This window comes from Furipterus horrens, unplaced genomic scaffold (genome assembly GCF_987537825.1).
Source record: "Furipterus horrens unplaced genomic scaffold, mFurHor1.1.pri manual_scaffold_10, whole genome shotgun sequence".
In the NCBI taxonomy this organism is placed as follows: Eukaryota; Metazoa; Chordata; class Mammalia; order Chiroptera; family Furipteridae; genus Furipterus; species Furipterus horrens.
In genome coordinates, this window is record NW_028327180.1 from 29,137,575 (window position 1) to 29,255,515 (window position 117,941).

Below are 117,941 nucleotides of genomic sequence, written 5' to 3' on the forward strand. Positions count from 1 at the left end.
TTAATTTTTATGTACTAATAAGGAATAATCATAAATAGAAAAATTTAACACACCATTTATAATAGCATCAAAAATTGTGAAATACTGAGGAATAAATTTGACAAAAATGTACAAGATTTGTGCACTGAAAATGATAAAACATTGCTGAGAGGAATTAAAGATGACCTAAGTGGGCATATATACCATGTTCATGGATCAAAAGGTACAATACTAGTAGAAGAAAAAACAAGAGAAATATTAGTTACTTTAGGTTTGGCAAAAGTTCCTTAAACGGACCTCAAAAAAATACAAATTCTAAAAGAAAAAATCTGACTTCATAGAATTTATAAACTTTTACTTTTATAATGACATTGTTCAAAAAAAAAAGTGTAACTAATAGTGCTGTGTAAGACCTAAAACTTGTCTGATGCTGGCCATTTACACAAGTGCCTTAATTTATGTTAAAACTCAATGTCCTTGCCTGTTAAGTGAAGATAATACTAAATTACCTTCATAGCCCATTTGAGCTCTAACATTCTATAAACCTATAAATGCTCCCACACTTCACCTCTGACGCTTACAACACAGCTTACTGACCAATATAGTGCTCTTCCCAACTGGCACAGACCTTTCCATGAGAACACTCCAGAGCCACTCATCACCAACTGACTAAAAATGACACAAACCCTATTTGTCATCCCTATTCTTGTATATATGACATCTTCTGAAATATGGCTAGACAACTTTTTCTACTGTTATACCTTTACTTGCTTTTCTAATGGTTGTAATAGGTTAAGACAAAAAACAAAAGAACAACAACACCACCAACAACAGAACTCTCTGCAAATCATTCTCATCTTTCAGGATTATAGAGAAGTACAGAGTTCAAATATTATACTAAAAAAAAAACAAGAAAAGAAAATCATCAGGTAAAAGAAATAAAAGCATTCTATTGAGAATAGTGCTAATAAATATATAACAACCAATAGTGTACTTCAGGTAGGTAGTAAAAAATTTAATAGTAATATTACAAAGTAAACATACAAAAATCAAGTATTTAGTTCTGGGTGTTAGAAATAATACACATAATACATTCAGCATAGTACTGATGGTGCTGCCAGATAAGATTTTATTATTCTAATTATAGATTATGCCAATCAGGCTGTTCTGTCAAGTTTCAGAAAAATCTGCTTTTATTACCAAAAGCATCTGGACTTTAGACATCACTAATGAAACTATGTAATGAAGCTGTGTGACTGTCATCTTAATGATCTTCTCATAATGGAAATAAAAGAGACAAACATTTCTCCCTTTTGGAATAACAGTTATCAAAACTGTCACAGTGTCAAAATAAAAATGATTCCTTTCTCCTTTCTAATCTCAAATAAGCACATGCATGAGAAAAAAAAACACAAAAAAAAACCCGGCAACTTTATGCTATATGTTAGGTCAATGTTAAAATTCACAGACTAATTTTTAGATATAATATTCCTGGTTCTGGTCATTAAAAAAGAAATAGAATTAACCACTATTTTTTTTAACATCAGGAACTATAATTTAGCTATTCTTTCATAATCAAATTTTCCAATGATATCTAAGACTGTGTCTATAGCCTGTTTTCACTGAGCTAGTTCAGGAGACACACTGGTTGAAAAAAAATTGAGAATATAAACTTTTAAGGCTAAAAATTCTGTCTTCAAAATGTAGAGATTTAAATAGAGCCCTTGACAAGGTTATCTGATACTTAATTGCTGGTCATGAAAACAAGGAAACAGAAAAAAAGGGTCATATTTAAATACTTAAATGAAAAGCCACAGGCACGTCTTTCACACCGTATATAATTCTTTCAACATACAGACATTTGCTGAAAGTAAAAGTTACCTTACTTCATGGTAAATCTTCAAAACCATTAAGTCCAATTCTGGATCAATGTCTCTTATGCTTTGGTTGGATGATTTAATAAAGTATTTATTCTGCAGGAGAGAACTATAGAACTCAACTGAATATTAATTGAAAAATGTCATGTTTGTCCATCTTTTTCATGCAATCGGCATGCCCATCTTAAATCTGATCTATCATTTATAAAAATTTGCTACATTCTCCACTGAAGCTGGTTATTCTGATGAGCCAAATTTAACTGCTTTCATACAGTTGAGGATTAAAGAATGTTCTGAGGATTATTCATCATTATCTGTAGAAAAAAGAAAAGAATTTAATTCATTTCACTGCAAATTAAACTGTATGTATCTGATTTTTAAAAAGTTTTCATTCTAAAGAAAAAGAGCTTTAATGTAGTTTTTATTATATCACATATTCAGTGTAAAATATACAGACAATACAAATATCTTTTAAAAAATTACAAGAAAATGCAGTTTTGAGATGTGAGTTTTTCCCCTTAAAACACATAATGGATGAAAAGATGGATAAATAAGTAATAAAGCAAGAAAATAAAATGTTAATGGTAGAATCTAGGTGGCGGGTATATGGGTAATAACTGGAAAGTTATTTCAGCACTTCCATATAATGACAATTTTACAGTAACATGTTGAAAAAGAATAAGTTATAGATATATTCCACGTCAATTCCAATGGCTGCATTGCATTTTATTTTATGGATATGACATAATTAAGCATTTCTATTTATAGACATTCTGGTTATTTCAAATTTTTCTTTATTCTAAAAACATTGTTCAATTAAACAGAGCACTTAATATAATCTTAGATAACAATCACTACCTTTCACACTCTAGCAAAGGTGATTGTTCATTAAAATCCAAGTGTCACCTCAAATCACCACACTGCTTAAAACCCTTCACTAGTGCCCCACTGCCTCAGGGTAGAACCTGTGCCCTCATAGGGACAGCAAAGCCCTTCATTACCTAGCCTTTTAAACATTTCTAGCCTTATTTACTTTCATTGCCCATTTTCCCTAAGCATCCCCACATATTATGCTTCAGTAACACTGAATTGCTTATAGTTCCCTTCATGCAACATTTTGCATCCCTCTGTGTGTAAGCAGACATACTGATCTGGGGGTAAATTCCTATTCTTGCAAAATCCAACTCTGATGTCCTCCCCCCTAGGAAGAATTACCCTGACACCCTTATTTCTTCCAACAGGGCTGGTTCATCACCTTATGCAACATGTATTTTATTCCCTTTAATGTTACAATTATCACTCTGTACTATAATTTAGTTATTTTTTATAATTACACAATGTTTTCAAATAGTCAGGAAAGTACAGAGAATAAAGTAATGAACACACATGTACCTAATACCTAGAATCAATAAAAGTTAACTTGTGGCCATATTGGTTTGGATTATTTGTTAAGGAAAAACAGATTACAGATAGAAACTACCCTTTTCCAATTTTATTGACCTCTCTTCTTCTCTAAGGACCATATCAGTATCCTGAATCTGATGTGTATCCTTCCCTCCCATGGTTTTTTTTTTTTTTTTTTCCCTTGAATCGTGATTTTTCTCAAGATTACCCTCCTTGTCATTAAAGGGACTGCATTAAGTCCAGTTTTAATTTATCCTGTACATTTGCATAAACACAACAAGAGCAGCAAATGATCACATACGATCTTTACATCTGCTTTGCTGGAACTTACACAAGGAACCTTTAGGGTGACTTTCAGTCTGCCCTTCAGGGCACAGGAGCTGAGCCACATACCTGCCATTCAGCCTTGCCTGTAAACACCTGTCTTTTCCAAGCCCTTCGGGTTTTCAATTGTGCTTTAAGGTCCCTTCTAGCCATCTTTCAGGAAAGCAACCTTCATTCCTTCCCTGGAAAGATTGTCATGGACCACACAACCAACCAAGGTAACAGGCCTTTTTTCTCGTGGACTTTTATTACCTTCGAAAGTCAATCCCAGTTCCTTAAGCTTTTTGCTAACAATCAGAGCCCAAGCACGTCTCCTTTAGGCATGACATTCCAGTCAAAGTCATGGTCAACAAAACCTCTATTAACAACTGGTCTTATTAGTATTATGCAAAGAACCTTATGTTATTGCTTACTTCTTCAGAACGTCAAATTCAGGAGGGATCAGGTAGGGAGAAAAATATACAATGTGAAGGAAAATCCTTGTCCTAATATTCACTAAAATTGCATTTCCATACTTTACATTTTCTTTGTTCACTGTCCTACACGTGAGGGTTTTTCTGGGGGGCGGGGGGGTTGGGGGTGCTGGATCATTTAATAATTTATTTTGCTTTTCTTTTTTTCCCCAATAAAAATTGTTGTTTTTTTATTACAGTTGTCCCACTTTTTTCCCTATTCCTTCCCTGCACACTGCCCATCCCTTCTCCCATAGTCAGTCCCCACCCAGTTGTCCATGTCCATGGGTCATTTATACATGTTCTTTGACTAGATCCTTCCCCTTCTTACCACTTCTCTCCCTGCTACCCCCCACCCCCTGTGTCACTGTTGGTCTACTCCTTGTTTACATACCTCTGGTTCAGTCTTGCTCGTTGGTTAGTGTTGTTCATTAGTTTCCTGTAATAGGTGACAGCATAAGGTATTTTTCTTTCATTGCCTGGCTTATTTCGCTAAGCATAATTTTCTCTCTTCCATCCATGTTGTTGCAAATGGTAGAAGTTCCTTCTTTCTTTCTGCTACATAGTTCTCCATTGTGTAAATGTACCACAGTTTTTTGATCCACTCATCTACGGATGGGCACTTAGGCAGTTTCCAGCACTTGGCTGTTATAAATAGTGCTGCTATGAACAAAGGGGTGCATAGGTTCTTTTAAATTAATGTTTCAGGATACTTCGGATATAATCCTAGCAATGGAATGGCTGGTTCAAAAGGCAGTTCCATTTTTTGTTTTTTGAGTAAATTCCATACTGTTTTTCATAGTGGCTGCATCAGTCTGCATTCCTACCAGCAATGCACCAGAGTTCCCTTTTCTCCATATCCTAGCCAGCACATGTTTGTTGATTTGTTGATTATGGCCATTCTGACTGGTGTGAGGTGGTATCTCATTGTGGTTTTTATTTGCATCTCTCTGATGGCTAGTGATGCTGAGCATTCTTTCATATGTCTATGGACCCTCTGTACGTCCTCTTTGGAGAAATGTTTGTTCAGGTCCTTTGCCCATTTTTTAATTGGGTTGTCTGTCTTCTTGGTGTTGAGTCATATAAGTTCTTTATATATTTTGGAGATCAATCCCTTGTCTGAGGTATCATTGGCAAATATATTTTCCCAAATGGTTGGTTCCCTTTTCATCTTGTTAATGTTTTCTTTTGCTGAGCAGAAACTCTGGTTTGATGTAGTCCTATTTGTTTATTCTTTCATTTATTTCCCTTGCCTTAGGAGATATATCAGTGAAAATATTGCTGCGCATGATATCTGAAATTTTCCTGCCTATGTTTTACTCTGGGACTTTTATGGTGCCACGGCTTACATTTAAGTCTCTGATCCATCTGGAGTTTATTCTGGTGTATGGTGTAAGTTGGTGGTCTAGTTTTATATTTTTGCATGTCCCTGTCCAGTTCTCCCAACACCATTTGTTGAAGAGGCTCTTTTCACTCCATTTGATGTTCCTTTCCCCTTTGTCAAATATTAGTTGACCATATAGACTTGTGTTTATTTCTGGGCTCTCTATTCTGTTCCATTGATCTATATGTCTGTTCTTATGCCAGTACCAGACTGTTTTGATTACTGTGGCCTTGTAGTATAGTCTGGTATCAGGTATTGTGATTCCTCCTACTGTGATCTTCCTCCTCAAGATTGCTGTGGCATTTTTGAAGTATTTATTCTAGGTCTGTGAAAAATGTCATTAGTATTTTAATAGGAATTGCACTGAATCTATAAATTGCTTTGGGTAGTATGGACATTTTAATGATGTTGTTTCTTCCCATCCATGAACATGGTATATGTTTCCAGTTATTTGTATCTTCCTTAATTTCTTTATTCAGTGTTATGTAGTTTTCTGAGTACAGGTCTTTTACATCCTTGTTAAGTTTATTTCTAGGTACTTTATTTTTCTTGTTGCTATCAGAAATGGGACTTTTTTTTCTAGTTTCTAACTCTGATATTTTATTGTTGGTGTACAGAAATGTCTTCGATTTCTGAACATTGACTTTGTACCCTGCTATTTCGCCAAATTCACTTACTAGGTCGAGTAGTTTTTTCGTGGAGTCTATAGGTTTTCTATGTACACTATAATGTCATCTGCAAATAATGAGTTTTACTTCCTCTTTTCCAATTTGGATGCCTTTATTTCTCTTTCTTGTCTGACAGCTGTGGCTAGAACTTCCAACACTATGTTTAATAGGAGTGGAGAGAGTGGATATCCTTGTCTTGTTCCTGACCTCAGGGGAAATGCTTTCAGTTTTTTCCCACTGAGTATGATGTTGGCTTCAGGTTTCTTGTATATGGCCTTTATTATGTTGAGGTATGCTCCCTCTATTCCCATTTTGCTGAGTTTTCATCATAAATGGGTGTTGTACTTTATCAAATCCTTCTTCTGCATCTATTGATATGATCAAGTGGTTTTTGTCTTTCATTTTGTTTATGTGGTGTATTATGTTTATTGATTTGTGAATATTAAACCATCTTTGCATCCCTGGGATGAATCCCACTTGATCGTGGTGTATGATCTTTCTAATGCGTTGTTGGATCTGGTTGGCAAACATTTTGTTGAGGATTAGCATCTATGTTCATCAACAATATTGGCCTGTAGTTTTCTTTCTTTGTTGTGTCTTGACCTGGTTTTGGAATTAGGGTAATACTGGTTTTATAGAACGAGTTTGGGAGTCTTTCCTCCTCTTGGATTTTTTTGGAATAGTCTGAGAAGGATAGGAGTTAGTTCTTTCCTAAATGTTTTGTAAAACTCACCTGTGAAGCCATCCGATCCAGGGCTTTTGTGTGCCAGGAGTTTTTTGATCACTGCTTCAATTTCACTAGTTGTCATTAGTCTGTTCAGGCTTTCTGCTTCTTCTTGATTCAGTTTTGGAAGATTATATGTTTCCAGAAATTTGTCCATTTCATCTAGGTTGTCAAATTTCTTGTGATACAGTTGTTCGTAATAATTTCTTACTATCCTATGTATTTCTGTGGCATCAGTTGTGATTTCTCCTCTTTCATTTCTGATTTTATGTATTTGGGTCCTCTCTCTTTTTTTCCTGATGAGCCTGGTTAAAGGCTTGTCAATTTTGTTTATCTTTTCAAAGAAGCAGCTCCTACTTTTGTTGATCTTTTGAATTGTTTGTTTAGTCTCAATGTCATTTAATTCTGCTCTGATCTTGATGATGTCCTTCCTCCTATTCACTCTGGGCTTTGTTTGTTGTTGGTCCTCTAGTTCTTGAAGGATTAGGTTTTTCATTAGAGATTATTCTATCCTTTTTAGGTAGGCCTGTATTGCTATGAACTTTCCTCTCAGAACTGCTTTCGCTGTATCACATAGGTTTTGGGTAGTTGTGTGTTCATTATCATTTGTTTCCAGAAACTTTTTGATTTCTTCCTTGATGTCATTGTTAACCCATTCATTATTTAATAGCATGTTATTCATTCTCCATGAGTTTGAATGTCTCTGAGTTTTTTCCTTGAGGTTGATTTCCAGTTTCAAGCAATTTTGATCTGAGAAGATGCTTGATATAATTTCAATTTTCTTGGATTTGTTGAGTCTTGTTTTGTGTCCTACCATGTGGTCTATCTTTGAAAATGTTCCATGTGCACTTGAAGAGAATGTATATTTTGCTTCTTTGGGGTGAAAAGTTCTATATATATCAAGTAAGTCCACTTGGTCTAGAGTGTTGTTCAATGCCTCAATATCCCTGGTGTCTCTTTGCTTTGAAGATCTGTCCATTGTTGACAATAGGGTGTTAAAGTCCCCTACTATGAGTGTGTTGCTGTCTATATCCTTCCTGAAGTCTTTCAAAAGTTTCCTTACATATTCGGGTGCTCCTATGTTGGGTGCATACATGTTTACAAGGGTTATATCTTCTTGATAGATTTTTCCCTTAAGTGTTATGAAATGTCCTTCTTTATCTTTTTTTATGGCCTTTGCTGTGAAATGTTTTGTCCGATATAAGTATTGCTACCCAGCTTTTTTTTCATGTCCATTTGCTTGAAATACTTTTTTCTATCCCTTCACTTTCAGTCTGTGTAGATCTTTTGTACTAAGGTGGGTCTCTTGTAGACAGCATATATGTGGGTCATTCTTTCTAATCCATTCAGCTACCCTATGTCTTTTGATTGGTGCATTTAATCCACTTACATTTAAGGTTATTATCGATAACCTTGTACTTGTGTTCCTCTCTGTCTCTCTCTGTTTCTTCATTTTCTTAAAGCAGACCCTTTAGCACCTCTTGCAATGCTAGTTTGGTGGAGATGTATTCTTTTAGTCTTCCTTTGTCTTGGAAACTCCTTATTTCACCTTCCATTTTGAATGAGAGCCTTTCTGGGTAGAGTATTCTTGGTTGTAGGCCTTTGTTTTTCATTGCTTGGAATATTTTTTGCCATTCCCTTCTGGTTTGTAGTGTCCCTGTTGAGAAACCTGATAACAGCCTTATTGGAGCTCTGTTGTATGTTACTAGCTGTTTCTCTCTTGCTGCTTTTAGGATTCTCTCTTTGTCTTTGAATGTTGTCATTTTAATTATGATGTGTCTTGAAGTGGGCCTGTTGGGATTTATCTTCATTGGGACCTTCTGTGCTTCCTGGATTTGCGTGACTCTTTCTTTCATCAAGTTAGGGAAATTTCCTGTCTTTATTTTTTCAAAGAGGTTTTCTATCCCTTGCTCCTCTTCTTCTCCTTCTGGTATTCCTCTGATACGAATATTATTATGTTTCATGTTGTCCTGAAGCTCTCTTAAAACCTCTTCATTCTTTTTTAGTCTTTTTTCATTTTGTTGCACTGTCTGGTAATTTTTTTCTATGTTGTCCTCCAGCTCGCTGATCCAATCTTCTGCTTCCTCTAGCCTGCTTCTAATTCCTTCTACTGTGTTCTTCAACTCAGAAATTGTATTTGTCATTTCCTCCTGGCTCTTACTGATAGCTTCTATGTCCTTTTTCATGCTGGTGTAATTCTCAGTAAGTTCCTTGTAGCTTCCCTGGAGTTCTTTGTAGTTTTCTTTGAGCTCACTGATCTCATTGAGCTTCCCTATAATCCATGTTTTGAATTCTGTATCTGATAGTTTGCTTCTCTTTATTTCATTTAGCACTCTTTCTGGGGATTCTACCTTTCCTTTCGATGGGGGGTTGTTTCTCTGTCTCCCCATTTTTGTGACTCTTCTTGTTTGTTGCTGACTCTTAGGTTAATCTGCACTTCCTGGATCTGCCCCAGATGGCATCAGATTGTGTACCAATCTGGGCCTAGGCAGCCTGTTGGAGACTACCAGAGATCTACTGCCTTTGTCTATCTCCTTTAGTTGTTAATCTATTCAAACTGTGAGGCTTAAGGACTGAGGGTGGGGCAGATTAACTCCTGTAGGTGGGGCCTTTGCTTCCCCTCGGGCTGAGGCCACTTGGAGGGGAATGGTCTGCCGCTTATCAAACCTAAATAAAATTGCTTTTAAACATTATATAAATGGTACTATGTACTTACTACTTATTCTACTAATCATATTTATGGGGCTTATCCATATTGATAGATGAAAACTTAGTTCATTTGTTTTAACTGCTACACAAAATTTCATTATATAAACATAGTACAATATCTAAAATAAATGTGGAAAAAATGTATGTATATCCTGCTTAAGAAACTACAAGTCTGTACTTATGCCAATAACTTACACCATGCTATATTATGAGAAAGAGCCCCATGAAATCCAAATACTGTAAAAATTACTGAGGATTATTTTTCAGTCCATTATAGTACTATTTTATAAAATGACGCTCAAGATCTCAATAAAATCAGGAATCCACAAGTTCCAGAAAATATTTTAATTTTATATTTTCAATTTGCTGATAATAAAAATAATCTTTCAATATTTGGGAAAAAATATCTGCTTTATACTTGTAAGTCATAACTAACAGACATTTTCAAGGACTAAGGATTTTTTTTCACTGATGTCTATGGACTTAGATTCTTGGAGACTAAAAAAAAATTTCCCCTTTAATGGAACTGACATGTTATTCAAGTTTTAGGAGCACTGTATCATAGTCCCTTCTTTGTAAGAACATGGGAAATATTTTCCTTTCTCTCAATACCAAAAATAGCTGTCCTCTGAGTAACCGACATGTTTTGTCTCTTGAACACTGTGACTCATGTGCTTAATTAGGTTTACTGCTTTGCTAGAAAAATCAGCCCCAAATTTTTGTTCTATTTTCACAAAATGTAGAGACCATTTGAATATAATTTTGTATTCTTACTTCAGGCTTGGCTTAATATTATATTGCTTGCACTCATTTGTCTGATCAGTTGACTTTCCCAAATGCTGGTTCTTAATTTATCTTGTACTATATATTTTTTAAATGTAAACTTTAATTATTTTTGTAACAAGATAAAATATAAATAAAATTCATTTTAAGTCCTCAACTATAGTCCACAAATCACACATTTAAATCAACAGAATACAGAATTTTTTGGCAAATATCCTAGAAATATATTCTTGTTCAAAATAATCAGAATCAGTTTATGCATTTGTTTACTCCTTAATTAATGGTAAAATACTTAAAACAAAAAGACCATATATTATTTACCCACTTCACTAAGCTTGATTTTTAGGAACTTTAAGCTTTTTCCAAAATTTAAATGATCCCAGAATAAAAACTTGTACTAAGATGTATCAAAAGAACCTGGTATATAAGCTGTCAGGGAAATTTCAGAGGAGAACTTTCAAGATATTTAGTGTACCGAAATATTTATCTCTACATTAAATTCTTACAATTTTCTTCCAAATGATGTTATTTTATAGTTCTTTAACATTTAAAAAAAGAAAAAAACATACTTCTTGGTATATTCAGACACTCTTAATCAGATCCTGATATTTTTCTTCCATTTTTTCCCCTAATGTTGTCAATTCTTTTTTTATTGTATTTTTTCCCATTACCATCTCCTCATACACCCTCCTCCTACAATCACCATACTGTTGTCCATGTCTATGAGTCTTTTTATCCTTTTGGCTCAATCTCTCCACCTCCTACCTTTCCCCCCACACCGTAGCTGTCATCCTGCTCTCTATCTATGAGTCAGTCTCTATTTTGTTCAGTTCAGTTTGTTCATTAGATTCCACATATGAGGAAAACTATATGGTATTTGTCTTTCTCTGCCTGGCTTATTTCACTTAGCATAATGCTCTCCATGTCCATCCATCCTGTTGCAAAAGGTATAATTTTCTTCTTTTTTATGGCTGAGTAGTATCCTATTGTATAAATGTCCCATAGATATAAAACATTATTTTATTTTTATTTGTTATCATCTTAACTACCAAGGGGGCTAAAGGAAACTATAATAAATAATAAATGCAGCACTAATTACTGGCATATGAAGAAAGACTGGTCTATATTCAATGCATTACTTGTTGCTAATGACCTAACTTTTTTTGAAAATTGTTCTGTTAAGAGTAATGAAAATACAGTGGTTTTTGAAGCTATAATAGTACTCACTGTACCTGAAGATTTTCTAGTTTTGATTTATCAGTAACTATTAGAATTTTTACAAGACTTCCACTAAAGCAATTCAAAGACACATTTTTTGCTGAGCTTTATAAAATACATATAAAACTTTAGAAAAAAACAGTCAACGTAAATAAGTCTACATAATTGTAAAGCTGCTCTCAAAATTTAAAAAAAATATTGAATTTCATTTTAACAATTTTTCATGAGTGAAAATATCAAATATTTTTATAAAAAGCCTTGCTCTGAAATCCTTGAGCTGAATATTAGCATCTCTATTCCTATGAACCCTAACTCCAGATATTCATCATCTCATGCCCAAATGCACTTAATAGTTTCAAAATAGATCTTATTCCAATCTTGGTACTCTTCAAACCACCAGAATACTGCTGCCAGACTGAACTTTATAAAATATCTCATTCATTATGTCAGTTCTTTCAGTTCAGTAACTTCACTGATTTCCTCTGTGTATTTTAAATACTTCAGAGTTTCAAATCACAAAGACTAATTCTCAATAAGAAGCTTCTAATATGGTCAATTTAATCTTAATACATATTAATTAATGGTTCATCCTGTTTTCCCCACAAGTAGTTCCCTCTACTTTTCTTTTCATTTTTGGCAGTCCAACCTCTTCTTCTCTAATTCCTACTGCACTAAAAAGTATTTAAAATGAGCATTTTTACATATAGTTTTAAACTTTTCTTCATATATCTATGTCTCATCTCCCTGGGAAACTGTAAACAACATGTAAGCAAAGATTATATCTTTTAATGTCCAGAGTAATGAAGTGCTATGCATATAAAAGCACACAATAAATACTTTGAAAACCAGTCACAGTATCTTAGATTGGAGATCATCTCTCTATTTTTACAGCAAAGGAAACTGAAACTTAAAATAAATCACTCAATGCCACATTATTAGTCCCCCGAAGCCAAAATTATAACATTGGTCTCTTGGTCCATTTTTAGTGCTCTTTACTAAATTTAAGGAGAAACCATTTTTAACTATAAGTTTTAATAAAGTCCTAATATATTTTGAGTGATACTATAGGTAAATATTTTCCAAATATAAAAATGGGCTGCATTCACATCACTGTAGATGAACTCTACTTACTCTGGAAGAGATTACATTTAGTATTTAGGAGAAATCTTAAATATTGCTGAAGCATCTGTGTCTAAAAGTTTAACACTATATCCTTGCTAAAATAGTATTCTAACCTCTAGAGCTGTCAAACAAGAAACTTTAAAAAATCTCATTCAAATATTACTTACAAATTAAATAAAAATATTGACTTAAAAGATGTAAACCAATAAAAGCATATGCCAGAACCAGTAAAAGTATATGACACAACTAATTTTATAATTGCTTAAAAGTATACTAGATATGATTCTAATATAGATTTCACTAAAATGCATGTGATATAAACAAATTAATTTACATCTGTCATTTTGTTTCTTTGCACATTTATTTAAAATATAAAGATGCGAGGAAATCTTACCTTCTTGATAGGCCCCATCTGCCATAACTAAATGAAGAATCTTGGCATAAAGATGCTGATGTTCATTTCCCAAAAGATTCTGAGCTATCGTTGAACAAATCTCAATATTTTCATCTTCATCTTCATGAACAGCCTATACCACATTTCCAAATATAAGGTAACATTTGAATATTCTCTTTCTCTGATGAAGACTTTGTCAATTATTTATAATAAGTCTACTTATAAATAAAAATCACTGACATTTCACTAGTAATTCAAACAGAGCATTATTTCAAAATTAACTCTGAATTGACATTACACTTACCTTTATTTTCTCATAAACTTCAAAGAACTTTTCAAAGCCTATTTCCTGCTCCAGGTGAAGTCTCAGCTCCTCTAGATGATTAAAGACACTGTCATATTCACACTCACTAGCTATCTCACCATCACTGTTATCTAAAAATCATTAGAAAATAAGATATTTTATGATTAAAAAGACTGAACAAAGTAATTATTAACCTAACAGACTAAAATTCTATAAGTGAATCATGTCATTGAAATAGACTACTTAGTACTTTAAATAAGTTTCTGTCATTATATTTGTCATTTCTACAGGTAATCAATGTATATATAAATGTCTTAATAAGAATGTTACTCTGAAAACTTTTTTTATACAGACATAAACAGTAAACCATGTTAGAATAAGAACTTTCTTGAGTTATCATCAAATTTAGTAAAAAAAAAATTTAAATCACATCTGTATGTTCTACATCAAGGCAATGAAACCTAACTACTATTTTTAAAAAGTAGGTATTAAACAGTAGGGGCGGGGTGAAAAACATTAAAAAAGCATGCAGAAGGCAGACAACCTAAGATTCACATCATAAAACTTTAGTAAAGCACCAAAAAAGTGTTATTAAACTTCTAGCCAAGATGGAGGCGTAGACAGACACGCTGAACCTCCCTCCACAACTAAGAAGAAATAAAACTACCTCAAAACTAGAAACAACTAGAAGTTCCAGAAAATCGAGCTCCATAGAAGTCCAAAAAACAAAAATATAAAGAAGAAATACTCATCCAGACAGGCAGGAGGGGTGGAGAGGACGCAGTGTGGTGGTGGCAGCAGCAGCAGCAGCAGCAGTGGCAGTGGCAGGCCAGTGGAAAGCGCAATCACATGTTTTAAAAAGTTGGGAGGGACACCTGGGGAGCACTCGCAGCACCAGACCAGACTGCGGAGCTTATAGTTCCAGCGCTGGGGAAAATAAAGCCTCATTGCTTCTGACTGTGCAAACCAGTGGGGGTTGGGGCGAAGGACTCTCGGTAGAGTCCACTTGTTTAGAGGGTCCCCACGGTCCTAGAACATCTGTAGACCCACCCAATCTTGGAACTAGAGCCAGGGCAATAGCAAGAGAGGCGCCAGTCTCATACGAAGCGGGAGAAGTGCCTGGAAAAGGGGTGAGTGCTGGGCTGGCGGCATTGTTCCCTCTCAGACCCCACCCCCACATACAGCACCACAAGGTGGTGAAACAGGTCGCTCTGTACTGACAAATACCTAAGGCTACGACCCTTACAACATAACAGGAGCGAGAGCTCTACCTAAGACACAGAGGCAAACAAACGCAGGCACCTGTCAAGATGAGGAGACAGAGAAGTAAGGCCCAAAAGGAGGAACAGATCAAGGTTCCAGTGGGAGAACTAAGCGATGAGGAGATAGCCAACCTAACAAACAAGGAGATAGTCAACCTAACATATGCAGAATTCAAAACACTGGTGGTAAAGATGCTCATAGGCTTCACATATGCTTAAGTATAGCAAACGCATAAAGGAAGAAGTGAAAGCTATGCTAAATGAAATGAAGGAAAATTCACACAAAACCAATGATGAAGGGAAGGAAACTGGGGTTCAAATCAATGACTTGGAACATAAGGAAGAAATAAACAGTCTACCAGTACAGAATGAGGAAACAAGAATTGAAAAAATAAGGAGAGGCTTAGGAACCTCCGGGAAAACTTTAAACGTGCCAACATCCGAACCACAGGGGTGCCAGAAAGAGAAGAGGAAGAGCAATAAATTGAAAACTTATGTGAGAAAATAATGATGGAAAACTCCCTGAATTTGAAGGAAATAGACGTACAAGTCCAGGAAGCACAGAGAATCCCAAACAAGCTAGACCCAAAGAGGACCACACCAAGACACATCATAATTAAAATGCCAAAGGTGAAAAATAAAGAGAGAATCTTAAATTTCAGCAAGAGAAAAAAAGAGAGTTACCTACAAAGGGGTGCCTATAAGAAAATCAGCTGATTTCTCAAAAGAAACTTTGCAGACAAGAAAGTATTCAAGGTGATGGAAAGCAAAGACTTACAACCAAGATTAATCTATCCAGTAAAGCTATCATTTAGAATGGAAGGGCAGATGAAGTGCTTCCCAGACAAGTAAAGCTAATGGAGCTCATCATCATCAAGCTATTATTATATGAAATGTCAAAGGGACTTACTTAAGAAAAAGATCATAATTATGAACATTAAAATTACAACAAACTCACAACTACCAACAACTGAACCTAAAAAATAAGAACAAAATCCAACTAAGCAAATCAGAATAGGAACAGAATCATACGTATGGGGATCATCTGGAGGGTTATTAGCTGGGAGGGGGGAGGGGGGAAAATGGGGAAATGGTGCAGGGATTAAGAAGCATAATTGGTTGGTACAAAATAGACAGGGGGAAGTTAAGAATAATATAGGAAAGGATGAAGCAGAAGAACTTACATGCACAATCCATGGACATGAACTTAGGGGTGTGGGATTGCTGGAGGGAAAGGGGCTACTGGGCAGAGGGGAGCAAAGGGGGAAAAAATTGCGACTACTGTAACAACATAATCAATAAAATATACTTAAAAAAACATGTTATTAAATGCTCTATGTTTTATTTCATGTACACACCAAAGATATTTTGAAAAATTCTGTAAGACATAATTGCTAAAGAATCATTCCTTTTCACATGAGTTCTTCTTTCCAAATAAATAGTTACTGAACTACACAAATTTTCTTTGCATTTTAAGTATAATACTATGAACAAAGGATAGTTTCTAAACCAAAGTTTTAAAAACTGCTTTTATTATGAACACACTCCTTGTTAACTAATGTATATAGATAGATGCTCTCTGCAAAACATAAAATGCTAAGAAAACTAAGTTATTATCTTTATTACTAAAAATAAAAAGAAATGAATATTATTATTCTGTCAAGAAACAATAAAAATGCTTCAAAAAGATTTTCATAATTTAATGGGGAAGAAATGGAATAACTGATATGAGCATTTGTGTGAAAAGGAAAAGAATGAATAAAAAGTCAAGACACAGAAGCCTGCTTCAGTTTTATTTAAAATTGGAAATCAGATCAGTTATCAGAAAAATAGACTCTCCTTGAAATATCTGTACACACTGAGAAAGGAAAAGGCCCACCACGACCATGACCACGCACCTGAGTGCCACTCTTCATTTAGAGCACTTGCGCTGCTGGGGTTGTCATCCTCATCTGCCAGACCTGTCCCATTTGCAGTCTGCTCTAAGTCACTGTTCTTTAAGACTGACTCTTCCTCCTCACTGTATTCTTCCCCAGGTTCTTCCCTCAGTAATTGCTCCATAGAGGCCTGAAGCTCTTGTAAATCTGTGTCAGTTTCTTCAAACACACTGAAATTCAAAAAGTTAAACTTTAAAAGTATTACTACTGGATAAAAAGAAATTTGAAAAGAAATCTACAGTTTTTTTAAGGATTTTATTTACTTATTTTCAGAGAGAAGGGAAGGGAGGAAGAGAGGGAGAGAAACATTGATGTTAAAGAAACAATGGTTGGTTGTCTCTTGCACGAGTCCTGTGAAGGGACTGAACCTGCAACCCAGATATGTGCCTTGAGCAGGAATCCAACTGGCAATGTTTCGCTTGCGGGATGACACCCAACCAACTGAGCTACACCAGTCATGGCAAAAAAATCTATAGTTTTTAACAAAAGAAATAAGAATACAACTGATAAAATACATGATACATGTGTTTATGGAATACATAATCCAGAAAATAACTTGTTTAAAATGATCATGAGGCCCTGACCAGGTAGCTCAGTTGGTTAGCGTGTCATCCTGATATGCCAAGGTTGCAGGTTTGATCCAAAGTCAGGGCACATACAAGAAAAAACCAATGAATGCACAAATAAGTGAGATAACAAATCCATGTTCCCCCATCCCCCACCTTCCTCTCTCTCCCTTGAAAATCAATAATAAAGTAAAATAAAATAAAATAAAATGGTCCTGATTTACCAAAGAGAATCATGTAATTATCAATACTATTTCACTGCTTAAATTTTGAAAGAAAATGTCAATATTTTAAGAGGACAGTATAAAGAGGTTTTTCACTTGCTTTCTAAAACAAATACTTAATATTCAAGTATTTTTCTTTTATGTAATTTTGAAAGTTTAGCAAAATCTTGGTGTATAGCACTCCAAACAAAAACCTTTCCCTATAAACTCTCACTGGGCATTTAACCTCTTAGAAATGGAAATACTTAGGGTAGGTTAATAGGATGATCTAGTGAATAAAATGGTCACTAGAAGTCTTATCTTTAGCTGCTTACTCTTGGAACTACTTCTAAAGTCCTCAGTGGTGTGGCTCAACTGGCTGGGTATTGTCCCGCAAAGTGAAACATTGGAAGTTCGACTCCTGGTCAGGGCACATGCCTGGGTTGTAGGTTCTATCCTTGTTAGGAGAGTATACGAGGGGCAACTGATCGATGTTTCTCTAGCACATCAATGTTTCTCTCCTTCTCTTTCTCCCTCCCTTCCCCACTCTCTAAAAATAAATAAAATCTTTAAAAAAAAAGAAAATATTTCTAAAGTACATAATAAGTCTACATTACTGTGCAATTATAATATATTAACCATAATAATCTTATCTGAGGAATCTTGTTTCCAAGAAATTGCTCAGGATATTAATTCTATTTCCATGGACTTAAAGATGCCAAAATAAACTAATTTATACAAATAATATTTTACATTTATATAGTATTTTCATTTAGTTTTATCCTGTTATTTAAATTTTACTCACACAAAACTCACTTGAGAGCCGTGGAACTGTAAATTAAAGTGTTTCAATGACTTACTCAAGGATACCCAGTCAATAAATAACAAATACAGGACTAAAATCTAGGTCTTCTGACCACTTCTACATTACCCCAAAATGCACTCACAATGTTATCTCTCTTATGATTTGCTTCTTTCTCCTAAAGTGGCATACAAATAGAAAAAATTGCTAAACCAAACATAAGGGCTGATAAAGGCCTTTCCTAAAGTTTATTCTCCAAACAAATAGAAAAATGTTTACTGAAGAACTAAAATATCAAGAATATTATGTGAGACAGTGAATAAAATTTCCATTAATGGAAAAATAATCTTTTAATGTAGAAATATCTTTATTTTGTTACTTATGTGTACAAACTCCTACACTTTGGCTTTGTAGAAACTATAGAAAAGCAAAGAATCTATGAGAAAGAGAATACCTAATGTTGTTGAATCATCCTACTAGTAGCATTTAACCTACTATTTAATTACAAAACTAACATACCATGTACATCTGCTATGTACAATTACGACAGTGACCGAACAGTGACCGAACATTAACCTGTTGATGAAATGTTTTAAGCAGGACTGCTAGGTCTCTCATTGTGAGGAAAATATGAGAAGATTAGATCTCTTATGAAATGAATATTCAAAAAGTTGTCTCAGGTACTTTAAAACCTGGTTCCAAGTTCACTTTTTAGTAGGCTTTCATATTATATTACCTTGAGTAAAATTTGGATTAAAAAAATTTTTTTTCCATTAAAGAAGATCAAGTGAAATTTTCCTCTATAGACATGAAATAAGTGTACTTTAAAAAATCATTTAGTTTTCAAATTTAAAAAATCATGTTAAAGTCTTCTAATTTAAATTTTAAAATAAAATTGTAATCAAACAGTAATTAAAAGGACACAAGCCACAGATGAGCTATAGTTGACTCAGATAAAAACTGATGACTTTATAAAAACTTTGAGGAAAAAATTATAACCTAGCACTGTCAGCCATAAAGGTGCTGAAATGTTCTGTTCTCCAATAGGCTTAATAAAAAGACAGTTAAAAATGCAAAAGACCACAGCTTGCTTGCAGAAGAAAATAAAAATAAAAAGGTGCCTTTTCCTCCAAATTTTGAAGGCACCAGCAAAATTCTACAGAACTCCACGAAAAATGAAAAAAAGGGGGGAGGCAACATTTAAAAGACAAGATTTGGTTAGAAATTTAAGAAGGAACAAGGCAAGGCTTAAGAAAAACAAAGATAGAAAATGAAATTAGCAGATGAAGTAGCTCTGGCTCAAGTATTACCGGGGGAAAAATCGTTAGAACAATATGCTTTTAGGCCGAAACACAAGTTCTTTCTGTTGAATTGCAGAGGTGAAATGGAGAAAGTTAAAAAATCAGAAAACAAATCATATAAATTCTAATATTTTGTAATGCATTTTCTGGTGACTTAAATACATTGCACCTTCTCAAACCCTTTATTCCAGGGTACTATCGTTTTATTTCCCCCAAAGTCTGTAACATCTGTCTGAAGGGCCGACAAGGCTGACATCAAAGAGTGTGGAGCAGGATTACTGTCAAAAGGGCCATCTCTTCCAACCCTCTCAGAAGTGTTGCTTAAATCACCCTCCTAAATTAGATCTCTCATGAATCATGGAAAAAAGCATTTTGTGAAAGCTATTAAGTTACATGCAGAAAACACATGGAAGCACATGCAGTCACACACAAACCAAACAATTATTCCACCTGCTAAATCTCCTCTGACATGGTTTTGAAATCATTCACATCAGGAGAGAGATGTGGTGGGGCTTTTTCATCTCTTCCAGGGGAATTGTAGTGCACTTAGCCCTACAGAAATTCCAATTGCAACCCCTATATCATGTGGTGTTCTACTATTAGTCATTGCCCTGCTAACATTCATTCACTTAATATTTATTAATCATCAACCAGGTGCAAGTCATTGTGCTGGATGCTAAGTGGTGAATAAGACAGAGACCACCAATGGAAACTATTATGTTTTTCCTTCAAGTGAGACTAAGTTACATTATTCAAAGGCAAAAATACATACCAGAATTTGCATGACTGCACTTTAAATATGTTGTAAAAAGTTAAAGGAGTAGTGAAAAGTTATCATCTCTAGAACATATATAAATTTGGAAATTCTGGTACTGTTACTATCTCTTAATAATACCATACTCACATGTCTTCAGAGTCAGAAGGTCCTTCTTTAATGTGCTCATCTTCAATTTCATCTATTTCGAGATTGTCTTGACGTACATCTCCTACAGTGGGAACGTCCATCAGTGTTCTGAACAGCTTTGAGAGATCTGGAAGTGAACATGTCCTCAACATCTAAAAAAAGTCAACAGATTTCTTGTTACAAGTAAGATAATTAGAAAACAAAAACAAAAAAATTAGAAAATTAGATCTAATAATAATTATATATGATATATAGGTGATTATTTATTTATTTATATTAATGGCTGACTTGTCCAAGATGAGAACTAATGCTCTTGAATTTCAGTGAGGAAACTAATCCTGCAAGTTATGCTTGGGTTTCAACATAAAGTTAGCTTTGAAAGGTAGGGAGAGTTGTTTACTTGGGATGTGCACATGGCATGGAACTGGAAATTTGTCAGGAATCAAGCAGTGCTAGAAACTGCCAGTTTCCTCCTCACTCACCGTCTCTCATTTCACTTTCCTAATTTCTCTGCTAAGTCATCCTTTACTTTCCTATGGCCAACCCTCTGTATATATTTTTGCCCAGATCTTGGAGTGAGTTCGTCTGAAGCTCGGCTAAGCACCATTACATGTAATTGGTGGCTCTGTATCACTTTATCTCTAGGAGTTGCTGGCTAGCTGACACTGGTTAAGTCAGGGGCCTCAACTTAGTGCAAAAATAAATAAATAAATAGAGCTCTAACATTGCTTTCCTGAGCAATGGACTGTGAGTGGAGCCTCTCCCACCATGGAAGGCTAAAAATACAAGCACTTTGATGTGCATGGTGAGAAGGAACTCAGCAAACTGAGCTGAGAAAAGACAATGTATACAGTTGAAGTGTTTAGAATATGAATATGTGTCGGATAAGACCAGGGATATTAGGAATAGCTTTTGTCCACCAACAATAAGAATGTTGATGGATAGACAGGGCTACGAAACAAATACCTATTATATAAGTCTCAGGGTTGGGTGAACACCAAAGGAATCTTGAGATCTGAAACATGACTCCCAAAGCCCTGATAAGAACCCTACACCAGATGGGAGACTGTGAAAACACAATGTTTAGCATGTTAATGAAAATTTATATACTTGGCCAATTTTATTGGTACAATCTGTTTTTGAGAATAAAAAAGGATAAATTTCCATTATTTGAACATAATTTACATATTATAGCACTCAGGAGGAAAAATGGTTATAAACTACAAGATGGTGAAGATACACTGTGTGTTAAAGCACTTAATAATAGTACTGAAAGTATTTCTTTTGCTGAAATCTCCTAGTGTGAGCAGAATTTATGCTTGACTTGTTTATTATTTTAATGGTTTGAACTATGTATATAGTAAACCAGCAGTATGAAAAATATACACGCAGCAACAGTTTCTTCATATACATGCTATTCAAAAAAATTACATACCTAAATACAAAGCAACTACACAAAAGGATGCAATATCTTAGGCTGACATAAATTTTAATTCTGGAAAATCATCTCAACTCTAATTTATTCCTTTCATTAATTAAAATAACTTTCACAACATAACAAAAAATAATACAGGAAGACATTTCAAGTGGTGTTTAATCTGACAACTTCCCTCTCAGAATGGGTTCACACACCTGCCAACCCAACAGCTATCTGTCCTGTTAAAAATAATTAATGTTTGTAGTCTTCTTTGATAAACTGTTAAAGTTTTAAATAGGATATTCATCTCAGTCAGAAAATTTTATATAAGAAAACTTTCAGTTTTATAATTCTGATGCTACTAATTTTTTTCATGTTGTTAAAAGAATATTCTATAGTTTTAACATTCATAGAAAGAGATCTTCCTGAAAATATCAATCTATACATGTTGCCTGAGATCTTCTTTTATAGCCAGGCTAATTTTTTTTCTACATTCTTCATAGCATGACTTTTACACAGCTAGCATTTGGTGCCATTTTAAATCAAACAGGAGAGCAATGTTTTAGAAAACTTTAAAACATTAAAAAATATATGCTTCCTTTAGATATTTTTAATCATTGGATTAGTTCTATTTTTTTTTCTCAAAAATGCAGACAGCCACATAAGACAGTAAATGAATTAATACTAGTTGCACTAACAGAACTTCACATGAAATTCTACTTGAAAAAAACTTCCAACTCATTTTTTTATCTGTAGTATTTTTATAGTAATACTGATTTTACTATGAAGTGATTTATAATGAGCATATTGTTTAGCCTTTTCTTACTTCAATTAAACTATAACATTGTGACCTCAAAATAGCTTCTACAAATATTTGCTCACTCCAACCCATAAACAAGATTAAAAATGAATTTAAAACACTAATTTAAAAATTATGAGTATTTACCAAAGGCAAAATTATGAACATTATCTAAGACTTGATATTTTAGGAAATCAAAAGAAGACATTTAAGGTACATGCGCTAATTGTGAATTGAAAGAAAAGAAATTCTCAAGTATTCACAGACCAGATTTGTACTCGACTCCCCAGATGAGAAAAGTGTCAGTGGAACACATCTGGTCTCTCTCCACCCATTATTCACTATCCCCTAAAGTGAGGAAGGACTAAAGGGAAGGTCAAGTAGCTTTTTCATTTGGCAACCTGCATTCTGTTCTTACACAAATCAGATCATGAGAAGATCACATCTTTAGACTATTTTATTTTGACTTCTTACAAATTTATCTTCAGTGACATTCTTTTAAGAGTTATACTCTCAATTTTATCAAGTCATTCTATTACAAATACCCTGTGAAAGCTGCTTCTGCACTTACAGTGTTTCTTGTCAGAGACAATGCAACCCAGAAGACAATATAAGTCTAGATCTAATTAAATATCCCTTCAAAATGAAAGTGAAATAAAGATATATTTAAATAAACAAAAGCTGAAAAACATTATTACCAACAGGGCTACACAAGAAATGATAAAGGAAGTTTTTGAAGTCAAAGAAAATAATACCAGATAAAAACCTTAATTTTACACAAAGGAATGAAGAAAGTCAGGAATGGTAAATATGTAAATATAAAAGACTTTCTCAATTTTTAATTTCTGGAAAAGATAATTGAATGTTTAAAGCATAAATAATAAAAAATGTTTTGTGGTGTCTTTAACATATAACAAAGTAATAACAACATCACTAATGATAAACAAGAGAGTGGAAATCAAAGTATATATACTGTTTTAAGGGAATTGGTATAATACTATTTGAAGAAAAACTATGATAAGCTAAAGATGTTTCTTGAAAACTAAGAGATTGCTAAATATTTTTTAACATCTACCTTGTAAGCAAGTAGTAGAGATAAAAGACTAAAAATATCCTACCAAAAGGAGAGAATAAAAGTAAAAAAAAGAAAAAGTAATGAGACAAATAAAAAACAAATAGCAACAGAAGTTTAAACTTAACATAATGATAATATAGCAAAAATGTCATTAACTCTAAATGGCCCAATGACTTTAATTAAAAGATTGTTAGAGAGCTAAAAATCAAAACTTGACTATATGATAATTATAAGAAATTTATTTTAAATATAAAACGTCTTATTGAAAGTAAAGAATGTAAAAAATATAGATCATGTAAACATTAAGCAGAAGAAAGCTGGAATAGCTATATTCAAACCAAAGTAGATTTCAGAACAAGGTGATATGACCAGGAAAACAACTGTGTCATTTCATAATGATAAAGGGGTCAATTCATCAAAAATAATAAAGATCAATAATTTACAGTCAACTGACTGAAAATTTCAACACTCCTTTCTCAGGAATTGATAAGTAGAAAGAAAATCAGAAGGCTATAGAAGACTTGAATCAAAAAGGAATACTTCCTAATAATAAACATATCAATTTATCTAGAAGGCATAACAATACTAAATTTTATTCACACAATATCAGAACTTCAAAATACATGGAACGAAAATTGACACAATTGAAAGTAAAAATAATTATACAAGTATAGTTAAAATTTACAACCGTTTTTTCTCAGCAACTGATAGTTAAAGTAGACAAAAAAATCATTAAAGGTAAAGACTTGAACAACACTATCACCCAATTTGACTTAGTTCTTGACATTTACAGAACACTTCACCCAATGAGAGAAGAGTACACATTCTTTTAAGAAGTTATGTTAATAGTAGTAGCTGCCTGCTAGCAAAGGAAACTGAAGAATAACTAATGAGCACAGGAGAAAACTAGGAAATTATGATATAAAGAAAGCCAACAGATAAAACAATGTAAAAAGGAAAGTATATGTCAAGTCTGTTGAAGGAAGAAAAATCAAGAAAGGTGTGGTAACACCCTAGTAATTGGTGATTTGGCAAGAGCAATCATAGTAAAGTAGTGGGCTCAAACCCATATTGGAATGTCTAGGGAAGTAAATGGAAGTGGAGACTGCAAAGATGCAACATATTCAAGATGTTTGATTGTAAAAGGGATCAGAGAAATGGGGCAGCAGCTAGAGAAGGACATGTGCTCCAAGAAAGTTTGCTATTTATGATGGGGCTTACGAGAGCATGTATGTTCGGGAAATCCACTATCGTGGAAGAAGTTGACAAGAAAGGTTAAAATGACAAAAGAGAAGGTGAGAGAGGTTAGGATCCAAGCATAAGATGGATTTCCTTTAATAGAAAAAATAACACAAGTAGTATACTTAACATTTTTTAAGAACTTTTAACAAAAATCTTTATGAGGTTAAACTATCCCATTTTAGTAAACAGATTATATAAATGCCTATGAATAATTTTTACCTTTTCTTTATGATTCAAGGCCACCATTCCCTGATTAGTTACTATTTTGGTCCAGTGATGAACTCTTACATTTCAGAGATTTATGGGATAGGCAGGTATGGTTTTCTGTCCTTGCCTGAAATGGCTGCATATTGCTTTGATTTTGTAGTGTTTTTCTTGCTCTTACTTCAAACATGAAATCTGCTTTGCTGTGTTTACTGCCAGAGTAAGTATTTTTATAGAACTAGTGAGGCTAAAACTAAGGTCATGAAAGAAAATCAAATAATCAAATGTATCATGTGAGGAGTAGTGACTTTAAAGACAGCCATAAGTTTTTTTAAAGCTTTGGGCTAAAGATGGCTATCCAACTTTACCACAAAAAGAAGTACATTAATTATATGATAATCCTTATCTGCCCTACCAAGAATACACTGTTTTTATATCTAAAAGTCTAACTACTATTATTAGCAATCTCTATATTTAAAATAAGCATAAGAAAATACTCCAAAGCCCTGGCCTGGAGTGGGTCAGTGGGTTGGAGTGTTGTCCCGTAACCAAAAGGTTATAGGTCTGATCCCTGGTCTGGGTGCTACAATCTCTGTATTGGCGCATGCAGAAGGCAACCAATCGATGTTTCTCTATCTCCCTTCATATCTACTTTTTTCTCTCTCAGAAAGCAATAAAAAAATGTCCTCAGTTAAGGAAAAAAAAAAAAAGAAAGAAAGAAAATACTCCACCAAATAAAAACTTATCTAATTGGAAAATTAAATTGAAAATCAAGAGGATATATTCAAAAACCAATAAACGACAAAAAATTCAGGCAATTCATTTATATATAAATATATTAAAATGTCAAACTTACTGGTAAATACAAAAATACAAATTTTTTAAAATTAACACCATTACTCATTCACTAAATACACAATTTTTAAGTAAATGATAATAGTTGGTGCTGTTTAGGGGACAGACTCACACACACTATTGACAGCACTATAAACTGTTTCTTGGTGGGGAAATTAGGCAATATTAATATAACTTTTTAAGTTTCACTTACAGAAATTTATTTTATGGGAATAATTGTAGATATGCACAAAGATGCAGATGTAGAGGGTGGTAAGCACAAAAATTTAAATGTAAAGGCCTAACCTAAAGAAATACATTTTAAAATTATGATACAGCACAACAAATTAAATTTGTGGCCATTAAAGATGATATGAGAGACAATTTGACAGTATGACAAAGTGCTATTTTTGCAGTAGTATTTGTAATAATTTTACAACATATGTTACATAGAAAATCACATAAAAAAAGTATGTATATATTCTATTTTGGTAAAAAGATACACATATAAATTATATGTATGAAAAATAACATAGCAAAATAAGTGATTTCTTGATTTGTATTTTTAAATTCTCTATAATTTCTTACCAAGAAATAAATTAGTTACATATTTAGCAAATAAGAGAAGCAGTTTGAAAAAACTTTTATCAGAAAGCATATATGAACATCCATTAATCTTTCTTTGTACAACTTAGGCAATATGGCACTTCTATCCATTTAAGACACATTGCTTAAGCTTAGTCTCATACTAAAATTGAAGGTTGGGTTGGGTAGTGGGGAAGATAGTGTAAAAGGGTGTAAGAGGGATCGTTTCCTAATTAAAAGAAGACCCTATAGAAAGAATCTTGAACAGAAAGCCAATGAAACAGTCTTTGTCCTGATTGTTTTCGGTAACTCAGAAGATAAAATGGAGGGTTTTTTTGTTATTTCTGTAAATTGTTCTGATGTGTGTCTAAGTATATGTGTTTGTGGTTTTAAGAGATTAAAACACATTATGGTTTATCAAAAAAAATCCATAAAAATGTTATCAAATGAAAAACATTTTCTATGTGAATGAAAAGCATACTTGCCTTTGGGTTGTTCGCATCAAATAAACCAGTTGAAAGTCCAATCAGCAAGGAATTCTTGGTTTTATCTTTTGGTGGTGAATCAGAGCGAGATCGAAGTGGAAAGGATTCTTCTGGTGAACACAGAATTGACTGAATTTGAGACACTACATTCAAGTGTTCGGAATGAACCACTTTATGGAAAAATGGTTCTGGTTGTGTAGATTTATCTATGTCACATTTGGAGTGCTGAGAATCATCTATTCTCGGGTCTGTGGTATAAAGCAAAAGATGATGTGATAAGTCTATACAGTACTTAAATAAGTTCTAAGTTATATTGATAAAATACGGTATTTAACACAAATTCTAGCAAAAAAGTTCAGGTCTATCAGAAAAACAAAATCAAATATATACAGTAGTCCTCACTTAATGTTGCCAATAGGTTCTGCAGTTTTAACCGAAATAACATATAGCAAAACCAATTTTATGATAGGCTATTTCATATAAACAAGAGTAAAATTCCTACTGCATCTCATCAATGTTATAATGAAATGACGTTATTAGAGGACCTGCTGCATATAATTATACTACCTTGTAAATAAGGTAGTATTAAATATTTCATAATCAGAAAGCAGGTTAAATGTTATATACTGTACTTCTATCACATTGTAAGTTCTAAAATGTACACAGTAATACAAGAAAATATGAAGAAAAACTGTTTAGACACTCATCTTTAGTTTCAGTTTATCTTTGTTCCTATATTTTAAATAATACTACTGAAAACAAGTGGACCACTTATAGAATGTCCTTGGTATATTGGGTTAATTTGGGGTAGCAATTCTTTTCAGTTTGAACATTCCATAAAATAACTGACTTAAAAGTTTTATTGCTCACACTGTCAAAAAATCCAGGTTTATAAATGCAAATTCCAGTGCTCTGTGCCTATGACATTTTTAAATGATTGAGGTGGCTAATATGGAATGCTCCCTATTAATATATTGTCCAAATAAAGCAGGTTAGTGCTAACAACCTTCCAGAAAGTAATTAGACCAATACAATGATGCTTACCTATACGAACTTCACTAAGTTCATCCACATTCCTTGAGGTTCCATCTTCAGAAACTTCATTTTGCTGAATGGTGATGCTATCTTCAAATCTGCCACACACAGATAAAACAGTTAAAAAAAAAAAAAAGGCCCACGATTTACTAGTAATAGCACACTGAAATACAAAAAAAAAAAAAAAAAAAAAAAAACCTCAAGTTCACTAGCATGCTGTGATCCCTCTTCCAAATATTTTTCTCAGTTATATATACATGTATACTTTCTCTCATAAGCATAATGTATCTTTTACCCTGTTTAAACTTTCAAAAATCATAATCATTCACAACAACCAGCCTCACCATTTCGTATAACAGTGATTCCCAAAGTGTGGTCCAAAGAATTCAGCAACATACACAGAAACTTGTTAGAAATGTAAATTCGCAGTTCCCACAATAAACTTATTAATCCGAAACTTTAGGGGGGGATAAGGTCAAGCAATTTGTTTTACTAAAACCCAAAACAATTAGACTGCCTGCTAATGTTTGAGAATCACTACTTCAAGCAATCAAAATGCCCCTTAATAGCAGAGAATATAAAGCAATTATAATATAGTAATACTATGAAATATTATCAAGTTGTTAAAAAATGAAGCAGAAATCTATATAAACTGATATGGAGTGAGAGCTAAGATATATTATTAAAGTAAGCAAAGTAATTTGCAGAACAATCTGCATTAAATGATACTAGGTTATATGTTGAAAAAAACAGTGTGTAGCAAAGTAAAAGGAATAGAATGATACGCACAAAAATGTTTTAACCCTCAAAACGAGTGAATTAACTGAGGACAAAAGTTAAAGAAAAACTCAATTTTTATTTCAATATAGCTGGGAATTAAATTCGTGTATTATATTTTTAATAAAAAATTAGTGACGCTACCAGAGGCAGATCCAGGAAGTGCAGATCATTCTAAGAAGCACCAACAAACAGTAGGAGTCACAAAAATGGGGAGACAGAGAAACAACCCCCCATTGAAAGGAAAGGTAGAATCCCTAGAAAGAATGCTAAATGAAATAGAGGGGAGCAAACTATCAGATATGGAATTCAAAACATGGATTATGGAGAAGCTCAATGAGCTCAGCGAAAACTACAAAGAACTCCAGAAAAACTACAGGGAACTCCAGAAAAACTACAAGGAACTTACAGAGAATTACACCAGCATGAAAAAGGACATAGAAGCTACCAATAAGAGCCAGGAGGAAATGAAGAATACGATCTCTGAATTGAAGAACACAGTAGAAGGAATTAAAAACAGGCTAGAGGAAGCAGAAGATCGGATCAGCGAGCTGGAGGACAATGTAGACAAAAACTCACAGACAGTGCAACAAAATGAAAAAAGACTGAACAAGACTGAAGAGGCTCTAAGACAGCTGCAGGACAACGTGAAACGTAATAATATCCGTATCATAGGAATTCCAGAAGGAGAAGAAGAAGAGCAAGGGATAGAAAACCTCTTTGAAAAACTAATGACAGAAAACTTCCCTAACATGAGGAGAGAAAGAGTCATGCAAGTCCAGGAAGCACAGAGGGTCCCAATGAAGATGAACCCCAACAGGCCCACCTCAAGACACATCATAATTAAAACGGCAACATTCAAAGACAAAGAGAGAATCCTAAAAGCAGCAAGAGAGAAACAACTAATAACATACAAGGGAGCTCCAATAAGGCAATCATCAGATTTCTCAGCAGAAACACTACAAGCCAGAAGGGAATGGCAAAAAATATTCCAAGCAATGAAAAACAAAGGCCTACAACCAAGAATACTCTATCCAGCAAAGCTCTCATTCAAAATGGAGAGTGAAATAAGGAACTTCCAAGACAAAAGAAGGCTAAAAGAATACATCTCCACCAAACCAGCAATGCAAGAGATGCTAAAGGGTCTGCTTTAAGAAGATAAAGAAACAGAGAGAGACAGAGAAGAACATGAGTACAAAGGGGAAAAATGACAATGAATAAGTACTTATCGGTAATAACCTTAAATGTAAATGGATTAAACGCTCCAATTAAAAGATATAGGGTAGCTGAATGGATTAGAAAGAATGACCCACATATATGCTGTCTACAAGAGACCCACCTTAGAACAAAAGATCTACACAGACTGAAAGTAAAGGGATGGAAAAAAGTATTTCAAGCAAATGGACATGAAAAAAAAGCTAAGTAGCAATACTTATATCGGACAAAACATTTCACAGCAAAGGCCATAAAAAAAATAAAGAAGGACATTTCATAACACTTAAGGGAAAAATCTATCAAGAAGATATAACCCTTATAAATATATATGCACCCAACTTAGGAGCACCCAAATATATAAGGAAACTTTTGAAAGACTCCAAGAAAGATATAGACAGCAACACACTCATAGTAGGGGACTTTAACACCCCACTGTCAACAATGGACAGATCTTCGAAGCAAAGAAACACCAAAGATATTGAGGCACTGAACAACACTCTAGATCAAATGGACTTAGTTGATATATATAGAAGTTTTCACCTCAAAGAAGCAAAATATACATTCTTCTCAAGTGCACATGGGACATTTTCAAAGATAGACCACATGGTAGGACACAAAACAAGCCTTAACAAATTCAAGAAAATTGAAATTATATCAAGCATCTTCTCAGATTACAATGGCTTAAAATTGGAAATGAACCTCAAGGAAAAAATTCAAAAACATTCAAACTCATGGAGAATGAATAACATGCTATTAAATAATGAATGGGTTAATAATGACAACAAGGAAGACATCAAAAAGTTTCTGGAAACTAATGATAATTAACACACAACAATCCAAAACCTATGTGATACAGCGAAAGCAGTCCTGAGAGGAAAGTTCATAGCAATACAGGCCTATCTAAAAAAGCTAGGAGAATCTCTAATAAAAAATTTAACCCTACGGCTACAAGAACTAGAGGAAGAACAACAAGCAAAGCCCAGACCAAGTAGAAGGAAGGAAATCATCAAGATCAGAGCAGAATTAAATGACATAGAGTCTAAACTAACAATTCAAAAGTTCAACAAAAGTAGGAGCTGCTTCTTTGAAAAGATAAACAAAATTGACAAGCCTTTAACCAGGCTCATCAAGAAAAAGAGAGGACCCAAATAAATAAAATCAGAAATGAAAGAGGAGAAATCACAACTGATACAACAGAAATACAAAGGATTGTAAGAAATTATTACGAACAACTGTATGGCAAGAAATTTGACAACCTAGAGGAAATGGACAAATTCCTGGAAACCTATAGTCTTCCCAAACTGAATCAAGAAGAAGAAAAAAGTCTGAATAGACCAATAACAGCTAATGAAATTGAAGCAGTAATATAAAACTCCCAGCACACAAAAGCCCTGGACCGGATGGCTTCACAAGTGAATTCTACAAAACATTTAGGAAAGAACTAACTCCTATCCTCCTCAGACTATTCCAAATGATACAAGAAGAGGGAAGACTCCCAAACTCGTTCTATGAAGTCAGTATTACCCTAATTCCAAAACCAGGTCAGATACAACAAAGAAAGAAAACTGTAAGCCAATATCGCTGATGAACATAGATGCTAAAATCCTCAACAAAATATTGGCAAAGCGGATCCAGCAACACGTTAGAAAGATCATACACCACGATCAAGTGGGATTCATCCCAGGGATGCAAGGATGGTTTAATATTTGCAAATCAATAAACGTAATACTCCACGTAAACAAAATGAAAGACAAAAACCACATGATCATATCAATAGATGCAGAAAAAGCATCTGATAAATTACAACACGCATTTATGATGAAAACTCTCAGCAAAATGGGAACAGAGGGAGCATACCTCAACATAATAAAGACCATATATAAGAAACCTGAAGCCAACATCTTACTCAAGGAGCAAAAACTGAGAGCATTCCCCCTGAGGTCAGGAACAAGACAAGGATGTCCACTCTCTCCACTCCTATTCAACATAGTCTTGGAAGTTCTAGCCACGGCAATCAGACAAGAAAGAGAAATAAAAGGCATCCAAATTGGAAAAGAGGAAGTAAAACTGTCATTATATGCAGATGACATGATAGTGTACATAGAAAATCCTACAAACCCCACATAAAACTACTCAACCTAATTAGTGAATTCGGCAAAGTAGCAGGATACAAAGTCAATATTAAGAAATCGAAGGCATTTTTATACACCAACAATAAAAACTCAGAGATAGAAACTAAAAGAAAAATCCCATTTACCATAGCAACAAGAAAAATAAAATACCTAGGAAGAAACTTAACCAAGGAGGTAAAAGACCTGTACTCAGAAAACTATGTAACACTGAAGAAAGAAATTAAAGAAGATACAAATAAATGGAAGCATATACCATGCTCATGGATGGGAAGAATCACCATCATTAAAATGTCCATACTACCCAAAGCAATTTATAGATTCAATGCAATCCCTATTAAAATACCAGCAACGTATTTCACAGACCTAGAACAAATACTTCAAAAATTTATATGGAACCAAAAAAGAGCCCGAATAGCCACAGCAATTTTGAAGAAGAAGAACACAGTAGGAGGAATCACAATACCTGATATCAAACTATACTACAAGGCCACGGTAATCAAAACAGTCTGGTACTGGCATAAAAACAGACATATAGATCAATGGAACAGAATAGAGAGCCCAGAAATAAACCCAGGTTCATATGGTCAACTCGTCGGCAGCCGTCCGTCTCGAGAGACGATGGTGTAGCTTCTTAAGAGTCTATCTGTACCGCCGAGAATGGCTGTGCAGTCCGACTCGGGAGTGACACGGTATCTGTCTCCTCCCGTGTTGAATCGACATCTTGCGATGACGCTGGAGTGTCCTCTCCAGTGAAGCTGAAGCTACAGAGCCTGGGCAGGGTGATATGGAGGGTCTGCTATTGCCCATGCAGCAGACCCCCCCTCTCTTCGCAGCTGAAGGGTCCAAGGGAAAGACGGAGTCAATACAGCTTGGCTTCAGGTGCGCCGCAGGAGTTGCCGGTGTTGACTACAACGTCAAACCGCCTTAGGGACTCCGGCTCCGGATTTTCTGTCGGGGTTTACTCCCTTAGCCTTTCCCCTGAAGAGGTATGCCGCAAGGCAGCGGAGGTTTTTTGGAGTCAGAGTTTTTCTTCTCTGATGTGCCCTGACTGGAAGATTGACAAAGGGGGAAAGAACATCAAATGGAGTGAAAAGAGCCTCTTCAACAAATGGTGTTGGAAGAACTGGACAGGGACATGCAAAAAAATGAAACTAGACCACCAACTTACACCATACACCAGAATAAACTCAAAATGGATCAAAGACTTAAATGTAAGCCGTGATACCATAAAAGTCCTAGAGGAAAAAATAGGCAGGAAAATTTCAGATATGCCACGTAGCAACATTTTCACTGATATATCTCCTAAGGCAAGGGAAATAAAGGAAAGAATAAACAAACGGGACTACATCAAACTAAAAAGTTTCTGCTCCGCTAAAGAAAACATCAGCAAGACGAAAAGGGAACCAACCATATGGGAAAATATATTCGCCAATGACATCTCAGACAAGGGATTGATCTCCAAAATATATAAAGAACTCATACGACTCAACACCAAGAAGACAGACAACCCAATTAAAAAATGGGCAAAGGACCCAAACAAACACTTCTCCAAAGAGGACATACAGAGGGCCCATAGACATATGAAAGAATGCTCAACATCACTAGCCATCAGAGAGATGCAAATAAAAACTACAATGAGATACCACCTCACACCAGTCAGAATGGCAATCATCAACAAATCAACAAACAACTTGTGCTGGAGAGGATGCGGAGAAATGGGAACCCTGGTGCATTGCTGGTGGGAATGCAGACTGGTGGAGTCACTATGGAAAAGAGTTTGGAATTTCCTCAAAAAACTAAAAATGGAACTGCCTTTTGAACCAGCAATTCCATTGCTAGGATTATATCTGAAAAATCCTGGAACACCAATTCAAAAGAACCTATGCACCCCTATGTTCATAGCAGCACTATTTACAATAGCCAAGTGCTGAAAACAGCCTAAGTGCCCACCTGTAGATGAGTGGATCAAAAAACTGTGGTAACTGTGGTACATTTACACAATGGAGTTCTATGTAGCAGAAAGAAAGAAGGAACTCCTGCCATTTGCAACAACATGGATGGAACTAGAGAGAATTATGCTTAGTGAAATAAGCCAGGCAACGAAAGAAAAATACCTTATGCTATCACCTGTTACAGGAAACTAATGAACAACAGAAACAAATGAGCAAAATTGAACCAGAGCCATGTAAACAAGAAGCAGACTAACAGTAACAAGGGGAGAGGTGGGAGGGAGAGAAGGGGGTAAGAAGGGGAAGGGTCAAGTCAAAGAACATGTATAAACGACCCACGGACATGGGCAACTGAGTGGGGACTGAATGTGGGGGAAGGGAGGGACAGGGTGCAGGGAAGCAAGAGGGGAAAAAATAAATAAATAAATAAATAAATAAATAAATAAATAAATAAATAAATAAATAATTAAAGAGTAGAATAGCAATTTTCAACTGGTGTACCGCAAGAATTTTTTAAAACATGCCATACTCGACTATTTAGTCAGAGGCACTGACCTCTTTTCCCTTAGATTGTCAAATAAAAAAATGACAACAGCCAACACAACAATAGCCATTTAGTTTGAATGAATCAAAATTCCACCTATTTTTTGACAGATTGGCAAAAAAATACATTTCTGGGTGTGCTGTAGAATTTTACTAAATAGTTTATGTGTGCCATGAGATGAAAAAGATTGAAAAATCACTGGACTAGAAGAATATATTCCAAAAGGTACCAGTAATTTATCTCTGGGGGTCTGGTTTATTGACAATTTTAATTTCCTTAATACTTTTAACCCATCTCAAATTTAAGTAGTTTTTACTTTTTTAGTTTTAAATTTTGAACAGCTGTCTATTGTTATTTTTAAAAATTAGTTTTAATCATACTAGTAACACATTTCTTCATTCCAAATATAATATTCCTTAGTGCCTCAAAAATATAAACACAGAATTATCATATGCTGCAGAAATTCCACTTCTAGGTCTACATCCAAAAGAAACGAATACAGGTATTGTAACGAAAACTTGTACACAAGTGTTCACAGAATTACTATTAACAATAGCCGAAAGTTAGAAACAGCCCTGGAAATGATCCATCATCATCGGCTGAATGTACGTCAACTGCTGAATGGATAAAAATGTATGCTATATTCATATAATGGAATATCTTTTGGCCATAAATAGGAAAGAAGTGATGACCCATGCTACAAATAAATGAACTTTGAGACATTATGCTAAGTGAAAGAAGGCAGATACAAAAAGCCACATAGTGTATGATTTCATATGCAATATCCAGAGTAGACAAATCTATTTAGACAGAAAGCACATTAGCGATTGCCAGGGAGGATGGGAAAATGGGGAGTGGCTGTATGATGGGTACAGGGTTTCCTTCTGGGGTGATGAAAATGTTGTGGAACCATACAGTGACAATGGCTGGACAACACTGTGAATTTACTAAATAATACTAAATTTTACATTTTTAAACTTCATGTTATATAAATTGACCTCAACTAGTGACATCCCTAATCACTCAAATACCAGTTTTCCTTGCTGTTATCAGTTTTGTGGACATTTGACTATACTTTCCCTTTACATTTACATACATATATATGTACTGTATTACTATGAAAAATATTCCCAAATTACTAACTAAAAATAAAAAAGGTGGAAAATACCACGCACATTATACTAGCAACTGCATTTAAAAGGGAGGTGGACAATATATTTGTTCGTGCTTATGTACATATTAAAAATATCTGGAAGGAGGAGAGAGCAGGAATTTGCTGACGGGGATAGAGGTAGGAGAGACTTTTTACTGTATGTCTTTGTATACTTGTTGATTTCTGAACCACATAAATGTAATATCCAAAAATTAAATTATTTTTAGAAGGTATATAATAACAGGATATAGTATAATATTAGATTACTAGTATTTCTCAAAAGGAAATAACAAAATAGGACCCAAGTTTTGACATGTAAGAAAAAAGAGGTAACATACTCAGTTTCCTTTGTTTCTTTAATCTCACTAACCCACACGTCAACAGCAGTGCAAGGCAAGCTACCATCTTTGTTTGCTTCACTTGGCTCTCGCAGAACTTCTGTTTCCAAGTCATCAGGTTCTGAAAAGCAAAAACATAACAAAAAACATGTCTCAAAGCAAAACTAGTTTTGAGAAAATGGAATAAGTTTCTATAAATTATTTTACCTAGTTTTAGGCTAATATATTATGACAAAAAAGTAAATGTGTTTTTTTATAGACATTTAATCTTATTCTTGTGTTCACTCTCTAGTTCAGCTATTTCTGAAATGAGCAACTTTTCCTTTGCATTTTTCACTGAAATAAAAAGATTGAAAAGAAATATTGTACACTGAATTTTCATTAGTATATAAAATTTTCCCTTCCTTAAAATTTCAGTAATATGCAAATTGCTTTAAAGAAGATATAAAAGTAGTTAAAAATAACAATATCTGCAGTTAGAAACAAGAACAGACTGTAATAAGGATTGTGGATTCGAACACTGACAAGAAAGTTCCATTATAAAAATCTTTCAACAACCAAAAAAGAAAAAAATCCTATTACCTAGACTTTTACAATGATATTGAGAATATAACTGAAGTGCAGTAAATCTAATTTCCTAGACCTTCAAATAATTAATAACCAGTGTACTACCTCTCTTTTCTGGTAGTGCCTCAGTTTTTACCTAGGTGATATTTTCTGAAAATAAACAGTATGAGAAGAATTCTTCTTTCTTTATTTGTTAACTTCTCTTTTTCCTCTCCAGTTCAGTTATCAATGCTATCTTGTTTAAGCCACCATCGCCCTTTCTTTTTTCCTAAAATTCAGATACTGCTTCCTTCTAGATTTTAAAAGTTTCCAATTAGCTGTCCTATTTAGAAAGATAATTGATACTGTATCAATCCTTAAAGTTTTTATCTTTTATTCAAATGATTTCTTTGGGTCACTCATATAAGGTAAGCACTTGGGTAGAATATTTATTTACTTTTTAATGAACAATTGTCCTCTAGTACTTTAAGCCATATAAATATGACTCATTCTAAAAACTAGATTTGTGACTTTTTTTGTCTTCAAATTCTAAAATATTTCCTATGTGGCTCTTCTTAGAAAAAGTCTGCTGACTCTTTCACTAGGCTATATAGCCTCTATTCTACGACTAACAGTGTTTTATTTTTTAAGAAAGCGTTTAGATACCTACTAACTATGAGTCTAATGAATAAGACTACTTATGTTACTGTGGTGAATTAAAGATGGCTATACATATAGCAAATCTCTGACTCTGTCTCATCAGGGGTTGGGGGTGGGGTGGGGGCTATGTTTCCCTTCCCGTTGAATTTGCTCTGGCATTGTGATTACCTTGACCTTTTGAGCACAGTTGAAAGGTGACTCTGTCAGTTTGAAGTCTAGCCTTTAAGAGAACTGGCTTTGTCCACCTTAGAATCTAGAAGCCGAAGCCACCATAGAAGAAGTTTAACTATTCAGGAAAGACCACATCGCAAGGCCATGAGACTAAAACTAAGAAAAGGCACCCAGGTGAGCAGGCTGCACCGAGCCCTGACAAGGCAGAGTGACATCATCTTGCACCCTCTGGACAGGCCCGGCTTACAGATGAATACCACTGATTGATACCAGTTGATGCCACATGAAGGAAAAGCACCTTCCCAAATCCTAACTCACAAAAGTGTGAGATAAAATATAATAGTCACTTTAAGTCCCTAAGTTTGGGGAGTAGTTTGTTTTGTATGAATAGATAACTGAATCAGAATTTCATATCTGAAAATGGGATGCTGACATAACAGAAGCCTGAAACACGTGCTTTGGCTGTGGGCTGGGCAACAGGCAGAAGTTGGAAGAGCTTCAGAGACTGTTGGTGAGAGGCTGGCCGGTGCAAAAAAGGTTTTGGAGGCTGGAGAAAGGGGATTCTTGTTTATAGTAGCAGAAAACTGGGACCTGTGAAAACAAGGATGATAGAAAACATATTTAATGGACTCAATGCTCTAGCTAAGGAGCTATCTAAGCAGAATGTTAAAAGGGTCAGCTAGCTTTTCTAGTAGTCTCTGATGAAGTACAAGAAGAGAGATCAAAGAAAGAACTACTTAGTTTACGAGGTGAATTTAGAAGAGAAAACCCAAGATAATTCCTTCTAGGAAACAAAAGTTCCTTAAGGGAAGACATGGCCTCAAGACAAAGATGAAATTTAGGGCAGTAAAATATGGTCTCAGGGAAAAGATGCAGTACAAGGTGTGGCTATACAAAAGGACTCTTATGGCAGAGAATGATTTAAAGCCATGTATCACAGACTCTCTTTGCTGGGCAAAAGGATTTCTATAATTCTCAAGTACACTGTCTCACAGAATTCTCATAAGCAACTCAAAGTGGAAAAGGGCTAGCCTCCAAAACAAACACACAAAGTGGTTTTGTCAAATGTAGTGAACGTCGGTCAATAACATCCATAAAAAGTTCAAAAAATTATTAAGAAAATTCTACCTGCAGAAGCACCTCCAGGGAAAGAAACAGCTCAAAAGGGAAGAACCCCTGAGGACACCAACTTGGGGTGCAAGGGGAGCCAGCTGACAACGCCACTCCTGCCCAGTCTTCAGACTTTCTATGGACCAATGATTGCTATGTACTTCCCATTTTTCTTGTTTCATAAAAGCAGTCTCTATTCCTGTTTCACTATTATACATTAGGTATATGGAAGGCAAATAACATTCTTTTGAAATTTTTGGTCAGTACCTGTATTCGAAGAGCTGCACCCAAGGAAATTCATCTGTACCCAGGCCTGACATTAACAAGATCTTTAGACTTTGAGCCATGTCATAAGAAGATAAGGCTTTGAGAAGGGGTAAATGTATTTTGCATGTGGGGGAAATATAAATAATTCTTGATCAGATGGCAGACTATGTCAGATTACAGATGGCTTCAAGTTCTTTAACTCTTGAGAGTTTCGTCTCCTTGTGAATCCAGCTGCCCTGTGACTGCTCTGGCCAATAAAGTAAGAAAAGTGACTCTGTGCCAGTTCCGAGACTAGCTTCCAAGTAGCTTTTACCCAAGTTTCTGTGAGCCCCAGGCTACCATACACGAAGTCAGACTATCTTGCTGAAAAGACTGCACAGAAAGGCCTGGAATCTACACAGAAAGGGAGAGGGGCCAGCTTAGCCCAGCCTTCCAGTTACTGAAGCCATTGTGGAGCCACCAAACCGTCCTGGCTGCCGGCTGAATCTGGCCAAGCTCTCCCACAGACAAAAGGACATGGATTTTAAAACCTCACATTAGCCAAGCCTTGACTCAACTCCTGACACAAAATCGTGAGATATAATAAAATGGTTGTAAACATGAAGTTTTGCGATGATCTGTTGTGCAACAATAAAAAAACAAGACCAGTTACTAAAAGTATAAAAATAGTGAACGTAATCTGAGATGAATCACCCAAACATATACACAGATTTTGATGATTCACTTATAAAGAAGAAATTAAAATATTAATAAATTAAATACAGCTTATTTTGACCCATTAAAACATACCATCCAAATTTCCTTCTGGTTGCAATGACATCTGTGGAGCTGTCTCCTTAAACTTTGGACTGTTTGTCTCAACAGAAGAATCACCAGTGGCTGATGGGTTCATTTCAAGTGAAATATCTTTTGCTTGTTCTTCTCCAGTAATTAAGGGTTTGTACCTTTCCCCTTTGGGAGAAACCTCTGAAACAATAAAAATGAAAAATCACACTACATTTTCAAAGTGACCTGAATTTTACCTGTAACAGCATTGAGAGCAAAGTTTAAAAATTGCATTCTTACAACAGGTAACTGGTTAAGCAGTTATGTATTAGAAATTAATAATTAAAATACATAATGGCCAATTGTTATTTTAATTATACATAATGATTTCTAGAGTGGTTAATGTATGGTTTACTTCCTTCTTCCTTTTGGTGAAACTAATATATGTGTGTTACTGTGGTATTTTTGAAATTATTAACTAATTGTTTTTTTGTTTCTGGTAATTGCTAGTTACTTCCAATTGCCAGAACTCCCCATACTTTTAATTGAGGCCCAGAGAGAATGGACTTACCTCAGAATAACTTATTGCAGTTATATAGAAAACCCCCCCAAGTATGTCCCATTCATTCCTTTAAGATGTTACTTTCTAGCTCACTGACAGATTTTCCCAACACTAATTCTGGCTTGACTGATTTAGTTGATTTCTATACCTACATCAATAATCCTTCCAATACCTGGGCTTCTCAGTTTCTCACCAATGACCTTATATTCCCCACACCTCAGTCACTCCAATGGTCACATCTTGGAGGCGTTAACATTATCCACAGCTCCGCAAAATGTTCAGTGTTAAATATTACACCTTCTAGTTTCTAACATCCTATTGTTCCCTCTACTATCCCAATTCTAATGTTACTCTATGAGTACCTACAATATACTGATCCTACCATGTTTTCTCTCCCTATCATCCCCATTCAAATCCACGTAAATCCATCATTATGATCATTCTCTTGCATACATCCTCAAAATCCCAACCCTATATAAATTTGATTTTCTGCCTACTATGTCTGTACACAATGGCTGAAATGGTTGGAGAAAACAGAGAACCTTGTTTACTGGTCTTGATTGCAATCCAAGTGGGCCCTCTGTGTTGCCTGCAGTCATACTAAAACACTGGGTTAGCAGGAACTGTCCCTGGTTCCATTACCTTCCTTAGAAAAAAAAGTAGTGTATAGGTATTTGTAAGTTATTTTCCCTCTTACTTCTTCCTAGTCAACAGAGAACCAAACTACTGCTGCTCATGTTTTGAAATATCTTCCCTTCATCAAGCCCATCAACAAATTGATTGTGGCAGAAATCACATCTGTGTTTTTGCTCATTCAGCCTTACTATTCTGCTATAAATAATGTCTACTGAAATCAGGAACAAGAATACCAGATAGCATCATTATTAAAAATTGCTTTGCAAGGTTTAACAACTGCAGTAAGAAGAAAAAAATAATCTAAATAACCCTGTCCAGGTGGCTTAGTTGGTTGGAGTGTTGTCCCCTACACCTAAAGGTTGCAGGTTCGATCCCAGGTCAGGGTACATATGGAAGACAACCAATGAATGTTTCTCTCTCACATTGATGTCTGTCTGTCTGTCTGTCTCTCTCTTTCTCTCTCTCTCTCCCTCTCTCTCTTCTCTCTCTCATCAATAAACATACCCTCAGGTGAGGATTTTTTTAAAAACCATGTAAACTGTCATTGAAAAATAAAATTAAAAAACAACAACAACAAAAAGGATTCAGGATAAAGTGAAAGATATAGAAAGACAAAAAAGGTCCAAAGTACACACAGTAGAAGTCCCTTAGAAGACTTAAGGAACAAAATAGAAAAGTAAAACTCATGAACACTTTCCTAAATTTGGGGGTGAGGGGAAGACTACAAAATGAGGAAAACTAAAAAACTCTGATGAAAAAGATAAAAAAGAACTAAATAACTGAAGAGATATTCCATGTTCACAGATAAAAAGATTTAGTATTGTCAAGATATCAATTCTTCCCAATTTGATCTATGGATTCAATGCAATTTCAATCAAAATCCCAGCAAGTTACTTTATCAGTACTGACAGACTGATTCTAAAGTTTATGTGGAGAGGGAAGAGACTCAGAATAGTCAACACAATGTTAAAAGAGAAGAACAAAGTTGGAGGAAAGATATTACACAACTCCAAGACTTACTAAAAGCTATAGTAATCAAGATGGAGTGGTCCTGGAATAGACAAATAGGTCAGTGGAACAGAACAGAGCTCAGAAATAGATCACATCAATATAGTAAACTGATCTTTAACAAAGAAGCAAAGGCAAATCAATGGAGAAAGGATAGTCTTTACAATAAATGATGCTGGACAACTTGGACATTCACAGGCAAAAAAAAAAAAAAAACTATCTAGACACACTTCACAAAAATTAACTCAGAACTGATCACAAACCTAAATGTTAAAATGCAAAACCATAAAACTCCAAAAAGGTAACAGAGCAGAAAATCCTGATGACCCTGGATTTGGCAAGGACTTTTTAGATAGAATAACAAAGGCATAATATATGAAAGAGAGAATTAATAAACCGTACTTCATTAAAAGTAAAAACTTTTGTTCTGCAAAAGACACTGTTATGAGAACACAAGCCACAGACTGGAAAAAATTATTTGCAAAAATGTAAACAGATAAAGGACTGTTAAACAAAATACATAAGAACCCTTAAAACTCAACAATAAGAAAACAAACAACTCAATTAAAAGTGGGCAAAAGATCTCAGCAGACACCTCGCCAAAGAAAATATACAAACGGCAAATAAGCATATGAAAAGATGCTCCACATAACGTGCCATTAGGGAATTAAAAATTAAAACAGTGTGATACTGCTACACATCTATTATGATGGCTAAAATTCTGAAGATGCAGAACAACAGGAACCCATTCATATCTGATGGGAATACAAAATGGAAGAGCCACTTTGTTGGATACTTTGACAGTTTCTTAAAAAACTAAACATACTCTTACCATACGATCCAGCAATCATACTCCTTAGTATTCACTGAAATGAATTGCAATACTATGTCCATATATCCATACAAAAACCTGCACACAGATGTTTATAGCAATTTAATTTGTAATTGCCAAAACTTGGAAGCAACCAAGATGCTCTTCGATGGGTGGACAACACAAACTGTGGTACATCTATACAATGCAGTATTATTTAGCACCAAAAACAAATGAGGTATCACACTATAAAAAGACATTCAGGCCTACACACACCTTTAAAAGATACTACATTCAACTTCCTCTTCATTTGAGTAATCTGTTAAATTTTAAAATACCAGTTTCATACACACTCTTCTTTATGCACAGCCATAAAACCAAGACCCAACACAGTCATGGATCATAACATTTTCCACACAAAAACTCAACTTCCTGTCCTAGGATAATGTCTGTTATACTTACTACAAACCTGGCTGGTTTGGCTCAGTGGATTGAGCATCGGCCTGCGAGCTAAGTGTCGCTGGTTCGATCTTCCAGTCAGGGCACATCAGAGAAGGAAAACTCTGATTCCAAAAAACCTCCGCTGCCTTGCGGCATACCTCTTCAGGGGAAAGGCTAAGGGAGTAAACCCCGACAGAAAATCCGGAGCCGGAGTCCCTAAGGCGGTTTGACGTTGTAGTCAACACCGGCAACTCCTGCGGCGCACCTGAAGCCAAGCTGTATTGACTCCGTCTTTCCCTTGGACCCTTCAGCTGCGAAGAGAGGGGGGGTCTGCTGCATGGGCAACAGCAGACCCTCCATATCACCCTGCCCAGGCTCTGTAGCTTCAGCTCCACTGGAGAGGACACTCCAGCGTCATCACAAGATGTCGATTCAACACGGGAGGAGACAGATACCGTGTCACTCCCGAGTTGGACTGCACAGCCATTCTCGGCGGTGCAGATAGACACTTAAGAAGCTACACCATCGTCTCTCGAGACGGGCGGCTGCCGACTTACTACAGATATCTTTTAGTCAACCTAATTCCTGAATTTACCCTAAAACATCCACCATTCATTTAGATACAATGCTCCTGCATCTTTCTTAATATAAAACATAATTCTGACTTCCCCCAAATACATTTCCTTTTCCTTTTACCTTTAGATCCCATCCAAGTTATAGCAAATCAAAACTTAAGACTACCATTTGAGACAATTCCCCAGAAAATAAAACCAATCTTCATCTAACTAGAAAATTACTATAACAACAAAAAAATTCTATTACATACAATTTACATAAAATAAACACATCTTAAAATGCCATTTATTTTTAATAATATTATTTCCAGTATATAAAAGCAACTAGTTTCTGCTTACCGCTTATAATGGTTGTATTCTCTAACAATTCTGTCTGAAGTTGTAGTTCAGCTTCTCCAAGTATCTTCAGAACAGAATCTGTAGGGCTCTTCCCCCAGACTCTTCTTGGAGATCCTCCAGGATCTAATTTAATAACTTCTCCCACTGTAAGTTCTATAAAAAAAGATACAAAAAAAATAATTTGAATGAAATAATATCATACTGCATTATAAGGCAAATTTGAGGTCTTCTAGTCAACTGAGTGCTTCACAAGGCACGAAGAGCATATGAAGATGATGCTTAAAAATAACTTTCAGAGAATGAATGATAAATGATAGAAAGATGAGAAGCAACTGATACTAGTAATGAAAAACATATCTATAATAGTGTTTTAAATACTAAGAAATTAAACTCTAGTTTTGGGGACTATAAAAATAGAAAAAAATATGCTTCTATAAAATTTTTACTTGAGAAAATGAAAAAAAAACCTAAGATAATCGAGCAATTATTTGGAGGATTACAAAAAAATATAAAATATAAATTAATATTTTTCCATGAATTTAATTGAAGAGAAATAGAGAACAAATCCTAAGATAAATTCACTATGAATTAAAAGTAGAGAAAAGTATATCTAAGAAATTTTGTTTTATCTTATTTATCTTAAATAGACAACTAACACTTTTTTTCTTGACAATAATAATTTTGGGTACACTTTAAAAATAAAATTTAGGAAAGCAAAATAATGAAAAATTATTGATGTTTCGAGTCTTTAGAATGTTTGTTAATATATTTAGCAGAAATAGATAAGCTATAATTTCAAATGTTATAGGGTATAAGTCATATAAACTTTCAATGGTACCCAAATACTCACTGATGCAAATTTTTGTGTACCAATTCCATGAAAGTAAGTACCTGCAAATTAGCAGGTAGTCATCAGTTTGTACAGCCAAAATGATTACCAGCAGGGAAGCAATTTTTAAAAAAAGATGGTTAAAAGAGTAGAGAACCCAAAATAGACCAATGACTTATAGCCACTTGGTGCGTGACAAAGATGTCAAAGCAATTTATTTGGGGGTGGGAGGGTCTCTTTAACAAATGAAACTGGAAAACTGAATGTCCATATGAAAATATGTATACTTCATCCCTTTTGATGCAGGGAGGGAAAACCAGGTGAACTGGCTGTCTCTCTGAGCAGAGGTGTCAGAATTGGAAGACTCGGGCAGCAAAAGTGGCTAGTGTAGGCAAGACAGAGCACCGAGGAATAGAAAACTACAAAAACAGAGAACTCAGGAGAACTGTAGAGAGCCCTTTTGAGTCTTACGGTGAATACTCATCAGCAAATGTGTGAAAAAATTACTGTGGCCTAGAAAAAGATTACCTGAAAGGAGTAGAGGAAGCAAAACTTGGAGTTTACACAGGATCAGAAATAGTTTCTATTCCCACTAGAGAGAAAAGGAAGTCTTATAATTCACAAAGCATCAAGTGCATTACTCAGAAAGGTTTTTGATTCAGTAAAGGGGTAAAAACTAGCCACAGACTAAACATTGTTCTGGTTCCACCTAACAATGTTTAAAAGCAAGAGATAAAAGGGTGAAGTTATTTACAAGTAAGTGAACTGTGTCTCAGAATTTAAAAAAAAAAAAATTTACAGAAACACAAAAATATACAGCACCCATCAAAGTAAAATTAACTGTTCGGCCTCCAAACAAAAATTACCAAGCCTGTATAGAAGCAGAAGAATTCAACTTACAATAAAGAGGAAAAAAATCAACCAATCAAGCCCTGGCTGGGTAGCTCAGTTGGTTAGAGCATCATCCTAATAAGCCAAGGTTGAGGGTTTGTTCTCTGGCCAGTGCACATACAAGCAACCAGTGAATACATAAATAAGAGGAACAACAAACTGATGTTTCTTTCTCTTTCTCTAAAATCAATCAATCAATAAAATTTTTTTAATTAACCTATCAAAACCAACCAGAAAATGACAAAGATGATATAATTAGTAGATGGGGATGTTTACAATTGTCGTTATGGTTAAATTACGTATGTTCAACAAATTAGAGACAAGACTAATGATTATAATTAGAGATAAAGAAAACATTAACAAGGTCCATACTGAACTTCTAGAAAGGAAGGCTGAAAAAATAACGGCAATTTTCCAAATCTGATGAAAACGAAATCCAAGAAGCTCAATGAAACCCACGCAAAAGTAATTATGAAGAAAATGGCACAAAGGTACATCATAATCAAATCTACTAAAACCAAGGCTTAGGGGAAAAATCTAAAAAGCAATGAGAAGAAATAAGACAAGAAGAATACAAAAGAAGAATAAAAGGAGACTCTCATCAATTTGTTGTTCCACTTTGTGATGCATTCATCAGTTGATTCTCGTATGTGCCCAACCTGGGGATTGAACATGCAATCCTGGCATACTGGGACGACACTCCAACCAAGTGAGCTAACCAGCCAGGGCCAATCATTACTATTTCCTTTTTAAAATCCTCACACGGGATATTTTTCTTTTTCATTGTTTTTTGAGAGAGTGAGAGAGTGAGAGACAGAGAGACAGACAGACATCGGTTGCTTCCTTATATGCACCCTGATCTGGGATTGAATCTGCAACCTGAGTATGTGCCCTGACCAGGAACTGAACCCATGACCTTCTGGGCTACTGAACTATGCTCCAACCAAATGAGCCATACAGGCCAATCTTTGCTATTCTTAAGGCTGAATACTTTTTCCCATTTTTCACAGACATGTGAAATTCTTCCAGCTTCTTTCAATCCCTCTAAAGTGTTCTTTCCTTCAGTGTCCAGTCTACAAGTTTACATGTGTGTTAGACCCAAATAGGATATAAACACTTTTATACATACTGTCAGTTGCAAGGAAGGATGTATCCAATGTAAACTCATCCAGAGGAATCACAAGTTGACCTCCTGCCTCCCATTTCTTGCGATCAGATGAAACCGACTTTTCTTTTTCATGCTCTTTGTCATTTTCATGAATAATTACTTCTCCTGTATCAGAGTGATACTTCCTCCCTTTTTCATCTTCTTGAGCTTTAAGATTTTGATTTAATCTACGCAGTATTTCTCGCTTACTCTAAAATAGTTAAAATGCTGTATTTTATAACGTGTATATGATTAAGTGAAACGAATGAGAAAAAAATGAAAATTGTACCTACTGAAATAGCATTGTTAGTCTTTTGCATTTCTTCTGAGGTTTCCTGGGTATCGGTTAAACTTCTGTCCTTTAAATACAGATAGTTTCAGAATAGGAAATAATGTTATTTTAAAAGTCTACCTTAAAATTTTAGAAATTTTGTTACTTTTCTTTTTCATTAAATTGCTCCTTGTGAACTATTTTATTCCTGTAAATGTTAACACAACTTCCTTCATTACCAGCAGTGAGAAACAGTTAAATATGATCAATTAATAGACTAAATATAATAAAAGGGCCAATTCTCAATTATTTGTCATGTTTTTAGGTTACTGATCACATATTTAACTATATGATGAATAAAGTAATTCAAGATAGGCTGTGTTATTTTGATGCTTTGTTTCATGTGTATATGTATTCTTATTAAGCAATACTACTAAACATAATTGAGAACTGGCTTTTCTCCCTACACAAAGTGAGTAACAATAGTGAGTTCTGAGTCCCATGTACTAATGATAATATAAATTCTGTCTTTTGATTAGTAAAATCATAGCAATTTTAGACACCTAAAGTTTTTAAATATATGAAAAGAAGAAATTAGTATTTATGAAAGCAATACTCAGCATATGGAAGAGCAATTTCAAAGTTTTAAGGAAGCAATATTTACCAAGAAAACACATAAAGAAAAACTATTTAGTTATATGGATTACCTCAATTTGTAGTATTTTACAAAATACAAAAAAACTCAGTGGTCAGTTTTAAAGCAAAACATGGAATGAGACAAAGAACATTTTACCCAGTGAAGTAGTCAGGACTTAGCAGTCACTACAACCAGAGAGATGAACAGATGTGAGACTGCGTACCAGGAGGGGAACCACACAGTGGTATCTAAAGTTGAAGCGAACAATGTAGCACATGCAAAGTCGTTATCAGAAAGACAAGAAACTAAACCTACTTGAAGAACAACAGTTTCTCCTATCAAGTTCTTAAGACTGACCAAGAAACTTGGATATTTGTAGTTTCCTACTAAGTCTTATTTTCAAGATAAACACAAAGGTGTAAAAATTGGTGTACCAATAACACCAGTGTTGTCAACAGAAAATTAGTAAAACTCAACAATTAAAAGGCACAGACATTAATTACCAGAAAAGAAGAAAATCAGGTTCATGTGTTATATTACATGATTCAAGAGACTACTTCCCTTCTGTCTGATGAATTCTAAACTGAAATTCCACATCATGAGCCCATTTCCCTTAATCCTAATAATAGAGTTTTCACACTTTAGATGGATATTTGACATATACTCCAGTTTAAACTCTATACTTGCCCATATATCTGTTTTATTATCCATATGGCATTATAGATTCAAAAATAGAAGGTAAAAGAAATAATTGATTCAATTTAAAAAAGGCAAAAAAAAAGAAGTAATTGATTCATTAAATGTAATTAAGAGTTCACTAATACTTGTTATGCCAAAAAAAATTTTAAATAAATGTAACTATGTCTTAGACTTTATTCCTAGAATTAATTACTTTAAGTCTTAAAAAGTAAACCTTTGTTAATTGTGAAAGCTGGGGTATAAAAATGTTTTTGCTTTATTTTTGGGACATTTGTGTATATATTTTATTTGTTCAATATTATTTTAAAATACAAGAGAGAGAGAATCATTTTAATACGATTTTATTTTCAAGGAGGTCCTAGATATAAAACTTATGAGCAGCAAACCTCCAATATTCAGAGTACATGAACAAAAATCTTAAGTAATTTTTTCCTAAAAAAAGCTAACAGAACATTAGAAATTAATACAGTTTCATTAAATTTAACCGGTTTAATAATCTTTTAACTTTAAGGAGTTCTAAATTTTAGGAAACTTACCATACCCACTTCTTTCAAAGCTGAAGTCACAGAAATAACAGGTCTCATCTGATGCTTTGATGGAGAGCCACCTGCTTCATGCTGTCCCAAAGGAGGAGACATATCAGAACCCTTTACTCCTTTAGACACCAACTATAATAAAGAGTTTAAATATACATTGGGAAACTTATATTTGCATGAAGAGATAAAAGGTATACATAAGATCACTGTTTGTTTATATACTCTATCCACAGTGATTATTTTTCATTCCTCAATTTTCATAATGCAAGGCAATATGCTAGGTTCTGAAGGATCAGTGAATAAAAAGAAACATCTCAGGCCACAGATGTAAACATAATTATGTGTCACATAGAAGAACTAAATAGTTCCTTTCCACTGCATTACAATGTTTCATAAAATGATCTTAAAATATTAGTCCTCTTACTTTTATTTTAATCCATTACAACATTTTGTGGAAAGAAAAAAATATTATACTCATTAATCTTACACTTAAAAACTGTTTCTGCAATGTGTACAAGTTTGGTACAATGTTCTTAAACTTTAAAACATCAATCTCCCAATGTAAAGAGTCCTCATTACAAAAATGTCAACATAAATGAGAATGGAAGAACTAATGTGTACAGCAAATAAGATTTACGTCATAAAAAAATATCATTTGTTGGGCCTGACTGGGCAGCTCAGTTGGTTGGAATGTTGTCCCATACACCAAAAGGTTGTGGGTTCAATTCCCGGGCACATACCTAGGTTGCAGGTTTAATCCCCAGTTGGGACATGTATGGGAGAACCGATAGATGCTTCTTTCTCACATCAATGTTCCTGACTCTCTTTCTCTGCCTTCCTCTCTCAAATCAATAAACATATCCTCAGGTGAGGATTTTTTAAAAATTGAAATAAAGACAATACATTGACCTGAAAGTTTCATAGGTCAGGTTAGAAAAACAAATTGTTTTAGGAGCCTTTTATTCTAGCCATTTTCTCATCAGGTTCAAATATTCAAGACTTCTCTGCAAAAGGTTTTTAATTACTAATGTAAAACTGAATTTATTTTGTGTCAATAATACTATTTGCTAAAAAATTAACCAGCAGTGCCACCAAATGACAAAACTCAAAATTTCACCAAATAGTGAGGCCAGGTTTACAAATACATGAAGCTATCAGTTTACCTTACGCTTGAAGCATAGATAAATACAAATACTATTTCATCTGTCTATAGTGAATGATTAATAAGGATTCAATATGTGTTAGAAAAACATTAAGTGACCTAATTTCATATTTTGAATATAGAGCAATTCCGCATGTAATTTTATATAGCCTAAAGATACAGCATAGTCAAATTTTATCAAATTCATAGAACTCTTGTTTCTGAAGAACCAGAAATATAAAAATACTTGTTTTCAAATAATTTTTCTGAACTAGTATTGCTATAACTCATTTATAACAATGTCTAAGGAAAAGAACATCCCAAGGTAGCCAGAAGGGGGAACTGTTTCCACCCTGGAGGAAGCCTATAGGCCTGTGTGGCAGGTACAAGAATAGGACAACGAAGCAGAAATGAAATAACAAAACAACAGTTAAATGAAATTAAATAGTAACTCATCATATTCAAAATATAATCCCTAACCTAAGACAGAATTTCTCTAATTCTATTTTTCACTGATTTTTGATTATTAAATACATTGTACCCTTTTTAAAAATTAAGTATCTTTCTCACATGTTTCACTCAATATGAGCATATATGCTAGCTGAGAAAGGCAGCACTGTATTATATGAGGGAAAAATATCTTATCATCATATATGAAAATTATTTTCTATGTTAAAGTCCTATTTAGTACTACAGTTTTTACCATTAAATGTGTCAGAGAGAAGAATTTATAAAATTGGATGTACATGCCAAAGATTTAATAATTAAGGCAGTAATTTTTACCATTTGTTTGATCAAAGACACTTTTGAGAATCCAATGTAAGATATATGGTCTTAATGAATAAAAATGCAACAACATACATACAAACTTTTAACTAACATTTCAGAAAGTTTAATAATGTTAACTTCAACTCTGAATACCATGATAATCATTTCTACAATAGAGTAATGGGTAAATATGAAGCCCCTATACTATATCTAGATTATGCTAAATTACACTTTCTGTTAACATAATTACTTGGGAAGATAATTTTAATCCATTTCCTATAGAATAACCCAGAGTTAAGTACATAAGTTATGAGGACTATTTTTCTAGGTAATTTAGACAGAAGAACATTAGAGAGCAAGCCTTTCACTTAGGCGATAAGGAAATAAAGGCCTACAAACATTAAGTCAGTTCCTCAAACAGGTTAATTAATTGGCAGAGCTGAGACTAAAATTCAGGTATTTAAGTTCCCAGCCTGATTTTCCTCACAGTTTTATTGAGATGTAGACATACTATGTGAGTTCCAGGTACACCGCGTAAAGGCTTGGCTCACATATATTGTGAAATGATTACCACAGTAAGTTGCTTAAACATCCATCATCTCATATATAATAAAATAAAAAGAAATGAAAAATATCTTTATCTTTATAATGAGAACTCTCAGGGTTTACTCTCTTAACTTTCTAATATTATATCATACACCTGTGTTAACTATGGTCATCATTTGTACACTACACTCTTAGTACTTATTAATCTTATAATTGGGAGTTTGTACCTTTTGACCACCAATTTCTCCTTCCCCAATCACCACCGCCAGTACCCATAAATCTGATCTCTTTTCCTACCAGTTTAAAGCCTTTTTTTTTCAGTAAACAAATGATTACTTAACAGTTGTCTATGCATAACTGAAATATCTCAATAAATTTAGTTTGTGATACCATGCTGAACATTTTACATGGTGAATCAGTTAAGGTTCTTGGGTTGAAAGTAACAAAAGCTAACTCTGAAGGAAGTGGGGAGGGGAGGGAGAAAGAGCAGTAGCGGCACAAAAGCAAAAGGAATCCCTGACAAAAACCTGGGTAGCTTCATGTGTCTAGGTAGCAGAAACTAATTCATGATTTTCTTGAGTTTCTCTCAGAATCAAATAAACTCCAATTTAAAATCTTGTGACAGGACTTCTGGTCAAGATGACGGCATAGGTAAACACAGCTTGCCTCCTTCGCAATCACATCAAAATTACAACTAAAATATAGAACAACATTCCTCAGAGCCATCAGAAATTGAGTTGAATGGAAGTCTGACAACTGCAGAATTAAAGAATCCACATCCATCCAGTGTGGTAGGAGGGGCGCAGACACGGAATAGGCAGGTCTCTTACTCATATGTCGTGAATAAAAATTCAGGAGGGATATTTCAGGAGTGAGGAGTCCCAGCCCCACACCAGGCCCCCAGGCCAGGGTTCCAGTGCCAGGAAGATATGTCTCTAGTATGTATAAGAATGTATCGTATTTTAAAGGTAACACTATACATCAGTGGTGAAAGGAAGGTGTAGCCATTACATGATACTGGGACTTTGATTAACTACTTGGCAATAATAAATAAATAAATAAATTAGGTTCTCACTTTTTTAAATCAAACCCAGAAATAATTTCCATATAGATCATACTTAAATATGAAAGAGAGACAGAACAACAGAGAAGAGTGGGAGGGAAAGGGAGAACTAATGAGAATTCAGAAAGACAAAAATAGAGTTACAAAATTATAACACTGACATACTACCCAGGAAGAGATACTAGAGCATTAACACAACCAGGATGAAGCACACGAGCTAAATCTTACATGCTCTTCCCACGCCTTCTTTTCTCTCTCATATGCTTCCTTCCTCTTCCGTTCCAATTGTTCTTTTAGCACAGCAGCACGTGCACTTGCTTGGGCCTGAAAATAAAAACAGCAAAATAAGCTACCAAAAAGAAAGGCATAAGGTTTGTTTTTTTCCAGGTCTATAAAGATACTTACTTATTAGCCAAAAAAGAAGTGCATGTGTGCGTGCATGCATGTGGTGTACCATAATAAAAATGTAAGCTCACTCCATATTCCTAGCACCTAAACCAGGGTTCAGCAAACAGCAGCTGCTCAATAAATGTGAGCTGGCTGAAAATAAATGCAGCTACATTCTAAAAGAAATAGAAATGCAAAAATTTTAAGCTATTATTATTATCCATGAACTTCGTTTTTATTCACAGAAATGAACAATTATATTTTTTATTTTTAAAGCTTTTCTTTTCTTTTGAAGGTTACTTGTGTGATAGTTTCATATATTTATGCCATGGTTTAATCAAATTGCTCTCCATAAATATGATATAAAGAGTGGAAAAAAGTGTTATTTTTCAGAAACTGAAAAGTGAGGGATAAAGAGGAAAGAAAAATTAGGGCAAGAGAATAAGGTGCCTGCACTACAAAAGACTTAAGAACACAATTCTCTATCTTAGATTTTAATTTTCTCTAAGAAAACCAATTCTAGTCTATACCTTAAAAACTTCAACTTTTTTACGCCTTATGTCAGCTTCCCCGCTTCCTTGTCCTTCGGAATTATCAACTTCTCTCTGTAAAATAAGTAGATAAGCAAACCACTTAGTATAGAATCTCAAATTCAGTGTAGTGCTCTGTGGTAGAGAAAATGAAGAACCTGAAATCTGTGTAATTTTTTTAGCCAGTGTCACTCTAATAAATTCAATAAAAAGGACAAATAAAAACAAACAAAAGTATGTAAAATGATAAATTGTTCAATGTGACCAATTTTTTCTCACAGTTACAAGTGAACTCTTTACAACTATCAACTCTTATGGACAATGAGGGAAAAGATAAAAAGAGAATGATAGAAAATGTACCATTCGCCTTGGCCAGGAGGCTCAGTCGGTTGGAGCATTGTCCTGTGCACCAAAGGGTTGTGGAGTCAATTCCCGGTCAGGGCACACACCTAGGCTACGGGTTCTATCCCCATTTGGGGCATGTACAGGAGGCAGCTGATCGATATTTCCTTCTCACATTGATGTCTCTCTCTCTCTCTCTCTCACCCTCTTCTCCTCTCTCTAAAATCAATAAACGTATCTTTGGGTGAGGATTTTTAAAAAAAGAAAAAAGAAAAAGAAAAGAAAATGTATCTTTTTCCATGTCCATGGGTACTATCTATATTTTCCTCTTAGAATTCCTCTGGAATAAATAAATGGTCTTATCAATTGTAAATAAGATTTACTTTATCCTCATGTATAGTTTTCCAGTCTTTTGCTGTCTTAATCAGATTTTATTTTGTGTTAGTGGCACAGCATTTTTAATCTCAATCTATTATAATGTCATTCAATTACTTTTTAAAAAATTGATTTTCAACCTGCCTTTTCACCACGCAGTTTGGCTCTAATCTGTTGGCGCTCATTGAAATTCTGCAATCTTATTTGTCTCAGCCTTGCAAGATATACCTATAAGGAGGAAAAAAACACATTTTAATTTAGAAGAAAAACCAATATTTTTAGTGTTAAATTATTTTTAAGTTAAAGAAAAGGATTAATTGAATAAAGCAATAAAAGTTTTGAAATCTGGTTAATGGAAATATAACACTCGCTTTCAAGTTTTTAATTTAGATCAACTTATTTCTGAAAAGAAATACATTGTAATTACAATTTTTAATTTTATTAAAAAAAAACAAATTGAACTCAATACTGAATAACAGCTATGGGGCAAAATTATGACCAGTATATCAACCAAAAAAATATTAACAGGTCCCTATAGACCTACAAAATCCTCAAGTAATTGTTAAGCATTTAAACCATGCAGGAAAGGAAGGCGGTAAACTCAAAAATGGCTACATGACAGAGGTAGCGAACATGCGGGAAGCATACCTCTTCCTCTTTGTTTCTTGGCTTCCCTCCTCTTGAAGAGCTGGACCTGCCTCCATACATAGCTGCCAGGTTTTGCAGGATTCCCTGTTCATCATTTAATGTACTAAGTTTAAAGAATAACTAAGGCTACATCAGCATCTTACCTAGGAATATCCAGGTGCCACTTTATTTTTTTTTGGCTAATTCTGATCATTTATTTCTAGCTGATAAACTGATAACAAACCCTGGTACTTTCCTGTATCAATTTAACCAACATATTCAGTGACAACAGAAGGAAGCAATTAAACCTCACACATAATTATTTGAAACAGAGACCAGCTATGTTTTTATTAGCCACTTTGGAGGTTAGCTAACCCCCAAATCAACCTTTTCCTCTACAAAGGGCCAATCATTTCTACGTCTGTTTACATACTAAGTACACAACCACAATATAAAATATTTGAGCTTAAACTCTTTGTACTCGGGCATGTCCTATTACTATACTACAAATGACCAAATCCAATCACAAACTCATTCATTTTTTAACAGTATATCATAAACAAGAAAATTATCTTATTAGAATTATACTTTAATAAAAGTATTATTGTTGAATTATCTATTTCCTCTTCCTTCAGCATATGGTCCTCCTAATTTAAAAAATCCTCAGCCAGACTTCCCTACCAAATGTGCTTTTATCAACTTGTTGAAAGTGTACCTTTTATATTCATCGCCTCCATTTTCCTGCTTGCCATTTATTTTTTTAACCCACTACAATATGTTTTCTGATCACACTGTGACTCCAAAAATCTTCTAAGGTTACCAATGACCTCTAATTCACATTCAAATGGATCCTTCAGAGCAAATTTTGCAATTAACATTTCCACTGGAAATTAGTTTGAACTAAATCTACTTAACTTATATAAGTATTTTTTGTCTCATAAAAATCATGTATGTCCACTGTAGAAAATTTATAAAGAATTTCCTTCTATATAGAGAAAATATATACATTTATTTTTATAAGATTAGAATTTTATTGTATTCTGATTTTTTCACTCATATTAATTAACATTAATATTCTGAGTCTCTTCTCACATTTAATATCCTTAAAAATATTATTCTTGCCCTGACTGGTGTGGCTCAGTTTGTTGGGTCTCTTCCCTCGATGCTAAAGGTGACCAGTTGATTCTAGGTTGGGGCGCATGCCTGGTTGTGGGTTCAGTCCCCGGTTAGGGCACATGTGAGAGGCAACTAATTGTTTCTGTCCCTCTCCTTCTCCCCCACTTCTCCTCTCTCTAAAAACAAATAAAATCTTTAAGAAAGAATTATTCTTAACTATATAATATTCATAATATTCCACTAAATAGTGAATTATAATTTACACATTAAAAAAATTCATCTCTTTCAGTCTTTGAAAAACTCTCCTGAGATCTTTTAATCTTGATTATTTTTTACAGCATTTTCTCTTTCTTGGCTCCTTGATAATGTCAATATTTTCTAGAGATTCATTCTCTGGCCCTCCTGTTCTTCTCATTCCCAGGCTTTAACACATGTTGCCAATTCCCAAATCTAAGCTTCCTCAAATAATGTATAGACCCGACTTCATCATTCTTTTTACTACATGATCTTACTCCTACCTCAGTTACTGAACACAACCAGACACTCTAGCCAGAAAGCTGGGGGTTACCTTTCTCTCTCTCTCCTTATCTGCCAAATACAGATGACTACCAAATTACTAATTCTACCTCCTACTGATGCCATAATTTATCCCTAGTTTCTGCCTTAGCTCAGGCTCTCTTCTTTTGACTCCTGGATTTCCAAAAGTGTTTCCTAACTTACCATCCTACCTCTGGTCTCACATTCGCCCAGTCTATTCTCTACAAGGAGTCAAGTTAACCTTCACAATTATTCTCTTTCACATTGAGCCCCACATAAATCCTGCAATGGTTCCATTATATTCGGAATATATTCCACATTCCACTGAATGGCAGATAAAGCACCTCCTGTCTCATCTCTGCCACTGCTCAATCATAATGCCCACATTCTAGCCGTGACAACTACTTGTGGTTTGTGGAGCAGGCCATGATCTCATCTTCTTAAATGGCTAACTCACTTTCCAAAACACAAACCAAATGTCTCACCCTTGGAAAGCCGTGCCCACACCTCCGTTAGTGAATTAAGTGTGACCTACCACACCAGTTTTTATAGATACCTCCTTAGTAGCTCTCATCAGTGTGGTAGAAGGGCAGTGTACTGTGATAGTCAATGCACCTAACCACTGCTGACCTTCAGCAAAATTACTTAAACTTGCTTTAAGACTGGCCTAATAATACCACCTACTTCTTGGGTGTCCCAGAACAAAATGTATCATCATATGAGCATGTTCTGTTCTTCTTCTCTTCCAGCCTGAAAAAAGGCTTCTGCCCACTCAATTTCTTCCCCTCTTCAAGATCTTGGTATTTATTAGCTTACAAGTTACTTGAACTTCAGGGATACAGGTCAGAGATGGGGGAGATGAGGAAAAACAAGGAATAGGCAGGGCTGGACAAAGATACAAGGTGAACTCTGAAAAGATGTATAGGAATATCTACAGAGTTATAGGAGCATGGGTGGAGAACTGAATATTGCTATTGATTATATCTTCGCTTTATGGTATTTGAAAAATACAAGTAAAGATAATCTGAATTACTTGGAAGTTAAATGTTAATTTTAACATTTTAGTTTGAAATATTAAAGGTGAAAAGTACAGGGGTGTTCTGTGCATCTTTTATCTAGTCTCTCCCAATTTTATCATCTTGCATAACTATAGTACACTGTCAAAACTAGGAAACTAGGAATGGTACAAACCAGAGACAGACTTCGGCAGTTATGCATGCACCCATTTGTGTATCTGTAGCTGTCCTGGCTGGTTTGGCTCAGTGGATTGAGCGTCGGCCTGCGAGCTAAGTGTCGCTGGTTCGATCTTCCAGTCAGGGCACATCAGAGAAGGAAAACTCTGACTCCAAAAAACCTCCGCTGCCTTGCGGCATACCTCTTCAGGGGAAAGGCTAAGGGAGTAAACCCCGACAGAAAATCCGGAGCCGGAGTCCCTAAGGCGGTTTGACGTTGTAGTCAACACCGGCAACTCCTGCGGCGCACCTGAAGCCAAGCTGTATTGACTCCGTCTTTCCCTTGGACCCTTCAGCTGCGAAGAGAGGTGGGGTCTGCTGCATGGGCAACAGCAGACCCTCCATATCACCCTGCCCAGGCTCTGTAGCTTCAGCTTCACTGGAGAGGACACTCCAGCGTCATCGCAAGATGTCGATTCAACACGGGCGGAGACAGATACCGTGTCACTCCCGAGTCGGACTGCACAGCCATTCTCGGCGGTGCAGATAGACTTTTAAGAAGCTACACCATCGTCTCTCGAGACGGACGGCTGCCGACAATCTGCAATTTTATCACACTAGGCTTTGTGTAACCACCATCATAATCAAGATATTTAACTGTATCATTACCTATAATCAAGATAATTAACTGTATCATTACTATAACACTTCATAGCCATATTTAGTACTCCTATCCCTAATACCCATCAACTATTTATCTGTTCTCCATCTCTGTATTTTATAAATTATATATATATAGAATCCTACAGTACATATCCTTTTGAGATTGACTGTTTTTACTCATTATTATTTCCTTGCAGTCCATCCAAAGTGTTAGATGCATTAATCAATGGCTCATTATATTTTACTGCTAAATATTATACCATGGTACAAATATAGCATAATTTGTTCATTCATTCATCCATCCATTTTAGCACATCTGGGTAGTTTAAGTTTTTAGCTATTAAAAGTGAAGTTGCCAAGAACACTCAAATACAGGTCTCTAAATGAATATAAATTTTCCTTTCTCTGTGACATATGCTCAAGAGTGGAATTACGTCCTCTTTGTGTGGTAAATCCATTTTTAGTTTTAAAAGGGACTACAAAACTATTTTGCAGAGTGGCTACACCATTTTACATTTCTACCAGCAACATATGGATGATCCAGTTTTTCCACATCTTTGCCAGCATTTGGTCTTAGCACTATTTTTGTTTTAGCCATTCTGATAGATTCATAGTAATACATTATTGTGGTAATAATTTGTATTTTCCCAATGGCTAATGATATTGAACATCCTTTCATGTGTTTATCTGCCATCTGTAGATCTTCTTCAATAAAATGTTTAGAACTTATTTTCTGAGTTCTTTGTGTTTTTAATGTTGAGTTTTGGTGGTTCTTTATATATTCTAGATATAAGTCCTCTGTTTTCCCCTATCTGTAATTTGTTTTTTCTTCCTCTTAACAGGGCCTTTCTTAGAGCAAAAGTTTTTAATTCAATTCCAGCCTATCAAGTTTTCTTTTTATAGATTGTGATTTTGGTGTCATGTCTAAGAACTCTTTGTCTACTCCTACATCTTGAATTTTTCTTCTGTCTTTGTACAGAAGTTTTACAATTTTATGTTTACATTACAGCACATCTGTTTTGAGTTAATTATTTTATGAGGTGTGATATTTAGGTCAAGGTTCATATTTTTGCCTACCGATGAATGTCCAATTTCTTCAGCACAACTACTGAAAAGGCAATTCCTCTTCCACAGAATTGCTTTTGCTTCTCTGTCAACAATCAGTTCGCATACTTGTGTCAATCTGTTTTTGAGTTATCTGTACTGATCCATTGCTATATGTGTCTGTCCCTCCACCAGCACTATACTGCTTTGATTACTGTAGATGTAAGTAAGCCTCATCATCAGGAATAGTCATTATTTCCACTTTATCCCTCTTCAAACTTGTTTTGGCTGCCTTCAGGCATTTCTCTTCCCAAATAAATTTTAGAATAAGTTTGTCTATGTCTGTTAAAGTGTTTCTGAGATTTAACTAGGCATTGCCTTAAACGTAAAGATCAATTTCAGAAGACTTGCCATTTTTACTACATCGTCTTGCAATTCCCGAAAATGGTATGATTTTCCAAGTATTTATATCTTCTTTGATTTCATCAACATTTTGTCATTTTGTAATTGGAAATCACACAAATCCTGCATGGTTTGTTAGATTTTTTAATTTTCTTTGGAACAACTGTAAACAGTATTTTTTAAATCAGTTTCCACTTGTTCATTGTCTATGTGTAAAAATTCAGTTGATTTTTGTGTATTGATCTCATATCCTATAATGAATTCATTTATTAGTTTCAGGAGGGTTTTTGTAAAGTCCTTGAAATTTTCTATGCAGCTAATCATGTCAGCTGAAAATAGCAATACTTTTTTATTTATTCTTTTCAAATCTGTATGCCTTTCATTTTTTTTCTTGCCTTATTGAAATAACAGAACTTATAGTACTATGTTGATTAGCAGTGGTGAAAGCACCCATCCTTGCCTTTTTCCCAATTGTAGAGGGAAAGCATCCAGGCTTCCACCTATATATATAAAGTTAGATGTAAGTTTTTTTATAGATGTCTATTATGAGGCTGAGGACATTCCCCTCTATTCTTAGTATACTGACAGGTTTTACCATGCATGTTGAACTCTGTCAAAAGATTTTCTGCATTAATTGATATAATCATATGATTTTCTTCTTTAGTCTAGTATATCACATTGATTTTCCAATATTGAAACAGACTTGCTTTTCCAGACTAAATCCCACTTGGTCATGGCTGGATATGGCTTACTAAAATTTTGTGGAGAATTGTTGCATCTAAGTTTTTCTAAGTTTTTAAATTTATATGTGTAAAGTTGTTTGTAATCTTTTAATCACTACACAACCTGTAGGGATATCCTTTGTTTCATTCCCAATAGTGGTGATTTGAGTCGTCTTTTTATTTTTATAAATCTTGATATTAATATTTTTTTCTAAGAACCAATTTTGTGTTATATTAAATTTCTCAATAGTTTTCCTGATTTCAATTTAATTGAATTCTACTTTCACGATTTCCTTCATTCTGCTTGCTTTGGGTCTACTTTTCTTTTTCTAGCATCTTGAGGTAGGAACGTAAGAGTTCCAGTTTGAGACTTTTCTTCTTTTCTAATGTACACATTTGGTGCTATAAATTCCCCTCACAGCAGTGCTTTATCTGCATCTCACAAATTTTGATATGTAATGCATTTATTTTCATTCTGTTCTATGTATTTTTAAGTTCCCTTTTAAATTTCCTCTTTGACTGTATTATTTAGCAGTGTTAGCTTAACTTCCAAATGTTTATAAATTTTTGTCATTATTGATTTCTAGTTTAACTCCATTATGTTCAAACAATATACTGTGTAATTTTGATTCTTCTGAATTTGTTAAGGTTTATTTTATGATCCAGCATATGGTTTGCCCTAAATAAAGTTCCATGGGCAACCAGAAAAAAATAAAAGGATATTCTGCTCTTGTTACGTAGAATGTTCGACAAGTGTTAGCTAGATATTGGTCGCTTGTGGTGGTGTTTAGCTAATCTATATCCTTGCTGATTGCTGTCTAGCAGTTCTGTCAATTGCTGAGAGTGGAGTGCTCAAGTCCCCAGCCTATGGATTTGTTTATTTCTCCTTTTAGCACTATTTGTTTCTGCTTTATATATTTTGAAACTTGGTTGTTTGGTTATACTCATTTCGGATTGCAATAACTTCTTATTGGACTGATTCTTCTGTTTTTATGTAATAGCTCTCTTTATCTCTCTGCCCCTATTACTTTTATTTGCTATGTTAACAACAAATTCTTTTTAGTTGACCTTGTTGGAGAATGTCTTCCTTTCCCCTTCATTCCTGATGGTGAGTTACATCAGATATGGGATTCAGGACAGTTCTTTCTTTCGGTGCTTGAAAAATTCTATGCTACTTTCTCCTGAACTCCATGACTTCAGATAAGAAAATCTATTGTGTTTCCAACTGGTGCTCCTTTATAGGTAACATGTCATTTCTCTTAGTTATTTTAAGATGCTTTCTATGTCTTTTACTTTCAGGTGTTTAATAATACTTCTTGGTAAAAATTTAAGTGTACCCTATCTGAGGATTTGCTCAGATTATACGTCTTTCACCAAATGTGGAACATTTTCAGCTATTATCTCTTTAAGTACTTTTTTTCAGTTCAACCTCTATCTCTTGTGCTTTTGCCCCAATGTACATGTATTAAATCTTTTGTTATTATCCAACAGACCCATAAGACTCTCATAAATTCTTTTAGCTGTTTTTTAAAATCTGTTTTTCATACTGAGTAAATTCAATTCATCTGTCCTCTTCAGTGATTCTATCTTCTGCTATTACTTCTACTAACACTATCAGTGAATTTTAAATTTTGGTGATTATATTTCCCAATTATTATAATTTCCATCTAGTTCTTTTTTATAACTCCTACTTCACTGAAATTTTCCTTTCTTTCCCTATTCATTCAAGGGAATTTTTAATTGCTTGTTGAAGTGTTAGTCTGAAGCAGCTTTAAAATCTTTGCCAGATAATTCCAGTATCTGCTTCATCTGGTACTGGCAGCGTCAGCTCAATGTCCTTCCTCAATCAAGTGTGGCTTTCCTGGTTCTTGGTATGGCAAGTTTTTCTCTTATATACTGAATATTTTAGTTATTATGTTAAAAGACTCTTGATCCTATTTATACCTTCTGCTCTAGCAGGCAGTAACCCCATTTAGGTTTGCATATATGTTCTGGCCTACTGCGGTGGGCTTTAGTTCCAATGACAGTTTGGTGTTCTGAACGCTACTCTGGTCTGCTCTGTTGTTCTGGTGCTTAGGGAGGTAGGTCTTGCTCAATTCCTCCTGATGCTATCTTGGGAATATAGAAGTTGCTTTCCTGGGCCACTTGCTATTAATGAAAGATCTCCTGAGGGTGAGAGGCAGATAGATGCCACTGGGGCCTGGTTTCTTTATGTCTCTAAGTGGAGAGCCGGAAAAATAAGAGTTGTGGTGACTGCTGTTGTGGAGTAGATGGAATCATCTGCTAGCGCCCTAGTTGTTGAGTGGGATTGAGATGGTTGAGGGCTTTGTTGCTAATGATGGGTCACCTGTCCTATGAGTCACCTGACAATCCTCCCTTGCAGAATGGGGTTGGGCCAGCCTGAGGCTTCACTGCTGACCACAGCTTAAACTACTCACAAGAATACTGCTGTGGCAGGCATTGGGATTCCTCTTTTCCAGTATTTTGGTGAGAGGCTTTTCTTGTTTTGTTTTTCTGTATTTATGATGGAGCTGGGTTGTAGGCATGTCTAACACCCAGTCCAGAACATGTGGAAGATGAAGCTACATTGTTATTCCTCAAATCCTGAGGTCCCTAGCCAGGTCATCTTCTTGCCAGCATTTAGAATCCTATTATCCATGTATGTTACATAATTTCCAGAGTACTTAATTGTATTTAGAGGAAGAGCAGGGAAAAGTGAGTCTATGCCATGTTGTTCTCGAACTGTGCAGAAGCTCTAGTCTTTAGTAGCTAGCATTTTTGCACTGCAATATATTCTATGATCTGATCAGTACACGAAAGTTCAAAAGAGTTACATGGCACTGTTGTAAAAGCTAAAGTGAATGTTATGGGTTGAACTCTGTTTCCCCGAAGTTCATATGTTGGAATCCTTATGACCTTATTTGGAGACAAGATCTTCATCAAGTTAAAATATAATTATTAGGATAGGCCCTAATCCAATATAATTGGTATACTTATAAAAATGGGATATCTGGAGACAGACTCACATATAGGAAGAGCAGCATGTGGAAGTAAGGCAGAGATTAGGGATGATAATACTACATAACAAGGAGTGCTAAAGATTGCCAGACCACCACCAGAAGGTAGGGAAGAGGCAGGACACAGATTCTTTCTCAGAGCCCTCAGAAGAAACCACTCCTGTCAACATGTTCTCAGAGTTCTACCCCCCAGAACTGTGATAATAAATAAATAATTTTTTGTTGTTTCAGCCATTTAGTCTGTGGTATTTTGTTACGGTAGCTCTAGTAAACTAATAACATAAATAATGCCTATAAATTGCTTAACATGATGTCTGACATAGTAAGCTTCAAATAAACAGTTGCTATTACTTGTTTGTTTAATTGTGTATCTCCTTTATTCCTGATCTTAAATTCTCTTTCTGACACAAAACCTAATATATTAGAGACAATAAATGTTTGTGTAATACTAAATAAATGCATGAAAGTATAAAATATTTAACATAACTGCATATTTTAAAGGCATTTTTCCATAGTATAAAACAGAAGGATATGCGTTAAGAATGTAACATTTTCAAGGGAAATTATACTCCATTACTTTTTATAAAATTCAGACATTTTCTGTTAAGTTATTCAACAGAAAAAATAGAAAACCAAGGAAAGTCCTTGTACGTGTATAACAGGAAACATGTACAAAGAATGTACAAAGCAGAAATGGAACAAAACTACTGTCAGGAGAGGTAATAATTGTGATATATTCCCCCAATGGAATATTATACTGCTATGCTCAACTACATGAAAATCTTAGAATAAAGATTGAATGAAAAAAAGGAAGTGCTAATCTATATACCATATATTTCTATAATGCTCAAAATAAGCAAAACAGAAAAATACATTGCTTAGGCACATATACGTAAGTGGAAAAAAACATTTTAAAAAGTCCACAGGAATGATAATCCAAAATTTAGGATAATGGTCACCGCTGGGAGAGGACAAAGGAAGAGGTTAGGGCAGGTACAGCAAACAATGGCTCAAAGGTCAAATCTCCTTTGCCACCTATTTCTGTATGGGTCATAAGATAAGAATAGTGTTTCAGATTTTTAAATGGTGGGGAAAAAAATGAAAAGAAGAAAATTTCATGACCACATGAAATTCATATTTCACTGTCTATAATTAAACTTTTACTAGAACTCTGCCATGCTCACTCATTTACTCAGTGTTTATGGTTACTTCTGTGTTACAATGAAGTGTTCATATATATGACAGAAACTTTATGGCTCAGAAAACATAAATTATTTACTTTCTGGCCCTTTACTGTAAAACATTTGCTGAGCCCTAGATTAGAGAACAATACACAGACTGAACTTTATTGTTAGTGTTCTACCTCCTGGATATATTATTTTGCTTCATAATTTATACATACATTACATAGATTCTTTTCTATGTAGCAAACATTATACTTTAGAAAGATAATAAAAGAAAAAAATTTAAAAACCTGGAAAAATAATCTTTTCAAAATAAACAATTTAATGTTGAAGAATTTAATATTAGGATACTGTAAATTAAGAGTCAGCAAACTATAATCTTTAGGTCAAATCTAGTCTGCTGCCTGACTTTGTAAAGAAAGCTTTACTAGCACATAGCCTGGCAGAGTTGAGTAGTTATGTTAGGACCACATATGGGCTTCAAAGCCTAAAATATTTACTATCTGCCCTTTTACAGAAGAGGCTTGTCTATCCCTGCTCTACAAAATTATCACATTTACAAGTTGTATCTAAATTAAGGAACAAACAGTACAGTAAAATGGTTGAAAGCATAATCTTGAAAGTCAGACAGCTTGGCTTGTACCCTGCCTCTGGACATATTATGTGGTCTTGAATTAAGTATTAAGGACTATGAGCCTGTTTCAAAACTGTACCTTTGGAGTATTAATCCCCTCCCCAGAGAATTATTGTCAGGTTTAGATTCTCAGTAACTTTAGTTAATTTTTATTAATACTGTTCAGACAAAAATAAACACACTACTTGGCTTGAAGTCATTCTTGTTAGTTTCCCTAACCTGTATTTTTTTAAAATTTCAGTTACCCAAAGGTGGAAAATTTTGAATTCCTACACAAGCATATTATTTTAAAATCCATAATTTCTATAAATTACAATTCAACCTAAAAATTATTTAAGTTCCAAATGCTTATTCATAGGTCAGAGACTTTGATTTCATTTGCCATAGAAAGAATGTTATGATTTATTAGGATTTCCCAAAGCTGTTAATAAAATGTACTAATCAGCCATGGCTGGTGTGGCTCAGTGGACTAAGTGCCAGCCTGCGAACCAAATTGTTGCTGGTTCAATTCCCTCTTTCTCACTCCCTTCCCCTCCCTCTAAAAATAAATAATAAAATCTTTTTTTTAATGTACTAATCAAATAATTTAACTACAGCAGTTTTCCAATTCCAGAGGATTAATCTTTAAGATCTCAAATTTAATCTTAACTGTTTAATTTATTTATGTGATTTTTAAAAGTATTAGAAAACACACATTAGGTTTAAGACATACATCTGTCACAACCTCTTTAAGACTGCTTCCCCTCGTCAGCAAAAGAAATATTGTGAGTGAATATAAGGATAAGTTGCAATGTCAATGCATATACATTTTTAAACTGTACAAACAGATGAGTATTAATATATATCAACGGAAAAATGTTATGTGCTGCCTTAAATTACTGATGCTAACATATTTTTCTTAAAGAGGGAGGGTTATTATTTTAAATATTCTATCACTGTCGTGCGCTATAGGTACAGTTTATTATATAAAGATCTCAGCCGTTACAATGTTGGATAGAGAAGCAAAAGTTGTCACAGCCCCAAAATATGCATTTACGATCAGTATAAAAATTAGTCCTCACGTATTACTCCATCCCTACTTAACACCAGTTTCTAGTCACGTTCATCACACCAAGGTCTCTGTTGGTCCAACCTCTCCCTGATTGCTGGATGTTGTAAATATATGACAATATAATGCACATCTCATACAAAGTGACTGACAAAGGATGTTGCTAATCTTGCCAAAGATGAAGGATTTCATGAAGATGATGACAGTGATATCAGAAAATTGCTCAGATCACATGTAAAATCATCTACCAATATGACAGAATTCAATAAATTAAGTGAATAAAAGAAAACTACAAAGAATTATGACATTGGCTTTTGAAACTATTTTGGGTATTAAAAATTAAAAAAAGATCTTTGGAAAACTGACAAAGTCTAAGCCACTTTTGCAAAAATGATTCTCTTTTATAATATAGTTATAAAAGTAAAACCTAACAAGAAGTTAATGATATATCATCTTTCATCGATATGAATATTTTTTACATTTTAGTATCTCTGAAATAGGTGCATCTAATTATTAACTTAATATCATCTTATAAATTGGTATAATCTTATGAACTATTGGCCAGGTGAGAGTTACAACATGGATGTTACTGTCTGGGTAATTTATAATTTTATTTTTTATTTTTTTCTAGTTTTTTTCTTGGTATCATACTGGACAACTCCTCAAATTTTCCATTTTAAAAAATCACATGAGCCCTTTAACAGCAGAGTTTTCTCTTGCTGGTTGTAGAAGTGACAGTCAGAAGTTTGAAACCTTAGACAGGTTTGATGCAGAAAAAAAGGACATTTGATGCAGAGGTTCCAATCTGTCTGTCTAGCACAAATTCTCTTAAGGGGCAAAAGGAAAAGAAGCAGTATTTGAAGAAATACTAATTGAGACTATCCTAGAATTTAAAATAAGTACTCAGATTGAAAACATCCAGTCAGAATCTAAGTTAGGTTAATGAAAAAAACAATTAAGAAATATTCAAGTGAAATTCCAGAATATCAAGAATAGCAAAATAGTCCTAAAAGCTATGAGACAGGGAAAAATATCCCTGAACAGGGAGCAGGAACCAGAACATGATCACATGTCTCATTAGCAACAATGGAAAGAAGACAGTAAGTCAGTATCTTCAAAGTGGTATGGAAAAGAAGTTCAAACTTAGATTTCATTATCCAGCCACATTATCATTCAAGACTTTCAACTGCAGCCATGATCAGATCTACCCTCCCACCTTGAACAACTAAAAGTCTGGACAAAATAAATGAAGCAATGGTTAATCAAACACTGGACAACAGGCAGCACAGGACAGTGAACCGGGAGAGAAGGTAACAAGTGAGTAAGCCCAATAATTGTCCAACTCCTTGCCTGGCAGAGTTCCCAGGCTGCAGCACAGGTTCCCAAACAGAGCTTAGCAGTTTTCCTGAGTTAAGAAAACAGTAGTCAGAGCTTGGGAAGTTGAAGATTACTAAAATTTCCAGGATGGAGAACCAAAGAACAGGGAGGAGTGCAGGAAATGTGTCCAGGGTTTCCTCTGAGTCTCCTGCTGAGTGACAATTAGCATAATGACAACAAGGCCTGAAGGCTCACTTAGGGTTGGGAATATTTCATTCTTCCAACAGCAGGAGTGGGAAGACATCCAAATCACAGGACACTGAATACTCAAGAGTACTGCCTCAGTAATGGGACAAATTAGTTCTAGACTGATGGTTGTTCTGGACCTCCCTAGCAAAGCTTAGAAGCCAGCCTTGAGAGACTCAGACTATTTCCAGGTGATTTAATTGCATATCAGGATAAAACCCCAACACATTTAAATTTTTTTTAAAAAGGATAAAATACACAATGCCTGGTATCCAATAACAAATTACCAGGTATATAAAGAAGCAGGAAAAGATGACTCCACTGAGGAGAAAAATCAATCAACAAACATAGACTTAAAAATGATAAACATAACAGAATTAGTGGACAAGGTCATTAAAACAGCTATCATAATTATATTGCATATGTTCAAGAAGGTAGAGAAAAGCATAAATATATATTCTAAAGAGACATGAAAAGTATAAAAATTAACTATATAAACTTCAAGAGATAATTCAGTATCTGAGATAAAAATATACAATATCTGGCTGGGATTAACAGCAGGTTACACAAAGTAGAAGAAAAATTAATGCACTACAGATATAGTAATAGAAGCTATCTAAAATGAAACAAAGAAAAAGAGTGAAAACAAATGAACAGATGAGTCAGCGTTGAGACAGTATCACAAGGTCTAATACACGGGTACTGAGCAACCTATGAGAAAAGAGAGGAGACCAGAAAAACATTTTTGAAGAAATAGTGAATGAAATTTTTCCAAACTTGATAAAAGTATAAACCCAAAGATCCAAGAAGCTCAATGAACCCCAACAAAATAAACATGAAGAGTAGATCAAGCTACAGCCTAATCAAATCACTTCCAGTGATAGACTATTAAAAGACATTAGAGAAAAAAAAAAAAATTACATACAAAGAAAAAAAAGATAAGAATGACAGCAGACTTCTTCACAGAAACAGATACTCAAGGAGCTAAGTGGAGAGATATTTTCAAAGTACTGAAAGAAAAAATATTTCAACAAAAATATTTTTCAAAAAAAGGCAGCAAAATACTTTTTCAGACACAGAAATGCTGAGCAAATCTACCAGCAGATCACCACTATAAATTGTCATTTAATAATGAAGACAAAATAAGGACATTTCCCAACAAATTTTGTGAAGTTTCTCTCCAAAAGGATTACTGAAGACATTCTCCAGCATGAAGTATAAATTGAGGGAAGAAGAGTAGGATGTAAGGAACAATACTGAGGGAAGATAACTGTAAATCTTGATAATTCTAATAATTGTTTTAAAATATTTTAAATTAAAATCTGTAGCTAAAATTCTGGATGCTATTAAAATGCGAGGTATGGGGCAAGGGAAAATGCTGAACGTTCTCTTCTTTCTACAGGAAGCATGTTAATACAGATTAATCCCAGATATTAGAGAAACAAACTATTGTGTTAAAAATATAAACCATTAAAAAATTAGCTATCTTTCTATGATATATCCCCCATCCTAAATTAAAATGACTGCATTAACTCACAAAGATATCACTTAAAAACTTAGAGTAGATGTAAGTAATCAAAATATGTTACCATATAATTGACTTATTAACTATACAAGCATGATGCTTAATGGGGTGCTGAGCTGAAAGGGACAATCAGTTGTTCTGCGGACTAAAGGTCCAGAGGCATTTGGGCACCTCTGCAAATCAAAACTATTAACATACTTTTGTTTCTAGTTTGCTTTTGAGTAAATGTGTAATTACACATAATTATTTCCCATTTTTCTTTTTATTCTGCTACTAAAAAGTATTTAAAACCAAAAGTATATGAGGAAATAAAATGAGCAATAATGTAAGAACTAATTTATTCAATATAAATACCTGGCTTGCTATACCTACTTCAACTCTTTTTATAGGAAAGATACAGCTGTGAACTTACTCTCAATTAACCAAATCAACAACAGATTTTTACCATTGGTATAAAAGAAATAGCAGAAGAGGGGTTTAAATAAGTTAAGATATATCATAACTTTATACTCTGCAAATGTTTAGAGGAATTGTTTATAAAACATTACAGTTCTTTTCATTTATACCTACCTTATTCCAGACCTTCACTTTGAATACTAATATGTTCAAAAACCTTGAAAGAAAAAAGTCATACCATATGTCCTTCAGCACGAGCTTTATTCCGCCTTGCTTCCCGTTTCCGCTGTAAGAACTCTTCCACTTGTTGAGCTCTTTCCACAGCTAGCTGCCCCTTTTGCCTGAGTAGTGTGGACAAATAGCAAAGTCAGACATTCTGAACATTAAATATTCTATAGAGTTAAAAATTATTCTAAATACTTCCTTTGTTGCAGAATATGAAGAATGGCTGACATGAAATAATAACTTCCTCTGTAATGAAGAAATACCTATATACACAAAGGACATATGCTGCATCCAGCTCAGATGGACCTCATTAATCCTAAGAGTTATACGGTGCACAACATGACTGGCAGAGGACAGCACATGTGTACTACAGAGGCACAGACAGATTTCTCTTTCATTATTCTTAATCTACTCAAGCTACCATGACTTGGCTGGAGTTTCTTTCTGAATTTGGTGATGGTGGAACTAGATTAAACTTTAGCTGCCCAGATATATTTGAGAGTAATAATAAAAGGATCTTGACCGCTGTAGAGATGATCTGATCCTAGAAGATTCCATGATGGAAATTTCACAAGAATCTCTCTTAAGTACCACATGAGGTAAATGAACCTTAGGCCGTGCTCATTCATAGCTTCGTGGGGAAACAGATTTTAAATTTTTATAGCTTAATTTCATTTCTAAAATATTTTTAAGTTTCAGTTAGTTAACAAAATATGCGAAAGAAATGATTATTTGGGGCATAAAAATTGGAACTGTTTAAATCTAATGGAAGACAGAAAAAGCATTATAGCATGTAATTTTCAGAGCAAAACTTAAGATGGGGTCCTTAAAAAAGGCTGTAGGAAGTTTGTGTGCTGTAGTAGCCAAAATTTGAGTAGAAGTACAGGCAATAATAATAACTCACTCATCTTTGTCCCTCAACTCCAAAGCTAACTATGCTATGAATTCTATGATAACTGGGGGTTGAGTTGTATTTATTTTAGTGTCTCATATATTTGGCATGGTAAAAGGCACAATATATATTAGAAGTTCCATAAATGTTTGTTATTGATAGTTTTTATTTGTAGTCTAGACTCAACATGTTAACACTTTTTAGTAATTGTCAGAGAAAGCCACAAAAATATAATTGGAAAACATTTTTAAAAATAACTGTGCTATTAATTTTCTCCTATTTATTTTATGTTTTCATAGTTTTGATATTCAAGGAATTCAGACATTGTTTTTTAATATATTTTTTAAATTTCACATATATAACTTTTTTGTTTTTCATTTTTGAAATTAATATTCTACTGCTTTAATTTTACTTCAACACTGATTAAATAAGAATCTTAGATATATTTTATGGAGTTCTAAAATAAGCTTTAGTTGGAAGCTCTTGACATTCTCCTGTAATTAAGTATAGCCTAAAATAATTTTATGTGTCTATAAGTAGAAGAGATTAAATAAGAGTAACCTTGTTAAGATCTGGAGTAGTACAGACTTCTATTTAAAACAGTAAAGAATTTGACCTAGGTAGCAGATACTAATATATGAAACAGGCAAGGCTGTATCTTGATCAGCCATAGCCCCATTTATATAAAGCTGGGCCTAAAAAGGGCAAATTTTTAGAGGGAGGGTACAATGCTCAGACTGTCTACTGCAAAACCTGGGGATACAGAGGGCCAACTGCATATGTATTTTAAAAAATTCTATGTATAAGTGGACCGGTAAGAGTTCAAACCCCTGTTGTTCAAGGTGTGTGTGAAAGTTCATTCAGCACTTGGTATGATGTTTAATTTTTCAAGTACCCCAAATTTTAAAACTTTATTACCAACTAAATCAGTAACTTTTTAGCCTGTTCAAGAAGCTGATAAATCTTCATAAGAGAGTGTTGAAGGAGCTGAACTCTACAGTCAGATGGACTTAGTTTAAACCCCAGCTCTAACACTTACTAGGTATCTGACCATGCCCAAGTTTTAAATCTCTGTAAGTCCTAATTTCTTCATCTTTGTTGCCCTGGCTGGTGTCGCTCAGTGGATTGAGTGCTAGCCTGCGAACCAAAGGGTCACTGGGGCACATGCTTGAGTTTTGAGCCAGATCCCCAGTTGGAGGCGTGCAAGAGGCAACCACACATTGATGTTTCTCTCCCTCTCGTTCTCCCTCCCTTCCCCTCTCTCTAAAAAAATCTTTTAAAAAATAATATCTGATTTAAAGGATTGCTGTGATGAATGGATACAACTTGGTATGTAATAAGTGTTCCATAAATAATATCTATCATTGATAATAATTCCAATGCAACAGAAGACAACGTATATTATATATTTGAGTAGAGCTAAGCCCACCAAAGTTTATAAATGAAAGGATAATCTCACAACAAAAAAATGGTTTAAAAATTGAAAAATTAAAATACTGAAACTTTATCTGATGCTCAAAAGAGGACTGACTAGAACATGTGGTACAGTGGAAGAGGTAACTGAGATACACAGCTATTTAAGAATATATGAAACTCAAGTATAAATATATGCAAACATTTCAAGCTTATAGTAAGAGATTAATGCAATGGCCCGATATAGACCATTATTTGTCATTTCGACTGTGAAGAAGCAAGAAACATTCTGGACAATGAACAGTGTAAAGAAGCAAAACATAGTTTTCCCTATTTTTTTATACTATACATACTTATTTTAGGAGATATGATTAAAACAAAACAAAATAAAGCCAAACCAATTATATATTAGAAAGATCAATAACACTGAAGAATAAAATCCACACATAAAATTTGCTTTGCCATCTCATAAAAAATATACTTTTATGTGTTTGTATAGCCTTCCTTTCTCAATAATGGAGAATCTACAATTAGCTTAACACCTCAAATTATTGCATATAATTCATAAGGTAAATTTATGTTTGCCTCTGCTCAACTACCTTTTAAACATCTTTTCTAATGGGGGGCAACATAAAGGTTTTTATTATACTCAAAAGTATTCTCCTTCAAATGACAAGGAAAAAGCAATGTACCTAAATTTTCAAGAAAATGATATTCTGAAAACTAAAATGTTTTATAAAAGAAATAGGACCATCTAAGAAAACACATATGTATACTTAAGAAAAAAGAAACTACGCAAATTAAAACTATTGACTGCTACCATATTAACTTAATTCAACAGAAGAAAAGGAAAAATCTGATGAAGAGGATCACAGTCATAAATCAGAGATCACTGTGAAGAGAAAACAAGCCACAACAACAAAGAGGAAAGTGGAGTCTAAGTGATGAGGAAAAGGAAGACAAAAAAGGTATGCTTTGTAGTTTTGCATAGAGTGTGATTCCATTTAAATATATTCTGATTTATTTAAAACAAGTGGATGAAGTTATTACCACCATATGTTAGCTCAAAGTTATCACATGTTCCTTTAAGTAGTACGTTCAGCTACATGTTTGCCATATGTAATCAAAAAACAAATCTGCACCTGAGAAAATTACTGCATCCAGAAGGCATAGTCAGTGGAATCAATGGAGAAAATATTCACGAAGTGCAGATACTAAGCTAGACATGATATAAGATGAATTTATGAATCATCACAGTCCAACCAGTTTATATTGGTTCATTTAGACAGCCTTCAATCTCTTCAAAGTTTTTTTAATAGCGTCAACATTAGGAAAATAGTGATGACCTGAAGCCCATTAGGATATCGTAGATGTACTCCAGGTGGAATTCTTCTGTAGCTGTATATGCACAATGACTTTTATTACTTTCTCTGAAGCAAAGCATAAGCAGCTGCTACAGAGCATAGTCATCCATACCTTTCTGGAAGCCTTTGGCCATGTATTTTTCCTTTCCATTTAACTTCATTATTTTCTGCTCTTTGTTGCTGCATTTGATCAAAAATAGCATGATAATGTTCATACTGTCCTCGAGAAGAAAAAGGTGATGGGGCCACAGTCCCTCCACTGCCAAAAAAGGTAGCCTAGGAATTAAACAAACAGCTCTTAACAGGTCTATCTCATAATGCCTAAAACGCCTGTATTTTCCTCAAAAGAAAGAAGTGCCAACATTTGACTTATAAAAAGTAGTTATCTAATTTGAAAATATTAATAAACATATATCCTAAAGGAAAGTGTCTTTCTACTATAACCATTAACAATCAAAAGTAGTATACTTTGTTACTAACAATAATGTATAATTTAATGTAACAAAAAATATAAAGATGTCACTAAATTTATGTAAATATGGAAAAATCTGGTCTTAACAGGTTTTGAAACAAGATTTAGTGAACAATTTATGTGATCTCATTCTATTAAGTTTAAATACATACAGCTTATAAGTAAAGCAGAGCTTGCTTTTTAACACTCAAAATCATAATTTAACAAAAACATTTGCCCATTGTATTTAATATACCCCAAATCCTTCAGTTCGACAAGCAATGAAGATATAAACACCACTGAAATACTCTAGGTTTGAATAAAAGCAAAACAGCCTATCTATCCTTAAGCAGTTTACAAACACATTGGGAAACAAAGCACAAAACTAGAAAAACTTCATGCTTGTGGCAAAGGTATGGTAATAGGCACACTCTAAAGCAGTAGGCATTAAGAAAATTTACAAAATAGAAAAAATAACTGTCAGAAGTAAAAATCCCTAAAAATTAAAAAAATGAAAGAATGGAAAAATATATTGTTGAACCCAGCCTTGAAAGCAATGTAAAAAAGAGAGATTAAATAAGAGCCAGGGTATTAAAGCAAAAATAGACAATATATGTATATATTGTATTTGGGTTTTGGCAGCAGTGAGATGAATTAAGAAGACAAATAAAAATTAGAAGGAAGGCTTACAGGGAGCATTAAGCTTGGTATAACTAACTGCTATAAAGCCTGGGTGTTTGCGTTCACATAATATATAAACAACAGAAAGCAACTTCCTAGTAGGAGGAGCATACAAAAACAGTTTTTAGGAAGTTTAGGAAGTCCAATTATACATGATATCCAGGAAAAAAGACAGAACAAGGTAGAGGATTAATTAGAAGGCTTGTTGCCCTGACACGAAGCCAAGAAGCCTAAAAATAAAAAGGCAATAAACTAAAAAGTAAATGCTGAAGGGAGATCTGGATTTTCTGTGGGAATGACAAAGGATAGATAGAGGCAAAGACATCAGGCTGCAACCTCAGACACCTAAGAACACAAGTGCAGAGAAAACTCATAGATAAAAAACAGAGATATCAGAAAAGGGTAAGAGTTAAAAAGAAATAAGTATTACAGAAGTCATGTTACAGAAGTTGTGGTGGAAGAATTTCAGTGAGACCAGAAAATCAACAGCCTCAAATGCAGAGGTCAAAGCACTGAAAATAAGACTTAACTGCTATAACTGAAGTTGAGTGGTAGTGTTTAAAAAACCCATTTTATTGAAGTGATAAGAACAGAATCCATACTGCTGACAGTAAAGAAAGAAGAGCTTCCAAGTGATAACATCTTAAGGAAAAAGTCTGGCTAAGGAAAGATACAAAGAAACACACTAGAATCAAATAAAAGAAATTTCCGAGTACTCAATGAGATAGAATTTGTGTTAACATCCTGACAGAATAAGATGCATGCAATATTATTAAGAAAGCATAATTTTAAAAAATTTCAGCTCAAGATAAATACAGATAACTGATAAAAGATGTTTGAATAGCAAGAGATGAAAGTTGATAGAAATAGGTGAGATAATTAGGCAGGAAACTCCATCAAGGGGTTCCTCACACACATCTCCAAAATGTGAATCTCAAGGCAAGAATCAGAATCAGAATTCCGGTCAAAAGTAGTCACATCTCCTATGAGAGTGTTTACTCTGTACATTTAGTCTGGTGCTAATATCATCTTAACTTGAATTTGAGTGTTTTTTAATGTTCTACTTGAACAAAATTATGTAAACATCACTAAAGATTCCTATACTCAAAATAATGTTGAAAATACTATACTAGAATATTGAAGCAATATGATCTTTTAAAAATCACTTATTCACCAAATATAAGCACAGGTTGATGAATTTTGAAAAATATATACACTCATGTAGCCACTACCACAATCAAAAGCATATCCATCACCCCAGAAAGTTCCTTCATGCTCCTTTGAAGCCAATCCCTCTGTACTCCAGCAAATACCAATGGCTCTGTCATATAACTTAACTTGCCATTTCTATAATTTCATATAAATGGAACCATGCAGTATGTACTTTTGTGTCTGGCTTCTTTCACTAAGTATAATGTTTTGATTGTTTCATATTGTTGCATGTATTAACAGCCTATTCCTTTATTTTGCTGAATAGTATTCCAATATATTTTCAAACAACAGACACACTCTTACATACTGTGATCACAACATAATCAAATTACATATGTGGAATATTTCTTAATTTTTCTTAAAACGCATTTATAAGAGATAACATCAAAAATGGATAAAGTAAAACTGTCCCAAATTTTGCAGATAATAATCAAAGACAGTTGATTATTTATACAGTAAATGTCTTCTTATTTAGAGTTATATAATAATAGTATTAATTTTGAAATACTTCCCTTAATATTTAGTTTTTGTTTCATCTTTATTTGGGGGGTCTCCTTAATTTGATTCACATTATACTGAGCCTCTAGACCCTTATCAACTATACAGAAATCAAATTGCCTAAGAAGTTAAATATTTCAAACCCTGTGGGGAATAAGCACAGAAACTAATATAGAATTAGAGTCATGACAAATTTCTGTTAGGGCAAATAAATTACTTCATTAAAGCTAACTGAAAGCATTATAAAATTTATAAAGTAAAGCAGAAATCTGTTAAGTACATAGTATCTAACACTGTTGAAAAATTGTCTCAATTAGTTACCAAACAACTTTGATAAAACTGGACTTTAGGATTAAATACAGCTTTAGATATCATAGTGAGAAATTTTACTTCATAGAAGGAGATAAAGACAAAGAGAGAAGAAAAATAATAAAATTTTCAACACTAATCACAGACTTCATATAAAATACTTAACATTTTCTGAGGACCTACACTTCGGTAAGTTTTTACTTTTCAATCAGAAAAGGTATGATGTTATTTATTTTAGAATGGGCCAAATTCTGTCTGAGTCATTCCTTATCATTCAGGTCATAAGTTATAATTCACAGTCAAGTAGATAGTACAGTACAAAAATAAAAAAATAAAATTTTAATATAAAATTGTATTACTAAAGATTGTATAAGTCTACATTAATACAGAATTACAAAAACAGACTGTAAGAACGGAGTCACTCAGAAGGCCATTAAGATGCGGTGAGCAGGAAAAAAGAAGTTTATTGGGAGAATCAGCAAGTGGGGAGGGAGCCGTGCTGCTGGTGGCTCGGACTCCGAATTCCTAGGGGAGGAAGAGGTTGCTTTATAGGCGAAGAAAAAAGGAACTATTGAGTTTAGTGGCTGTTTGGGTATCTCGCAGCTGCAAGTACAACGGGCTGATCAAGGCCAAACTTGGCTGAGTTTGATGAACCCTGCTATCTCCCAGGCTGCTATAGGCGGGGAACTCCCGGCCCAAAATATCGTTATCTCCCAGGCAGCTGCAGGCAGGTGAGGGGAGGGCATGGGAACTGAGGCTGTCAGAGACTGTTACTGAATTACTATTGGTACGTAATAAAAAAGAAACCTGTGCATCTTAAAAGACTGAAAAACAAATGAAGAAAGGCAGAACAGACTATATATGTTTACATAAAACAGACAAAGCAAAGTTTTAGTCATATCATAACTTTTGAAGAAAAGAAACAAATAAAAATGCAATTCGACTTGACAAATAACCCATCCGGCACCTAAAGACTGAGTTTAATGAGCATGAGTCAGAGGAATTCACAGTTTAAAGACACACTGACTAACAACTGATTGGATGGTGTAAATTAAAATTACAACACAGAGTAACAACACTGTGTTCACTTTCACTGCTTTGTAACAAATGACCACAAATGTAGCAGCTTAAAACAATATCCACTTATTATCTCACAGTTTTCCTGGCTTAGAAGCCTGGGTATGGTTATCTGGATATCCTGCCCAGGATCTCACCAGGCAAACATCAAGGTGTCAACCAGGGCTGCAAATCTCATCTGAGGCTCAGGTCTTTTTCCAAGCTCACTGGTTCTTGGCAGAATTCATTTCCTTGTAGCTGTCATGGCGAAGATCACCCTTTTCTTGCTGGTTATTGGCCAGAGACGACTGTCAACTCCTAGAGGCCACCTAACTTCCTTACCATGGGAATGTTTGCTTTTTTCTAGGCCAGCAAAGGCATATCTCTAACTTCTCCCGTTCCAGTCCGCCATGAGGCAGTCTTATAAAATGTTAATGTGATGGGACTGACTATCCCATCACCGTTTGCCATAAAATAAAACTGCTGCTGTACCAGCACATTCACAAGTTTCACCAATACTCAAGGGGAAGGAAAAACACAAGGTGTGTACACCAGGGGTCAGGAATTTGGGGGATCATGTTAGATTTCAGCCTATGACAAATATGTAAGGAATGCTAAAAGAGCAAAAGAAGAAATGAAATATAAAAATTGGAAGAACAAGGAAAAAAACAGGAGTTAACATATGAGACCTTGCTAGCCAAGCTCCAGGCACTGTTTTGAACTTTTTCTTTTTCTTCTTTTTTTAAATGAAGAATTTAAGGCTCAGGAAACTTAAGCAATTTACATAAGGTTATGTAGTCTGGATCTATCCAAAGGAAATGTTTGAAGTAAGAGGTCTAGGTAAAGTGTTGGCTAGGTAATTTGTTATTTAATAACCGCTTAATGATTAGCTAAGTAGTTAGCTACTTTGAGTTGGAGGTGGAAGTGCAAGTGAGGAGGTAGGAAAGAGTACTGTCAAACAAAGAGAAATACAAGTACAAAGACAAAGAGATGCAGCAGACTGCATGCAGTAAGGAAGCTGTAAGTACGGTCTTCAGTTCAGCATGACTAGAGCATATCGTCCGTGGTAGGGAATGAATGGAGGTAAGCTTAGAGAGACTGGCAGAAACCAAATTAATACCGATCTTCTGAAAACTTAATCTTTGAGGCTATACAAAGTTACAGAAGGACTCAGGGCAAAGGTATGACATACTGTGTTTGATTTTTAAATAGATTTCTCTGGCAGGAATAGTGTATCACGTATTAGTTATCAATACATGTTATGTATCAAACACATGCAATAAAACTAAGAATTCATAATGGATGCTGAAGAATTCTAGATAAGGCATAAATGTACACAAAAAAGCCAGTTATATACAGTTTAAAGAGCAAAGTGAAACTAGAAAAAAACATGGCAGTAGTATATCTATATTGGTGTCACACGCCTACCTTTACTTCACCTCCTCCAGCACTTAGCACGTTTCTCCAGCCTTGTTCCCTGGCCCTATTTATTCTCTCCAACTTTTGGGACAAAAGAAACAAACAAAACACCATTTCGAGTATTTAATATAAAATATATAAAATACATTCAGTAATGAAATGGAAATCAGTGTCTTTCTTTAAAAAAATAAAAAAGTGTGCATGTGGTGGGGGAAGAGTGTGGAATACACCATAGAATAATGAGGCATCCTCTTACCCTTTCCTTTTCTTGCCTTTTCATCTGTTCAGCCTTCAATAAACTAATCTGTAACAAGTTTAAAGACAAACTTCTTAGAACTCTTGAAACTATTATCATTTACAGCTTGGCAAGGGAAGAAAAGTAAGAGCAAAAAAAAAAAACTACCTGATCTTTTTGTTTCTTTTCTTTATCAATAAATTCTGACCCTCTTTTTCTTGCTGGTTCCTTAAATAAAAAAAGAACATCTTTATAAATAATAATTTCTATTTTTCTTAGTTACGTCAGGAAAGTTAGTACACCAATTGTACTAATACCTACGGAGGTAAAAAAAGAAAAAAAAAAGTTAAAAGTATTTGTTTGAAAGAAATAAGGAGGAAAGGTTTGGAGGTTTTCTATAGCTTTTGCTTCTTTTCTTATAATTATTTTTGCAAAGCTTTAAAATACACAGACAGATGTCTTTATACCTCAAACATTTTCCTCCTTTCTTCTCCAGGATTCACCTTCTTCAATGGAATCTGATGGGCCTGGACAAAAAGTAAAACTACAAATTAGGTAAGGATTTTTTATCTACATTTGTATCTACATTTGTTTTCTACATTAATATACTTAAAGAACAGTAGCTTTTAAGCTTTTCCTAAAAGTAACCCACAGCAAGAAATGTATTTCACAGCCACTCCCAAAGTTTCATAAAATACCTTTACTATATTCAGAGGATTCTGTTACTTTCCATTTCATCACTTAAAAACGCTCCTGCTCTTCACCCACTAACATGATTTTGCCACCACTAATAGAAAGCAACCCACAGTTTTAAAATAGAGAGTGCTCTAAGGGCACTATGACTGAAATACAAGGAACATAATACAATTGTAGATAATGTTCTTCACAGTATTATAAACACACAGCATTTCAAAGCATGCTCTATGTATATAAAATTTAAACTACTGAGAAATGCTACCCAAGAGCTTTGTAAAAATACATATTCCTTCCACACATAGGAATATTATTTGGCAATAAAAAGGAATGAGGTACTGATATATGCTACAACATGGATACACGCTACAACCTTGTAGACGTTATGCTAAGGTAAAATAGCCAGTCACAAAAGAGTACATATTGTATAATTCCAATTATATGAAATGTCCAGAATAAGCAAATCTACATAGAAACAGAAGTAGATTAGTGGTTCCCTAGGGGTATGGGCGGGGGGTACAAATGGGGGTGAATGCAAATTGGAAAAAGATTTGTTGGGTGGGGTGATGAGAACGTTCTAAAATCGACTGTGGTGATGATCGCATAACTCTGTGAATACACTAAAAACCACTTAAGTCCAAACTTTAAATGGATAAAATGTATAGTATGTAAATTAAATATCAATAAAGTTGTTTTTTTTTAAAAATACATATCCCCGAAAGTTGCTGAACCATTATTTCTGGACCTGAAGCCCTGCATTCTATATTTTGACAAGTTCCACAGATTAACTCCTATATAACAGGCTCAATTCAGGTCTCAGAATTTGTGAACCACAACACCAAACAATTAAAAAATATTAGTGTGAATATTACAGATTCTTACTATAAATGACCAGGTTTTAAACGTATTATATTATACAATACTGTGGAACAAGAAGAGAATGTTTAAATAAGACACCTACATATGCTTAGGTAAGTTTCATGAAGTCATAAATTACATTCACTATTTGAAAGAATATATGCACCTTTATGTTCATTGCAGCATTATTTACAATAGCCAAGATTTGGAAGCAGCCCAAGTGTCCATCAACAGATGAGTGGATAAAACAGCTATGGGATATTTACACAACAGAATACTACTCAGCCTTAAAAAAGAAGAAAATCTTACCCTTTGCAACAGCATGGATAGACCTAGAGAACATTAAGCTAAGTGAAATAAACCAGTCAGAGAAAGACAAATACCATATGATGTCACTCATATGTGGAATCTAAAGAACAAACTGAACTAACAAAGAAAATAGAGACAGACTCATACATAGCGAGCAGGCTGACAGTTCGGTGGGGAGGAGCTGGGTGGTGGAGGAATGGAGCAAAAACAAAACAAAAACAAAGAACTCATGGACATGGACAACAGGGTGGTGATTGCAGGGGGAGGGGGGTGGGGGTGGTGGAAGAGGGTATATAGGTGGTGGTAAAGGGTAATGGGAAAAATAGAATAAAATAAAAACTCATAAAATAAAAAAATTATATTCACTATTTTATGTTCCATATTGCCTTACATATAAGATACTCAAATTAATAAAAATATCAAACTGTTCCTGTGAGATCACACAGGTATTTTCAGAACACTATGTCTATACAGAAGAGAAAAATATGGTAACATAAAACATTCACACTAAAAGAAATGTTTTTTCTTTTTAAAAATCAGAGCCAAAATACTGAAATGTATTCATGGAGTGCCCTCTGCTGGCTTAACCACTTCTTTGTCTTAACAGAAGCCTTTAAAAAATAACTGATTATTACAGGAACTAGAGCAAAAGTGATATGTAAGTATTTTATATGTTGCATAATAACAGTACATATTAGCTTAAATAGTTGCAATTAAAATTAAATAAAGATAATATCATTAAGCAGTATGATTTTCCTTATAAACTTTCTATTTTTAAGCTTGACAGAAAGTTAAAAAATCTAAAAGATGCTTTAGATTTTCAGGGAAAAATTAAGTCCTTTTTAAAGAAAGAGTAATGTAAAAACCCAAAAGCAAAAAGCTAATTTAAAAAATATTTAAAATAACAGATTTTTCCCCTTTAATTCCATTAATTGTTACAATTTGAAAAACTTTTCACACATTTGATTGTCACCTTTTTAAAAATTTATTTATTTGGAGATGGGGGAGGGAGAAAGAGAGAGAAACATTGATGTGTGAGAGAGACATCTATCGGTTACCTTTCACACATCCCCAGCTGGGCACCAGGCCTGCAACCCAGGCATGTGCCCTGACTGGGAATTGAACCAGCAACCTTTCAGTTCGCAGGCCAGTGCTCAATCCACTGAGCCACTGAGTCATATCAGCCAGGACTGATTGCCACTTCTTCTTTTTTTCTATTTTATTTCCCTCTTAAAAATTTTTTCCACTTTTTTATTGTGGTAAAATACACATAAAATTTACCAATTTAATCTTATTCTTAATCCTCACCTGAGGATATATTCACTGATTTAGAGGGAGGGAGAGAGAGGGAGAGAAAGGGAGGGGGAAGGAAATACAGATGTGAGAGAGAAACATCGATTGGTTGCCTCCCAGTCCCCCCTTCCTCTCTCTGTAAAGCAATGGAACAATGTCCTCAGGTGAGGGGGGAAAGCAGAGGTAGAAGAAAACAACTGATCCCTGGACTTAACAATATGGAGGTCACTGATGTCCTAGTCAAAAGCTGATGCATAACAGCTGTGACAAGAAAGCCTCAAGCGGAATGGATCTGAGAGAAAATGAGAGGAGAGGCACAGAAGACAGCATAAGCAATGCTTTGGCTAAGTTCTGATGTTAAAGGAAGCAGAGATACAGGGAAGTAGTTGGAAGGAGACATGAGAAATAAGGGAAGATGTTTTTTAGAGACTAAAGATACAACATACTTGTTTGCTAACAGGAATGACTCAGTAGAGAGGAGAAATACAACAATGCAGAAGAGAGCCTGAAGACCTTCAGAAAGCAAAAATAGTAATAGTAGTAGTAGTAGTAGTAGTAGTAGTAGTAGTAGTAGTACAAAAATTGCAAGGTTGACTATAATTGAGAACAGATCATCCAAAGTAATAGAAACAAAGACAATATTTCAAACAGATACGACTGACTGGCAGGAGTGGTCTTGAGAATGAAGGAAATTTTTCTTCCAATGTTCCTATTTTCTCAGTGAAATAAGAAATCAGCCGTTGAAGAATGAGCATGGAATATAGAAAGTAGTAGTCAGGGAATGGGATGTTTATAAAAGAAACTACAGAATAGTTGATATTACTAATAATATCAAATTTGATGGCATGATCATTGGAAGAGAACAATCAAGAAAATAAAAGGCCATGTACTATTGGAAGGGCCCTTTTTTTTTGGATACTGAAATCACCAAGAATTAAAGACAGTGGCAAGAAGAGTGACAATGCAGATGACCGCAACATGTAAGTACAGTAGTAGCTCTCTATATTGCGGTTCACTTATTGCGGCCTCACAGGATTTTTTAAAATATTATATTTAATTATTTATCACAGATTTTTCGCTATATCACGGGTTTTTGCAATATATATATGTATTTATATGTGTAGTATTTATGATTTTTTTTGAAGGAAAACTCTGACTCCAAAAAACCTCCGCTGCCTTGCGGCATACCTCTTCAGGGGAAAGGCTAAGGGAGTAAACCCCGACAGAAAATCCGGAGCCGGAGTCCCTAAGGCGGTTTGACGTTGTAGTCAACACAGGCAACTCCTGCGGCGCACCTGAAGCCAAGCTGTATTGACTCCGTCTTTCCCTTGGACCCTTCAGCTGCGAAGAGAGCGGGGGTCTGCTGCTTGGGCAACAGTAGACCCTCCATATCACCCTGCCCAGGCTCTGTAGCTTCAGCTTCACTGGAGAGGACACTCCAGCGTCATCGCAAGATGTCGATTCAACACGGGAGGAGACAGATACCGTGTCACCCCCGAGTTGGACTGCACAGCCATTCTCGGCGGTGCAGATAGACTTTTAAGAAGCTACACCATCGTCTCTCGAGACGGACGGCTGCCGATTTATGATTTTAAGATTTTTGCCTAAAAATTTTCAAAAAATATATAAAAATATATAATAAATGATTCTAACATTAAAAGAATATTAAATCAAAATAAAACACTGCACAATGTTTACAGTATGTTTTTCTTTTTTGCAGACACATACATTATGCTGAAAACGAGATGTACGCTCAAGCTCGTTTGCCTACGTGAGATTGTACATGGCACACGATTGGCTGATTGATGGAAGGCGACCAGTCAGAGCATTGTCTTGTGTATCCCGGGCACTGATTGGCTCAGTAACCGTAGCATCAGTCTGTCTGCTATCCCGCACTGTGCACATATGTTCAGCATCTCGCCTTGTCCACTTCACTCCTACCTCCAATAGCTGTGTGTACTTTTGCTCTACGGTGTTGTGTTTTGTGAAATTTTCCTTAAAGACTGAATTTATTGCAAGCCCTATGATGCCATCCAAATGTTCTGCATCTTCTAAGGATTCTGGCAGTGAACCCAAGCACCAGAGGAAGATGCTTACCATAAAAGAGAAGGTGGAACTTCTAGGCATGTTGAAGGAAGGGAGAAGCTATGCATCTGTTGGCCACCATTACGGGATCAATGAGTCTACAGTTCGCTATATAAAGAAGGACGTCAAGAATATCAGGTGTATGGCATCAGTGACTTTCAACAAAACAGCAAAGAGGGTGGTTACTTCCTGCAATAAGATCATTGTGAAGATGGAGTCTGCCTTAGCTGTGTGGATAACCGATTGCAGAAAAAAGAATATCTCACTGGATACAAACACCACCCATATGAAGGCCAAGCAACTGTATGATCGTTTAGCAGCAAAAAGGGATGATCATGATGGTGATGGGAATGAAGAAGAGGACAACGATGATGACAATGACGACGCTGAAGCAGGACCATTGAGTGCCTCTCCAACCAGACCAACCCCATTCAGTGCCAGCAAGGGCTGGTTTGACAAATTTCAGAAACGCTTTGGACTCTAGAGCGTTTCTCTGCACAGAGAGGCTGCCTCTGTGGATAAAGCCAAAGCCGAGGAGTACGTGAACATGTTCAAAGACATCATCAAGGAAGGAGGCTATAAGCCTGAACAAGTTTTCAACATGGATGAAACAGGCTTATTCTGGAAACAGATGCCGTCTCGCACTTTCATTATGAAGGAAGAAGCAAAAGCCCCTAGTTTCAAGGCCCAAAAAGACAGGGAAACTTTAATCATGTGTGGGAATGCTGCAGGCTTTATGATAAAGCCAAGAACCCAAGGGCCCTAAAAAACAAAAATAAGACTGTGTTGCCTGTGTACTGGATGCACAATCCTAAGGCTTGGATCACAAAACTCCTCACAACTGATTGGTTTCATCAATGTTTTATCCTGCAGGTTAAGGTTTATCGTCAGAGAAAGGCCTTGATTTCAAAGGGCTTCAGATAATGGGCAATGCTGGAGGCCATGCTGTCAACCTGATGTATGATGGCATCCAGATAAGACTTCTTGCTGCCGAACACCACATCGCTCATTCAGCCAAAGGATCAAGGCAATATTCACGCTTTTAAGGCACTCTACACCCCAAACGCCCTGCAAAACCTCGTTGAAGCTATGGACTCGGATGAAGACTTCTCACCTAAGGCATACTGGCATGAGTACAAAATTGCATCGTGTCTCCAAAATATTCAAAAGGCCATAAAGGAGATGAAGAGTGAGACTTTGAATGCCAGCTGGGAAAAATTGTGGCCAGAAGTGGTCCATGATTACAAGGATTGTCTCCTGATCAAATCCATCACTCAGCGGTGGATAAGGCTGTGAAGCTGGCAAAAATACTGGGAGGAGAGGGCTTCAGTGACATGACTACTGAAGATGTATATACCCTGATCAATGTGCACTCTCAGTCGTTGACGGACGAAGACCTGGATGGGCTAAGTCAGCAAGTGAAGAAAAGGATGAGGAACAAGATGAACAACGGGTTGAAGAAGAGGAGGAGGTTGGCCCAACACTTGATCATCTTGCAACCATGGTCAGAATGGCCAAAGAACTTCAACGAGTGGCTGAAGAATGGGACTCCCATATGGTTTGTTCGTTGCAGTTTGCAAATTAAATCGACAGTGCCATGTAAGTTTACAAAAACATTCTCAATCAGAAGAAGCAGCGCCAGCAACTCCCCATAACTATGTTCATCACTCAAACGAAGAGGTCGGTTACACCTACGCCTTTAGCGGAAGTAGAAGTTACAGACGAGGCCGAAGATATTACTGCACCACCTGAAGAAGCACCTGATGAAGAGGTGCCTTTAGAAGAGCTGTAATGCTCTTCTTTGCTGTGCAGTACATTCATCTCATCTTCATCACCTTCATCATCATTAGTACTGCACAGCTAATTCATCATCTTCATCATTCAAGTTGCAGTATACCTCAGTGGTGAGTAACCATATAAAATTTTACAGTACTGTATACATATGTTGTTAAAGTTACCTAGGTTTAAGTGTGTAGAATATGTTTAAGAACATAAGTAGTGTTTATAAAAGTGTGGAAAAGGTTAATAAGGGAGTGGGAAAGGTTAATAAGGGACTGGGAACGGTTTATAAGTGTATGGGAAGGGTTTATAAAGCCTTAAATATATATATATAAATACTAAAATAAATGTAAGGTTCCTACTTCGTGGATTTTCACCTATCGTGGGGTGTGTGTGTCTAGAACGTAATACCCACGATAAGTGAGGGAATACTGTATAACAGGTGATTTAGTCTAGTGGTGATTTAGTCTAGTGGCGAAAGTATCAAAGCCTGGAGAAGGGGCAGGGGAGGCGGGCAGGAAAGAGGCTGGCAGTGAGAAAGGAACCGCCTCCCTCATTCCATTCCTAGACTCAGCAGTATTAACGGATTAGAAAAAAAAAGTCACCAAGTAAGAGAGCTGCCAGTGTGTTGAGAGACAAGGCAGGCTTCAGAACAAAAGCAGTGAGGGCAATCTTTAGAAGTTCAGAATACAAGGGATTTTGTTGACACTCACTGTAAGTGGGCTTTGTGGATATATTTGTCTGCTTGTGAATTCTCAAATATAAAAATTTCCCATATTTTTATCAAGTGTATCACAGATATTTACTTGTTTTATGCACAAAAACAAATAGTTCTGCTTAGGTTGTTAAAAAATGATTTCATTTATAGCACTACTTTCTTTTTTGTATCAACTACTTTAGTTAACATATCTACTGAATGTTTATGACTTCTGTTAAGGCTTCTTGATTTTGGAAGACTGGTGAAGCAGAGAACAACAATGTTTTTTTAGTAACTAAATAAAAGCAGTCCTATGAATATCAAGATAGCTGGACCATGCTGTAATAAAATAAGGTCAAAGTGAATTTGTTACTAATGACACAGTTTGTAACATGATCATACCTGTTTATGTTTTTGGAGTGGTTTCTTTTCATGTAATTTTTTATCTCCATATTTCTTATATGTTAAAGGCACTCCATATTTAGCAGCAGGCTTTGTAATTTTCTGAGCAGACAACCCAGAAGCCAAGCTTTGTCCTGAGGCTGGTCTTTTTGCTACATGAAAAGATAAAAGAAATTTTTTCCATAGTTCTTTGTTAAATCTTAAATTTTAAAATTCATCAAGATAACACTTTTTCATTTTCATAATCATTGGCAGCATTTAGTTTGAAATTTTTCATTAAATGTATTATTCACTCCTTAGCACATGTCAGTGCCTTCATTGTAACTATTTTATTAAAGCCGCTTCTTGAAAGAAGCAAAAGCCGCACTCCTTTAAGATGCTGAAATGCTACATATAAACAAAGCACATCCCTGAAACTGACTGTGGATAATGACTGCACACATCTGTGAATAAGCTAAAAAGCACTGACCCAAGACTTCAAAGGTGCGAATTGAATGGTATGTGAATTAACATCTCAATAAAGCCGTTAAAGATAAATTTTGAAAAGAACATTCACTGTTTTAGAAATTACTTTCAATATCAGAATATAAACTTAAAGAACTGCTAAACATTAATTCTATCTCTATGAGAAGCTTAATATAGTCTTCGTAAATAGTCTGAATGTCTATACCACAGACTTATTGAAGAACAAACACTTTAAAACAGCCATTATGCCTAAGGATCCCATGAAACTGGTACCTTTGTATACGCCTGGTGGGAATATAAATTGGTCAAACTTTCTAAAGGAAATCTATATCAAGAACTATGTTCATGAATTGATTTTAAAGAAGTAACCAGAGAAACAAAAATCTATACACAAGGATAAACCCTGCAGCATTATGTATTAAACTCTTCCTGAAGCCTAGACAAGGTTCTGTCTTAGGATAATGATATATTCAAGAAAAAACAGTTAAACTAAAGTAACTAAAAGGAAGTATAGTCTCTATCAACGCTTACCAAAACCCCTTTTCCTCTAACTATTTTCCACTCTGCTAAGGTGCCTCTCTGCTTAACTTGGCTCATGGCCTAAGTAGCAGCTTTCTTTCTGCTTCTTCTGGCCTGCGACCTCAGGATTTTATCATGTCCTAAATCAATTTAAGTCAATCTCTTTCAACAAGTATTCTTCCTTTTTAGGAAGGGAAAGGAGAGAAAAATTAACTGGTAGTTCACAATGAAATACCACCATTAAACTCAGTTCTTCAAAGAATATTTAGCTGATTAGGAAATAATCATCATATAATATTGTGAATAAAAAGAAACAAATCATTTATAACACGTCCCCAATTTTCAGTTGTTATACACATGTTATCACAGAAAAACAAAACCAAAAAGAACTATGCGTTAAGATTAGAGGTAATTTTTTCTTCTTTTAATTTTTTATAATACATATTATTCATATTCCTTAGTAATCTTATAAAATAAAAAAATAATATCAATTTTATTGGCAGTTTAGAGACTCATAAGTAATTTGGGTTGAAGATATGAGATGGAGTATGTCAGTATAAGGTTTCCAAACATATACTCCAACTGCATCCTGACAGGAACTAGGAAACGTGAAAAAAATTCCCATCAGAGTTCAACTGTATTAATCCAAACCATAGATATACAAAGTCACAACACTGTAACCTGGATACGTGTATTAACATCACCCAAGAAAAACTCTGTATGCCAGAAAAGGGGCAAGAAGCACAAAAGCATAAAAATGAAGAGTCCTGAAAAACTATATGAATAGCACCCATTCACTTTCTAAAGAATTCCTAAGCTGATTCTTGAGCATTTCTCAGGCTCATAGACAAGGCTACCAGTAGGATGAAGCTTAGTATAGGGAGCTGGAGCCCACAAAATATTTATAGGCCCATCAGCAGTACAACTCCTATTTTAGCCCCATGCTATTAAACATTTCATCTACTCAACTCGTTTTACAATGAAATAACTTTCTAACTCCTACACAGGCTTACCCACGGGGAAAGAATGTGCTGACGTGGGGTGTTTCTGGCCTTTCTGACAATGAGGCTTTTAATGAAGATTTTTGACTTCTCATGAGGCTTTACTTGGACTGCCAAGAGAGACATGCTGATTCCAATGTGTCTGTCCTTGTGAATTTTATTTAGAGGAAACTGATTTTCCAGGAACTGAAAGTCTCTCACAGTGAGGTGAGTCTAAGAGTCTTTAAGAAGAGCTAAGTGTAGCTGGCCTTCCTGAGAATGCATTGCCATACCACTGCCAGCTTACAGAAAACCAGTTTCATGATATATGATCTATTTTTATTAATACGCTCAAACTCATAATGAAGTCGAACATGAAAAACATTATGTTTGAAAAACAATATACTCTTCAAATCTTAAATAATATCAACTGAATTTAGAACGCCATTCTGAAGTCCTTCTATGTAGAAAAAATATAATTTCCCTCTCCCACAAATATATGCATATACATATACACGGTATAAAATCCACACTCACAATGCTACAAATATTGTTGATGGCCACATTAAAAATAAAAAAATTATCCTTGGTCAGGTACCTAACTTCACAGTAATTAATTTTTAATTATAGAATACGAAGTAAAGTAAGTAGTCCCTCTCTATATAGCAGTTCACTTATCGCGGCCTCACTGTATCACGGGACTTTTAAAAATATTACATTTAATTATTTATCACAATTGTTTGCTATATCACAGGATTTTGTGGTACTGTATCCATATGTTGTTAAAGTTACATAGGTTTAAGAGTGTAGAATATGTTTAAGAACATAAGTAGTGTTTATAAAAGTGTGGGAAAGGTTAATAAGGAACTGGGAATGGTTTATAAGTGTGTGGGAAGGATTTATAAAGCCTTAAAACATATATAAATACTAAAATAAATGTAAGTTTCCTACTTCGCAGATTTTCACCTATTGCGGGGGGTCTAGAACATAATACCCATGGTAAGTGAGGGAATATTATAGATCTCAAAGAAAAATATTTTACATAAAGATGTACACACTTAGCTAAGACATTTTCTAATATACTATGACAATATTTTCAGAATATCACTTAAGTACTTGATATAGATGAAAAAGTTCAAGACAAACTATTTATTCAAGACAGTGAAACGTAACAAAAGGCTTCTGTATAGATGCATCACATCATGTGTTCCTTGGTCTCACCACAGGTTTCACTCGGTGCAGACGTGCTGGTTTATAAAAACTCTGCCACGTTAATGGAGTGCAAACCCGTCACCAAAGACAGCCAGAGAAGGAACAGATCTACCGCTGAAAAGTGGTCATTAAAATAATGAATCTACGTCTAATGCATATTAACCAATTCACCAATAGAGTTTCAGTACACTGTCTTAAAGCAGCTTTATTTTGGTCATGAAGTATAGCATGGCATTGATCAAGCTTTATTTGTTTATCTATAGGCATGTCTTAAACCCTAGGGGCATCCTCAATGTCCTAGAAATGTTTAATACATCACCCATGGATGGCATTTCTTACAGCCCACTATGTAGTCATCACAGACCACTCTGCGTAGCTGGTGCTGCACACTGACAAAGGAAGATGGATGCTGCCTCCAAGCAGGGACTGCTCAGAGACACTCAGCTGAAGGTCATGCCTGAGTGTGGTTATCCCATTAGCACACTGGTCCTTGGTGTGCTGAGGGTGACATCTGAAGGGGAGGCTTCTGTTCAGAAGGCTGACAGTGCAGCACCAGCAGAACAGCAAGTTACAAAGAGACTCCAAATTTTCTCTTCCTCCACTATTGTTTTACTAATTCTTAAAATTTTTTAAAAATTTTCAGTTACAGTTATGAACAATATTATATTAGTTTCAGGTGTATAATCTGGTAATTAATTATTTGTATAACTTACAAAGTTATAAATACTACAAAGTAATAAATCTAGTACCCACCTGGCACCATACACAGTTATTATGATATTATTGACTACATTCCCTGTGCTGTGATTCACAGCTAAAGCAGATTTCATTTCTTTTTAATTCATCGAAAAGTGCTGTATATTGTCATATCACAAATAATTTTAAAATGCATTTTCTCTGTATTAATCTACAATTATCCCAATTTATTATATCTACATATATTGTTGGTATAATGAGTAAATATTACTAATTAGCATAATTAGTATATTAATTACTGCAAACAGGTGAAAGGACTCATTTACCTGGTATAAGCTGTGCTCCAAACTTGGAAAATGTTTTTAGACAAAATTCTTCTGCAATAAGCTTAAGATTGAAAGAGGGGGAAAAAAGTTAGAAAAGATGTTAAATTTCCAAAATAAAAAACTTACCTATTAATCAGTATACATTTCTTCCTTTCTCAGTCACAATTATGCTGTCAAATAAACTATACTGATTAAACCCAAATAATCTATTCACAGAAATTCCCCTCATGCTAACTTTCTCCCAATCTTACCTATGTATTTTTATGACTCATCCAAACAAGCTTTCTTTTCAAATTAACTGAATGCACCACCAAGGCCCCCATACACTGCTCGCCTGTTCTGTATTTTAGTCATTTAACTCAACTGCCTCCTATCTGAAATAACCTCTATATTCTATGTGTATGCATATCCCTTACTTACTTCAAACTGATAAAGAATTACAGTACTTCATTAGCCTTCTCAGATTAACCTCTCAGTTATCTCAGTTTTACTCTGAATCTCCTCAACATCTCCAATGAGTTTTCGCTCTTTTCAATATGTAACTGTAAACATATTTTTGGATAGTGTCAGAACTGAACTGAACTGTAGGACATCCAGCTGGTTATCAGAGAATGGCCTGGTGTGAGGGCAAGCTACCACACAATTGGTGATCAGAAGTCAAGGGTTAAGTGTTGAGAGGAGACACGGAAGGAATGTTTCCCTCCTACAGATTCACAACTGAAGAGCAAATAGGAAGGGGAAGTAATACAGGAATGGAAAGGAGGGTGACTCCAGTATTGTTTGAAAAAAGCATCTATTTCCCCAAAGTTCTGATGTGCTTGCTCTCCTCAAAACTGGGGAGGGCATGTTTGAGTTAGGTACCATAACCCAACTGTTCAATTTAACTCTAAAGTAAAAATACATACCTGAGGTGAGAGAAACTTTTCAATGCGTTTGGCTATAAAACCTTTCTCCAATATGGAGTTGACTGATGGTCTATCCCTAGGATTTCTTTTAAATAACTGAGAGAGCAAACAGCGGAGATCATACGAATAATGCAAAGACACAGGTGGGAAAGATCCAGATATTATCTTCAGTACCAGGTTTTTCATATTGCCAGCTTCAAACTAAAATTTAAAAAAATAAATTAACATATATAAAAATACATAAATTGAAAATGGGAATATCAACAATGACAAATAGTTTATTTCCTATCAATACAGAACAAAAACAAAGTCCTCTTCCAAATATTTTAATTAGCATATGTTCTCTAGAGCAAGGTTCTCTTTATCTTTTTTCCACTTGATTATTTAGAAACATATTTAAAATACCATTCCTCATAATATGTTATAACTTTCTGTAAGATTCTTATTTATTCAAAACATTAAGAGATGGGAGATAAGGAATAATTTAAAGATTTTATAAAAACATGACAATAATAAAGATGGTAAAACAAACAAAAAAACCTGACGGTATTCATTTAAGACTTGCCTTCCTGTGCTTGTACTGTAGTAACTACAACAAGAAATCAATTGCAGAACTAAAAGTATTTTGGGAAAATATAATAAGTAAAAGTACAAATTACTTTTCTTTTAAACACTGCTCATTATTATTATTTTTAAGTGTGTGATGTTCCTAAAAGCCATGGAATCAACAATGTGGCAAATATTCCAAAGGGGAATATAAGTCATATTAATGGGAATACTATATGCTTTATGATTAAACACAATATAAACTCTGCAATTAAAAAACAAAACCAGAGTGGGGCAGTTTAAAATCTAAAGCAGATTTCACTTGAACAGTGTGTAAAATGAAACTATGACATCTTAAGGTGTTCTTAATACTGGGGGTGACAAAAGCAGTTGTTTGTATGAAAAATAATAAAATAATTAATAAATAATAACATAAAAAATGTTTCATGTTCTCACAACTATAAACCTACTTTTGCCCCACCCCATTTATACATTAGGAAAACAAAACATGTTATAAGTTAGGCATTGCTGACTATACCAATTATAAAATATTTCTCTTAAATGTTGACTTCTCCTAACACATTTAAAATGTCATTCAGTTTATTACAATTTGAATATAATTCAATTGTCTAGAAATATCTATGTATGTAAGAAGAAATCTTTTTTTTTTTAAGATTTTATTTATTAATTTTTAGAGAGAGGGTAAGGGAGGGAGAAAGAGAGGGAGAGAAACATCAATGAATGGTTGCCTCTTGCTTACCCCCAACTGGGGACCTGACCTGCAACCCAGGCATGTGCCCTGACTGGGAATCTAACTGGCAACACCTTGGTTCGCAGGCCGGTCCTCAATCCACTAAGCCACACCAGCCAGGGCCAAGAAGAAATCTTAAATGCAGAAAGATATGTTACTCTATTCCTTCACTACAAAGAATTAACAAATTTTTCATAAATAAAGATTAGTGAATTATTTCATTTCATATGTCCACTTAAGAGTAAACAATTCCAAAATATAGAAGCAATGGTGACAATTAAATAATTAAAAACAAAGCAAAACAAATATCTGATTTATGCTTAAGATGACTGCCACAGAAAAACTGAACAATTCCTTCAAATACAGATCTAATAACCACCATCACTATTCATCTGGCAGTCTATAATTTTTTCCTTAAGAGACAAAAATAAAATCTAAAGCAATACAGAAGAGTACTCAAACATTAAGAAAAAACACACAATAATGAAAAATACTGCTCAAATAACATTATGCAATAAAAAACAGGCTATAAAACTGCCTATTCAAATGTAATCAAACTTCTGAGGGGCAAAACAAAACAGAACAAAACTCATTTTATAAATTATTCTAGAATAAAGCCTAGAAGGAAATGAAAAATATTACAAGTAGTCATTACTGTTTGAAAACATTGCTTTTGATATTTACTCACTCCTTTACATTTTTATGTATTAAGTTTTCTATAATGAAAATACACTATTGTTTAATCACTGGAAGAAGACTTTTTAAAGAGCAAACTCTGAAATGGAAAGTGATTAAAAATCAACCTATTAAGGACAAGAACTTCCCCTTTTTGGTGAGGTATGTAGCATCTCAAAAGAATCTCAAAGTGAAAATTTTAAGACCTCTTAATTAAAAAGAGTTGTTCAATGATAAAATCTCTTAAAAAATATGTTGGAAAATGTTCCTTAGATAATTTCAATTCCAAACTCAAATAATTTATGTGTTTTGATAATAATTGCTAAAATAAACTAATAAAATTTCTTCAGCTAAAATATCAAATTCATATATGAATTTAACATTAAAAAGATGGCAAATTTACTTGTCTCCCAAAACAGTTTTCTAGAAAAAAAAGTATAAAATATGTATTACAATAAATATATAACATGCAATATGTAAAATATGCATACATATTAAGGGAAAATAAAGTAAAATTTATACATCAGAGAAGTTGAGAAATTTAAAAACTGACATAGAAGAATTTCTAGTACAATGAGGTGATCTGAAAGATGCATATGACTTTTAAAAACTAAAAATATTATAGTCACTTTTTGACATAAATTTTAAAATATTTCAGAAACTTCTACTTACAGCATGTTTCAGCGTGCACATCTCATAAAGGACACATCCCAGAGCCCAAATGTCACTAGAAAACATGAATAAAAATTTTTTTGTAAGCATCAGTTTACTTAATTTTCTTTTCATTTAAAGAAAATAATACCAATATGAAAATGCTTTGCAAAAATGTGTTCTATAAAACAAGTCCTTTAAAATTTAAAATTCCAACCATAACTAAATGATGAAAGCATTTATCCCACATGAGAAAAACAATGGCTGTCCATAGAAAGCATACAAAATAGTTCCCAGTGCAGAGAAAATCTTCAATAAATATTAACTGTTATAATTCAATAGAAGGCTACTATTACAAAGAAAAAGACCAAATAAAGCAGTCTATTTCCAAATATAATTTAAATAACATAATTTTTTTCTATAGTTCCTTTAGCATGATAATGAAATAGCTTCTTTACAATTCCCCTATCATATATTAAAAAAAATATGTGTGACCCTGGCCAGGTGGCTCAGTTGGTTGGAGTATCGTCCTCTACACCAAAAAGTTGCAGGTTCAATTCCAAGTCAGAGTACATTGAACCACGGCTGCAAATTCAATCCCTGGTTGGGGTGTGTACAGGAGGCAACTGACTGATGTTTCTCTCTCTCTCTCTGCCCTCCCTTCCTCTCTCTCTCAAATCAATAAAAGGCTATCCTTGAATGAGGATTTAAAAAAGAAAATGTGCGCGTGTGTATATACATACGTATAGTATTGAATTTTAGAATAATATTCTTACGGCTAATAAATACAGTATAACAATGATTTAAAGAAAACATACATGTAATAATATCTTAAATACCTTTTATTATTGTAAGGTTTGTTTTCACAGATTTCAGGTGACAAGTAGTATGGGGTCCCTATGCAAGTTCGAGCCAGTTCCACAGTACTGGGACAAAATGAGAATTATTGGAGAAGCTTAATTAAGATACTTAAAGGTATAAATTATCACAAAGACATCATCATGAATTAATATTTCAATGAAAACATATCAAAACAAAGTTTAAAACTGGTATTTTACCTATTAAGAACTCTAGCAATTCCAAAATCTCCAAGTTGTATTGTCCCATCTTTGGTTAAAAATATATTCTATAAGAGAGAAAAAAAAGCAGAATTATCATTACAGTTCAGTTCTGAGTCACCTTTTTTGATAAAAATGCAGTTTAAAAAAAATGCTAGGATAACTCGATAAGGAGACACAGCTAAGATATCTGCACATGCGGTCAGAACAGCCATATCTGCAGAGCGAGACCACCCATAGACTCCTGGCGAAATTCTACTATTGCCAGCAAGGGCATCAATCAGAACAGCATGTACCATCCATAGTTCCTGGACAAATTCCACACTTGGCATCAGGAGTGCCAAGACATTTATCAAAAAGACCCAGAAGGGAGGAGTACACCACTTTCCAGGTATAACTGAGGCAGTTTCCAGACCACTGCTGAGACAGCCGAGCTCCACACACCAGAGTGCTGCTCCATGCCCTCCATGCCATGCTGATCTCCCTTGGCTTCAGCTGCCAGAGGCTCTGCCCTGCTGGTCTGAGGACTTTGCCTGCCCTGCTGCCCACCTGGCTCCAGAGATCCTTCTTTGCAAGACGCTGACAACTCCTTGCCCACCGTGCTATCTCCCAGACCTGCAGACTGAGACTATGGGACTTGGGTTTGTTATCCCCCATTGATTGCTGCATGTGTGCATGCATGCGTGCATGCGCGTGTGTGTGAGAGATAATTCTCTTAGATTGTTAGTGTGAGTAGGCTATTAATGCATGTTGATGTTCTACTTTGAGTGAACTTGTATTCAATAAAAGCTGAGTGAATAGCATAGTTACTGAAAAAAAAAACGCTAAGATAACTAGATACCCACATGCAAGAGAATGAATGTAAACCCCTTTCTCACACTGTGTACAAATATTAACTCAAAGTGGACTCTAAACCTAAATACAATAATTACAACTATAAAACTTCTAGAGGAAAATAGAGAAATAAATCTTCATTGGATTAGTGCAGATCCCTGGGCACCATCCAAAAAATAAAAATAAATTAAAAATAAAAGCCTTATGAAATAGATTTAAAAAATTTTTTATATTTCCAATCATTTACCCAACTATTTTGGAATTTTTAAATACAGAACTCCAATACATTTATAAATACAGAACTGCAATACTCTATCAAACAGTGAGGTCAAGAGTTTGTAGAACAACATGAATTAAAATTCCATCTGTATCAGTCAGGAGACTTGAATCATGCACATGATCACAGCTAAAAATATTACAAAGTGGGGCTGATGGGGATGGAGTAAATGGGATAAAATGAGACTGGGTGGCAGGGCATTAGGGGGCAGGAAAAATGGAGTATGGAATTTCCACACAGTTCCTCTTCTTCCCACTATTCACGCCAGGGGTCTTAAGCTATAAAGAAGGTGCAAGTGTGAGATAAGAAGACAGATACTTGTTGGGCCTTAACACAGGCAGCAAACTCCCTCAGTACTCCTCACTCTGGAACTGAAAGAACCTAAGTGAGGCAACCATGAAACCTCTATGCAAAGATGAACGAGCTGTGGGGAAAAACCATACATACAAAGAAATATAATACAAAGAAAAATAGCCAAAAAAATCAGTGGAACAGAAATTCACTCCAGATAGAATTAATATTGTACAACAGTCCAACAAAAACTCCAAAGATGTTAAGAAATTGCAAAGAGATAAATGAAGGGATAAATATCCAAATATCCATTTAAAAAAGCAAGATATTATGAAGGAAGAACGAATCAGAAATAAGAATAGATGTATGTAAAAACCCTTTTTAAAACCCTGAAGAGAACAAAATTATTATTAAAAAATAGATTATATTAAGCACTAGTTTATACAAAATTTAAAAGGTGAGTTGAGGAAATCACCTAGAATGCAACAGAGAGACAGAGTTAAAATATGAAACAAATAAGATATTTGAACAAATAGATTAAGAAGTTCTGCCATGTCTAGAAAAAAATCCAGAAGACAACCATGAAGGTAGTAACAGAGAAATAATATTTGAAAAAATATAGCAAAACACTTTCCAAAACATTTTCTGGGAAATATACCTTCTCAGATTAAAAGAACATAGCATAATGAATAAAAACTGGGTCTCATGAATGAGCAACACTGAAATTTCATAATAATGGAGACAGAATATCCTAAATTCTTCCAGAGAGAAGAAAGAAGGATAAGAAATAATATTGGCTTTAAATTCCTAAACAACAAGTAGAAGCCGAGAGACAAATGAGCAATATCTTCAAAATTATGTAGAGAAATAATTTCCAACCTAGAAATTTATATCCAAATTATCGTTAAAGAAAACAGAAAAATGTCATCTCAATAAATAAACCTTCCACCATCCATTTTTTTGTATATTTTTCTGTTAGAATGAGAAAGTAAATCAAGGAAGAGGAAATAGGCAGGAGATGTAATACAGATGCTGTTGAAGACTTCTAGGATTAGAGTGCAGGGAGAAAATAGATAATCTGATGCAGACTGACTTGGGTTCAAGAATTTTGGCCCAAGACAATGCTGGTTCCATGTTCATATCCATTCAGAAGATATTGGTAACAGAATAAACATACCTGTGATTTTATGTCTCGATGAAGAATTTTTCTATCATGTACATGTTTCAGGGCTAAACATATCTGTACAAACCAGTCCAAAATCTAGAGGGGGAAATGAGACTTGTTATTTCTTTTAAAATCTACATTTCACAGTACTCTTTCCTTGACCACTAAAAGGACTCAGGAATAGTTGGAAACAAAATCCTTTATAAATTTTTAGGCTCTAATTTATTTTTAATTTGTAGTTACTAACATTACATAAATATTCAAGTCAACTGACATATTATGTACAAGGCACATACAAATGGTTATTTTTTTAAGATTTTGTTTATTTTTAGAGAGAGAGGAAGGAAGAAAGACAGGGAGAGAAACATCAATGTGTGGTTGCCTCTCACACACCCCCAATTGGGGACCTGTCCCGCAACCCAAGCATGTGCCTTGATCGGGAATCAAACAATCAACCCTTTGATTCACAGGCTGGTGTTCAATCCACTAAGCCACACCAGCCAGGGCTGGCACATACTCATTTTACTAAGAGACTGCTACTGAGGCATCTCTTATAAATCTGAAAATGAAAAGAAATTTCTAGAGAGAAGTAAAAAGTAGAAATAATTTATATTTTATGATAATGGGTGACTGTCTTTAAAGTATATCCTTTTTTTTCTATAATGCTTTTTTTATTTTACATGAATAAAAATCATGAGAGGATAAAATCAGGCTGGAAACTTGGACAACAGTTCTTCCTTTTTTCTCTCCCCACATTTATTATGTATAAGCACATTTTGGAATTGGCCACTTGAAAGTAAAAGGCTTAATTTATTCTTCAGACCATACAAAAATAATTCCAAGTAGTTGGCATTTTGAAACACAAAATTATATGCAATAATGAAAGAAAACGTAAGTTAACTTTTTATAATCTTTGATTAAATCAGGACTTTCAAAACATGACACAAATGCTCAAGTCACAAGAAACAAGAATGAGGAAGCTGACACTATAAAATTTAATGCATGTGCATGACAAAATACATAATCAAGCTTCATAATTTTATGAGAAAATATCAGCAACATAATCAATAGACCATTAATTCTCTAATATGTACAAGTTCTTCCAAATCACTGAGAAAAATACTGGCAGCCAAAACAAGAAGTGGACAAAATATTGGAAGGCAAATGGCAGAGGGAAAAAACACCAAGAAACATGTACACAAAATATTAACCTCCCTCTAAATTATAAAATAAAGATTAAAAAATACCATCTGAACTTGACAAAAAGGAAATAGTACACAACGGTGATCAGAATGTGGGGAAAGAGGACTTTGCATACCATATTTGTGGGAAAGTTAATTACGGTCATTTTGCAAAGTATGCAAAAATTTTAAATTCATATACCATTTGAAAGAAAAAATTGTAATTTCGAACTTATCCTACAGATACAATATCACAAATACAAAAGAGTGTGTACAAGGATATTTACCCCAGCACTGTGTGTCAGAGAGAAAAAAAACGAACAACCTAAATGTCCATCAAAGGGCCTGGCTCAATATATTGTGATACCCCTGTACTTAAAATACTATGCAGCCACTGAAAAGAATGTAGTTCTCTGTACACTGTTAAGTGAAAAAAAGAAAGTTGCAGAATAGTATGCACAGCATACTCCTATGTTTTAAAGTATATGTTTATGTGTATTACATATCTGAACTCTATATAACTGTGAATGAGTGTGTGGTGTGTGTAAGAAGGAAAGAAAGAATAAAGGGAGGAAATATAGAAGGATAGCTACCAATCAGGTAACAGTGCTTAAGGGAAAAAATTTTTCAGAAAACAGAATGAAAGGTAAGTAATAAGCTTTTCTTTTTACTATTACCTCTTCAGTAATTGTAAAAGAATAAGTATTACATTAAAATAACCTAATATTAATTTTTAAAATTAGTTGTCTTAAAAAAGGCAAGCCACCCAGTTTAGTTCAATAGATAATTACTAAAGACTAGAAATTTTTAGGATCCTTTTCATATTCACAAACCTGCTTTTGCTCCACCCTGTATATTATACATAAAACAATATATAGACAGGAAATGAGATGGGGAACTGAACTGAGATGGCAACTAATTAGAACAGAAATGTGACTAAGATATTAAAATATGATACTGAACTTAGTAATTACAATCAGCATTTGTAGTTATAAGTAAATATACCTATAAAGAAACTTTTAATTACTTCTGAATAACATTATGGAGTAAGAGTCAATGTCCTACATGCTAACTCACCTGGTCCTCTTGAAATAAAATGCCTTTCTGAGCATTTATTCGTTTAAAAAGATCCCCTCCTTCACAGTAATCCATTACTATGTAGAGAGAGCCATTTTCTACAAAATATAAACATTACATTCCATTTTTTAACATGTGTATCAAAAGCATAGATAAATTAAAGGTACTAAAAGGTGTACTAAAAAGCAGTAATTAATTAATTGTGTTCCGTTAAACCAAAAACAGAAGCATACTTGAAAGAATTAAAGTGCAAAGTCAAGGTATACTGGTCACACAGATTATACAATAAGTTGGGTTAATAACTCCATCATTAATGATTTTTACTACCAAGGATACACCATCTTACCGGATAGTGGTGTTCACATTGACCCAAACATCTCTGGAATACAGACAATATGTAGACAGATATACAGATATTCCCTGACTCACCATGGGCTACATCCCAAAAAACCCATTTTAAGTTGAAAATGAGGTATGTTAAAAATACATATTTTAATATTATAAATACTTTCATGACTCTCCCCATGGGTAAACACTTCTTAATCCTTCTCTCCATCCTTATTCTTACATAAAGATAAAACTATACTTCCTTCCAAGAAAGGAAAAATGTCTGACATCAATTCTAACATTTACCAAACTACTACTTACTAGAAACCCTGGCTGGTTTGGCTCAGTGGATTGAGTGTCGGCCTGCGAGCTAAGTGTCGCTGGTTCGATCTTCCAGTCAGGGCACATCAGAGAAGGAAAACTCTGACTCCAAAAAACCTCCGCTGCCTTGCGGCATACCTCTTCAGGGGAAAGGCTAAGGGAGTAAACCCCAACAGAAAATCCGGAGCCGGAGTCCCTAAGGCGGTTTGACGTTGTAGTCAACACCGGCTACTCCTGCAGCGCACCTGAAGCCAAGCTGTATTGACTCCGTCTTTCCCTTGGATCCTTCAGCTGCGAAGAGAGGGGGGTCTGCTGCATGGGCAACAGCAGACCCTCCATATCACCCTGCCCAGGCTCTGTAGCTTCAGCTTCACTGGAGAGGACACTCCAGCGTCATCGCAAGATGTCGATTCAACACGGGAGGAGACAGATACCGTGTCACTCCCGAGTCGGACTGCACAGCCATTCTCGGCGGTGCAGATAGACTCTTAAGAAGCTACACCATCGTCTCTCGAGACGGACGGCTGCCGACGACTTACTAGAGAAGCTACTGCAACTCAAATAAGTTGTCCCACTTTTCACGCCTCTCACTATCCTGTGTGCTTATGGCCTTATTTCTAGCAGTATTAATTTCTTGCTTCTTTTGGTGGTATTATTACTTGTAGTGCTAATATTCCCTTCTGATATACAACTTCTAATGTGTCATTAATAGGGAACCTATATGACTGAGCTAATTAAGAAGCTGTTATAACCCCAGTTGGGGCATGTAACCAATCAATGTTTCTCTTTCACATCAATGCCTCTCTCTCTCTCTCTCTCTCTCTCTCTCTCTCTCTCTCTCTCTCTTCCTCTCACTCTAAAATCAATGAAAAAAGAATACAGAAAGAAAACAGTATGGTGGTTATCAGAGAGAAAGGGAGGTTGGGGGAGGTAGTAAAGGAGGTCAAACATATTGTTGCTGAAGAAAGACTTGACTCTGGGTGGTAAACACACAATGCAATGTACAGATGACATATCATCGAATTGTACACTTGAAACATATAGAATTTTATTAACCAGTGTCACCCCAATAAATTTAATAAAAAATGTAAAACAAAAAAGAAGTGAAATAAGCCAGTCAGAGAAAGACAAATACCATATGATCTCACTCATATGTGGAATCTAAAGAACAAACTGAACTAACAAGGAAAATCGAGACAGACTCACAGATGGAGAGCAGGATGACAGGTGGGGGGGGGGGGGGCGGAGGTTGGGGGTGGAGGGACTGAGCAAAAAGGAAAAAGGACTCACAGACATGGACAGCAGTGGGATGATTGCGGGGGAAGGGGAGCATAAGGGGACTAAATGGTAATGAAAAAAATACAATAAAAACTTTTATTTAATGTGAAAATACCTAAAAACAACCTAAGTTTAAGAACAAATTATGATAGAGCCCTAAAATGTATGCAATGGGATACACTGTAGTTATTACACAAAAGCTGTAAAGAATGAGGTGCATCAATATATGACATAGAAAGATATCCGTAAGCTATAAAGTGAAAAAAACAAGGTGCAGAAACATATCCATAGAATCACACTTGTCTTTAAACATTAAAAGTTATATGTGTATGTTTGTACTATGTAGGCACAGAAAATACAGTAAAGCATAACACTGATTTATTAACAATGCTAACCCAAAGGAATGAGGGTGGAGAGGGAGGAACAGAGAACTTAGGGTTCATACATGTCTGTACCTTTCTGATATGTTTACCATGACACATATTCCTTTAAAATTGAATAGCAGCAATAATAAAACTTTATTTAAAGAATGTGCTACATCTTATGAATTATTTAGATGTTTCTATGCGAAGCATTCACATAAATACAAAACATCTGTTGGAGTATTTCTTAATATACTTTCAATTCTTTTAACTTTAAATATTAAGATCTTGGTGATTAAAAAGAACTTAACAACAGATACTGGGGGAAAGATATGTAAAGAAAATTAAAGACAGATAAAGATAAATTTTAAAATGTCCTAGAAAGGAACGATGGTTAATGTTGCATTCCTTCACACAAGGCATACATCCTCATTTCAAGGCCATAATAAGATAAATAAATAATATGAATACTTTATGACTTAAAGTGTTAAATGATCCATATTCTTTTAAAGCATGTTCTATTTTACTAGATACCAAGTTTATCTGGGAGCAAGGATACTTCAGTTCTAATTCAGACTCTGCAACTGGTATATGATGCGAGCTTGAAACAGTCATATAACTATCTTCTCCTTTCAGTCCAGATTATATTGCTGTTTTATAATTTATAGCGACTTATGATAATAATGGGAATGACATCAATCAGATTTCAGTAAGCCACCTTGACCTGCCTTTAGAGAAACTTTGCCTTATCTTAGTTCCTGCATTAACAAAAATAATGGCATATACTTCCAAAACAGCAATACAGCTATGACATTTTAAGAACCTGAGGACAGTTTCAACATATCTCAATATTACAACAATGAGGTAAGTATGCAGGAGGACACTAATAAGTAGAACACTTTCTAAAGATCAGAACATTTTCTCAGTAGCAGTACTGGTAGCACTTAAAAAGACATAAATTACTGTTTCTGCTTTGTCCAAATTCTTGCACTTACCCCATTGCTTCTTTTTAAGAAATCATAGTATTTAACTACACAAGAATGGTGTGGTGTATTCTCCTAGAATCAAGCTGATACTCATATGCATATATATTGAAGCAAAAATTATATACTTTTCTTCCTATGAGCACATTCACAAAAAGATTCCTTATAGAAAAAGTATCTCAAAGTCATCACATGGCTTAGGAGCTTTTAGAACTCTCTTGAGAAATTTATCTGACCTTCAAATGATTCTCTATACTGGACAATATTTGGATGCTTCATGTTCGCCAACACTGCAACTTCTCTCCTTGATTCTTCCCTTTCTTTATTGGACATCTTAAATGGGAGGAAAAAAGAAAATATCAAATTAAACATCACTACACAACCTAAAAGTCTATCAATAAGAGAGTGGTTAAAAAAATAATGATAACAATAAAGCACGGACCAAATAACAAAACACAGAAGTTAAAAGACTGAGCTGAATCAACAAGTAAAAACATTTTAAGAAGTTCAAACTAGATCAAGTTGACATATAAACACAAGCACATATCACAGAAAATAATCTGAAAGGATATATAGACTATTCTGAAATAGGGGCTTTCCCTGGGATGATGGCAGTCTTCCACCTGAGGTTATACATTGCCATATATTTTTTAAATCTCTAACAATGAGCACTTTTGTAACTTAAATAACCAAATGAAAAATACTTGTATACTTACTCTTGAGATATTAATTTCCTTGATAACATACTGTCTGCCATCTTCTGTAGATTTAACAAGAATGGCTTTTCCAAATGAACCTTCTCCAATCTTCTGTAGTCTATCATACTTCTCCATGGTTCTTTTTCTAAGGCATCGTAACTGGTATGAGCTAGACATACACAAAAGTAATAATTAACAGAGCTAAGCATGTCTTCTGTAACAATTATAATGTTTTATTTAAAATATAATTCCTTTATCATTTGTTTACTTAAAAAGAATATTTTAAATATTTATTGCAGGTTAAAAAAACTTTATCTCAGTTTTACTCATGCAACCTAATTATAGCTAAAGAGAGAAAAACTGTGACATTTCAATTTTATTAAGAATGCTTTGTAAAGTCAAATACTGTATATACTTAACGTATATGTAGAGAGGAGAAAACTTTTTCTCGTATTAATTAATTAGCAGCACTACTTTATTATCTCTAATAAGAATGAAAACTTAGTAAGACTATCTCCCAAAGTTATTTAACTAATCCCCTATTAGACATTTAAATTATTTACATTTGCTAGTCTAAAAAAACTTCAGATAAAATTTCTATATGTACATTTTTACATACTTAATATAAAAATTCCTTAGGATAAATTCCTAGCCCAAAGAATATGAATATGTTAGTTTTCAAACATATTGCAACCCTGACTGGATGGCTCAGCTGGTTGGAGCATTGCGCCGTACACCAAAAGATTCCCTAGTCCTGTTACAGGAGGTAACCAATTGATGTTTCTCTCTCACATTGATGTCCCACTCTTCCTCTCTCTCTAAAATCAATCAACATATACTTGAGTAAGGATTAAAAAAAAAAAAAGAGCGAGAATATATTGGTTAATTGTCGTATGGAAATGTCTAATAATTTATGTCCTAACCAGCAGTGTATAAAAATGCCTACTCCTAGGTACTTTATCAACACTGGTTATTCTTTTCTAAAATCTTTGAGAGGCAATAAAGCATAGTAGTTAAAGAGCAATGAAACCTTGGAGTCAGAGAACCTGAGCTTAAATCCTGGCTTTATTACTTACTTGTTATGTGACCTTGGACAAGTTACTCATCTTCATGTGCCTCAGTTTGTTCATCTGTGATATGTGGATAAAAACAGTATGTACTTACAGAATTGTTGGGAAGGTTAAATTCAGCAATGTACTAAGAACAGTGCTGGCATATAATGAGCACAGTGTCACTATCAGTTGCTTTTGTTATTTATTACGTTTGATGGGGAAAATGGTGTCTCATTTTTAGTTGAATTTATTTTGCATACCAGTGAATTTGAAAAATGCATCTGTTTATTGAACATTTATTTGTATTTCTGATCTTTTGAATTCTTCATTCATGTTCTTTGTCCATTTTCTACTAAGACAGCCTTTTAAAAATTGATTTGTAAAAGTTCCTTTAATGAACATGTGAGCCCTTCTCTGTCACAAATTATTTTTGCCTTACATGTGCTATTTGCTTTTCAATTTTATTTAAATACAAAAGTAAGATACAAATAAATTTTTCAATCTTTTCTTTATATTTCTGCCTTTGGTATAATTAGACCCTTACCATACCAAGGTATTTGATTAAGGTCATTAGTAGCTTTAGCAACAGTAATTTCAGGAGACTAGTGGGGGACAGAAGCCAAATATGCTGGATAGTAAAAGCTTTAAAAAGTGAAAGGGAGGAGAGAGGAAAGGAGAAGGAGAGAGAAAGAATGAATCACAAAAACAATCATTAGCACTGCCTACTGGCAAGGTGATAATTACTGTAGAGATAAATGAATTCACTATGTTAATCTAAAACTAATAAGTATTTACTTCACCTAATTTGCTCTCTTCTGTTTCCACTCAGAGCAAGCAGGCTTTCTATGTATGATTCTCTTGTAGGAGAAAATGGGCTTGTTGTGAAGACTATATTAAAATTTCTATGACAGTTTACCATATTTTTCATTGTAAATGAACAAAATCCATTTTTTCATTTCACCTATCAACACTAAAATTTGTTTAATTTTGTTTTGCCTCTAAAAAATGATCCAACTTCCTTAAATGACAACATTCATATTCTGGGTCTATAACACTAAAGGCCAGAATCCAGCCTGTTGTAAAATCAATGGGATAATTATTCCTTATAAAATTTTGTGGGAAGAGCTTTCTTCTACCTTAGAAAACATTATAACCTGACAGCAAATTCACAACTATCAACAACTGAATCTAAAAAATAAAAAGAAAATCCAACCAAGCAAACCAGAATAGGAACAGAATCATAGATATGGGGATCGTCTGGAGGGTTATCAGCTGGGAGGGGGGAGGGGAAGAAGTGGGGAAATGGTGCAGGGATTAAGAAGCATAATCGGTTGGTACAAAACAGACAGGGGGAAGTTAAGAATAATACAGAAAAGGGTGAAGCCAAAGAACTTATATGCATGACCCATGGACATGAACTAAGGTGGGTGGGATTGCTGGAGGGAAGGGGGGTACTGGGCAGAGGGGAGCAAAGGGGAGAAAAATTGAAACTATTATAACAACATAATCAATAAAATATGCTTTAAAAAAAAGGAAACATTATAACCATTTTCCATTACAAATTTTCTGTAAGAAAATGACAAGGCTTTTAGCAACTTTAAGAGAAACAATAAATTAACTATTACAATAGCACTACAACATTATCAGTAAGTTAAAGTAGAAAAGTCATTTCGAACACTTTCAATCTAACCATGATCAAATAGCACAATATAATGGCTATCTGGGCACCAGCCAGAATTTAATGATTTCTTGAGGACATGAAAGTATATTATATTACTATTCTATTTAGAAAAAAAGTCAAGATAAACTCATCTTAGAAAACTAAATTTTATAAGTCAAATTACATAAAATAATAACCACATAATGAGATTATTTCACAGCCATCATTATTTTGTAACTTTTGCCAAGAAAGAAAAATTAAATTAGTCAATTTGGCCCTGCCTCAAAATTTAGTTGCCAGTTCCTTTCAAAGGACCACAGTAACAAGATGGAAGTTCTAAGAGTTTCTAGTATTGTATTCTGATGCTTTCAGCATCTTTATTGAGCATTGTGGTTCTGACAACTCAGTTGGATAGAATCTACTGCCCCTGGTGGAGAATGATGACTCTGATTGTCATCAAATAATGTCAAGTGCAGACACCTTTATGAACAACGAAAGACGTAGTTGAGAGTTTCAGAGCAACTGACAACCCCTCCTTTTCTGCAGAGTCCACACCAGACTAATGTAATAGTACACTAGAGAAAGCAAAAGAGAAAACACGAAAGATTACTTTCAGAGTCTTACAACATATTTAATTAAGGTACTTATTTCCTAGTTGTGAGACTTCTCAGCTGAATTATACTCCTGGAAGACTTTCAAACCAAATGAAATAAAAGATAAAATGTATTATAGGGTTACATATCCAAAATCGTTACAACATGTAACCGAAGAAAGACAAAAATCCTGTTCTAATTTCATTACTGTAATAAACTCAAATCAGAAATAAACATTTGCCCTTTCTACGCTTCAGCTTCCAACATCAGATGAAAATCACAATACCAATTTGACAGTATTCTTAAGGTCTCTAACCATTATATCAATTTAATCTCCGTAATACATATCTGATATCGAAGATATTCAAAGCATGAAATCAAAGACATTTTTGATACTTGAGCTTTCCAAAGAGTTATGTGATATAATAAAGCAATGGATTCAGAAAATAAAAGTTATGTAACCAAAAGCAAACCACTTAACTTCTCCAAGCCTTAGATACTTTGTCTAAAAACACTAAAGATTTAAATATAATGCTATCTTAAGGGTCCTACCAACTCTAATAGGCTGTGACTCAAGAAGAAGGAAATAAAAGAGCTAAGTGGGTCAGAAAATAGAAAGCTCTAACATTATCATTTTACTATTAGCTACAAAGATTAAGAATTAACAGAGATACAGCCAAAGTCTTTCCTTCAGAAAAATGAAAAGCCACAAGAGTACTTACTTTAGCCTAAATCTTTAAAAAGTCAAGAAATAAACTGCAACTAACAGTTAACTATAGCAAGTGAACATATATATTTACCGCCACTTCTTCCTCAAATCTAACACAACTTTGAAGGGATTTAAAAACAAAAAAAAACAAAAAGAAAAAGGCAGAACAGGAAAGAAAGCAATAGCAACAAAATTCTGCCAGCTGACAAATACAAAAACAAGCAGCAACTGACTTGGGAGACTAAAGAAAGCTGTATTCCACGCCAGCAGTGGGAAATAAATCGACTCCTACTATAGCTCAATAATTGGAAGCACCAGGTGCCTCTGAGAGTTGGGGTAATATTAGGACTAAAACAAGATGGGGTGACTGTGTAAGAAGCAGTTAGACACAGTGTGCCACATCCGCCTCTCCTGATCAGGTGATTACCCCTCTCTCAGCCTGGCAGAAGACTAGAGGTTTCTCCAGACTGGGGATTCCTGACACAGCTGAGAATGGAAATGCCATGTTTACAAGCATACCTCATTCGATTGTGTTTTATTTTATTGTGATTAACAGATGTTGCATTTTTTACAAAATGCAGGCAAGACCTCTCACCAGCAAAAAAAAAAAGAAAACTGCAGGTGTCTGGAATCAAACCCACAATATCTCTGAGGCATGCCTGTACAATCTGGGAGACTGAGTGAAAGACTACATAGTAAATGGTGAGACTCCATTCCGACCATGATGGTGTAGCTCCTAAAACAATAATAAACACTGAGTAAAATATAAAAAACAACAGATAGGAATTAAGTGGCTGTAATCATTGAAAGGTAGGAACATACTAGTGAGTTCCACATTTACCCCAGTCTTTTCCCTGAAGACATTTTCCAAACTGTGGCATAGCAGAATGGAACTTAAGTAGAAAGCAGCAGTCTTAATGGGCTGAGGAGAGAGAGGTCAGAGTTTAGGGCTGCCAAAATCCTGGAGAGGAGGGAGAAGAACACAAGGAATCTAAAAATCTGCTCATAAATTCCTCTTCTGTCAGTTAGCCCATTCCTAAAAGAGAAAGAATAAAACAGGCTAGTCCTAACAAAGCCTAAAACCAATCCTTGACAGGATCAAGGTTATCAGTTGATACTCCATCAGCCTGCCAAGTACAAAACATAACAATTTTTGGAAAATAATTGTTCCAAAAACTCTAGGACTTTTCATTCACAACTTCTAGCATCCAATCAATTACGAGGCATGTTAAAAGAGAGAGAGAGAAAGAGAGAGAGAGAGAGAGAGAGAGAGAGAGAGAGAGAGAGAGAGAAACAGAGAGAGAACCAGAGAACAAAAACGAAAAGAAACTAACACAGTAGAAATAGGCTCACAAATAACTCAAATATAGAATTATCAGTTTTAATAACCATGATTTATATGTTAAAGAAAATAAGAGAAAAGGAGGAAGAAAAGTGATTTTTTAAAGATGGAGTTGTTGTTTTTTTAAGATTTCAAAGGTGGGGAATTTCAACAAAGAACTAAAATTTATTTTAAAAATTAAATAAACATCCTAGAATTAAAATATCTGAAATTAAGAACCCATTGCACTGGGTTTTACAGCAGAGATGATTAGTCCCCTGGAAAATGACCCAATAAAAAGATTCACCAAAAGAACAGAGAGAAAAAATAAGGAAAAAACAAAAACATACATACAAGAATGAAAGAGAAAGAAAACGTAGATGGATGGATGAATAGGAAGATACGGTATCAGAAAGACTTTAATCCTTAATCTCTAAATGTAATGCTGCCTTCATAAAAACAAAAGCTTTAAGGGTGTGAGAGAGAAGCCAAGCTGATTCTCAAGTTAATGTGAAAAAAGCAAGAATAGCCAGAGAAATACTGAAAAAAAAAAAAAAAAAAAAAAGGACCAATGAAGGGAGACTTGTTCTTCTTGATATCAAGACACATCAGAAAGCTATAATAAAAGGATTAATATGACTACATAAAAATCTTGCATAGCAAAAACTAGTTTAAGTCAAAAGACAAGAAGAAAATATGTATCTTAGATCGTATCACCAAGGGCTCATTTTTATAATAAATAAAAAGCTCCTATATGTTTGTAGGAAAAAATCCAACAGAAAAATGGACAAAGAATGTGAAGTTAAAAGCTAACAGCAAAAAGGAATATAATTGATGTTAAAATGTTCAAAAGTATGCAATCTCACATAAAGAAAAATACAATTTAAAAGTACAAAAGATGTTATGTTATGTATATTTTACCACAATAAAAGAAAAAAAGTACAAGAGATAGCATTTTTTAGCCATCGGAATGGAAAAATGCAGAAAGCTTGTTACTGTACTGTGTTGGAGGAAAATATAAGAAAACAGAATATGAGTCCTGGCTGTTGTGGCTCAGTGGATTGAGCATCAGCCTGCGAGCTAAGTGTCGCTGGTTTGATTCCCAGTCAGGGCACATTACTAGGTTGCATGTCAGGTCCCCAGTTGGGGGCACAAGTGAGAGGCAACCACACAGTGATGTTTCTCTCCCTCTCCTTCTCCTTTCCCCTCTCTCTAAAGATAAAATAAACAAACAAATAAATTATTAAAAAAAAAAAGAAAACAGAATATGGTGAGAATACAAACTGATACAAATACTAAGGCATATTAATTCGGCATTATCTACCAAAATTGTAAATGTTCAGACACTTTAATGCATCAATTCTCTAGGAATTTACCCTATATTTTCAGATATATTAAAATGAGACATGTACAAAGATATCCTCTGTAGCACCATCTGAAATGGCAAAACTTAAGCATCTATCAATCAAGTCAAAGAGAAAGAAACATTTATATTGATATGGATTAATTTCTAAGTACCAGAATAATAAATACGTCATACTCCCCTCTGCATATTAAAAGGAAATATATGGATATTTATATGTTCATTTACTTATATGTGTGTATAAATATACATGACCCTTACATGTATACACATACACATAATTGCTTGTTTAAGTAAGTAATATCTCTGAAAGGATAGAAAATAAACTGATAATACTGACTGCCTTCAAGGAAGAGAACTGTGTAGAGAAGATTTTTCAATTTCTTAATACCTTCCAATTTTAAACTATATGAATGTATTATCTGTTCAAAACAATAAATTAATTTAAATTTAAAAATAATAAATACTGATATAAGTAGGAAAAATGCTAAGTCAATTTCTCTGGTTAAAATCCTTGAACAGTTCCCTATCTCCAAACTCCTAATCCTGACATTCAAAGTTTTTCTGTATGGCATCACTCTCTTTTCAAAGTATGTCAACTATGTGCCAAAAAAAAAAAAATATATATATATATATATATATATATATATATATATAATCTTGGCTATAGTCAAATCAGACACATTTCCTCACATTTTACTAAGAATTTCTTTAAGCCACAAATAAGCAATGTTTGGCATAAGAAAATTTTGTGCACCAAATATGAAAAATGTCAAAGTATATAAAATGAAAAACTTTATCCCCACTGACCTCGAACATTAAATCTCTTCTGCTATATGATGAACAAGTTCTGCTAAGGGGAAACATTGGTAAAGGAATGTCAGCAGATTTCAAGAAGTCTTTATGGTACTGTCTGCAGTTACAATCCTTACATATAGTTCTGCCAAAATAATAAATACCATTTGGAATTATGGGAGAGGGCCAATTTATCTTCTCAGAAAGGAAAGCAACTACTATATTTCTGGGATTCTTACTAGACATTTTTTTCCAAAATATTTGTTTTTTTCTCGGTAACTCTATTCAGGCAACAATTAACAGCTTCCCTAGTGGGAACTGCCAAATGTAAATAATTTATATACATGAAATGGTGTCATGATCATGACTTAGATGGTAGAAGATAAGACAGAGTAAAATTTACTTGGAATTCAATGTTAATGTATTATTTAAATGACCCCAAAAGAACTCCTATGGCCAAGTTCCATGACCCTCAGTAAACTAATGGTGACTTTTACTGGGCAAAAACCTGTTTTCCCACAAAATAGCCTCCTACCCTTTCACCTAGAACAATGGGCAATTTTAAATGAAGATCTGTGGATCCTCTCACTCCAAACAAATCTAAAGTAGAAACAAAGGACTACTTCTCTCCATATTTGGCTTCCCTCCATCATCTCTACAAGACTGCTGCATCATAAGAAACGGCTAATATTAGTATATATTGGATATTAGTTTTAATACTTCATAAGTATTTCTAATGTAACTTAGAATGGTAATAAAATTTTTTCTGCCTCTTAGGGGTGGATCTTACATTACAGTAAAAATTAGGCCTGCATATAAAAAGAGTTATGAGGAACTCTGAAATAACTTTTAATGCCTTATATATAGAAATTATTTCAAATTATGGAAACTGAAATATGAGATTATAGGCTAACCAGTTGCTACTCATTTTCTGATTAAATTTATGTGTAATTTAAGATCGGAGGCAACATTTAAGCCTGCAAATGACTGCTTATGCATACCAAGATTTCTATTATTTTAATAGCTTTTCAAATAATGTCCGATGTTTGCTTTGTAATACATATTGTTCCTTGGAAAATTAACATTCTAGTGCGATAAGGATATTATTTTTCCGTGCACTCAAGGTATCCATGCAATCTCTACAGAAGCAAGTCTAAGCAAGTTCTCCTCTTTTCCAATATGATTTGCCATTTTGCATATCATTGCTTCCCCCAAGTGCAACTCACCTCAATGACACAGGACGTTGGTAGGAATAACGGTGATGATCTATAAGCAAAAGTCTAGGTGTAGCAGTCTTCCTACGAGACTTAATGAGTCAGAGGCATCATTCCGCATTTCGAAAATGACATCCCGAAAAATAAACCTAGTCTGTCTAACGAGCAGCTCACACCTGACCCCAGCCTTTGGCCGATCACTCAGGTTTGATTCGGTCCTGTCTCGGGCAACGCCCCGTGAGACAGGTACACACCACCCGGAGGAAACAAACTGGTTTCTGAGCCCCTTGGAAACAGCGGGCGGCAGCAGGGGGAGTGCCTCGGTTACCGCCTCTCCAACTTTAGAGGAGGTTGCTAGTGGCCTCAGCGGGGTGGGGATCGGGCGGCATTTAAGACTGGGAGGCTACCTGCCAGACACGTCCTCCTGTCTCGCAATGCCCGTTCTAGATTTCGTGATTTGCAGAGAAGCGTTTGGGAACCTGGGTTGAAAACTGCACCCTACAGCCCCTAAACCCTGGAAGGAGCACAGAAGGCAGGGGAACGGCCGGCGCGTCACTGGCGCTGGCGTGTGACGTCGGCATGCGGAAGCGGACGCGCAGTAGAGAGGGTTGGGAAAGAGTGGCAGGGCGAGGTGGGGGCGGGGCCGGGGCTGGGGCGGGGCCTGGGCGGGGCCGGGGGGCGGGGGCGGGGCCGGGACGGGGGCGGGGGGCGGAGCCAGGGTTGTGCTGTAGCGGGACAGGTTAAGGGAGCAGGAAGTCGAAAAGCAACGGCAGGAGTGTGAAGTCTGATGGAGTATGGCAGAGGGAGACAAGGGCGAGGACTTAATACTAGAAGTTGATTTGAAATAAAGCATATTACAAATTCGTCCCAGACATACTACACAGAGAAAATCTTTAGACTTCTATTTAGAGATGCCACATTTTAAAAAGTAATTTGGCTTTTAAAAGCAAACCCTTTTCTAGTATATTTTGGGTTATGAAAACAAATTGTCTTGAAAATAAATTTTAAGGTATAATATGATTTTCTACACCTATATATCTAATGCGTGTATAATAAGTTAATTGCCAGTATAGTGAAAGGTTTGTTTACGTGCTGTGATTATAATCTTTAAATCACACCGAATGCCTTTTTTTAAGTTTTTATTTTTCAAGTACAGTTTATATTCAATATTATTTTATATTGGTTTCAGGTGACACATTGAATACTTCTTGCAATGCATTCACATTTGCATTTTTAGAAGCCCAAGCCTTCTTCCCATTCTTTTCTTAACAGAAGAAAATAAAATTGCATAATGTTCATTGGAGGTAATGACTAGAGATGTCAGAAGATTTAAAAAATGATGTGGTTTCTCTTAAATTTAATTTTAAGTACAAAAAATTTCCCTGTTACTCAGTTTTAAGTTTCAAAAATGCTAAAATAATGTTTTTATATATAATTTAAAACAACGTAATTGCTTTTGAATCTAAAGAATATCTAATAACTAGTTTTCAACAGTGTCAGATATAACATTTATTTCAAGTCTTCTTTGTAGTTATAGTTTTGGTACATTTTGTTTCATAGACAGAAAAATAAGATCTGTTCTTGAGGCCTAACAGAATATAAAATTGGGTCACATTAACATGTATTCCACATAAGAAAAAAAAAAAAAAAGAAAGGTTTGGTAGTCTATGTACCTTCCTTCATTACAGGACTTTCTAAGATAGAAACATATTTTCCTATAACAAGGATGCTGTCCTGAGATTCCAAACTTGAAGCAGAAGGAGGATGGTACAACTACAAGGTATATCTGTTGTATACCAGTTGTAGCTTGAAGAGACCACAGATTTTGCCAGAGACCTCAGGGGTCAAATGATTCAGATCTTTGCTTCAGAGAAATCTGTTTCCTTCTGCCTTATTTCTCCCCCAACACACCAACACCAAGACTTCCTTTGGGTTTTCCTACCAATCTTTGATTTAGTTGTACTTAGAAGACAAACTATTCCTAGCACGTAAATAGAAAGTTTTGGGTTTCTTTGCCAGAAGATGGCATAACAAGTCATTCAACCCAGTTGGTAAACTGGAGAAAAATCTGCTTCGATTTATTTACTCTTCAAATTCTACACAAAAGACTTGTTTTCTTCATTTTCTCACTTCTTGGCTAACCTCCTGTGACTCTTCCACCCCCAGTTAGTAGGATTTTGATGTCTGAATGCACTGTAACCTTAGTTCTACCCATGTCCTTTTGTACAGCAAAGTGAAACAAAAACATTTGCCAGTTGCTAAACTAGCAAATTCTTTTTGGCTGCTTTCATGAAGAATGGTTAGTCAGATACGTCCTTAGACAATTCTTTTTGTTCCTGTCATAGACTGTCAGCAGGAATATAAATTGATACAGTTTTTGTAGAAGGCATGTTAGCAATATGTAGCTGGACAAGTTCACTTTTAAGAGAAGTGGAGGAACATGTATTATGAGGATAACCATTACGTTTATAACCAGAAAAACTAGAAAAATGTGAATTTTAATAATAAGGACTTGATTAAACACATTATAATGTATTCAAACAATCGAATATTCTGAAGCCATTAAAACAGTCATCTGGATCTATTTTTACTGATATAGAAAGATTCCCTGATCTATTGTTGAGTAAATAAAGCAAGTTACTGTAACCTGCAGTAAGAGGATTACCTGATTATTTCCCTTTCTGGTTTATATACTCCTGAAGAGTTTAATTTTTTTCTTTTTACAACAAGAATACTTGAATTTCTTTGATTCCTTTTATTTGGATATTTTATTGGATTTTTCTTTCAAACAACAAAATGTCTTTCCTCCTTCCAACAACCCAATAAAAGTTTTACAAATGTCATCTACATTTTTCTGTAAGCTTATAAAAACATAAAAGAGCATTTAGTTGTATTTCTTTTAATCTTTTAAAATAAGATTATAGTGTACCCATTATTTAACAGTATATTGTGAGTATCTCTAGAGATCAACTAATTCTTGTTAATGATATCAATATTCTATAACATGCAGGTACCAAAAATCCCCTGGCTGGTTTGGCTCAGTGGATTGAGCGTCGGCCTGCGAGCTAAGTGTCGCTGGTTCGATCTTCCAGTCAGGGCACATCAGAGAAGGAAAACTCTGACTCCAAAAAACCTCCGCTGCCTTGCGGCATACCTCTTCAGGGGAAAGGCTAAGGGAGTAAACCCCGACAGAAAATCCGGAGCCGGAGTCCCTAAGGCGGTTTGACGTTGTAGTCAACACCGGCAACTCCTGCGGCGCACCTGAAGCCAAGCTGTATTGACTCCGTCTTTCCCTTGGACCCTTCAGCTGCGAAGAGAGGCTTCTGCTGCTGCATGGGCAACAGCAGACCCTCCATATCACCCTGCCCAGGCTCTGTAGCTTCAGCTTCACTGGAGAGGACACTCCAGCGTCATCACAAGATGTCGATTCAACACGGGAGGAGACAGATACCGTGTCACTCCCGAGTCGGACTGCACAGCCATTCTCGGCGGTGCAGATAGACTCTTAAGAAGCTACACCATCGTCTCTCGAGACTGACGGCTGCCGACGACGACGACGAGGTACCAAAATCTATTAAATGGGCTTACTGGGTAAAAAAGTATGCCTTTATTTTATTTTATTTTACTTTAATAGATACTCCTGTGTTTTGGTTATATATTGCTGTGTAACATATGTTGGCAGGGCTCTGTTGGGTGGTTCTTTCGCTCCACATGGCTTTGACTGGGCTCACTCACTTAGCTCCATTCAGTGGGCAACCATGCTGAACTGGATGGTCTGAGAAGCATCTCTCTCTCTCTCTCTCTCTCTCTCTCTCTCAGGATAGTCATACCCCTTTCAAAAAAGCTAGCTTCTTTTTTTTTTAACATATCATTTATTTTATTGATTATGTTGTTACAGTAGTTCCAATATTTTCCCCATTGCTCCCCTCTGTCCAGTACCCCCATTCCCTCCAGCAATCCCCCTAAGTTCATGTCCATGGA

The 117,941-nt window shown here is 34.8% G+C and overlaps 1 protein-coding gene across 3 annotated transcripts; it reads right to left on the reverse strand.

Moving 5' to 3' along the window:
- Nucleotides 1–1,404: 1,404 nt before the first annotated feature.
- Nucleotides 1,405–114,449, reverse strand: NEK1 (NIMA related kinase 1). 3 transcript variants are annotated; one of them, XM_090288858.1, is made up of 34 exons: nucleotides 113,973–114,449; nucleotides 105,272–105,422; nucleotides 104,792–104,888; nucleotides 101,285–101,382; nucleotides 99,039–99,122; nucleotides 96,460–96,527; nucleotides 96,241–96,327; nucleotides 95,423–95,477; nucleotides 92,779–92,979; nucleotides 91,874–91,934; nucleotides 87,676–87,827; nucleotides 80,027–80,086; nucleotides 79,728–79,787; nucleotides 79,581–79,628; nucleotides 79,334–79,405; nucleotides 73,811–73,974; nucleotides 70,043–70,145; nucleotides 54,803–54,886; nucleotides 54,299–54,382; nucleotides 53,438–53,512; nucleotides 52,749–52,844; nucleotides 49,003–49,083; nucleotides 47,153–47,218; nucleotides 46,842–47,070; nucleotides 43,993–44,145; nucleotides 39,645–39,821; nucleotides 36,102–36,222; nucleotides 28,003–28,091; nucleotides 26,959–27,206; nucleotides 20,318–20,469; nucleotides 16,503–16,711; nucleotides 13,343–13,473; nucleotides 13,039–13,171; nucleotides 1,405–2,170 (listed from the first exon to the last, which is right to left on the reverse strand). In XM_090288858.1, the coding sequence occupies exons 2-34, from the start codon at nucleotides 105,386–105,388 to the stop codon at nucleotides 2,157–2,159; spliced, it is 3,669 nt and encodes a 1,222-aa protein (XP_090144984.1). In that variant the 5' UTR covers nucleotides 105,389–105,422; nucleotides 113,973–114,449; the 3' UTR covers nucleotides 1,405–2,156. The 3 variants fall into 3 exon arrangements, with proteins under 3 accessions (XP_090144984.1, XP_090144983.1, XP_090144985.1); XM_090288857.1 differs by having other exon boundaries at nucleotides 49,003–49,134; XM_090288859.1 differs by lacking the exon at nucleotides 54,803–54,886 and having other exon boundaries at nucleotides 49,003–49,134.
- Between the last annotated feature and the right edge of the window lie 3,492 nt (nucleotides 114,450–117,941).

Excerpts from the sequence above, each read along its gene's own strand:
- NEK1 (XM_090288857.1), bottom strand. The coding sequence starts at position 105,388 with ATGGAGAAGTATGATAGACTACAGAAGATTGGAGAAGGTTCATTTGGA. Across the intron at positions 27,207-28,002 it reads ACTTAGTGAAGTTCGTATAG|ACCCGAGAATAGATGATTCT; the intron begins GTAAGCATCATT and ends TTTATACCACAG. Across the intron at positions 13,474-16,502 it reads AAATGAAGAGTGGCACTCAG|ATAACAGTGATGGTGAGATA; the intron begins GTGCGTGGTCAT and ends AATGATTTTTAG.